Here is a 144,179-nt window from a genome sequence, read left to right as displayed (position 1 = left end):
CTGTCACCTTCTGTGATTTGTGGCCATATACCCCCAGGTGTCTCAGGTTCTGTGACCCCTTTAGAATTGTTTATTTTATATTGCCTATCCTCATTCTTCCTACCAAAATGTATCACTTCACACTTCTTTGCATTAAACTCAGCTGCTAATTGTCTATCCATTCCACCAGCCTATGTGTTGGCCATGCTAAATTGCCCGTAGTGTAAGGTTAATGGGGGGATTGTTGGGTTACGGGTATACGGGTTACGTGGGTTTGGGTAGGGTGATCATTGCTCGGCACAACATCGAGGGCCGAAGGGCCTGTTCTGTGCTGTACTGTTCTATGTTCTATGTGTTCTTGTTATCTTCACAGTTCACAGTACTTTTTATTGTCTGCAAATTTTGAAATGCTCCCTCTATATGTAAGTCGAGATCATTAATATAGATCAAGTAAAACAGTAATTCTAGTACTAACCCCTGGGAACCCCACTCCATATCTACACCTGGTTTGAAAAAGAACCATTCATCATTACTCTGTTTCCTGTCACTCAGCAAAATTTATATCCATGCTGCCACTGTCCCTTTTTATCCCCTGGCTTTAACTTGCTGAAAAACCTGAAGCCTTTTGGAAGTCCATGTACACATATCAATTGCATTACCCTCATCCAGCCTTTATTTCACCTCAGTAAAACAACTCCAGCCAGTTAATTAAACAAAAATTTCCTTTAACAAATCCATGCTGCTTTCAATAATTGATCCACATTTATCCCAGTCACTATTGACTTTGTTCCAGATTATCGTTTCTAAAAGCTTTCCTACCGTCAAGGCTAAACTGACTGGTTTGTAATTGTTAAGCTTGTCCTTGTTGTCTTTTTTGAACAACATTTTAAATTCTCCAATACTCTGGCGCCAACCCTGTATTGTAGGAACATTGGAAGATTGTGGCCAGTGTCTTTCCAATTTCCATCCTTATTTCATTTGGTATCCTTGCATGCATCCCACCTGGTCCTGGGGAGTTTTAAGTGTGGTCAGCTTTTCTAATACCTCTCTTTATTTTTGTGAACATTATTTTTTTTTGAGAACCAATCTTCAGCCAGTCAAGTGTCAAAGCTATTTCCTCTTTCACTATAACTTTGGCAGCATTTTATTCCTCGGTAAAGACGGATGCAGTATGTTCATTAGTATTTCAGTCATGACCTCTTTCACCATGCATAAATTCCCTTTTAGTTCCATATTTGGCCCCAACCCACCTTTTTACTATCGTTTTTACTTTTTAATGTGTCGATAGAAGAGTCTTTGATTGCCTTTTATACGAGCTGCCAGGTTCTTCTCTTACTCTCTCTTAGCTTCTCTTATTATGTTTTCACTTCCCTAACGGTGGTTAGCACTGCTGCCTCATAGTGCCAGGGACCCGAGTTCAATTCCAACCTTGGGTGGCCGTGTGGAGTATGCACATTCTCAATGTGTCTTGCGTGAGTTTCCTCCGTGTGCTCTGGTTTTCTCCGAAGTCCAAAGATGTGCAGGTTAGATGGATTGGCCATGCTAAATTGCCCCTTAGTGTCCAAAAGGTTAGGTAGGGTTACAGTGATAGAGTGGGGGTGTGGGCCGAGGTAGGGTGTTCTTTTGGAGGGTCGGTGCAGACTCGATGGGCCAAATGGCCTCCTTCTGCACTGTAGGGATTCTATGTTCTTTCCATATTCAGCCTGCCTCTCACTTGCATTATGAACCTGACATCTGCCATTTTTATCTATAGTTAAAAAACACAGTTTAATTTGTCTTTTCTTTAATAGAATAGTGGCATTGCTGGCAAAGCCATAATTTATTGCCCATCCCTATTTGTCCTTGAGAATGTGGTAGTGAACCAACTTCCTGAAGCTCTGCAGTCCATGTGGTGTAAGTGCACCCAAAGTGTTTTCAGGGAGGGAGTTTCAGGATTTTGACCCAGTGGCAGTAAAATAACAGTGATCTATTCCCAAGCCAGCATGTGGTTTGTAGAGGAATTTGCAGGTGGTGATGTTTCTATGTGCCTGCTACCCTTATGAAATGAAATGAAATGAAAATCACTTATTGTCACGAGTAGGCTTCAATGAAGTTACTATGAAAAGCCCCTAGTCGCCACATTCCGGCGCCTGTCCGGGGAGGCTGGTACGGGAATTGAACCGTGCTGCTGGCCTGCTTGGTCTGCTTTAAAAGCCAGCGATTTAGCCGAGTGAGCTGGGTTGTAGATATCTGGGTTTGGAAGGTGTTTTGCAGGAGGTTTGGTGTGTTGCTACAGTGGATCCTTTTGAACGGACACATTGCAACTTGGGTGTCGGCAGTGAACAGAGTGAATTTTCAAGGTATGGATGGAGTGTCAATAAAGCTTGTTGCTTTGTCCTCTATGGTGTTGAGTTTGAGTGTTGGAGCTGCTCTTACTAATGCAAGTGGAGGGCATTCCATTACATTCCTGCCTTGTACCTTCTAGATGATGGACAAGGTTTGGGGAGTTAGGAGGTGAGTTACTTGCCACAGAATTCCCATCCTCTGCCCTGCTCTTGTAGCTACAGCATTTATGTGGCTTGTCCAGTTATGTTTCAGGTCACACCGGGATGTTGGTGGTGGGGAATTCAGCAATGTTAATGCCGTTGAACATCAAGGGAGATGGTTAGATTTCCTCTTGCTGGAGATGATCATTGCCTAGACCTTGCTGTACACCAATTAGTTTCCATTTTTCCCTCCATTACAGAATTAACTACAGTTCAAACGTACGGAATAGGATGCCCCAAAGCACTTCATAGCCAAAGATTGTGAGAAAGGTATTCTTTAAATGCAGGTTCTTCCTTAGTAACAAAGCTCTCAGGATTTAGCACTGCTTCTATACTCAACGAGCGCATCCAGTAGTCTGGTTGAAGGTGATGTTATCCTAGCCTCAATGGTGTAAGTGAAAGTATAATGTTAATACTAATGGGATTATTGCATTAACCAAACCCTTTTGGTTGAATTCTGGATAAGCCTTTCTTGATTTCCGTTGGACTGGTGGGAGCAGCAGTGAATCTTAGATACAGTTCACTCATTCATCACCCAGTTGCATATTACAGACTTTCTCAGCAAAAGTCCCAAATGAATTATTTGGCGTATTGCTATTCATTTTTAAGTTGCAGTGCAATGCGTGATGGACAGTCCATGACATTTGAATATTTAGCTTTCTGAGCAAGGATATTTAGTGTGAAGCCAATTGGCACCTTATTCTAGCACATTGGACTGTGGTGTGAATTACGATTCAGCTGTAACCCTTAAAAGTGGGTAATCAACATTTCTTATTTAGAAAATGTATTGTTGTACAGTTAACGGTTAAATTGCGGCCTTTTTTGTTTCAATGCATCTCTATCATGTTGGAACCATAACTGTCTCTTTCCCACCATCTTCAACCCCCCCCCCCCCCCCCTCACACGCATAATTAAATAGCACACCTGACCACCATTAACACTTGTATCATTTTTTTCACTTCAGTTGAATGCAGGTTTGTTCCTTTCTGTCAAGTATTAAAAGCCATGTTTGATCTCGTAATTTGGTTACAAATATCTCAGAGAAACAAATACATTTTGCGGTATCAAACTAAGGTAGCTTACAATTTATAACAGATGGTATTCAGTGTCATTTGAGTTTCTTAGAATTGTGTTAGTTTTCATTAGTTACTTATCCTTCAGTTGCTTTAAACACTTTTAGGTTAAATATTTAAATTGCAGGTTTTGTTGAAATTCATGTACCTGGTTGGATATATTATGATTGCTTCAGTAAAACTGGGGGCAGCACAATATGAATTGGAACATTTATGATGATAATATATTGTAACTTAGAGTAGTTTATCAGATTTTATTGAGTTGTGGTATTTAACAGGAAGCTACTCTGAAATATTTAAATTGATGTTTGTGTTTTACGATGGCAGATGGAGAAAGCAAGACGTCTTGGTAATTAATCTTTAGAAATGATCACGATCCTCCTGTAACATGACAAGTGTTTCAAAATTAAAGAAATTTCCAATTTCAAAATATTGGAGAAACAAACAAAAATAATTGTAACGATTGGGATGAAGACTCAAATGTTGCAACTGTAACCTTCAGTGTGGAGTTCATTTTACGCATAATTATAAAAATAACCAGTGCTAAGAGGAAGTCTGTGGGAGTTATGACGATGCGTCGCAGGAAATGACAAATTTTGAGTTTCCTGAGGTACATAAAATAGTACTTACAACTGACCATTTAGAATTCTATTCCAGTCCCGTTTTGTGTACATCCTTTCACCTTTGGGTTTCCAGATTTTTAAACAGTTTAAATCATTTTACGCCTGCTATAAATCAAACAGATTGTGATTTAATGAAAACCACCTGTCAATACTTGCATGAAGGGGATAAATTTGCTTTTCGTAGTTTCGCTGTGAAGGATTTTACATTTGATAATGAAATCTGAAATCCTCAGGATTTCGAAGGGCAAGACCGATTCCGTTTTTATGCTGCAGTTTACACCGAGAATTATCAGCATGTTTGCATTAACGATGTTCTGTTTTAGTTGATTTCCCCCTTATTCCAGCACAGTTGAGATTTAAGTATGCTGTAAATCATGATACTATGGTGCCATGGAAATGATAATTTGCTGGAGATGTGTAGTGTGACTATAGTTCTTATTGCACGAACTGTTCTATTTTTAAATGAGTAATTGAAATTTCAGTCATTCTGTCTTCATTTTCTCCTCTTGCAATACTGTTGTAACAGGTCAGTTCTACTGAAAAACTTGCATTTTTTCAAAACTTTTGTTGAAAATAAAGTTTAGGTAAATCACTAATTTGTGATTGAAAATGTTTGTCATGTTTTTAAATTAAAAAAAAATGTATTCTTGATGTGAACATTGCCCTTGATCTGAGTGGCTTGCTAGGCCATTTTTCAGGGCGGGGGCAGTTAAGAACAATCGCATCGCTGTGTGGGTCTGGAGTCATATGTAGGCCTGACGGGGTAAGGACGGCAGATTACCTTCCCTGAAAGACATTAGTGAACCAGTTGGGTTTCTACAACAATCGGCAATGGTTGCATGGTCCCATTAGACTTTTAATTCTGATTTTTTAAAAATTGAATTCAAATTACTAGTCTAGTCTAGTGACAATGCCACTACGCTACTTCATCCCCTCTTTACCGACTGGGGGATTTCAACGCAGGAATGGATGCAGACTATGAGACATGGCCCTCCAGTTTTGGACGTCATGGTCTGGGAAAGATAAATGAGAACAGAGACAACTTGAGCTTTGCTGCTACCATGAGCTTGGTGTAACTAATACTTCTTTTCAAAACAGACCATGCCACAAGTTGTCCTGGAGAGGCCCAAGATCAGGGTATTGGCACCATCTGAGTCTGATCATGACTCTCTGAGCAGCATTCTCAACTTGTGCAGCTACTGCAGCACTGACTGCGATACTGATCTCTCCCCAGTGTGCACCAGGGTGAAGATTCAACCTTTAAGAGTGCTTCATTCAAAGCAGAAATTCCATCCCTGTATCAGCATTATCCATACTGCCTATCCAAACGATAAAAACAACAGTTCTGTGACTCGATTGAACAGGCATTCGGACAAAATCCCCTAGCGAGCACGTTTAGTTGCATGTTTCCCGACACTCAGTGCTGAGAAACACGTGGCTATTGAACGCTACTTACATTGAATAAGGGGCCTAAACTGCGAACCCGAGGCCCCATTTTTTACAACAGGGAACTCCACTCGCCAGAACTCCCCGTTGTCGCGAGAGATCTTCGAGGCGCACAAAAACTTCCCCAACCTCCCCTCAGCTTGAACGCAATATGGGTAGGTCCCCCGCATCTCGGACACCAACGGTGGGCAACCCCAGCCCAATTGCGCACATGCAAAAAATGCCAGCTTGGCACTGTGGCAGTGACCCTGCCAGTTGGCAATACCACCTGGGTACTCTGGTGGCATCAACTGCCTGGCACTGCCAGGGTACTCGGGGCACCAACTACCTGGCACTGCCAGGGTGACAGGGCATCAGCCTGCCCAAAGGGCATGCAGCCAGGGGCTACCAATCACCTTGGAGACCCACAAGTGGTGTTCTGTCTAGTCCCTGTTTGTGGGGACCAGTACCAAATGGCGCTGGTCCAAGGTCCCGAGGCAAAGGGATTGAATCCCAAAGCCTCAGGTTCCTCGGGAAACCACACATCAGAGTAAGGTTTACTGCCTCATTCTAATATGCAGAGATTTGGGTAGCACAGTGATTTGCTCTGTTACTTCACAGCGCCAGGAACCCAGGTTCGATTCCCGGCTTGGGTCACTGTCTGTGCGGAGTCTGCACGTTCTCGCCGTGTCTGTGTGGGTTTCCTCCGGGTGCTCCGGTTTCCAACACAAAAGTCCCGAAAGACGTGCTTGTTAGGTGAATTGGACATTCTGAAATCTCCCTCCATGTGCCCGAACAGGCGCCGGACTCTGGCGACGAGGTGATTTTCACAGTAGCTTTATTGCAGTGTTGATGTAAGCCTACTTGTGACACTAATAAAGATTATTATTTGCCAAAAATTGATCCCACCCATTGTGGGCAGGATTCTCCTTGCAACGCCTGGCAAGATTGTGTTGAATCTCGCGAGGTGTTGCGATTTGGATGAATCCTGGGAACGGGGTCTCCTGGTTTTCACCGGCCATGCTGCGCCGCAGCTAGATGCTTTTCCAGCGCATCATGGCTGGAAGATCACACCCACCATCTACAATACCACACTTTCAACAAATAGAAAGTAAGAGTGGGAAAAGTGCTGACTGGATCGAGGCTAACATCACTGTGATGGAACCTGTTATTGAACCTGCTCTCGTTAATTACAAGAGATCTCAGAGAGGGAACTGAATACACTGAGAGTCACTCAGAATAAAGTCCAACCAATTGCTAGGTGCCAATGACTGCTGGTTACAACTTTGCCAGAATATCCATTTGGCGGGATTCACTGTTCCCCAACGCCGATATTGTAACCGGTGATCACGTGGAGAATCCTTTCTGATGCCCAAATTGGGGGCGGTGCTGGATTGACGGCAGTTTGCTACCCTCTGCCCCCTCCGAAATGGCGTCATCGCCATTTTACTCGCCGCAGCTGCTAGCTCCTCACCCGGTCGTAGGATCGGTGAGAGTTTGGTGCCGATTTTGGTGTAAAATGCCACCGTTCCCAAGCAGGCGTCAGCACTTACCCTGATAAACGATTAATCCAGCCCATTGTTTCTCAACATCGGGAATGCTAGGGGCATGTACGAAGGGATCAAAAGGGAACAGGTCCATCAGCAAAGAAAATCGTTCCACTGAAAACAAAGGCAGGTGATTGCCTTGCCTGCACAGTTCCAGATGCTGTAACCATCTGAATTCACCATTCACAGGAAACCGGCATTCCTGCAGCATCTGCACAAACATTTCTGTCTCTGCTGGAGGGATGGAGTAGTGCTCAAAGATATATGTGATGGAAAGACATGACCCTGCACAAGAACAAGGGCGGCTGCAGTAAATGCAGCAACTAATGAGGCAACACCCTGTTGAGCATCATGAAAAAAGCATTTGCCCATGCTTCCCTTGTCTGAGTGTAGATCTTTGCTGAACCCATCTATCTCCAATTCCAGTCTGGTTTTGAACTAGAAGATCTACAACTGGCGTGGCCTTCTCAGTCCGGCAACTGCAAGAGAAATGCCTAGAAGAAAGGAGACTAGTATATATTGCCCTAATCGATTTCACCAAGGCTTTGACCATGTGAATAGAGGCAGTCTGTTTGCTGCTGGAGAAAATTGGCTGCTTGCAGAAGCTACTCAGTGTGATCTTTCTCCATGATGAGCAATGTCAGCTAGGACTGGGCAACATGGAAACATCTTTGAGATCCGCAATGGGGTCAAACATTGTTGTGCTCTGGTGCTGACACTCCCCTGCATTTTCTTCACTTTGCTGCTGTCATATGCCTTGAGGCAATCTACTTACATACCAGAACTGACAGAAAGCGGTTCAGCTCTGTTAGCTTAAGATCCAAGAAAAAGATGTGCAGGTTGTTATGTTCTGTAGCCTTGTCTTTACAATGATTCATACAGAACTGCTGGTGACTTAACTACTTCACTAGAATGATGATTTATTGATGTACACATGGTAAGGTAACAATCAGAATGCTATACAGACCAAGTTACTGATTGAATTACACAGACTCTCCTGGAATCACCCTTATGTGCGACTGTCTTGGTGTACACCTTACAACCTTCTCCCGATAGCCGGATGTCACATGACTGATGTCTGACGCCGCCTGCTGGTGGGAGGTCACATTGCTGAGTGTATGCAATATTATTCACCGGCATATCACCACATCCCCCTTCCTTTGGAGATGTTGATCTTTATACACAAACATGATTGATATCTTTACTTTACAAATGTGGTTTATGTATAGAGTTAACTAGAGGATCCATAGACATGATATGTCTGCTATGTGTGTGTTCCTTGTGCCTCCCTCACGGGATCACCCGGCTGGTATTCTGGGCTCTTGTCAGCTTTTTTTAAGACTTGTTTCCTTGCCAGTCTCTTGCTCCGTATTCATTTGACGCAATCCGTTTTGAAGGCATGTATCCTTGTTGGCCTCACCTGCATCACCAGCATTTTCTTTTTTTGTCTCCTTACACATCGCTCTTTGCTGCTGCGTTGTTGAGTATTCTCTGGCTCTGGCCCGTCGGCCAGAACATCGACATCTTCTCTCTTGGTGTTATCAGTGGTTTTCACTGCCTCTCCCACTCGCCTTCTATTCCTCTTTTTTGCTTTGATTATCATTTTGTGAGTGCTTCTCTTTTTGCGTTTGGATTTGGCAACCCCTGTCTTGCTATTGGTCTGCACCATAGGAGCAGATGTGTGCAGATCATCAGTTGGGATTTCTCGTGCCGGCATGCTTCCGAGGGACTGTGTGGTCATGACCAAGCCTGTGGCTTTAATGGGTGGTTACAGAGCCTCGCACTCTGGTACCTGGGTTGGAGTCACATCTATAACATCGGGTGCTGTCCCTTCCTCAGTTGTTGGAGCACCTATTGGCAGCTCCTCTTCGCTCAAGATCATTATACAGATGGTCTCATGTCCTGATGATCCAGGTGATGGGTCATCCTATTATGTGCGTGCCATCCGTCGTCGTAGAGCTATATAGCGATGTTTGTTTCTTCCTTCCAGTCGATATGGCAGCCTGTGCACCACACCCCGTAATTATAAATACGAAGAGGCCTGCCCCATCAGGCTGCAACTCCATCTGGTGTGTTTTTACGAGCACCTCATTCGTGAAGTGAATTCTCTCCGGAGTGAAGCTCATTGGCTGTCCGGGGTCAGACAAATTTATGGCAATGTCTTGGCGATGCTGTAAAATGGGCTCATCATGTTCCTGTATCAAGTGGCCGAGCATATCCTCATTTCAAAGACCGCTAACCAGAACGCTGCCTTGTCCTTCAGATTCTCCATCTCTGTCTCTGGTTGGTCTTCCTCCACTTTCACTATCGCTCGTATCTCATTGGATAATTGCACCACTGTATCTAGTTGGAAATCGCTATAACCTTTTGTCGGCTCGCTGACTGGGACGTACAGGCACTCCACTAGGTTCACGGCTTCGCACGCATCCGCCTCTAGGATGGACTCTCATTGTGTGTCCACAATGGAGAATGGTACGATATGTCTTCTGTTGTGTACCCATGCTTCTAGGTCACATTCCTCCAACGTCTCAAACTCATTCCCACTGTAGTCAATCAGCAATCTTGGTCGGGTTATGATTTTCGGCGGTACTAGCAGAAAAATACTTTTCACTGTACCTTGGCACACGTGACAATAAACCAATCCAATCCAATCAATCAAAGTACTCTTATCACTTGATCATGCAGATCACTCAAACGGAGGAGGTTTGCCTTCGCTCCCGTGTTGAGTTTGCATTTTCCCAGTTTGTCATTTAGTACCACTGGAATGGTCCGTCTGTTTTCGACGGTGATGCACAATCAATGGACATGAAACGTAGGTGAAGTCCGAAACGAAAGGCTTTAATTAGCAAGAAGTGAGCCCGGCAGCAGACGTACAGGAAAATGGCTGGCTGCCAGGGAACACAAGTTCTTATACCCTACCCCATAGGCGGAGCTACCTTCCTCTTAGCCAATAGGGATAAGAGGCACACGATACCTGGCCCAATGGGCAGCGAGTCCTCTGCACCAATGGCAGCTCACACTCCCAGGTACCGTAATACCCCTAGTCATACTACCACATTCACCCCTTGTTGAGAAAGGAACCGGGGGTGGGGCGTATGGGGAATGTGGGCATAGAGAGAGGGGGGGGTCCCATGCGAGTATATAAGAGACTGGTAGTATGACTAGTGATGTTGGATCGTACCTTTTCACTGGTGGCTGCCCACTGGCCCGCAACTATTTACAGGGTTAAGTCAAGACACAGTAACTATGTACAGTTTGCAGAACAGTAAAAAGTAGAGAACAAGCAAAAACAAGAGTCCATCAACAGTTCACATGGATTCGATCAGCCGATCGGGTGCCTTGGACGTCCTGTGCGACCTGCGGAGCTGTGCCGGCGACGGAGTGGTGGTCATCTGTGACTCCGGGAGCGATGATCCTGTTCTTGCGGCTGCGTCCGTACCCCTAGTCGGAGCTAGCGGGGGCCAGGCCGGGGGAGGGTCGTCCTGTCCACTAGGCAGCACGTGTAAAGGTGTCGGTGGGGCAGGGGGTGGGGGGGGGGGGCACCTGCCGGGGGCAGTTGAGGTTGGGGGGGCTGGCGCCGGGGGGGGGAGGCAGGGATCCGGCGGGTGCCAGGTCCCGTAGGGAGACCGTGTCCTGTCGGCCTTCGGGATACTCCACATACACGTATTGCGGATTTGCGTGGTGTAGCTGGACTCTTTCGACCAACGGGTCCGACTTGTGCACCCGCACGTGTTTCCGGAGCAGGATGGGCCCGGGGGTAGCCAGCCAGGTCGGGAGCGGGGTCCCTGAGGAAGACTTCCTGGGAAAAACAAGAAGGCGTTCATGAGGCGTTTGGTTAGTGGAGGTACAGAGAAGTGACCGGATAGAATGGGGGGCGTCTGGGGGGACCTCTTGCCAGTGGGAGACTGGGAGATTTCTGGACCGTAGGGCCAGCAGGACGGTCTTCCAGACCGTACCGTTCTCCCTCTCGACCTGTCCGTTACCCCTGGGGTTGTAACTGGTCGTCCGGCTGGAGGCAATGCCCCTGCTGAGCAGGAATTGACGCAGCTCGTCGCTCATAAAGGAGGATCCCCTATCACTATGAATGTATGCAGGGTAACCGAACAGGGAGAAGGTGGTATGCAGGGCTTTGATAATGGTGGTCGTGGTCATGTCAGGGCAGGGGATGGCGAAAGGGAAACGGGAGTACTCGTCAATCACGTTGAGGAAGTACGTGTTGCGGTTGTTGGAGGGGAGGGGACCGTTGAAGTCCATGCTGAGACGTTGAAAGGGGCGGGAAGCCTTTACCAGGTGCGCTTGTTCGGGGCGGTAGAAGTGCGGCTTGCACTCCGCACAGATGTGACATTCCCTAGTGACTGTCCTGACCTCCTCGATGGAGTAGGGCAGGTTGCGGGTCTTTATAAAGTGGAAAAAGCGGGTGACCCCCGGGTGGCAGAGGTCCGCATGGGGGGTTCGGAGGCAGTCCACTTGTGCGTTGGCACAGGTGCCGCGGGACAGGGCATCGGGAGACTCGTTTAGTTTCCCAGGACGATACAAGATGTTGTAGTTGTAGGTGGACAGTTCGATCCTCCACCGCAAGATCTTGTCGTTCTTTATCTTGCCCCTCTGTGCGTTGTCGAACATGAAGGCCACTGACCGTTGGTCTGTGAGGAGGGTGAACCTCCTGCCGGCCAGATAGTGCCTCCTTCTCGACCGAAGAGTGGCGGATTTCGGAAGCGTGGAGGTTACGGGAGAAGAAGGCCACAGGTCTGCCCGCTTGATTGAGGGTGGCTGCCAGAGCTACATCGGACGCATCGCTCTCGACCTGGAAGGGGAGGGACTCATCAATAGCTCGCATCGTGGCCTTTGCAATATCTGCTTTGATGCGGCTGAAGGCCTGGCGGGCCTCCCTCAACAGGGGAAACGTGATGGACTGGATGAGTGGGCGGGCTTTGTCGGCGTAATTGAGGACCCACTGGGCATAATATGAAAAGAAGCCCAAACAGCGCTTGAGGGCTTTGGGCGAGTGGAAAAGGGGGAGCTCCATCAGGGGTTGCATGCGTTCCGGTTCGGGGCCTATCACTCCGTTACGCACTACGTAGCCGAGGATGGCTAGACGATCGGTGCTAAACACGCATTTGTCCTTGTTGTAGGTCAGATTCAGGAGTTTTGTGGTTCGGAGGAATTTTCGGAGGTTGGTGTCGTGGTCCTGGTGGTCGTGGCCGCAGATGGTGACGTTATCGAGATACGGGAAGGTGGCCCGTAAACCATATTGGTCGACCATTCGGTCCATCTCTCGTTGGAAGACCGAGACCCCGTTTGTGATACCGAAGGGAACCCTTAAAAAGTGGTGGAGCCGCCCATCCGCTTCGAACGCAGTGTACGTTCGGTCACTCGCGCGGATGGGGAGCTGATGGTAGGCGGACTTGAGGTCCACCGTGGAGAAGACCTTGTACTGCGCGATCCTGTTGACCAGGTCGGAGATACGTGGGTCCAGCTGCGTAAACCTGTTGATGGTCTGACTGTAGTCTATGACCATCCTATTCTTCTCCCCGGTCTTTACGACCAGCACTTGTGCTCCCCAGGGGCTGTTGCTGGCCTCGATGACCCCTTCCTTCAGAGGCCGCTGAACCTCGGACCTGATGAAGGTCCGGTCCCGGGCACTGTACCATCTGCTCCTGGTGGCGACGGGTTTGCAATCCGGGGTGAGGTTTGCAAACAAGGACGGGGGATCGACCTTAAGGGACGCAAGGCTGCAGACAGTGAGGGGGGGGGGGCATAGGGCCGCCGAATTTGAATGTTAGGCTCTGGAGGTTACACTGGAAGTCTCACCCCAGGAGTGCTGCCGCGCAGAGGTGAGGGAGGACGAACAACTTGTAGTTTTTAAACTCCCTCCCCTGGACTGTGAGGTCCGCTATGCAGCACCCCGTGATCTGTACCGAGTGAGAACCGGAGGCCAGAGCGATTTTTTTGCTTAACCGGGTAGACCGGGAGAGCGCAGCGTCTTACTGAGGCGAGCGGGGGGAAGTCCTGCGGTCGCTGCTTGGGACCGCAGCGACCGCTTTAGCTTGGCAAATGGCCACAAAGTGGCGGAACGGGCCGGGCAGCACTGACGGTGCTTTGCCTGGCTGCAGAAATAGCAGAGGGGCCCCGTGGGTTTTTTGGGGCGCCCTGCGGTGCAGGCCTGGGGGGGGTTCGAGTCCGTGGGGGTGAGAGAGGTCGAGTTCCACGCTGCCCAGGGGGCTGCCGCGCGAGCGTTATGATTCACAAAGTCTAGGGAGGAGGCGAAGGCCCGTGCCTCCGTGACGCTTAAAGTTTCTCTGTTCAACAGTCTTTGGCGGATCTGCGAGGACTGCATACATGCAACAAAGGCGTCTCGGACCAGAAGTTCGGTATGCTCAGCAGCAGACACCTGTGGGCAGCCGCAGTTCCTCCCCAGCACGAGGAGGGCAGGGTAAAAATCATCCAGTGACTCACCAGGTATCTGCTGCCTTGTGGCTAGTAAGTGCCGAGCGTAGACTTGGTTCACCGGTCGTATGAAATGTCCTTTGAGCAGGTCCATAGCTGCGTCGAAGTCTGTTGTGTCCTCTATGAGCGTGTACACGGCGGTGCCGACGCACGAGTGGAGGATGTGCAGTTTCTGCTCCCTCGTCGGGACGTTTTCTGCTGTGCTCAGGTAACTATTGAAGCAAGCCAGCCAATGCTTAAATGCGGCTGTTGCATTCGCTGCATGAGGGCTGAGTCGAAGACACTCTGGCTTGATGCGAAGCTCCATCCTTTACAATCTTGCTAATTAAATTGATGCACAATCAATGGACACGAAACGTAGGTGAAGTCCGAAATGAAAGGCTTTAATTAGCAAGAAGTGAGCCCGGCAGCAGACGTACAGGAAAATGGCTGGCTGCCCGGGAACACAGGCTCTTATACCCCGCCTCGTAGGCGGAGCTACCTTCCTCTTAGCCAATAGGGATAAGAGGCACACGATACATGGGTCAATGGGCAGCGAGTCCTCAGCACCAATGGCAGCTCACACTCCCAGGTACCGTAATACCCCTAGTCATACTACCACAGACGGTATCAGCAGTGTTGTTCCAACTGGTCATTAAAACCTCTTCCTCTTCTGTCTTCGGACTCATCGGGTCCTTGGTCGAGATTAGATCAACAAAAAAATAATTCATCAAGGATTATCTCATCAACTGCATTGATCGATCCTAGTTGCTCCACTGTAGGATGCGAAAAACATTGTTTCACAAAATTATTAACCCGGACACATCTGGAACATACTTTTCCAAAGCCTGTAAATTGCCGTGGGCAATGTCAGTTGCCGCATTTCTGGCACAAAATGGCGACTCCTGTCGACTGCTTAAAATGGCCGCCTGCTCGGAGACCACATTTCTTATTGACCTGTGTCACAGTGCTGATGGCTCTGGTGTCTTCCTCCGTGTTGGCGCCAAAATGTTTCGAGCTGAGTGTACTGATTTGCTGTGCAGCTCACTCACTCGCATGACAAATCTTAATTGCTTTTTCCAATATCTAATCTTCTTCTCGCAGCAATCTCTCACGGAGCTTGTCATTTGAGATGCAAATAGTATTTGGTCGCGGATCATTGAAGGTTTCAGAATAGTCAAATTGCAGGACTGGGCCTTCAGCCTCAAGTCAGTGACAAAACTGTCAAAAGGTTCACCAGGTTTCTGGGTTTGCATACACAAAATATATCTTTCAAATGTCTCATTCTTTTTGGGTGAGCAATGTCAATCGTAAGAGTATGCTTCACCCGACACCTGTGTTGCCCTATTATGTATTTTCTTTTATTTCCTTTTCTTTTCATGTACTTAATGATCTGTTGAGCTGCTCGCAGAAAAATACTTTTCACTGTACCTTGGTACAAGTGACAATAAACAAATCCAATCCAATCAATCAAAGTACTCATCACTTGATCGTATCTCTTGCTTTTCTCTTCGCTGTTGAAAGCATATGTGTTGTAGATTTCGATTGCATGTAGACCTGCCACTTTTAGCAGCTCAATGCGCCTCTTGTCAGGCTGTGCTTGTAGGCCAAGGGCTGAAATATGGAGCTGAAGCTGTTGTTTGAAAATGCACCAGTTTTCATCTACGTTACCCGATACTTGAAGCTGGTGGGGTGCTTTAAACTCTCCACCTTGAGCTTCACCATCTTTTATTGCATTGAGTCATCACAGGCCATAGTTTACCAGGTCGGTTGAAGAATGTTTTTTTTCCTGTTTCACTCTTCAGCCGATTTTCTTTTGTCTTTTCTGCTGTTTTCTTAAATGTTCAACACTCTTGGTACCATGTTGTGCTCTGTCTTTGCAATGATTCATTCAGAACTGCTGATGACTTAACTAGAATGATGATTTATTGATGTACACAAGGTAAGGTAACAAACAGAATGCTATACAGACTAAGTTACTAATTTAGTTACATAGACTCTGCTGGAACCACCCTTATGTGCGACTATCCTGGTGTACACCTTACAACCTGCTCCCGATAGCCAGATGTCACATGACTGATGTCTGACACCACCTGCTGGTGGGAGGTCACATTGTTGAGTGTTTGCAATATTATTCACAGGCATATCACCACACAGGTTAGGTGGATTGGTCATGTAAAATTGCCTGTTAATTACAGGCGGTTAAAATGAATGTGCTGTCGCGATTACTGTTTATTTTTCAATGCCTGCCGATTTTCCTACCAAAGGCATTTTTTAGAGAGATTGAAGGGATAATTACCTCGTTCATATGGGGAGGGAAGGTGGCCAGAATTTTAAAAGGTGCTAATACAGAGAGGAAGGCAGGCAGGGGGTTTGGGTCTTCCAAACCTGATATATTATTGCTGGGCAGCGAATGTGGAGAAGGTACGGAGCTGGGTCAGCTGACTCCCAATGAGTCAGAATGGAGGCGAGTTTGGGTAGGGGGTCGGGATTGAAGGCAGTAGTGACAGTACCTCTCCCAACGGCCCGGGGAGATACTCAGGGAGTCTGATAGTAATAGCTTTGTTGAGAATTTGGAGGCCGTTTCGACAGCACTTCGGGTTGGGGGCAGGGTCAAGGGAAATGCCGATTTGGGGGAACCATAGATTTGAGCCAGGGAAGTGGGATGGAAATTTTCGGAGATGGGATGAGAAAGGAATTAGGACACTGAAAGATTTGTTTCTTAGGGGATGGTTTGCAGGATTGAAGGAGCTGGGAGTGAAGTATGGGCTGGAGCAGGGGGAAATATTTAGATACATGCAGGTTCGAGACTTTGCCAGAAAGGAGATACAGAGCTTCCCGGTGGAGCCGGCTTCCACATTGCTGGAGGAGGTGCTGCTTGCAGGGGGACTGGAGAAGGGGGTAGTATCGGCGGTTTACGGGGATGTTTTGGAAGAGGAGAAGGCGCCACTGGAAGGGATCAAGGCAAAAAGGGAGGAAGAGGTAGGAGAGGGTATGGAGGAGGGGTTCTGATGTGAGGTGCTCTGGAGGCTGAAACCGGTTTAAACCGGCCAGCGCGGAGACCCCCGCCCGGGTCCCTTTCCCCCTTGCCCGGCCCTAGGAAAGCCCAGAAATCCCCTTTCAGCACGCACACCCCGCATATCCACCTACACCCCAAAGAGCCCTCACTTCGAGTGAAAGTCCCATCACTTCCCTTGTCCAAATATATACACCATTGGCTCCTTTAGCCCATACACCCGCACGCAGTGAAACAAAAAAAAAGAAAATACAGTCATGAGGTTACATCGGCACATGGCCATTTCTCAATTTCTCAGTTCTGCCACAGTCCTTCTGCCTTTGCAAACTCCTCCGCTGCTTCCGCCGATCCAAAATAAAAGTCCTTGAGCTTGTAAGACACCCTCAGCTTCGCTGGATATACAATGCCGCACTGTACCTTGCTGATGTACAGTGCCCTCTTCACCCGGTTGAAAGCAGCCCGCCTCCTCGCCAGCTCCACTGTAAAGTCCTGGTATAGACGTATACCACCTCCAGCCCACTGCACCACCCACTTCTGCTTGGCCCAACACAGGACCTTCTCCTTCACACTGTACCTACGGAAGCAGAGTCACTACCCTTGGCGGCTCACTCACCTTTGGTACAGGCCTCCACGACCGATGAGCCCGATCCAGTTCATATCTGGAGGGATTCTCCCCCTCCCCCAATAGTTTTGCCAGCATCGCAGCAAAATACTCAGTCGGTCTCGGCCCTTCAACTGCTTCGGGCAGCCCCACAATCTTCAAATTCTGTCGCCTGGATCTGTTTTCCAGGTCTTCCATTTTTCCTCGCAGATCCTTGTTAATCTCCATCACCTTCCGCATCTCCTTCCCCATTGAGGTAAGTTGATCACCGTGCTGCAATAATGTCTCCTCCACTTCCTTCAGCGCCTCCCCTTACTTCCTCACCTCCGCCACTGCGCTCGCCACCGCCGTCGTCACCGGGGAAATCGCCTCCTCCACCAGCACACTCAAAACCTCCCTCATCTCCTTCCTCATTGTCTCCATGTATTTTGTAAACTGCCTTTCGAATTCCGCAGCCATCACCTCAGTTATTTCTTCAGCCGTAAGCAATGCGGCCTCCCCTGGTGCTCCAGCCTCCATTTTCTTTACCGACCCCGCAGTGACCTTTCTACTCCCCGACAGACTTTCAGCTGTTTTCACAGCCGTTTTCTTACTGGACCTCGACATATTCCTTCCCTGTGCTTTCTCCTGTCCTTCACCACCTTCGCTGCCCCTAGGACCGGGCGTCAATCCCCGACAATGCCGTTCCCGAACGGGAGCCCTCCAACGTGTGGCTGCCTCCCGCCCGCCGTCATCGGACGTCCGCACCAATAAATTAGTTAAACATAGTTTCCTTTTCACAAAACTATGTTGACTCTGCCTGATTACCTTGAATCTTTCCAAGTCTCGTTATAATGTCCTTAATAGCGTTTAACATTTTCGTTAATACAGATGTTAAGCTAACTGGCCTGGATTTTCCTGCTTTCTGTCTTCCTTTTTGAATAAAAAAGTTGCTATTAAAATTTTCCAATCGAATGGGATCGTTCCTGCCTACAACGATTTTTGGAAGATTGAAACCAATACATCAGTTATCTCACTAACTACTTCTTTTAAGATGGATGAAGTACATCAAGACCCAGGAAATTGTCAGCCAGTAGCTCCAGAAATTTGTTCAGTCGCACCTCCCTGGTGATTGAGTTCTTCCCTCCCTTCCATTTCCTGATTTAGAATGTTGCCATACCGTCATGCATCAGGATCGACTACGTGATTCTGGAGGTTGTTAATAGCTTCACATATATAGGGCGAAATTCTCCGACACCCACGACGGGTCGGAGAATAGCGGGAGGGCCTTCCCGACATTTTTCCCGCCCTCCCGCTATTCTCCCCCCCCCCCCCCCCCCGCCCAACTCCCGACCCGAATCGCTGCCGCCGTTTTTTTACGGCCGGCAGCGATTCACAGCTGTTCGATGGGCCGAAGTCCCAGCCCTTTACGCCGTTTTTACGAACGGCAAACACACCTGGTCTGGCCGTTCGTAAAAACGGCGTCACAAACTCGCTTTTCATAACCATGGCACCGATTGGCACGGCAGTACCACGGCCGTGCCAAGGGTGCCATGGGCCCGCGATCGGTGGGCACCGATCGCGGGCAGCGGGCCCGATGCCCGTGCACTCTTTCTCCTTCCGCCGCCCCGCAGTATCCATTCGCGGGGCGGCTGAGGGGCAACCCGGCCCGCGCATGCGCGGGTTTCGCGCAAATACGCGATGACGTCATCCGCGCATGCGCGGGTTGGAGTCTTCCAATCCGCGCATGCGCGGCTGACGTCATATGACGCGTCAGCCGGAGCTAACTCCGGCAAGCGGGCTTAACGATATTCGTTAAGCCCGTGATGCCGGAGCCTACGGCGTCGGGCTGCTAGCCCCGACTGGGGACCAGAATAGGTTCCCGGTCGGGAAGGGGCGCGCTGGCGTCAAACCCGCCCGGGTTTGACGCCAGCTTTACGATTTCTCCCGTTTTGGAAGAATCGCGCCCATAGGCTCCACAATCACCAGCAATCTGTCACTAGATGCTGAAACCAATGCATGCATTGTTAAAGTTGCAGCTGTTATGTCCAAGTTGAGTAAGAGAGTGTGGAACAGCTACCTGACGCAGAACACCATTCAGTGAGTCTACCAAGCCTGAGTCCTCAGCACACTTCTCTACGTTGGTGACACCTGGATAGTATCTGCAGACAGGAGAAGTAATTTCCACCTTCCTTGTCTCAGCTGTATCTTTGGGATCTCTTGGCAGAACAGGGTTACCAATTTGGAGGTCCTGGAGTGTGGTAATTTCATCAGATTACACTGATTGCTAAGGCAGTGATATCTGTGATGGCTTGGCCAGGTTAGTCAGATGGATGACAGCTGTATAACGAAAGACCTTCTGCACAGCGACTTGGCCAATGGATGTCCATGTCTCTGCCATAAGGACACCTGCAAGTGAGATATGAAGATGGTGGACATTGACACTGACAACTGGGAGACAGTTGTTGACAACCATGACCTTTGGAGGAGCATTGGAAGTGGTGAACAGAATCTCAAAACTTAACTGACCGAGAAAAGGGTCCAGAGAAAACAGAGGCCAATGAATCGTGCATCTTCTAAGCACCGGAGAAATGCGGCATTCACAACCATGCCAGATTGGGGCTACTGAGACACACTAAGTGATTCTTAACATGTAACCATAATCTTATGAGATAGAAGGCTGCCATACTCATAATATACTCATTGAAAGTATTTTTCTAAATGAGTAGAATTGTGTAAGTTCTATCAACTAACATCTTACACAATTGGTTTCCACATTTTAAGCACTTTGTTGAAAAAATACAAAATGAGTGCCTCTTTGTGATTAAATTGACGTCACTTCAGATACATTTCCTTTAGCCCAACGCAAACATCCACAAAGAGAAGTTCCAAAGAAGAGTCTTATTGAACTTGGAAGTCCTTACCTCTTGTTTCTCTCTCCACAGATGCTGCCAGACCCGCTGAGTTTTTCCACCGCTTAAAATTTTTTGCCACCACTTTAAATTTTTATGACAAACATCCACAAACAAGTCTACACTTGCTATGAAATGTAACATTATGTGCAAGATAAACCGGGATTGCAGGCAGTAGGATGAACAACGAGCTGTGCACTGAAAATAATGCCGGTAGCACTGCATGATCTTGACTGGCACATTTAATACATCTCCCCCACCCCTAACTTTATCATAGTTGTAATTCAGTACTTATTTGTCCAATCACTGTACAAACGAGAGCTATAGTTGCAGCCTGTTTTGCTCAGTTGAGTTGTTTGAGATACCTCGTCCAGGACATGTGGAATCCTGCCTAAATGACATGATTCCCGTGCCCACACTGCCTCCAGCTCCCTGTTTTCGCTGCAGCCTCATGCACCAAGTCATGGAATTAGGTTTATAGGTGCTTATTCTTTAGACCAGGGGTGGGCAAACTTTTCCGTGCAAGGGCCACATTCAGAAATTCACAATTTTAAAAGGCCGCATAGTATATTAAGTAAAATAATTAATATTTAAAATAGCCAAAATAAAAGGTTTTTAAAGAAAAAAAAAGCAATTAATTTTTATTTATTAATATTTTAAAGTAGAAACTTTACATGAAACACATTTATTTGAAAAACAAAGTAACTCAGTTTAAAGAAAAAAAAGCAATTAATTTTTATTAATTAATATTTTAAAGTAGAAACTTCACATGAAACACATTTATTTGAAAAACAAAGTAACTCAGTAAGTAACAGAACAATGTCAATGAGAATGATGCATCTGACTGCAGTCATTTACCAGTTTGTTAAAATCAGGTGTCAAGTTGCTTGTGCTGATCCTTAACACTGACTGAAGATTTGAGTCTGTGAGAAGTGATCTGTTCTTTGACTTGTTAACTTTCGTTATAGAGAAAGTCTGCTCACAAATGTAAGTTGATGCAAACAACACAAACATCTTTCTTGCAAATTTATTGGTGGGTATAGTTGGGTGCGACCAATAAGACGGTCGTAGTAGTCCCGGTTGTAACCAATTAGCGTGCGGCATATACCTCCGCGCTTCCCCTGGCGGCATCCTGCCTTTAGCCCTCTTTTTCTCTACTTTTCAAAAATGGCGCTTCACCCGGTTATGATTCTGGGCGCCTCATATAGAACATAGAACATAGAACAGTACAGCACAGAACAGGCCCTTCGGCCCTCGATGTTGTGCCGAGTAATGATCACCCTACTCAAGTCAACGTATCCACCCTATACCAGTAACCCAACAGCCTCCCCCCCCCCCCCCCCCCCCCCCCCCCCCATTAACCTTATTTTTTTAATTAAAAAAAATTTAAAAATTTTTTTAATGACTTGATCTTGGTGGGCCGCATAAAGACCTTTGGCGGGCCGTAGTTTGCCCACCCCTGCTTTAGACTGTATGCTTTGCCGAGCTGGCTGTGTTCAGCAACAGTGGTTGAAAGCTAGATGAAGCTCCATTCTGTAGCCAATTGTCTCTGCCTATTTGACCATTGCCTAGATGATAAGCTTGTGCTGCACAAGAAATGAACTCTGTTCCCCATTAATAACATTACTTTTGCCTGCCATTCCCTTAATCAGGAAGCATGAAAGATGCAGGTATCTTATCACAAAGCGAGGATATGATGTTGAACATTGATCCTGTTGGGCTGAGCATCGTTCAATTGACAGACGACTTAATTTTATCCAAGTAGTCTCTATTCGCCCATATTGTTCCCCATTTAAAATAGAAGTATTCCCCTAGTCCTGCTTGCCTCACGCTACCTAATTCCTCCAGGGCAACCACTAACTGAGTGAAGAAGATGATGAACACCAACTTGCCAATTTTGATTATCTTGTAATTTTCCCCAGGGAACTTGAAGAAAAATAAACCTCCTTCATGGGGAAGTGTTCTTTAAATTCGCCTTTACACCCTATGCTATTGCATATACAGTTAAGTAGATGGGCCAGACTAGGACACAATAATGTAACGGTTATGATGTTGGACTAGCAACACAGAGTTCAAGTCCTCCATCATAAATTACAGCATACATGAGGCCATTTTTCTACTTTTAATTCTATCATGGAATGTGCTGACTTCTTGAACTGCTGCAGCCCATCTGGTGTGGTGGCTGTCCAATTCAGTCTTGCACACAAACCCCACAATTGTGAAGTATTACATTTAATCTTGCAATTTGCAGGCTGGCATCATAAATTGAACAATGATAGTCTTCACTAGTGTGGTAATTGTACCAATGTCTTAATAGCCCATTGGTTCACTGATGTTCTTTGAGGAAGGCAGCATGCCAACACTACCCTGTTTTTGAACAACGGGCTGAATTTCTCCCCAGCCCCTAGCTAAGCTGTTCCAGTATACTACTAGCATTATCCAACAGATCTATCTTACCCACAAAAACAGTAGAGGTCTAATCCAGTCAATGACTCCACTAACAGCCTCCTCCTACTGATGGTCCCCATGAAGCAACACCTACTCACAAGCGAGCTGCTCCGCTCCAGACTCACCACTCTTGATCCAGGTTGTGGACACAAGAGCTGAATGCCCTTGAATTAAAGTAGCGTTCAACCGATGAAGTAAAACTGAGGGCAGTGGGGGCGATGAGGTGAAGGTGGTGCTTAAGTCAATAGGAATTTTTTTTCAGCGAATGAAGTTACACCTAAGACAAAGAGTTGAGGTTGTTGGGGTTCAATTGATGCAGCCCTAGAAGATTGTAGGGTTTCTTCAGAGAATTTTCTTTGATCCAGATATCTCTGCTGCTTCATCAAAGATTTTCTCTCTACCATGCTTTAAGAAAAAGGCTGTTCATGTAGCTTAGCTCCATTCATAACTCCTTTTGTATTGCAACTGTACATTTCTACCTCTAGCTGTTCGGACACCATTCAAATTTGGATTGACAAGTGGCTGGTGTTTTGTTATGCACTTGACGTAGCATAAGCTGCTTCCTTGATGTGCATTCTGACAAAGGAAGGTTCAGACTTGGAGATAGCTTTAACACATTTATTAAACTGTTAACGATTCTCCTACTTGGATTCGACTCTCCTGTTAATCCTGCTACAGCTACTCAGACTGACAAACCAGTCTGCTACAATCCCCGTGGTGGGTGTGATGTGTTTCAAATAAACCCTATGTACTCACTGAGTGTCTTCACTGGAAAGAGGAAGATCATGTGTGCTGTGTCCTTATATATGGGTTGGTGTAATGCCCCCCTGTGGTAGTGTCACCTCTGTGTGTGTCGTGAATGCCCATTGGTCGTGTCCTATCTTACTGGCCTATTGGTTGAATGTCTGTGTGTCAAGTCTCTGGTGCTCCCTCTAGTGTCTAGCCAGTCTACGTTTATTTACATTAACCCCTTGTGTATTTACAGTGAAGCATATCACCACATCCCCCCCCCCTTTTTTCGTGTTACATATTTTCTGTACAGTGTTAAAGAAAATTGAACAAAGACAGGTAGATAAGTGATGCTATGTATAAGCTATGATAACAGTAATCATTAAACAATAAGTCAAAATCATATGCATGAGTCCAAAATTAATTAATTATTATGGTCGAGTGTCTTTCTTGTTTGGGTGGTGAGTTGGTGATGTCGATGGTGGCATTGCTTTGTAAACGCCGTCAGTGTCCCTGTGCGTAAGAACCAAGAAGTGGTCAAATCACTTTGTTGTCTGATTTGGAGTCTTTTTTTCTTCCGATGCTTGTGGTAGTGATGTATGCAATCTGTGTCGTCCTGCCATGGTATGTCATTGTACTGAGCTGAGCAGGAACAGTGTCCCTCATTTGCAGAGTTGTACCATGTCGTACCAGTCATTGTTCCATTGTTGTTTTTGTCGTGCTTGCTGTTGACGTTGTTGCCTCTGGTATGCTCCTGGATGTTTTCTTTGATGTTGTGTTGGTTGGTTTTGTTGTCATGTTTGCTGCGCTCAAGGACCACACTCTGTGGATAATACGAGTCCTTCATACAGTTACTCATGTGTCAGCATCCTTGGTGGCATCTGCTGTTTCCTTGAGCGTGCCGTCACTGAGTTTGCGGCGCTCCCCGTCTGGAGTCACGTCCGGCTTACTGGAATCAGCTTTGGCTTGTCGATGCTCCCCATCTGGAGTCTGGTCTGTTTCACCCGAGTCAGTTTTAGCTTGTCGATGCTCCCCATCTGGAGCCCTTTCTGGTTCACCTGAATCAGCTTTGGTTTCTTGACACTCCACGTCCAGAGTCATTGCAGGTTCACTTGAGTCAGCTGAGGTTTCTTGATGCTCCACGTCCGGAGTCAAAATATCCAGGAAATGCATTTGCATGTGGAGAGGCTCGAGCGAATGAGGTTTGAAGTAACGTTGTGTCACTGGAGTCACCCAGTAGTCTCACTGTGATTGTCGAGTGCTTCTGTACACACTAGCTGAGGTCTGTCATGTTGCACATCTGGTATGGGAAGTGAGATGCCGTCATCACTTGTCGCACATACAGTGGGTAGAGCCTCAGTGTCTTCTTCTTGTTCACTGGAGCTGGGTAGACTGTCATAGTCTTCTTGCTGTTCACTGGAGCGTGGTGGACTGTCATAGTCTTCTTGCTGTTCACTGGAGCGTGGTGGACTGTCATAGTCTTCTTGCTGTGCACTTGAGCGTGGCAGACTTGCATCATCTGCTGATGGTTGCTCAGTGGAGGTTGCTAGACCCTCATGGTCTTGTTCATGCAAGGACTGCGCTCTGGAGTCTAGTGTTCCTTTCATCATGGAGTCTGTCCACGAGCTCGCTGTGGAGGCTTGTGTCACTCCCTCTGTGGCGTCTTGCAGCGTTCCCTGTGCGGAATCGTGCATTCGTCTCTCTGTGGAGCCTTTCATTGCTTTCTGTGTGGAGGCTGGGACCGTTCGTGGTACGTGGATCACTCTCTGTGTGGCAGCAGGCCGCTCTCTGTGGGCTTTTACCGCTCTCTGTCTCTTGGCGTCAGGCCGCAGCATAATCCTGCACTCACGAGTCGGGATGTCATATATGCTGGGCTGAGGATTCCCCAATCCGAAGAACTCGTCGTCAGGGTCTTCGATGTACAACACCTCTAGTTGCGGTTTGGATTTGGTACTGGGGTAGCCACCTCCCAAGGTGAAATCTTCGTCTGAGTCGTTGTCTTCCAAGACCATATCATCACGTTTTGTGACGGAGCTGGCATTGGGCTTGCGATGTCCAAAGAAGAATTCGAGGTCTGAGTCATAGTCTTCAAGGACTGTATCATCTCTTAGGGCTGTGCTAACTGCTTGTTGCAGGGTTCTGTTAGGTTACTTTCAGCTACTGGTTGAAGTTCAGGCATTGTGCTGTCATTCCAGGTGAAAGAATCTGGTTTTGAGGCTTAAAATTTTTTTTTCTTCTTTTGGGACATTTCCCCTTTAAGTGGTCGTGGTCCGGGGCCTCTGATGTCACTAACCGTGTGACATAGGTCATAGGAAGCGATTGCACATGCGCATATCACTGTTCCTTTACTTGAGGCCTTTTTCACAATTGCGCATGCGCGGCTTCGCGGGCAGGCGCAAACGGACCTTCCCGTTCTGTGCGCTCTTCGCGCAATTGCGCATGTGCAGTACCTTTTCCAAGATGGCTGCAAATCAAAACTGCTGTTCGCTGCTGCAAGCCTACCTCGTGGTGAGTTTTGGCGTCTCTTTTACCGTTTTTTCTTGTACGTTCCTCGTAAAATTTTTGGAATTTGTCCAGGGTTGCCTGGAAGTCGCTCTTGTTTTGCCCCTTTGAGTATTTGAAGGTCTGGAAGATTTCGGCTGCTCTTGGACCCGCGATGGTAAGTAGAAGCTTTATTTTCTCTGCATCCGTCACGCCATCTAGGTCGGACGCTACCAGGTAGATCTCGAATCTTTGCCTGAATGCACGCCAATTTTCACTGAGATTGCCTTGGTACCTGAGCTGCTGTGGAACCGGAATCTTGAACATCATCTTGCCTGGCTGCAGTTGCTGGTTCTCACTGTTTGCTGAGTTGTAACTATATGGATTTAAACAGGTCACTCCTGGATACCATGTTTTGTTATGCTCTTGACGTAGCATAAGCTGCTTCCTTGATGTGCACTCTGACAAAGAAAGGTTCAGACGTGGAGATAACCTTAACACATTTATTAAACTGTTAACAATTCTCCTACTTGGATTCGACTCTCCTGTTAATCCTGCTATAGCTACTCAGACTGACAAACCAGTCTGCTACAATCCACATGGTGGGTGTGATGTGTTTCAAATCAACCCTGTGTACTCACTGAGTGTCTCCACTGGAAAGAGGAAGATCGTGTGCTGTGTCCTTATATATGGGTTGGTGTAATGCCCCCCTGTGGTAGTGTCACCTCTGTGTGTATCGTGAATGCCCATTGGTTCTGTCCTATCTTACTGGCCTATTGGTTGAATGTCTGTGTGTCAAGTCTCTGGTGCTCCCTCTAGTGTCTAGCCAGTCTACGTGTATTTACATTAACCCCTTGTGTATTTACAGTGATGCATATCACCACCGCTGGTAATATTGATGATACATAACTACCAGGTAATAAGGGAGGTCCAGCAACTCTTCCAAATTTAAAAGGCACCAGCATTTCCAAGGACCTGCAATTAGCGTCTTGGCAGCCACCACTGATCAATGACTTAAATGGCCCAGCAATATCAACACCAAGCCGTAAAATCAGAGCATAAAATGGATTCCCTGTGTTGACTAGCTCAATTCCCACAGCTCATATCGCCATGTGCGAGGTTCGTCAGAAATGTGGTGGTGGAAAATTTACTACTTGGCTGAACAAGTGCAGCTTCAAAACCATCCACGGCATTGCGGTTTGCTTGATTGATGTCCATGTTACCAGAATGAACATTCACTTCCTTCACCATCTGTGCATAGTACTGAAATATCCCTTTATCAAAATCACAAAATACATCAATGCTAAGTGTTACAGAGTGTCATTTTGACTATGGCGTGTTCTTATAATCCTTTCTCCTATGTAATTGTTTTACTGGCGTTTGTTGAAGGTTCTGAGCATGTGCAGGCAAGGAGGGCTTTTCCACCTGCAAGAAGTTAACCTGTAGGCCAGTTTTACTGGAGCTCCTGTTTTCATAGTTATTATTGTCCCTACTGTTCTACTGAGTTATTGTCATTATTAAACGTTGTTATTTATTTATACAAAGAAGTTCCTTCTCGTAAACAACACATTTGACTACCTGCTTTGTGGTCTCAAGTTACCTTTTTGGCAAAGAGGTGAAAACGGCAAGGAAATAAAGCAAAGTTTTTAAATGTTCTGCGTGGCAATACAAGGTTGCATTCAGTGAACACCTAGTTTTTATTGTGGGCTTATGGTTATGTTCGGGGCAGGTGGTGAGTTTGATGAGTGAAGCAAGGACTGGGCTGAATATATGAAAAATGAAAATGAAAATCGCTTATTGTCACGAGTAGGCTTCAATGAAGTTACTGTGAAAAGCCCCTAGTCGCCAAATTCCGGCGCCTGTCTGGGAAGGCTGGTACGGGAATCGAACCGTGCTGCTGGCCTGCTTTAAAAGCCAACGATTTAGCTCAGTGAGCTAAACCAGCCCCTATATGGAGAGATTGCAGCATTTCTTCTTGGCAAATGGAATACAAAATGAAGCAAAACTGTGCTCGGTTCTCTGGAGTGTGTGTGTGGTGAAGACTTGTATCTTGATGAAACATCTGGCCATGTTATGGAAGCCTGGGGAGATTTCATTTTCAGATTTAGTTGCTCTGGTCTAGAATCACCATAACCCAAACCCCTCATGATTGTTCAAAGATTCAAATTTCATAGCCATTTTCAAAAAACAGGCCAATCGCTAGCTAACTTTGTGGTAGTGTTATGGTAACTTTTTGAACACTGGAGCAGTTTTAGAAGATATGCTCAGAGATGGGCTGTTCTGCGGCATTAAGGAGGACAACATTCAGGGTTGGTTGTTGGCTGAAGCCATGCTGACTTTTAAGAATGCTCTGGACATTTTGCAGGGCGTGGAAATGGCTGCCATTTATGCTAGATATTCAGAAGGTTAATGTTTCTGCCCATGCAAGGGCATTGCAGCAAAAGAAGCAAGAAGTTGCAAGCAAAAATGTGAAAGCAGTGAGGTGTTTTAGGTGTGATGGGCCACACTATGTGAATCATTGCAAATTTATGGATGATGTTTGTCACCGGTGCATCAAGAGGAGAATTTAGCGAAGAAATGCAGGGGTGCAGCGAGCAAGGCGAAGCGTGATAAAGAAAATTTCAATTTGAAGAATCTTCAATTGGCTATGCATCATTCATACTGCTCAGAGCAGGCAGAGGAGCAAGATTACGGCATGCTTAATGTGAATGAGGCACAAGCAGAATTTATTTCTATTACACTGGTGGTTGATGGTAAGCAAATCAAGATGGAGGTGGACACAGGAGCCTTTGAGTTCGTAATTAGTGAAAAGACCTACAAGCCGACATGGGAATCTCACTGACCACCATCCCTTAGTCTTCGGACATACACTGGAGAGTCCATACCTTTGGTTGAGGTGTTGGAAGTCCATAATGTATATAATAGTCAAGAAGCATGGGCCTGCCTCCTTGTGGTCAAAGGAAAGGGACCGAGTTTTCTACCATGTGATTGGCTCAGCAAAATTCCATTGAAATGGGGTGAGATCAAGCACATGAGGGGGACTGAGGATGTTGTTAAGAAGTATCTGGAAGTGTTGAGGGATGAACTGCGTACATCGGTACTGCTGTGAAGTTGTACATAGATCCTCAGGGTACTCCTCATTTTTTCAAGACCAGGACAATGCCCTATGCCATGAGAAGAAAAGTGCAGGAGGAGTTGGAATTGCTCCAATCATTAAGCCTATTCACATTCCTCGGTGGGAAGCTCCAGTTGTTCCTGTCCTTAAACCTAATGACACAGTGCATAATGGTACAGTGCATGTATATGGTGACAACAAGCTCACCATTAACCAGATTTCCAAGTTAGATGCTTATCCATTACCTAGCATGGAAATTTTTTTTGCAATTCAGCGGGAGACAAGACGTTTTCAAAACTGGACATGATCCAGGCTTATTAACAACTCTGGCTAGAGGAAGATTTGAAGCAGTATGTGACCATCAACACACATAAAGGGTTGTTCAAGAACAATCGTTTCCAGTCAAGGATCTTTCTAAGGACAATAGTCAGCTTGTTGCAAAACATTCTTCAGAGTAGTTACTTGGAGGGCATTCTAATTATAGGGACGATTAAGGAAGAGCACCTTCGCCATCTGGATCAAGGTGTTCAGAGGCATAGGGCACTGGCCTAGCCATAAAAATGTGAGGAGTACCCTGAGACCTATGAGGATCTTCTGACTGCATCTGAAGAGGAGTAAGTGCATTTTCCAGACACAAAGTGTAGAGTATCTGGGCCACAGAATTGCTGCACAAGGCTGTAGAAGGGCAAAATCGAGCTATTCAGGAAGCTCCAGAACCGAGGAATGTGTCAGAGCTCAGGAACATTTGGGGCTTGGTAAACTATTAAGGAAAGTTTGGGAAAGTTTGAGCTATTATCAACAGTGTTGTCTCCACTCTACCTACTTCTGCCCAACAAAACCAAATGAAAGTGGGAGTCTGCACCGAAGAAGGCCTTCAAAGATGTGAAAGCGTTGCTGCCATCGGCTAATCTGCTAATCCATTTTGATCCAGACAGGGAACGTATTCTGTTGTGCGATGCCTCACCATATGATGCAGCAGTGGTACTTTCTCAGTTAATGATGGACGGGGTCGAAAAAGCATGTGGTTTTGAATCTAGTACGCTGGCAAAGGCTGAAAAGGGATATTCACAGTTGGACAAGGAGGGTCTAGCTACTGTTTCTGTGGTGAAAATGTTCCATCAGTACCTCTATGGTTGTGATGCACCATCGATTGCACGCGAGGCGAGTGATTTACCAATGTCAGGCTTTAATTAACTAGAACACAGCCTGCCGATCGTCTACAGTGGAAAGGGACGATCGTCAGGCTTCTGAGCATTTATACCTCGTTGATAGAGGCGTGGTTAACTCAGCCTCTCGGCCAATCGGTCGAGAGGCACATGACCGACCAGGGCCAATGGTAAGCCGATGTTCTGGGCCAATGGTAAGCCGACGTTCTGGCCCAATGGCAGACGAGTATGCAGATCATATCATCACAGGTTGTACCGCCCACAAGCTGTTGTTGAATCTTTTCAATGGGTCAAAATGTATTCCTCCCATGGCCTCAGCAAGAATGCAGTGTTGGGCGCTTATATTGTCACCTCATCAATGCAATATTGGGTACAGAACAGAGGAAGACAACGTAAACGCGGACGCGTGGCGTCACCTCCTGTTACTGGATTTGCTATCTAAGGTATTGTCCTCCCGAGACTAATTTCTCACTTGAGGCTTACTTGAGGAGATTTCACAGAATCATAGAACTTACAGTGCAGAAGGAGGCCATTCAGCCCATCAGGTCTGCAATGGCCCTTCGAAAGAACACCCTACTTAAAGCCACATCTCTACCCTACACCCATAACTCAGTAGCCCGACCTAACGTTTTGGACATGAAGGGACAATTTAGCATAGCCAATCCACCTAACCAGCACATTTTTGGACGGTGGGTGGAAACCGGAGCACCCGGAGGAAACCCAGGCAGACAAAGGGAGAAAGTGCAAACTCCACACAGACAGTCACCCGAGGCTGGAATTGAACCCGGGATCCTGGAGCTGTGAGGCAGCAGTGCTAACCACTGTGCCACCAGTAAGTGCGAAGCAGATTAAGTAGTGGATGGACAGAGGTCTTATTCTGTCACAACTTAAAAGTTTTCTGATGCAAGGAAGGCCAACTATCATGGAAGATGATGCGCTGAAATCTTATGTGAAGTGCAGGGATGCATACTGGGAGGTAAGTGTGGTTATTCCGCCTCCTAGTCATTTGCAAGTCATGGGTTAAGTTCAGATTTATCCAGGTCACAGGCAGGCAGGATTCTCCGGTCGCCGACAGTGAAATCGTGTTCGCCAATTGGAGAATCGCCGTTCACGACCGATTTGGGGTGGCGCTGCTTTCGTAATGCTCCACCTCCTCCAAAGTGCTGTACTCTGAGACTACGCCACGTGCCGTATCGACGGCCTCAGGACACTGCCTGAGGCCCACCCTCCCGATTCTCCACCCCCGACCAGCCGAGTTCCCCACGGCGTCGGCAGCGTGTGGGCTCATCTGTCGGGAACTCGACTGTAGCGGCTGCAGACTCAATCCAGCGCCCTTACAGCTGGGGGAGGGCCGATCCGCGGGCAGGGGGGACTTTGCCAGGGGGCGTGCTAGCCGGCCAAAGGGGGGGGGTGGTCACTATTTCACAGGCCGGGTCCATGAGCGGCCGGCGCCATGTTGCACGGTGCGGCAGCTGAAGGCCGCTGCTGTGCACGTGTGCGACCATGGACCCAGCAATTCTCCGGGCCGTATTGGCAGCAAGAGCCGGGTGCTCTACGCTGCCTTGATGCTGGCCCCCAGCCAAATGGAGGATCGGTGGCCGTTGTACGCCATTTATTCTGTCGTATAACGCCACCGTTCCCACGTCAGTGTGGGGATATGGTCTCAAAATCGGACAATCCAGCCCAGGGGTGGGCAAACTTTTCCATGCAAGGGCCACATTCAGAAATTCACAATTCACAAAGGGCCGCATAGTATATTAAGTAAAATAATTACTTCACCCGGTTATGATTCTGGGCGCCTCATATAGAAAATAGAACAGTACAGCACAGAACAGGCCCTTCGGCCCTCGACGTTGTGCCGAGCAATGATCACCCTACTCAAGTCAACGTATCCACCCTATACCAGTAAGTAACCCAACAGCCCCCCCCCCCCAATTAACCTTAAAAAAATTTTTTTTTTAAAAATAATTTTTTTTTAAAAAATGACTTGGTGGGCCGCAGAAATACCTTTGGCGGGCCGCATGTGGCCTGCGGGCCGTAGTTTGCCCACCCCTGATCCAGCCCCATATGTTTGGTGGTCTAATCTTCTGTTTGGCATGTCAGATAAACCAGAAGATGGCGCCACTAGCATCGCTTCATTCTTGGGAGTGGCCTGATAGGCCATGGCCCAGATTGCATGTGGACATTGCTGGACTGGCCTGATAGGCCATGGTCCAGATTGCATGTGGACACTGCTGGACTGGCCTGATAGGCCATGGTCCAGATTGCATGTGGACACTGCTGGACTGGCCTGATAGGCCGTGGTCCAGATTGCATGTGGACACTGCTGGACTGGCCTGATAGGCCATGGCCCAGATTGCATGTGGACACTGCTGGACTGGCCTGATTGGCCGTGGCCCAGATTGCATGTGGACACTGCTGGACTGGCCTGATAGGCCATGGCCCAGATTGCATGTGGACACTGCTGGACTGGCCTGATTGCCTGAGGCCCAGATTGCATGTGGACACTGCTGGACTGGCCTGATAGGCCATGGCCCAGATTGCATGTGGACACTGCTGGACTGGCCTGATAGGCCGTGGTCCAGATTGCATGTGGACACTGCTGGACTGGTCTGATAGGCCATGGCCCAGATTGCATGTGGACACTGCTGGACTGGCCTGATAGGCCGTGGTCCAGATTGCATGTGGACACTGTTGGACTGGCCTGATAGGCCATGGCCCAGATTGCATGTGGACACTGCTGGACTGGCCTGATAGGCCATGGCCCAGATTGCATGTGGACACTGCTGGACTGGCCTGATTGGCCATGGCCCAGATTGCATGTGGACACTGCTGGACTGGCCTGATAGGCCATGGCCCAGATTGCATGTGGACACTGCTGGACTGGCCTGATAGGCCATGGCCCAGATTGCATGTGGACACTGCTGGACTGGCCTGATAGGCCATGGCCCAGATTGCATGTGGACACTGCTGGACCTTCCATGAACCGCGTGTTTTTGGTTGTTGTAGATACTCATTCAAAAGGGTTACAAGCACATACAGCTCCTGCGACAATTGAGAAGCTACGTCAAACCTTTGCAACTCATTGCCTAACAGATTTGTTCGTATTGGATTACGGCCTTCTACACAACAATTCCTCTGGAGGCTGATTTGTGGATTGCGGCACGATGCGATACTGCAATACAAATCTCGGGATTTGGCGCCTGTTCGTTTGAGGGGCATCTTGACAAATACATGAATAAGATGGGAATAGAGGGATACGGACCCCTGAACTGTGGAAGACTTTAGTTTAGTCGGGCAGCATGGTCGGCTTGGAGAGCCGAAGGGCCTGTTCCTGTGCTGTACTTTCTTTGTTCTTTGTACACAGAGGGAGAATTCAGAATGCCAAATTACCCAATAGCACATCTTTCGGGACGTGTGGGAGGAAACCGGAGCAGCCAGAGGAAACCCACGCAGACATGGAGAGAACGTGCAGCCTCTACACAGACAGTGACCCAGTGGGAAATCGAACCTGGGACCCTGGCTCTGTGAAGCAACAGTGCTACCCACTGTATAGCCATGCCGCCCGTTCAATCCCTCCTTCAGACTTTGATCAAATTTCTCCACCAAATCATTCAAAGTCGGATGAAGCAGCGCAGTACGGGCATGGCGTATACAATTCTTTTGCATGCCACAATCCACAAATCGGCCTCCAGAGGAATTGTTGTATAGAAGGCCAAAGTCCCATCTGCACCTGGTTAATCCAGATCTCCGAGCAAAAGGGAGCAGGAGACAAGAGAAGCAGAAGGAGGGACACGACTGCCATGCCAAAGAGGGGCAGATCAGGTTTATGTTGGGAACTTTGGTAATAATGGGAGGTGGTTACCGGGAATAATTTAAAACCAATTAAAAAACAGTATCTTGGGTCGTGAGACTGCAACGCGGAAAGTTGTTTGCAGGCACCAAGACCATATTCGTTTACGTTATGACTCTGTGTGAAGAAAAGTTTCAGAGTCAGCAACTGGTACAGATAACATGGGAGAAGGTAATGCTACTGTGGGTGTTCACCAGGAGGTTGTTCCTGTGTTTCCAGATAACATGGGAGAAGGTAAAGCTACTGTGGGTGTTCACCAGGAGGTTGTTCCTGTGTTTCCAGATAACATGGGAAAAGGTAATGCTACTGTGGTGTTCACCAGGAGGTTGTTCCTGTGTTTCCAGATAACATGGGAGAAGGTAATGCTACTGTGGGTGTTCACCAGGAGGTTGTTCCTGTGTTTCCAGATAACATGGGAGAAGGTAATGCTACTGTGGGTGTTCACCAGGAGGTTGTTCCTGTGTTTCCAGATAACATGGGAGAAGGTAATGCTACTGTGGGTGTTCACCAGGAGGTTGTTCCTGTGTTTCCAGATAACATGGGAGAAGGTAATGCTACTGTGGGTGTTCACCAGGAGGTTGTTCCTGTGTTTCCAGATAACATGGGAAAAGGTAATGCTACTGTGGGTGTTCACCAGGAGGTTGTTCCTGTGTTTCCAGATAACATGGGAGAAGGTAATGCTACTGTGGGTGTTCACCAGGAGGTTGTTCCTGTGTTTCCAGATTTGCCAGTTGAGTCTGCTGCAGGAGTGGAAGAGCAATGTTCATGTTCAGATTCTCAATCTACCTCTTCACCGATGATTCTCACCTATGATTCGAGATCAACCGTTACACGATGCGCCAGTGGTATTGCATAGGTTGCAATGCAATTGCAAAGCTCCTGACAGACTTTAGTATAACTGAGACATAGCTTTTGTTGTATTTCTTTCCTGATGTGGGGATTGAAATGTAAGGGGGGGGGGGGGGGGGGGGGGAGAAGTTTAATGGAGTATCATTGTGAGTACAGAGTACATAAGCCTTTCTTCAATGTGATTGTCTTGCTGGCGTCTGTTGCATGTACAGGCAAGGCCGGCTTTCAGCCTGCAAGCGGGTGACCTGTAAACAAGATCTGTTTTACTAGAGCTCCTGTTTTCATCGTTATTGCTGTTCCTACTGTTCTGCTGACTTAGTGTCATTGTTAAACTTTGTTATTTATTTATATTAAGAAGTTTGTTCTTTTAAACAATGCTTTCAATGGCTTGCTTTGTGGTCTCAAGTTACGACAGTAAGTTGTTCCTCTTCGTCCTTCTCACTGCGCCTGCAGCTTTTGACATGCTTGATCGTACCATCCTCCCCAAGTACAGTGCCTCCGCTCCATTGTCCAGCTCAGTGAGAGTACACTCATCTTCTTCCATTTTTACCCATCCAATCATCTATTTACCTACTAATTACCACCTCCTACCCTCCCTCAGCTGATGAACCATTGCTCCTCCCTATTGAGCAACACTTGGAGGAAGTACTGAGGGTGGCGGGGGTACAGAATGTACCCTGGGTGTGGGAGGAAGTACTGAGGATGGCGAGGGTACAGAATGTACTCTGGGTGCGGGAGGAAGTACTGAGAGTGGCGAGGGTACAGAATGTACTCTGGGTGCGGGAGGAGATACTGAGAGTGGCAAGGGTACAGAATGTACACTGGGTGTGGGAGGAAGTACTGAGAGTGGCGAGGGTGCAGAATGTACTCTGGGTACGGGAGGAGATACTGAGAGTGGCAAGGGTACAGAATGTACACTGGGTGTGGGAGGAAATACTGAGAGTGGCAAGGGTACAGAATGTACTCTGGGTGCGGGAGGAGATACTGAGAGTGGCGAGGGTACAGAATGTACTCTGGGTGTGGGAGGAGATACTGAGAGTGGCAAGGGTGCAGAATGTACTCTGGGTACGGGAGGAAGTACTGAGGATGGCGAGGGTACAGAATGTACTCTGGGTGCGGGAGGGAGTACTGAGGATGGCGAGGGTACAGAATGTACTCTGGAAGACTAGTTACAGGTAAAGGTTAACATTTTCGGAAAAGTTTACAAATTCAGCCGATCGGGTGCTTTGACCCTCCGTTGTGAACGCCGCAGTCCCGGTGGTGATGCAGATGTCGGCTCGGTCGCCGGTGACTCCGGGAGCGTGTAGACCTCATCTTCATCCCTGGGTGGGACCAAGGGGAGGATGGATCATCCTGGAGCGGGGGCTGTGGTGAGGTGCACTGGGGGGAGGAAGGGTGGCGCTGGGGCATGGGGGGGTGGGTGTGGGGACCCAGCTGGTGCAGGCCCCTGAGGGAGATTGTGTCTTGGCGGCCGCTGGGGTAAGCCACGTAGGCGTACTGTGGATTGGCGTGGAGTAGCTGTACCCTCTCGACCAACGGGTCCGCCTTGTGGAGTCACACGTGCTTGCGGAGGAGAACGGGTCCTGGAGCTGCCAGCCACGTTGGGAGCGAAACCCCGGAGGTGGACCTCCTGGGGAAGGCAAAGAGATGTTCATGGGGGGTCTTATTAGTCGCGGTGCATAGGAGCGACCGAGTGGAGTGAAGGGCGTCGGGGAGGACCTCCTGCCAGCGGGAGACCGGGAGATTTCTGGACCGTAAGGCCAGCTGGATGGCCTTCCAGACTGTCCCGTTCTCCCGCTCCACTTGCCCGTTTCTCTGGGGTTGTAGCTGGTCATCCTGCTCGAGGCAATGCCCCTGCTGAGCAGGAACTGCCGCAGCTCATCGCTCATAAATGAGGATCCCCGGTCGCTGTGTATGTAAGCGGGGAAACCAAATAGAGCGAAGGTGGTGTTGAGGGCTTTGATGACGGTGGCAGACGTCATATCGGGGCATGGGATGGCGAAGGGAAATCTGGAGTATTCGTCAACCATGTTAAGAAAGTATGTGTTTCGGTCGGTGGAGGGGAGGGGCCATTTGAAATCCACGCTGAGGCGTTCAAAGGGGCGAGAGGCTTTCACTAGATGCGCGCGGTCTGGCCAGTGGAAGTGCAGTTTGCACTCCACGCAGACCTGGTAGCCTCTAGTGATAGCCCTGACCTCCTCAAGGGAGTAGGGCAGATTGTGGGCCTTTATGAAGTGAAAGAACCGGGTGACCCCTGGGTGACAGAGAGAGTCGTGTAGGGTCCGGAGTCGGTCCACTTGTGTGCTGACACATGTACCTCAGGATAGGGCATCAGGGAGCTCGTTGAGCTTACCGGGGCAATACAAAATCTCGCAATTGTAGGTGGAGAGTGTCATAATATACACCAGTACATCATGGTGCAGACACACACTGATGGACACACACAGGGACCAATCAACATGTACAAACACCGCAGCCAATCACCAGTTAGAATACACACACTATAAAGGCAGAGGGCACCACGGTTCCCGCTCATTCTGGGTGCTGCCTCTGAGTGTAACAAGAACTCATCCAGCACAGCACAGACTCACAACACGTGCTGAAAGGATCAACTGGTTCGGACAAGGCTTAGGTCTCTAGTTTAAGTTAGCATCATTTAGACCCACAGTCATCGTGTGTTAGTTAGTTAGAAATAGTTAATAAAATTGAGTTGAACCTTCCTAGTGTTGGAAGTGTCTGTTCATCTCTCAAGTCTACACTAGCCAATACTTCAGAGAGCTCGATCCTCCGCCTCAAGATTTTATCATTTTTGATCTTTCCCCGCTGTGTGTTGTTGAACATGAAGGCAACTGACCGTTTGTCAGTGAGGAGAGTGAATCTCCTGCCGGCCAGGTAATGCCTCCAATGCCGTACAGCTTCAACGATGGCTTTGGCCTCCTTTTCGACGGAGGAGTGGCGAATTTCGGAGGCATGAAGGGTGTGGGAAAAGAATGCCACGGGCCTGCCTGCCTGCTTGAGGGAGGCGGCCAGAGCGACGTCTGATGCATTGCTCTCGACTTGCAAGGGGAGCGTCTCGTCGACTGTGTGCATCGGGGCCTTGGCAATGTCGGCCTTGATATGGTTGAAGGCCTGGTGAGCCTCAGCCATCAGTGGGAAAGCGGTGGAGTGAATGAGTGGACGGGCATTGTCCGCTTAGTTAGGGACTCATTGGACATAGTACGAGAAGAACGGCAGGCATCGTTTGAGGGCCTTGGGGCAGTGGGGGAGGGGGAGTTCCATGAGGGGGTGCATGCAATTGGGGTTGGGCCCTAGAACTCCATTTTGAACCACAAGGCCAAGGATGGCTATTCGGTTTGTGCTGAACACGCACTTCTCCTTGTTGTACGTTAGGTTGAGGTGTTTGGCGGTATGGAGGAATTTGGAAAGGTTAGCATCGTGGTCCTGCTGGTTGTGGCCGCAGATGGTGACATTATCCAGGTATGGGAAGGTGGCCCACAGCCCGTACTGGTACTCTAGGTGCGGGAGGAAGTACTGAGGGTGGCAAGGGTACAGAATGTACTCTGGGTGCGGGAGGAAGTACTGAGGGTGGCAAGGGTACAAAATGTACTGTGGGTGCGGGAGGAAGTACTGAGGATGGTGAGGGTACAGAATGTGCTCTGGGTGCGGGAGGAAGTACTGAGGGTGGCAAGGGTACAGAATGTACTGTGGGTACGGGGGGAAGTACTGAGGGTGGCAAAGGTGCAGAATGTACTCTGGGTACGGGAGGAAGTACTGAGGGTGGCGAGGGTACAGAATGTACTGTGGGTGCGGGAGGACGTACTGAGGGTGGCGAGGGTACAGAATGTACTGTGGGTGCGGGAGGACGTACTGAGGGTGGCGAGGGTACAGAATGTACTGTGGGTGCGGGAGGAAGTACTGAGGATGGCGAGGGTGCAGAATGTACTCTGGGTACGGGAGGAAGTACTGAGGGTGGCGAGGATACAGAATGAACTCTGGGTACGGGAGGAAGTACTGAGGGTGGCGACGGTACAGAATGTACTGTGGGTGCGGGAGGCAGTACTGAGGATGGCGAGGGTGCAGAATGTACTCTGGGTGCGGGAGGCAGTACTGAGGATGGCGAGGGTGCAGAATGTACTGTGGGTACGGGAGGAAGTACTGAGGGTGGCGAGGATACAGAATGTACTCTGGGTACGGGAGGAAGTACTGAGGATGGCGAGGGTGCAGAATGTACTCTGGGTACGGGAGGAAGTACTGAGGATGGCAAAGGTGAAGAATGTACTCTGGGTGCAGGAGGAAGTACTGAGGGTGGCGAGGATACAGAATGTACTCTGGGTACGGGAGGAAGTACTGAGGATGGCGAGGGTGCAGAATGTACTGTGGGTGCAGGAGGAAGTACTGAGGACGGCAAAGGTGAAGAATGTACTGTGGGTGCGGGAGGAAGTACTGAGGATGGCGAGGGTACAGAATATACACTGGGTTCAGGAGGAAGTACTGAGGATGGCGAGGGTGCAGAATGTACTGTGGGTGCGGGAGGAAGTACTGAGGATGGCGAGGGTGCAGAATGGACTCTGGGTGCGGGAGGAAGTACTGAGGATGGCGAGGGTACAGAATGTACCCTGGGTGATATGGGTGATTTGTCTGTCCGCAGAAGTAGCACATTGGTCTCCCGGGGTTGGCTGGCTGCCGTGCGGCGCAGGCTTGGGGCGGTCGTTGGTGGGGTGAACGATGGGGCGATCGCTGGTAGGGTCCACGATGTCCAGGAGGGGGGTGCCATGCGGTCGGGGGGGTATGCTTGTACATTACGGGGGCCAACCATTCGTGAGATCTCGAGTTTCTTTGTCGCCGCGAGGCGCTGGCGGATGTATGCCGACCCTATGCCTGTAACGAAAGCATCCCTGATTAGGAGTTTGGAATGTTCAACGGCCGAAACAGCCTGGCAATCGCAGTCCCTCGCCAGGGCGTGCAGGGCATGCCAGAAATCTTCCACAGACTCACCGGGGAGTTGATGCCGCGTGGACAGGAGGTGCCTGGTGTACAGTTTGTTGATCTGCTGGGTGTAGTTCTCTTTCAGCAGCGCCATGGCCTCAGCGTAGGTAGGTGTGTCCCAGATGATGGGAAAGATATCGGAGCTCAGCCGTGTATACCGGATCTGGAGTTTCTGTGCCTCTGTGGGTGGTTCTGTCGTAGATCTGATGTAGGCTTCAAAGCAAACTAGCCAATGGGTGAAGGCCGACTTGGTGTTGTCTGCTTGAGGGTGCAGCTGCAGGCGATCTGGCTTGATGCGGTGGTCCATCGTTGTAAAATCTCTGCTTAATAAATTGATGCACTATCAATTATGACGAGATGAGAGTAGAATGTAATTGAGGCTTTATTACGCTGAGATGTATAGCCTCCTGCAGCTGCTGCCGAAATGGCTGCAGCTCGGAGAGTACACACATTTATACTCCGCCTACTGGGCGGAGCCAGCAGGCAGGGATCTACCCCCGTACCTGTAGTACAGGAGCCTTACCGTTCTACACCTCATATGTGATATGTACAACAGTGGTGACTTCCTCCCGCACCCAGAGTACATTCTGCACCCTCGCCACCCTCAGTACTTCCTCCCGCACCCAGAGTACATTCTGTACCCTCGCCATCCTCAGTACTTCCTCCTGCACCCAGTGTACATTCTGTACCCTCGCCATCCTCAGTACTTCCTCCCGCACCCAGAGTACATTCTGCACCCATGCCATCCTCAGTACTTCCTCCCGCACCCAGAGTACATTCTGCACCCTCGCCACCCTCAGTACTTCCTCCCGTACCCAGAGTACATTCTGCACCTTTTCCATCCTCAGTACTTCCTCCCGCACCCACAGTACATTCTGCACCTTTTCCACCCTCAGTACTTCCTCCCGCACCCAGAGTACATTCTGCACCCTCGCCATCCTCAGTACTTCCTCCCGCACCCAGAGTACATTCTGTACCCGCGCCATCCTCAGTACTTCCTCCCGCACCCACAGTACATTCTGTACCCTCGCCATCCTCAGTACTTCCTCCCGTACCCAGAGTACATTCTGTACCCTCGCCATCCTCAGTACTTCCTCCCGTACCCAGAGTACATTCTGCACCTTTGCCATCCTCAGTACTGCCTCCCGCCCCCAGAGTACATTCTGCACCCTCGCCATCCTCAGTACTTCCTGAGGATGCAGCACTGCCCGGCGCAGAACGCACTCTGCAAGACGAGCGGGAAAAAAGGACATTTCGCTTCTGTGTGCCAGGCCCGCTCGATCGCTGCTGTAACCAGGCCCATTGTTCCTGCACCCCTCACGTGCGACCCGTGAGCGCCGCCATTTTCACCCCCGCAACCCACGTGCGGCCCGTGGGCGCCGCCATCTTCCCTGCCGCAGGGCATCTCTTCGGGCCGCTCATCGCCTGCAACCACCGCCGACCAGCCAGGGGCCTTCCAACACCAGCTACAGCTCGCCTCCATCACGATCGACCAGTCCAGGCTGCATAACCTCGCAACCGCGTCGACGACAGTAAAGGTCGATGTGCACAAGACATCATGTCTTCTTGATTCCGGGAGCACAGAGAGCTTCATCCACCCTGATACGGTAAGGCGCTGCTCCCTCGCGGTACACCCCAGCACACAACGAATCTCCCTGGCCTCCAGATCCCACTCCGTGGAGATCCGAGAGCACTGCACCGCCATCCTCACCATCCAAGGCGTAGAGTTCAGCGACATCCGGCTCTACGTCCTCCCCAACCTCTGCGCTGCCCTGTTACTCAGCCTGGACTTCCAGTGCAATCTCCAAAGTCTCACTCTGAAATTTGGCGGGCCCCTACCACCCCTTACTGTCTGCGGTCTCACGACCCTTAAGGTCGACCCACCTTCCCTGTTTGCAAACGTTACCCCAGATTGCAAACCCATCGCCACCAGGAGCAGACGGTACAGTGCCCAGGACAGGACCTTCATCAGGTCTGAGGTCCAGCGGCTGCTGCGGGAAGGGGTCATCGAGGCCAGCAACAGCCCCTGGAGAGCCCAAGTGGTAGTTGTGAAAACTGGGGAGAAACACAGGATGGTCGCGGACTACAGTCAGACTATCAATCGGTACACGCAGCTCGACACGTACCCCCTCCCTCGCATATCTGATATGGTCAATCAGATTGCACAGTACCGGGTCTTCTCGACAGTGGACCTGAAATCTGCCTCCCGCCAGCTGCCCATTCGCAAGGTGGACCACCCATACACTGCGTTTGAAGCGGACGGCCGCCTTTATCACTTCCTTAGGGTTCCCTTCAGCGTCACTAATGGGGTCTCGGTCTTCCAAAGCGAGATGGACTGAATGGTTGACTGGTACGGACTGTGGGCTTCCTTCCCATACCTGGATAACGTCACCATCTGCGGCCACGACCAGTAGGACCACGACGCTAACCGTTCCAAATTCCTTCACACCGCCAAACTCCTCAACCTTTCGTACAACAAGTACAAGAGCGTGTTCAGCACCAACCGCTTAGCCACCCTCGGCTATGTGGTGCAAAATCGAGTTCTGGGGCCCGACCCCAATCGCATGCGCCCCCTCATGGAACTCCCCCTCCCCCACTGCCCCAAGGCCCTCAAACGATGCCTGGGGTTCTTCACATACTACGCCCAGTGGGTCCCTAACTATGCGGACAAGGCCCGCCCACTCATCCAATCCACCGCTTTCCCCCTGATGGCCGAGGCTCACCAGGCCTTTAACCGTATCAAGGCCGACATCGCCAAGGCCGTGATGTACGCAGTCGACGAGACGCTCCCATTCCAAGTCAAGAGTGATGCATCAGACGTCGCTCTGGCCGCCACCCTCAACCAGATAGGCAGTCCCGTGGCATTCTTTTCACGCACCCTCCATGCCTCCGAAATTCAGCACTCCTCCGTCGAGAAGGAGGCCCAAGCCACCATGGAAGCTGTGCGGCATTGGAGGCATTACCTGGCCGGCAGGAGATTGACTCTCCTCACTGACCAACGGTCGGTTGCCTTCATGTTCAATAATACACAGAGGGGCAAGATCAAAAATGATAAAATCTTGAGGTGGCGGTTCGAGCTCTGCATCTACAATTACGAGATTTTGTATCGCCCCGCTAAGCTCAACGAGCCCCCCGATGCCCTTTCCCGAGGTACATGTGTCAGCGCACAAGTGAACCGACTCCGGACCCTACACGACGCTCTCTGTCACCCAGGGGTCACCCGGTTCTTTCACTTCATAAAGGCCTGCAATCTGCCGTACTCCATTGAGGAGGTCAGGACTATCAGCAGAGACAGACAGGTCTGCGTGGATTGCAAACTGCACTTCTACAGGCCAGACTGTGCGTGCGTCTAGTGAAGGCCTCCCGCCCCTTTGAACACCTCAGAGTCGATTTCAAAGGGCCTCTCCACCGACCGAAACACGTACTTCCTTAACGTGGTCAACGAATACTCCAGATTCCCTTTCGCCATCCCATGCCCCGATATGACGTCTGCCACAGTCATCAAAGCACTCAACACCATCTTCGCCCTGATCGGTTTCCCCGCCTACATCCACAGCGACCGGGGATCCTCCTTTATGGGTGATGAGCTGCGTCAGTACCTGCTCAGCAAGGGCATCGCCTCGATCAGCTACAGCCCCCAGGGAAACGGGCAGGTGGAGCTGGACAATGGGACGATCTGGAAGGCCGTCCAGCTGGCCCTACGGTCCAAACATCTCCCGGTCTCACGCGGGCAGGAGGTCTTCCCGACACCCTTCACTCCATCCAATCGCTACTTTGCACTGCGACTAATGCAACCCCCCATGAATGTCTCCTTGCCTTTCCCAGGAAGTCCACCTCCGGGGTTTTGCTCCCAACATGGCTGGCAGCCCCAGGACTCGTTCTCCGCAAGCACGTGCGGCTCCACAAGGCAGACCCCTTGGTCGAGAGGGTACAGCTACTCCACGCCAATCCACAGTACGCCTATGTGGCGTACCCCGATGGCCGCCAAGACACAGTCTCCCTCAGGGACCTGGCACCAGCTGGTTTCCCCCCCCCCCCCCCATGCCCCAGCGCCACCCTTCCTCCCCCCAGTGCACCTCACCACAGCCCCCGCTCTAGGATGATCCATCTTCCCCTTGGTCCCACCCAGGGATGAAGATGAGGTCTACACGCTCCCGGAGTCATCGGCGACCGAGCCGACACCTGCATCACCACCGGGACTGCGGCGCTCACAACGGAGGGTCAAAGCACCCGATCGGCTGAATTTCTGAACTTTCCCCAAAATGTTTATCTTAAAATGCATGTAAATAATTTTTACACCATCCCTGCTGGACTCTTTTTTTAACAGGGGGTGAATGTGGTACTCACCACTGTTGTATATATCACATACGAGATGTAATACGGTAAGGCTCCTGTACTACAGATACGGGGGTAGATCCCTGCCTGCTGGCTCCGCCCAGTAGGCAGAGTATAAATGTGTGTGCTCACCGAGCTGCAGCCATTTTGGCAGAGGTGCAGGAGGCTACACATCTCTGCTTAATAAAGCCTCGATTACTCTCTACTCTCGTCTCATCATAATTGATAGTGCATCAGTGCGGGAGGTTGTACTGCGGGTGTGAGGGTACTGAATGTACTCTGGGTGTGGGGCTTCGATGTCCTTCACTAATAATAGCTGAGCAGCACCACTATGACCAAGCTGACCAAACCTTAAAGGACATATTTGCCAGATTGTGCCTACAGCAAGTGGTAAGGCAACCAACATGGGGGGAAAACCTACTTCACCTCCTGACTAATCTGTGTCACAGATGCAGCTGTCATGACGGTATTGGTAGGAGTGACTGCCGCACAGTCCTTGTGAAGACAGTCTCAACTTCACACTGAACTTCACCATAGTATTATGTAGCACCATCACTGTGCAAAATGAGAAATTCTAAACTGATCCAGCAGTTCGAAACTGGGCAACCATGAGGCAATGTGGGTCAGAGGAGAACTGTATTCAACCACAATCTGTAACCTCATTTCCCTCACTCAACATTACCGTTGTTAAGAACTGGCTAGGGCCCAATGACTTTTGTTTAAAATAGACTAAATTTGAAATCTTAGTTCCTTAAGTAAAAGAATAAAGCCATAAGGTTCCATGGTTTGAAACAAACAGAAGACTTTGTTTTTTTTACTATAGAAGAGTCAATAAAGCCAACACTAAATTCGATCTATCTTATAGTCTAAATGAGGCTATGACAGGTGAGGACCTTGAGAGGATTGTTATCACTAAGGAGGTAGTGATGGGCAAGCTAATGGGGCTGGAGGTAGCCAAGTCTCCTGGCTCTGATGGAATGCATCCCAGAGTGCTAAAAGAGATGGCTAGGGAAATTGCAAATGCAGTAGTGATAATTTACCAAAATTCACTAGACTCTGGGGTGGTCCCAGTGGATTGGAAATTAGCAAACGTGACATCACTGTTTAAAAAAGGAGGTAGGCAGAAAGCGGATAATTATAGGCCAGTGAGCTTAACTTCTGTAGTAGGGAAGATGCTGGAATCTATCATCAAGGAAGAAATAGCGAGGCATCTGGATGGAAATTGTCCCATTGGGCAGATGCAGCATGGGTTTATAAAGGGCAGGTCGTGCCTAACTAATTTAGTGGAATTTTTTGAGGGCATTACCAGTGCGGTAGATAATGGGGAGCCAATGGATGTGGTATATCTGGATTTCCAGAAAGTCTTTGGCAAGGTGCCAAACAAAAGGTTGCTGCATAAGATAGAGATGCATGGCATTAGGGGTAAAGTAGTAGCATGGATAGAGGATTGGTTAATTAATAGAAAGCAAAGAGTGGGGATTAATGGATGTTTCTCTGGTTGGCAATCAGTAGCTAGTGGTGTCCCTCAGGGATCAGTGTTGGGCCCACAATTGTTCACAATTTATATAGATGATTTGGAGTTGGGGACCAAGGGCAATGTGTCCAAGTTTGCAGACGACACTAAGATGAGTGGTAAAGCAAAAAGTGCAGAGGATACTGAAAGTCTGCAGAGGGATTTGGATAGGTTAAGTGAATGGGCTAGGGTCTGGCAGATGGAATACAATGTTGACAAATGTGAGGTTCTCCATTTGGTAGGAATAACAGCAAAGGGGATTATTATTTAAGTGATAAAATATTAAAACATGCTGCTATGCAAAGAGACCTGGGTGTGCTACTGCATGAGTCGTAAAAAGTTGGTTTACAGGTGCAACAGGTGATTAAGAAGGCAAATGGAATTTTGTCCTTCATCGCTAGAGGGATGGAGTTTAAGACTAGGGAGGTTATGCTGAAATTGTATAAGTTGTTAGTGAGGCCACACCTGGAGTATTGTGTTCAGTTTTGGTCTCCTTACCTGAGAAAGGACGTACTGGCGCTGGAGGGTGTGCAGAGGAGATTCACTAGGTTAATCCCAGAGCTGAAGGGGTTGGATTACGAGGGGAGGTTGAGTAGACTAGGACTGTACTCATTGGAATTTAGAAGGATGAGGCGGGATCTTATAGAAACATATAAAATTATGAAGGGAATAGATAGGACAGATGCGGGCAGGTTGTTTCCACTGGCGGGTGACAGCAGAACTAGGGGGCATAGCCTCAAAATAAGGGGAAGTAGATTTAGGACTGAGTTTAGGAGGAACTTCTTCACCCAAAGGGTTGTGAATCTATGGAATTCCCTGCCCAGTGAAGCAGTTGAGGCTCCTTCATTAAATTTTTTAAAGATAAAGATAGATAGTTTTTTGAAGAATAAAGGGATTAAGGGTTATGGTGTTCGGGCCGGAAAGTGGAGCTGAGTCCACAAAAGATCAGCCATGATCTCATTGAATGGTGGAGCAGGCTCGAGGGACCATATGGCCTACTCCTGCTCCTAGTTCTTATGTTCTTATCTTGAATAAACATGCATTAACTGGCAAACTGGTTGAATATGAACTATGATTGCACATTAAATGGTAGATAAAACTACGAGCAACTTTACAAATTTACTTCATAGTCCACTTAGATTGTAGGGATCACTGAGTCACAAAGCCCTTCAAACTCTTCCTCGTGAGGGATTTCAGCTACTCTCCTTCAAGGAGTCAGTTGTACCTCGAGCTGACACTGGCTCTAATCAACCTGAGTTCCACAGGTATGATCCTCACCAAAAGGCATACTATTCCAGACCCCTCTCAGCTCTGCGACCAGATACAGCTCCCTTGGTCTTTTCCATCTGAGTTGACCTTCTTCAAGACTGCGTCTCAATGCGATGTCCAGGCTACACTGCAGCCTTTATACACAGACATGGTCTCAGCTGAGCTGCTGTCAACAACTTCGGCTCGGATTGATCTGCGTCCTGTTAAATCTTTCAGCAGGGTTCAGCCTCTGCCCTAAAGCAGGGTCTAGGTATCAAAACTTGATACACTCTGTACCTTAAATGTTGCAACATCTAGTTAGCCGACAGCTGCTAAATGATAATGGCTCAACACCCTCACAACGTCAAGCCAAGGGACTAACTCTGGCTCAATGAAGAATGCAGGAGGGCATGCCAGGCACAACTAAAAATGAAGAATCGACCTAGTGATGCTTTAACAGCGCCATATTCTTCTGTTTTAGTTGTGTCATCTTCACAGGCAAATATCCATATTCCATCAGTATATATATGGGGTGCTGCGATCTAAACCAGGCAGGACCTGCTGAGGCGGCCATCCTGATAATGAAAACCTACAAATGGAAATAATCGAAAGATGGGTCCTGAAGGTTTCTGGTGAGGGGTCTGTGACTGTTTCCTTTGGCAGCTTGTTCCATTGTGGGATTGTCAATGGGAAGGAAGGTAGCTGATAGACTCTCTTGGGGATAATTGGTCTTTGTGGTTTGTGTAGATGACCACCTTGTGTTTTGTCATTGCCTGAGGGGACCAGGTTTCTATTTCTCTTCATTCTCACCAGTCGGTTTGATATTTTATAGAACATGGTCAGTCTGTTTTTCTCCTTCCTTTGCCATAGCGATTCCCATTCCAAATCTTTGATGAAGGATGGGCCACTGGCGTATTTCCCGTACTGATTCTAGCAAAAAAAATGTTTTTTTTAAATAATTTTTATTGAGATTTTCAAAAAATATCAAAAACAGAAAATAACAACAAGAAAACAGTATTAACAACACAAAAAGAGACAAAACACAATAGCCCCCAAAACCAAACCCCCTCCCCCCCAGCAACTACAAAAAGAAGAAATAGGTAAGCACCCGGCATATTCAATAAACACATGTACACATTTCTCCCCTCCCCCGAACACCCCCCCCCCCCCCCCCCCCCCAAGGTTGCTGCTGCTGCCGGCCTCTTTTCCTACCGTTCTGCCAGGAAGTCCAGGAAAGGCTGCCACCGCCTAAAGAACCCCTGTCCTGATCCCCTCAGGGCAAATTTCACCTTCTCCAATTTGATGAACCCCGCCATATCATTGATCCAGGCCTCCACGCTTGGGGGCCTCGCATCCTTCCACTGAAGCAAAATCCTCCGCTGGGCTACTAGGGACGCAAAGGCCAGAACACCGGCCTCTTTCGCCTCCTGCACTCCCGGCTCCACTGCAACCCCAAAGACTGCGAGTCCCCAGCCTGGCTTGACCCCGGATCCCACCACCCTCGACACCGTCCTTCCTACCCCCTTCCAAAACTCCCCCAGCGCTGGGCACGCCCAAAACATATGGGCATGGTTCGCTGGGCTCCCCGAGCACCTAGCACACCTGTCTTCGCCCCCGAAAAACCTACTCATCCTCGTCCCGGTCATGTGGGCCCTATGTAGCACCTTGAACTGTATGAGGCTAAGCCTCGCACAGGAAGAGGAGGAATTCACTCTCTCCAGGGCATCCGCCCACGTCCCCTCCTCAATCTCCTCACCCAGCTCCTCTTCCCATTTACCCCTCAGCTCCTCCACCGAGGCCTCATCCACCTCCTGCATGACGTGGTACACGTTCAAAATCCTCCCTCCTCCAACCCACACCCCTGAGAGCACCCTGTCCCGTACCTCACGTGGGGGCAGCAGAGGGAACCCCTCCACCTGCCGGCTGGCAAATGCCCTAACCTGCATGTTCCCCGGGGGGAGCCCAAACTTCCCCTCTAACTTACCCAGGCTCGCAAACCTCCCATCCACAAACAGGTCCCTCAACCTCCTAATACCTACCCTGTGCCAGCCAAGAAACCCGCCATTGATGCTCCCTGGTACAAACCGGTGGTTCCCCCGTATCGGGGACTCCATCGAGCCCCCCCACCTCCCCCCTATGCCGTCTCCATTGCCCCCATATTTTGAGGGTAGCCGCCACCACCGGGCTCGTAGTATACCTCGTTGGAGGGAGCGGCAACGGCGCCGTTACCAGCGCCTCCAGGCTCGTGTCCACACAGGATGCCATCTCCATCCTCTTTCATGCTGCCCCTTCCCCGTCAATTACCCACTTCCGCACCATCGCTGCGTTGGCAGCCCAATAGTACCCACAGAGGTTGGGCAACGCCAGCCCCCCCCCCTATCCCTTCCCCGCTCCAAAAACACCCTTCTCACCCTCGGAGTCCCATGCACCCATACAAATCCCGTAATACTCCTGTTGACTCTCCTAAAAAAGGCCTTCGGGATAAGGATGGGGAGGCACTGGAACAGGAACAAAAACCTCGGGAACACTGTCATCTTGACTGACTGCACCCTGCCCGCCAGCGACAGCGGCAACATGTCCCATCTTTTAAACTCCTCCTCCATTTGCTCCACCAGCCTAGTGAGGTTAGGTTTGTGTAGGGCACCCCAGCTCCTAGCCACCTGGACTCCCAGGTACGTTAACTCCTCCCTGCCCTTTTCAGTGGGAGCCTACCAATCCCCTCCTCTTGATCCCCCCGGGTGCACGACGAACAGCTCACTCTTACCCAGGTTGAGCTTGTACCCTGAAAAGCCCCCAAATTCCCTAAGAATCTTCATCACCTCCGGCATTCCCCCCACTGGGTCCGCCACATATAACAAGTCATCTGCGTATAGTGACACTCGGTGCTCCTCCCCGCCCCACACCAGACCCCTCCAATTCCTCGACTCCCTCAACGCCATGGCCAGGGGCTCAATTGCCAACGCAAAGAGCAAGGGGGACAGGGGACACCCCTGTCTCGTCCCCTGGTACAACTGAAAGTACTCCGATCTCCTCCTATTCGTGGCTACGCTCGCCACCGGGGCCTCATATAGCAGCCTCACCCAACTGACAAACCCCTCCCCTAACCCAAACCTTTCCAGCACCTCCCACAAGTACCCCCACTCAACCCTATCAAAGGCCTTCTCCGCGTCTAATGCTACCACTATCTCAGCCTCCCCTTCTACTGCCGGCATCATTATAACATTCAGAAGCCTACGTATATTGGTGTTCAGCTGCCTTCCCTTCACAAACCCCGTCTGGTCCTCATGAATGACCCCCGGCACACAGTCCTCTATCCTTGTGGCCAAGATCTTCGCCAACAGCTTGGCATCCACCATCCACCCTCAGCGCGGGAAACAAAAGAAAAGCCCACGCTTTTCCCCTGCCTGACCCCGCCTCCTCGAGGGTAGCCCCCCTTGTTGGCCCCCACCACCAGCTCCCCACACTCAAGTCTACCCCCAAACTCGAGCCCATCCACCGAACCGACGCAAAAAAGACAGCGCAACACCCGCCCAAGAAACAACACGCAACCAGCTTAAAACAGCATGAAACAGCATGAAACAGAGACCCTTCCCACCAAAAGTTTACAAACCCCCGATCCTCAGTTAGAGTCCAACTTCTCGACCTGCACAAAGACCCACGCCTCCTCCGGGGGCTCAAAATACAAGTGCCGGTCCTTGTAGGTGACCCACAGACGCGCCGGCTGTAACATGCCAAACTTCACACTCTTTCTGTGGAGCACCGCCTTTGTCCGGTTGCACCCGGCCCTCCGCTTAGCCACCTCCGCACTCCAGTCCTGGTAGATTCACACTACCGTGTTTTTCCACTTGCTACTCCGCTCCTTCTTGGCCCACCTAAGCACGCACTCTAGGTCAACGAACCGGTGGAACCGCACCAGCACCGCCCGTGGCGGCTCATTTGGCTTGGGCCTCCAGGCCAGTATTTTTTGGGCCCCCTCCAGCTCCAGGGGCCCCTGGAAGGACCCAGCTCCCATCAGCGAGTTCAGCAAAACGACCACATAGGCCCCCAGGTCTGACCCCTCCAGCCCCTCCGTGAGGCCCAGGATCCGCAAAGTTTTCCGCCACGACCAGTTCTCCATCTCCTCGAACCGCTCCTGCCACTTCTTATGGAGTGCCTCATGCATCTCCACCTTTACCACGAGGTCCGCGGCCTCCTCCTCTCTTTCGGAGGCTTGTTGTCGGAGCTCCCGGATCTCCACCCCCTGGGCTATCTGCGTCGCCAGCAGCTTGTCCGTATTAGCCTTCAGCGAGTCTAGCAGCTCCAATTTTAGCTCCCAAAAACAGCGCTGGAGAGTCTCCTGCTGCTCCTGCGCCCACTGCCTACATTCCTCGAGGCCTCCGCCGGCCGCCATCTTGATTTTCTTCCCCCGTTTTTTCTTAGGCGCTGCCACCGCTATTTTGCTGGCCCCACTCCTAGTCCAGACCATAGACCACTGGGGATCCGCTGCAGACACCTTCCCACGTCGGGAACCGTCGAGCAAGTACCGCTGGGGGCCCTTAAAGAGCCCAAAATTCCGTTCCTGGCGGGAGCTGCCGAACGTGCGGCTTAGCTCCGCATAGCCGCAACCGGAAGTTCTGATTCAAGCAAAATTGATCACATCCACGGATCTTTTCAATCTCTCTTATATTTCTCAGCAGATAAGGATCCTGCACACAACTTGAACACTGCCGGATTGGATGAACAAATGTCTTGGTAAACGATAATTCTGATAGTTTGTTCCAATACCAAAGATTCTTCCTCAGAAATCCAAGAACCCAGTTTGCTTTGAATGTTAGTTGCTGAATGTGGAATCCCCAGTGAAGATCGTTTTAACATGAACCCCAGGTTTGGTTGTGTTGGAGAATTTGACTACAGAACTTATCTGTTGATTTTTTTGTTGGTGATGTGTATCATGTGGCATTGAACGCCATCTCACATTGATCATGCCATTCGCACAGTTCCGTAAGATCATCATGCAGTGGATTGATAAGATCTTGTGTTTTTCCTGATGTGTAAGCCGCGTAGTCATCTGCAAACCTATGGAAGCATCATGTGATATGATAGAACCTCAGCACTGCAGTCCTGCCACATCCAGTCGTGAATGGTGTTGGACAATTAAACAACTCACTGGTGGCGGAGGCTCCACAAATATCCCCATCCTCAATCATAGAGGAGCCCGGCACATTCGTTCAAAATACAATGCTGAAGCATTTGTACATACCTTCAGCCAGAAGTGCAGAGTGGATCACAACCTCATCTTGAGATCCCCAGAATCACAGATGCCAATCATCAGACAACTCGATTCACTCCACATGATATTAAGAAACAGCTGAAGGCACTGGATACTGCAAAGACTAAGGACCCTGACAATATTCTGGCAGGAGTATTGAAGACTTGTGCTCCAGAATTAGCCGTGCCCTTAGCCAAGCTGTTCCAGTTCAAATGAAACACTGACATCTACCCGGCAATTTGGAACATTGTCCAGCTGTGTCCTGTCCAGAAAGAGCAGGACAAATCCAGTCCGACCAATTACAGCCCCCATCAGCTTTCTCTCGATCGTCAGCAGTTGATGGTGCCAGCAAGCAGCATTGTCACAGGTACTCACTACTCAGTTTGGGTTCCACCAGGCCCACTTAGTCCTGATTTCATTACTGCTCTGGTCCAAACACAGACAAAAGAGTTGAATGCAAGAGGGGAGGCGAGAGTGACTGCCCTTGACATCAAGGCAGCATTTGATTGATTGTGGAATCAAAGAGCCCTAGCAAAATTGATAATAATCTTTATTATTGTCACACGTAGGCTTACATTAACACTGCAATGAAGTTACTGTGAAAAGCCCCTAGTCATCACCCTCCAGCGCCTCTTCGGGTACACTGAGGGAGAATTCAGAATGTCCAATTCACCTAACAAACACGTCTTTCGGGACTTGTGTGAGGAAACCGGAGCGCCCGGCGGAAACCCACGCAGACACGGGGAGAACGTGCAGACTCTGCTCAGACAGTGACCGAAGCTGGGAATCGAACCTGGGACCCTGGGACCCAACAGTGCTAACCACTGTGCTATTGAAGCCAATGGGAATCAGAGGGAGAACCCTCCACTGGTTGGAGTCAGACCTAACACAAAGGAAGATGGTTCTGGTTGTTGGAGGTCAATCATCCCAGTTCCAGAACCACTGCAGGAGTTTCTCTGGCTAGTGTTCTAGGCCCAACCATCTTCAGATTCATCATCAATTACTTTAAATGACCTCTCTTCCATCATCGGATCAATAGTGGTGATGTTCACTGATGATTGCACATAGTTCAGTACCATTTTCGACTTCAGATACTGAAGCAGCTAGACTGGGCAATATTCAGGTTTTGATTCTTAGTTGGCAAGTAAATTTACATACTTCCGAACATAAAAAATAGGAATAGAAATAGGAAATAGGACATTCAGCTCCTCGAGACTGCTCCGCCATTCAATAAGATCATGGCTGATATGTTTGTGTTGAATCCCACGTTCCCCATCTACCCCAATAATCTTTGAATCTGTTGCCCAACAAGAATCGATCTACCTCTGCCCTAAATATATTCAGTGATCCCTCTTCCACCGCCTTCTGAGGCACAATTCCAGAGTTGCACACCCCTCGGAGGAATTTCGCCTCATCTATGTCCTATTAGGCTGACTCCCAATTTTAAAACCATGCCCTCTAGTTCTGGACTAGAGGAAACATTCTTTCAATGCCCACCTTGCCAATACCATCCAGGATCTTATATACTTCAATCAAGTCATCTCACTCTTTTAAACTCTACTGGAAACAAGTCAAAACCTTTCCTCATAAGACAACCTGCTCATTCCCGGTACCAATCCAGTGAACCTCCTCTGAACTGCTTCCAATGCATTTACATCCTTCCTTTAGGGACCAAGACTGCTCGCAGCATTTGAAATGTAGTCTATCAATGCTCTGTATAAGTGAAGCAGAACATCATTATTTTTATGTTCAATTCACCTTGTAATAAAGGATCGTATTCCATTAGCCTTCTTTTTTTTAATAAACATTTTATTGTGGTATTTATAATTTTATAACAATAACAGAAGAAACAGTGTACATACATGTGGTGAACCACTGTGCACCTGTATTAGGGGATGTACGGTAGGACCTGCACTACAGGTTCGCCGGTAGCCCCTGCCGGCTAGCTCCGCCCACAAGGAGCCGTATAAATATGCGTGACCTCCTCCTGATCAGCCATTCTACCAGCTGCAGTAGGAGGCCACGCATCTGACTGTAATAAAGCCACAGTTGTACCAATCTGAGTCTTTTGTGCAATTGATCGTGCATCAATTTATTACAGTCAGATTTTTCTACATTATGGACATCAGGATCAAACCAGATCGCCTGCAGCTGGATCCGCACTCGCCCGACGCCAGAAAGGACTTTAACCACTGGCTGGCTTGTTTTGAGGCCTCCATCAACGCTGCAACCCCCACGCCGACGGAAGCTCAGACGATCCAAGTTCTATACTCCAGGTTGAGCTCCAGCGTGTTCCCGTTGATCCAGGACGCCCCGAGTTACACGGAAGCGATGGCACTCCTAAAACAGAACTACGTTCAGAAGACGAACGCTCTATTCGCAAGGCACGTACTCGCCACTCGCGTACAACTAGCTGGTGAGTCCATCGCAGACTTCTGGCGGGCTCTTATCCCACTCGTACGGGACTGTGACTGTCAGGCCGTCACGGCCACTGAACATTCCAATCTCCTCATGCGTGACGCATTCGTAACGGGGATTGCGTCGGACCCCATCCGACAATGACTGCTGGAAGGGGCCACGCTCGACCTAACGGAGACGAACACTTTAGCACTCTCCATGACGGTCACATCTCGAAAGGTCCAGGCCTACCCCGCTCGCCGCGCGGCCCACCCCCTCCTGCCCCTCGCAAATGACCCCCCCCCGGCTGGGGCCCCTCCTCATCAATACACCAGTGCCGCCCGCCACGTCACGCACCCTGGGGGTCCCCGCTGCTACCTCTGCGGCCAGCAAAAGCACCCCTGCCAACGCTGCCCACCGCATCGCCACTTGCAAATCCTGTGGTAAAAATGGCCACTTCACAGCTGTAGAAGCAGTCCATGCCACATGCAGCAAGACCTGGACAATGTTCAGCACCATTCGTGATTCTTCAGATATAGAAGCAGTCCATGCCAAATGCAGCAAGACCTGGACAATGTTCAGCACCATTTGTGATTCCTCAGATATAGAAGCAGTCCATGCCAAATGCAGCAAGACCTGGACAACGTTCAGGCCTGGGCTGACAAGTGGCAAATAACACTCATGCCACATAAGTGCCAGATAATGCCAACGAGAGAACCCTACCATCTCACCTTGACATTCCTTACCTCTGCTGAATACACCACTATTAATATCTTGGGAGTTACCATTCACTAGAAACTGAACTGTACCAGCCATATAAATATTGTGCCTGGAAGAGCAGGTCAGAGGCTAAGAATCCTGAGGGGATTAATTCACTTCCTGACTCCCCAAAGTCCATCATCTACAAGGCACAAGTCAGGAGAATTCCAAGTGAAGATGGCAAGTGACTTTGGGGAGGTGTTGGGAGGGGGGTTAGTTGCAGATGGTGGTGTTCCCATGCTCCTGCTGCCTTTTGTTCTTCTAGGTGGTAGAGGTCGTAGATTTGGAAGGTGCTGTTCAAGGAGCCTTGGCAAGTTGTTGCAGTGCACCTGGTAGATGGTATAGACTGCAGCCATGGTTTGTCAGTGGTGGATGGAGCTAATGTTTAAGTTGGCAGATGGGGTGCCAATCAAGCAGGATGCTTTGTCCTGGATAGTGTTGAATTTGGGTGTTGTCGGGCTTGAACTCATCCAGGCAAGTGGAGAGTATCCCAACTTGTGCCTTGTAGATGTGAAAAGCAGGTAAATGACTTGCTGCAGAAAATCCAATCTGTGACCTGCTCTTGTACCCAGAGCATTTATATAATAATCTTTATTAATGTCACAAGTAGACCTATATCAACACTGAAATGTAGTTACTGTGAAAATCCCCTAGTCACCACACTACAGCGCCTGTTCGGGTACACTGAGGGTGAATTCAGAATGTCCAATTCACCCAACAAGCACGTCTTTCGGGGCTTGTGTAGGAAACCGGAGCACCCGGAGGAAACCTACACAGACAGAGAGAACATGCAGACTCTGCATAAAGAGTGACCCAAGCCGGGAATTGAACCTGGGACCCTGGCGCTATGAAGCAACAGTGCTAGCTACTGTGCCGCCCATATGTCTGGTCCAGTTAAAACTCTGGCTCACTGGTCGAGAACAGAACCACTATGTTCTCCAGAATTATACCATATCCAATTTTATTCCATGCAAAAATGTCAATTTAGGAGGGCATTTTCATATTCAATGAATGCAAATTTTCTTCTCCATCCAGCATTGCTGCAAATTTACAGGGTACATTTACATTTCTAATGCTAGAAATAAACCAGCAGTCTATCAATTGGTTCTTTTCTAACAGACTCTCCAATATGAATAGTGAACAGTTTTACGCATGTGTTGCAGTAGAAATGTGCAGAAATGTTTTGTGTACTCAAAAAGCTGTAGTAACTGTCATAACATACACATCAGTATATGATGGTGCAAAGACACACACTAACTGACACACTGCAAGACCAAGCAACACACACAACACAGCAGCCAATCACCAGTTAGGGCACGGTCACTATAAAGACAGAGGGCTCTAGTTTTCCCGTTCATTCGGGATGCAGCCTCTGAGACTAACCCTAACCCTATATTGGGCAGATATGGGCAGCACGGTAGCATTGTGGATAGCACAATCGCTTCACAGCTCCAAGGTCCCAGGTTCGATTCTGGCTTGGGTCACTGTCTGTGCGGAGTCTGCACATCCTCCCCGTGTGTGCGTGGGTTTCCTCCGGGTGCTCCGGCTTCCTCCCATAGTCCAAAGATGTGCAGGTTAGGTGGATTGGCCGTGATAAATTGCCCTTAGTGTTGGGTGGGGTTACTGGGTTATGGGGATAGGGTGGAGGTGTTAACCTTGGGTAGGGTGCTCTTTCCAGGAGCCGGTGCAGACTCGATGGGCCGAATGGCCTCCTTCTGCACTGTAAATTCTATCTCCGAGACAGACATAGCCCGCAGTCAGTAGCACAAACATCCACCATGTGCTGGCAGTGTAGGCTGGTCAGGTTAGGCATAGGTCTTCAGTCAATCTAACATAGTGTCGACCCACAGTGCAAGTATGTTTAACAGCTCTTAGTTAAATAAAATAGAGGTGTACTGTTGCAAGTGTTGGTAGCCTGTCTATGTTACTGCTCGGGTAAACGCAGTCTCCACAGATCCAGAGTACCCAACACATCAGTAACATTTGCTGCCTGCTCACACCCTTATAAAGTATGTTCTCATGTCACAAATTATACCAGAAATTAGTTAAGCACAAATATTACCCCATAATTGATGGGAATAATACAAGTAGAGATGATTCAAGGACACGAGGGCGCAGTGGATAGCACTGCTGCCTCACGGCGCTGATGACCCGGGTTCGATCCCGGCCCTGGGTCACTGTCCGTGTGGAGTTTCCACATCATCCCCATGTCTGCGTGTGTCTCACCCCCACAAAGATGTGCAGGGTAGGTGGATTGGCCACGCTGAATTGCCCCTCAATTGGAAAACATGAATTGGTACTCTATATTTATTTTAAAAAAAGAGATGATTCAAGGACCTTATACGAAATTAAAATTTTTCATTGAAATTCGTGACCAGAAATTTAACTTGCCAATATTTGCAAATTAGGGAACGGCAAGATGTCTTGGTACAGCTGATGTGTTTAAACAGCTGAATTTAAATCTGAATCAGTAGACTCAGAACTAATTCACAGTGACCTACACACAGACAATATAATCACGGAAAAAGAAACATGTATTTTGTAACTATTAAATCAATACTGAGATGTGAATCGTATTTGTGTAATTCAACAATAGCTATGGTCGAGGAGCTCATTCATTACGCGTAAAAGCAAAACAGATCAGCACTTCTGCTTTTATTTCTATTGCACCAAGTGACTTTACATGGCAATTGTAATTACAACATTTTATTAGTACAGCAGTAACATAAACCGAAGTATAGGAAATACCTGTAAATATTCACTGCTCAAAGTTCTCTAAGTCGACACTGATAAGAGAATGAATCTGCACTTTGGTCCATTAAGGCTGGAGTCCGCTCTGCAAAAACTCAAAATCTTTGAAGAGTCACCATCCGCAGAGGGAGCCTCATACCTCACAGTTTTATTGTGTTGGGTATTCTCCTGAGTTATACTTCTAATTATGCATTCATATGCACCTAAACTCAATTTGCATTGATAATCTCCACTTTACAATTGCAAAGGAGTAGAGTCATTTATTAAATCAAGCCCCAATACACTTATGGGGGGGGGGGGGGGGGACAGTGGTGTAATGTCTATGTTATTAACCTACATATACAGAAACTGAATGGATAACTCAGCAAACACAAATTCAAATGCCACATTGCAGCTGAGAATTTAAAGTCAATTTTTAAATATCTGCAAATAAATATCAAGAAAGGCAACCATATAGCTGTTGGATTGTTGGGAAAACGCCAGCGAGATCACCAATGTCCAGAGATGGATTTACAATGGAACACGCCGTGACTAGGCACAGGGCCCCAGCCAATGGGGGGCTGATGCACTGGGCAACCAATCACAGTCTGGTTTCTCTGCATTTGCTGATAGGCTCAAATCAGCAGGTAAATGCAGAGTGAAAAGACTCTGGTGAGTCTGAAAGAGCGGGAAAACGCTAGTCCGTACGAACGGTTAACTCCACGGGGAACTAGGCAAGGAGAGCTTTTATCGTTCTTGCACGAGGCAAGCAGGTTTGTGACTCGACCCAGGGCAGGCCAGCAACAGCAAGGCATAAGGTACAGAAAGCCACCACGAGATGAGGTCAGCCACCGAGAGGAGCAAGCAAAGCGAGCAGGTTTGTGACTCGACAAGGGCAGGCCCGCAACAGCGAGGCGCCAAAATCTAGCCAAGAGGAGACAAGTGAGGCAGGAGACTGCCCTGAAGACCCTAGGCGAACAAGGTGAGAGTACGATTGGGTGAGTGTGAGGGGGAGACTGTGGGGGGTGGGGGGGAGACTTGTGAGGGGATGGGGATTTGAGGGCCGGGTTGTATTTTGGAGGGAGGGAGGGAGAGCTTATGATGGGGTTGGCGGTCCACGGGGAGAGAGAGTTTGATGAAGGGGGAATGGGCAGGAGAGGAGTAGAGCGAGTGTTGTTTGAAATCCAGAATCACAGCTTCATAGTTAAAAGATGAATACAATTTTTGCAGAGGTTGAATTGATAAAAAGGTGGGATTGACTGTGGAAGTGCCTGCTCGTTCAAACACTTCATTAAAATCAAGATCAGCTTCATTAGCAACATGAAGCGACACTATCAACCTGGCAGTCAGAAAACGCAGAAAATTGAAGGTGATAACTTCTTTGATTTTGTGAGAGGAAGTAAGGAAGTTCATTTTAATTTTTGAAACTGAATGAGACTCTGAAATATAGAATAGAATCATAAAATAGAATTTACAGTGCAGTATACTGAACGGCAGCCTTTGCATCCTGTTGATTGGAGTTTTTGCTCCTGCACTGGCTCTGCCGCAGTGATGTAATTGGCTGATTTTTCAATCTCGTTGCTCATCACGTTCCATGTTTGCTCGCCTCAAGACTCGCATATCGCAATATTGACCCCTTTACCATCATTCTGACAAGAGGTAAGCTTGGATTTCAAATCGGCAATTATTCATACAAGTGCGTTGTTACAGTTCAAAAAGCAATGATCAATTTGTGTATATTTGTGGCTACTGCCTTTGTGTTATGTGGGCTGAGGCTCGGTGAGCTCAGGAAGGATGTGAGGCTGGGGAGGGGAGGCCCCAGAAATGAAGGTGAGTGCGGGGACCCACAAACTGTAAACCCACCTCTGCCAATGTCCTTTCAGGAAGGAAAGCTGGCCTGTGCGTGACTCCAGATTCCACACCAACATTGGCATTAACTACTCTCAGGAGTGACTTTGTAAGTTAGTCAGTTAGTATAAATCTGCTTCTGTGGTTCAGGAAAAGGGTCCCCAACCTTCTCAGAGCAGTGAGTGATGTACAATAAAGGTCAGCCATGCAAGTGACATCAACATCCCGAGAATTAAGACTTTTAAAAAAACTTAAATATTATAGGCAATCTGTTAAATTTGAAGATTATATTGGGAGGTAGGCAGAATGTGGAATCGAGGCCACAATCAAATCAGCCATGATCTTATTGAATGGCAGAGCAGACTCGACAGGGCGAACGGCCTACTCTTGCTCCTAATTCTTTGCGCGCGTGTTCGTATATTATACTGGCTTTAAAATACCTGTGCTGTAACTAAATTCTGATAAATTTTGAAACGTTACGGGCACTGAATTTAAATGTGATGCTGAATGATCATACTATATAAAAAGTTAAAAATTTAGATAAATTGTTTGAAACAAATTGATGTTAGTGAAGAACTAGTGGGAATAGTACGAAATATGAACATTTAAAATTGTGGGTCACAAAAACAATGATTTTTTCTTGATCCTTGGGACCTCTTGGACTCTATTTCCATTCATCTGCAACCATTGGATAAATACAGTCTCCAGTCGATGTGTAAAGCTTCGGCCAGTTCTTGGGAATGGGGTTACAGGGATCTGTAATCAAACAAAATAAAAGCTGATGGATATAATTCATTCAACAGGAGCGTTACAATGCACAGTACTGAAATGTTGACATTTACTGCGAGACCAACTTTAACTTTTCAGATATGGTAATTCACGTTTCAAACAAATGTACTTTGCAGAGATGTCTCCCTTCCACCTTGCCCTGAGGTCATTGCTATTTGATTTCTTCATTCCGGAATTTCTTCCCTCCCTCCAAGGGGATGCCTCATCTGATTAACACAACACGAGCAAAGTCAGGAAGTTAGCACCTGGGGAAAGCATGCTGCGCAAATGATTGCACTGCTGGACAGGAAATCAATTTTAAAAACCTGGTATGTTTAATGTTCTAGGAATGCAGATCGTGGTCCATTTAAATGGATTACAACATGAAGCATAACGGAGTGACGATAGAGGTGAAAGAACCAACATTTATGCATTCAATACAATAGAGGGTTTTCAATCATAAGGTGGGAAAGCCAACTGAATGAGGACGGCGTTGTATTCCTTCTCGATATCAAGGTATGAATCCCTTTCTGTATTCTCCCCTTTTCATGGGCTACCAGCAAATGTGGGTTGTCAGCAAGGTGGAATGAAACAATAAGCAGATGACCAATTTCCCCACCTTCCCAATTGAATAGGGTGTGCACAAGTCTCCTTTTGTCATCTCAAGCTTTGATGTGGAGATGCCAGCTTTGGACTGGGGTGGGCACAGTAAGAGGTCTTATACCACCAGGTTAAAGGCCAACAGGTTTGTTTGGAATCACCAGCTTTCGGAGCACAGCTCCTTCCTCAGGCGAGTCCAGAGGTCACAGCTGCACTCCGAAAGCTAGTGATTCCAAGCAAACCTGTTGCATCTCAAACTTGTCAACCCTCTGGATCAGAGACTAAACTTGTGCTATCATTGCTACTACCAACCCACCCAACATTTACCAAAAGAAAAAGAAAAAGGTTTTGACATATTTGAATAGTTCAGGTGATGCCCAGAGACCAAACAAAGATGTGGATTGGCCATGCTAAACGGGCGGCATGGTAGCACAGGGGTTAGCACTGTTGCCTCACAGCGACAGGGGCCTGATTTTGATTCCCGGCTTGGGTCACTGTGTGTGGAGTCTGCACGTCTCCCTGTGTCTGCGTGGGTTTCCTCGGGGTGCTCCGTTTCCTCCCACAAGTTCCGAAAGACAAGCTTGTTAGATGAATTGGACATTCTGAATTCTCCCCCTGTGTACCCGAACAGGCGCCTGAGTGTGGTGACTAGGGGACTTTCACATTAACTTCATTGCAGTGTTAATGTAAGCCTACTTGTGACAATAATTAGGATTATTATAGTTGCCCCTTAGTTTCCAAAGGTTAGCTGGGCGTACGTGGATAGGGTGGAGGTGTGGGCTTAGGTTAGGGTGCTCTTTCGGAGGGTCGGTGCAGAATCAATGGGCTGAATAGCCTCCTTCTGCACTGTAAGAATTCCATCATTCTAGTCTTTTTTAAAATAAATTTAGAGTACCCAATTATTTTTTTCCAATTAAGGGCCAATTTAGCATTGTCAATCCACCTAATCTGCACATCTTTGGGTTGTGGGGATGAAACCCACGCAGACACAGGGAGAATGTGCAAACTCCACACGGACAGTGATCCAGGGTCCGGGATCGAACCTGGGACCTCAGCGCCGTAAGCAGCAGTGCTAACCATTGCGCCACCGTGCAGCCCTAATGCTAGTCAAATAAATAAATGGGTGAAAATTTGCATGTACTGTAATGAATACGGGACTTTAAACAGCTCCATCTAAACTCTTTAACATAAATTTTAATCCATGAAGTATTTTAATGTCTTCCCTCTGAAGGGGGGGGGGGGGGGGGGGGGGGGGGGTGCAGGAAGGGGGTGAAGGAGGGCACCTTCAAAGGCAGCCTCTTTTCCTCCAGAAACTCCCCAGTCCAAAAGGTCTGGCCATTGCAGGTACTTCCTCCCTCCCTGTCCTCTCCTCCAACACCCTACACCTCTCTGCACACAGCCCCCCAGGTCTCACCTTCCGTCTCCACCTTGAGACCCCCCTGAAACCCACCTGATCCTGGACTCCCGTGACTTGAACTCTGGGGACCGTTTGCAGTCCGTCTCCTGACACTGCCAGCGTTAGCCGGGCAACCAATTAGCACTGGTCTCCCACAGCATGCACCTGGGTTGGGCAGACCTGCCAGAGGAACTCTGGTGAATGTATTGCTCATGGGGGCTGAAAGAGGGTCATGCCCGGGGGCAGTGCTGGAGGGAGTGTGTGTGTGTGTTGGGGGGGGGGGACCAGCTCTTTGAAGTGTCTTTTCTCAATGTCCCTAACAATATGGCGGAGAAAGCCATCATTTGGTGCCAGTGGCTTCAATGCCGTTTTTCCCGTCTGCTGCCAAAAAAAAGGTAAAATTCCACCCATAAACTTTGCTTGGAGCAAGTTTTAAATTTTATATATATCTATTAAAAAAACACAATTTTTCAAATTTACTAACTAGTCTGTATATATTATTTCTTTTACCCTGGTTTGGATTAGTGCTTTGGTGCCATTTTCAGACATAGTAGTAACTTTTGGCAATGCACTGATCTCTAGGTCAGAACAGCAGGCCATCGTGTCTTCTAGAAACTGGAGGTCAGGTTGTCCAACGTCCTACATAACAAAAAAGGGGGGGAGAAATGTAAGTCAATCTGTACAAAAATAAATCAAGTGTTTAAAATCAATATCAGTTGTTAGGGAACAGAGTAGGTTTAGGGTTATGATTTTATGATAGTGTATAACCTATGAATGAAAGTCACCATAGTCCCAGGGGACCATCAGTTTTCTCCCCTTTGACAGAGAGAACAGACCAGAGGGGTTCTAATCTCAGGCGAGGGGCAAGGTTGAGACGGCAGGGCCTGCAGGATAACTTCAGACAGTATGGGAATTGAACCCACACTCTTGGCATCGCTCTGCATCACGAGCCAGCCGTCCAGCAAACAGCTAACCAACCTCCCATAGCCTTACATCAGTAAATGAAGATTTTTCACAAATTTACTATTTTGGAACCAAAAGAAATAAAGCATTGGCAAATTCCTCTCGTCACATAGCAATATATAATGCTGAGATAAATGTGATGGAAAGTAAAAACAGAAAGTACTTTGCCATTTTATTGGCCCATGTAAAGAATGTTTCACCAAGATCAATACTTTGGAGGCAGCATTTCAAAGTTAAAATGAAACACTTCCAAGAGTTGTTCATTCCCAACTGCAAATAGTGCTGACGAGATTGATTACTCAAGAAGGGAATTAGGGAAAAATCAGGTAATTACAGGCCAGTGAATCATCAGTGGTAGGGAAATTATTGGAAGAGTTCGGAGGGACAGAAATAATCTCCACTTGGAGAGGCAAAGATTAAACAAAGATAGTCAGCATGGCTTTGTCAGGGGCTATCATGTCTAACACATTTGACTGAATTTCTCGAGGAGGTAAGTGTGTAGATGAGGGCAGTGCAGTTGACGTAACCTACATGGACTTCAGTGAGGCGTTTAACACGGGAGACTAGTCAAGAAGGTAAGAGCCCAACAAAAGGATCGGGTGGACCTTGCCAGATGGGCCGGGGGTGGGGGGAACATGAGAGATTCCCGGTCAGAATGGTGACGTGGAACAAAGGGGATTAGGGGGGATCGGTGAAGAGAGTGAGAGTTTTTGCGCACTTGAAGAGTTTAAAAGCTGATGTGGTGATGCTGCAGGAGACCCATTTGAGGGTGAAGAACCAGGTGAGGTTTAGGAAGGGGTGGGTGAGCCAGGTGCGTCATTCGGGTTTTGGCGGATTGGAGCTTCTGTGACAAGATAGAGAAGATGATTGAGGAGAATGTGGGGTTCAATTGCACAGGGGAGGTCTCAAGTTCCGTGGCCTGGGAGGCTTTGAAGGCAGTAGTAAGAGCAGAGGTGATCTCGTTTAAGGCCAAGGTGAATAGGGAGGAGAGGGAGGAATGCCAATGACTGATATAAGAGATTTTGGAGGTGGATGGTACACAGGGGGGCCAGGACCCGGGTCTCCTGGCGAAGAGGAAGGTGTTGCAGGCGAGGTTTGACTTATTGTCCACAGGGAAAGTGGTGGATCAGTTGAGAAGGGCGAGGGGGGCTGTCTATGAGTACGGGGAGAAGCCAGGGTGTATGTTGATAGGTCAGCTGTGAAGGGAGGCTGCGGCAAGGGGGATAGTCCAGGTGCGGGAGAAGACGTGGGAGTTGGTGGTGACTGCGGAACAGATTTATAAGATGTTTGAGGAGTTTTATAGGGACTTGTATAAGAAGGAGCCACCGGAGGAGGAGTGGGAGATTAGGGAGTCTTTGGGTGGGCTAGAGTGCCCAGGTTGGGGGATGCGGAGAGGACCGGGTTGGAGGAGCTGGTGGGGGAGGTGGCGATTGGGAGGAGGCAGGCAGGGAAGGCAGCGGAACCCGAAGGGTTCCCGGTCAAATTTTTAAAAAAGATTTAAGGATAGGTTGGCGCCATTGATGGTGGGAGTGTTTGAGGACACGATGTGTAGAAGTGTCTTGCCGCGGTCAATGGGGCAGGCTTCCATCTCGTTGTTGCATAAGTAGGATAAGGATCTGGTGGAATGTGGGTTGTATAGGCCCATATCACTGCTGACTGTAGATGCCAAGATATTGGCAAAGGTGTTGCAGTTAAGGTTGAAGGGGTGCCTTCTGAAGGTGATTGGGGAGGACCAGACAGGGTTTGTAAAGGGAAGGCAGTTATCCTTCAATGTGCGCAGACTGTTGAATTTGGTGCTTTCTCTGGCAGAGGGAAGGGAGGCAGAGGTGGTGGTGGCATTGGAGTGGAGTTATTTGGTGGCGATATTGGAGAAATTTGGGATTAGACTGAAGTTTATGGCGTGGGTGCAGCTGTTATAAGGAGCCAATGGCAGACGTGTGCACAAATACTATGAACTCAGGGTATTTTGCATTGGGCCAGGAGGCATAGATACCCCATGTAACCCCTTGCTGCCATTTCATCTGGCGGCGTCTTACTTTGGGTATCTGGAGGTGCAGGTGGCCCGGGATTGGGCAGGGTTTAGGAGGTTTAATGCCATGAGCTTGGTGGGAAGGTTGAAGGCTGACCTGCTGAGGTGGGACAATCTCCCTCTGTCATTGGTGGGCCGGGTACAGGCAGTAATGATGAATATTTTGCCATGCATCTTGTTCTTGTTTCGTTGCCTGCCGGTGTTTTTGCCCAAGCCGTTTTTAGAGAGTGGACAGACTGATCTTGTTTGTTTGGGCGAGGATGGGAAGAGAGGGGGGTGGGAAGAGAGGGCGGATTAAGGAAATGAAGGATCTGTTTCTGGGAGGGCAATTTGTGAGTCTGGAGCAGTTGTGCAAGAGGTTTGGATTGGTGCGGCCGAAGTTTCAGGTATATGCAGGTACGGAATTTTGTGAGGAACGTCTTCCCGACCTTCCCGATAGCACCTGCCTCCTCGTTGCTGGAGGCGGCGTTGCCAGTGAGGAGGGGTTGGAGAGGGGGATTTGTCTTGGCGATTTATGGGAGGATTTTGGAGGAGGATAGGGTGGGGGTGGGTTAAGTTGAAGTGGGAGGAAAAGTTGGGGGTGGCGCTGGAGGAGGGATTGTGGTGTGAGGTGCCACGGAGGGTAAACGCCTCAACCTCGTTTGCGAGGCTGGGACTGATACAGTTGAAGGTAGTGTACAGGGCGCACCTTCCAAATTCTAGAATGAGCGGGATGTTCGAGGGGGTGGAGGATGTCTGTGAACGATGTGGGAGGGGCCCTGTGAACCATGTGCATCTGGTTTGATCCTGTCCGAAGCTGGATGGGTTTTGGAGGACCGTGTTCAGTAAATCCCGGGAGTCATACATGTGGACGTGGAACCCGGGCCCCTAGAACCCATATTCGGGGTGTCGGACTGGCCATAGTTACAGACGGGTGAGGGGGCAGATATTTTCGCCTCGGCCTCGCTGATTGTTCATAGGCGGGTCCTTTGGGGTGGAGATCAGCTTCTCCACCCTGTGCCTCAGTGTGGTGGGGGGGGACCTGCTAGAGTTTCCGACCCCGGAAAAGGTGAAATTTGCTCTGAGGGGGAGGGGGGAAGTAATGTGTTCTACAGTTGTTGGGGTTTGTTTATCGTGCACTTTCGGGAGTTGGTTACCATTGACTGTTGAGGGGGGTAATGGGTTGTTGCGAAATGCAAAACCGTTGAAACTTTTTTGAATAAAAATACTGGGTGCGATTCTCCGCTCCCCACGCAGGGTCGGAGAATCGCGGGAAGGCCGGGCGAATCACGATCCGCCGCCCTGGCACCCCCCGCGATTCTTCCACCCCCCCCAAAATGGCCGGGCGGAATTCTCCGCAACGGCCGATGCCGTCGTGAAACCCGGACTGTTTCGCGACGGCGCGGAGGCTGCTCCTCGCCCCCTATTCTCCCCCCCCCAATTCTCCCCCCCCCACGGGGGGCTAGGAGCGGCGTTTCGGGAAACTCGGCCGCTGTGCCTTGACGCTGGCGTCAAGCCGATAATGATGCGGCCGGCGGCGCCTTAGTGAGGTCAGCCGCGCATGTGCAGGTTGGCCGGCTCCAACCCGCGCATGCGCAGTTGCTGTCTTCCCCTCCGCTGCCCCGCAAGACGTGGCGGCTTGATTTTGCGGGGCGGCGGAGGGGAAAGAGTGCGTCTCTTAGAGACGCCGGCCTGACGATCGGTGGGCACCGATCGCGGGCCAGTCCCCTCCTGAGCACGCCCGTGGTGCTCGATTAGCTCTCCGCCCCCCACAGGCCCAAACTTACCTTTTGCGCTATGTTCACGACGGCAGCGACCAGGTGTGAGAGAGAGAATAGGGGGCGAGGTGCAGCCTCCGCGCCGTCGTGAAACTCGACCGAGTTCACAACGGCTTTCCCGATGCCACGCGGCATCGGAGAATCGCGCCCACTGTTTTTAAAAAAAAGGTAAGAGTGGGATCCAAAATTGGCTTTATGGCAGGAGGCAGATGATGATGGTCGAAAGTTGTTTTGGTGACTGGAAGCGTGTATTCAGTGGGGTTCCGCAGGGAACATTGGTGGTGTGGTATATAGCGAGGCGGAAAGACTTGGATTACAGGATGATGTAGAGCTGGTCATGTGGACAGAGCAGTGGCAAATGGAATTTAACCCTGAAAAGTGTGAGATGGTGCAGGGGAGGACTAACAGACAATGAACGATAGGATGCTAGGAAATGCAGAGGATCAGAGGGGCCTTGGGGTGCATTGTCCAAAGATCCCTGTAAGCAGCAGGACAGGTAGATAATGTTGTTAGAAAGGCATATGGGGTACTTGCCTTTCTAAACTGTGACACAGAATATAAGAGCAGTGAGGTTATGATGGAGCTGGGTAAAATGCTGGTTAGGCCACAGCTGGAGTACCATGTACAGTTCTGGTCACCTCACTATAGAAAGGAAGTGAGTGCACTGGAGAGGGTGCAGAGAAGATTCACCAGGATGTTGTCTGGGCTGGAGCGTTTCAGCTATGAAGAGAGACTGGACAGGCTGGGGTTCTTTTACATTGAGCAGAGAAGGCTGAGGGGGGAGGGGGTGGGCCTGATTGAGGTGTGTAAAATTATGAGGGACTCTGATAGGGTAGGTAGAAGAAACATTTCCTGTTAATAGAGAGGTCAATACCCAGGTGGCATAGATTGACGGTAAGAGATTTAGAGGGGATTTGAGAAAACCTTTTTCACCCAGAGGGTGGTGGGAAGTCTGGAACGCACTGCCTGACAGGGTGGTAGAGGTGGGAACCATCACAACATTTAAGGAGCATTAAGCTGCCAGATGAGCACTTGAAATGCTATAGCATACAAGGCTGCGGAATGGATAGGTGTTGATGGCTGGACAAACACGATGGGCTAACATCCACTTTCTGTGCTGTAAAACTTTATGGGTGCGATTTAATGGAAAAGAAAGCGAGTCCCGTTTTGGGCTTGTTTAGCCGGGTGTTTCCCAGCACTTGCAGCATCCAGAACCACCCCGGCTATTTTTGGGCCTCGGTGAGGATGGTGCCACCGAGGTGACACAGGCTCATTTCCTGCACTAACTAACTCAGCTCCAGAGCAGGAAGAGATCTGAACCCCGTACTGCGGCTGCCAGGCCCACCCTAACTCACCAATTACACGGTTCCCGAGCCCCTTGCACCCCACCTCATAAGGGCAGCGGACCCCGGGGCCCAATCCCTATCACACGAAAGATGCCACCTTGGCACATTGGCACTGCCAGTCTGGCAATGCCCCGGCCATCCTGGCAGTGCCACCTGGACACCCTGGCAGTGTGGTACCTGGTGGGGCTGCTAGGGTGCCAGGCTGGCAGTGCCACAGTGCCTGGGTGGCATCAGGGGTGCTAGGATTCTACCCTGCCCAGAGCCCGACCACCAGGGGTGCCCAATCGCCTAAGACATCCCCCCCCCCACAGTGCCGGTCCGCCTGGTCCACGTTTGTGGAAGCAAAATGATAAACGGCACCCCCTCAGGGGCTCCGAGGCGAGGCCATTCGATCCCGTCCCTTGGGTACCTCCAGTACAGACATATTCAAGTGAGGCTAACTACTCACTTTAATATACAAATCTTAATCCTGCCCGTTGAGGGCGGGATCCAGATTGCGACGCCTTGCAAGGTTTCGCCAGGCGTAACGAATATCGTAAATGGCACAAGAGATCTCTCACGAGATTTACCGGCCCCACCGCGTCCCGTGTCGGGTGCAACAAAGTCGATAGATTGCGCCCTGAACATTGGTTAAATTAGCCAAAAATAGTCAAAATGCGATCAGAATAAAACAGCATATGTCGCATTACATTCACCCCCCCACCATCTGGCCTGGGCTTGCGAAATCCTACCAACTGTCCTGGCTTGCGACAATTCACACCTCTTTAACCTGGGGTTATCCCTCTCTCCAGTTGCTCCGTTTGGATCTGTAAAGACTTAATTACCTGCAAAGACTCGGATTCAGAGTATCGTCTTGCATCTTTGACTCTGTCTGTATATATCTTTCTGGAACCTACCTCCTCATTCACCTGAGGAAGGAGCAGGGCTCTGAAAGCTAATGATTCAAAACAAACCTGTTGGACTTTAACCTGGTGTAAGACTGGTTATGGTTAAACGTGCTGTGAAGTTTCAGCCAATTAGGGCATTATTTGCAAGGTATATATAGTATTAACAACAAGTACTTAGAATTTATTGTATTAACAACTGGCACTAACAGATCTTTGTTCATAAGCATACAAAGGATTTTGAGAAGGTATTGGTTATTAAAGTTAGTGAATGAACAATAAACAATATTTAATTGTGACAATTAACCTGAAGCAATATGTTTTATTGAGCAAAGACAAGATTCATTGCACTATTCTTCGGTTACAAGTGACTAAATTCAACTGGAAACTCAAAAGGTCAAATAAACAGAAGTAGACTTTGTCACACTGGATTTTACTGTGAGGTGGGAATGAATGGCATCCACCCTTGTTTTTTTTAAATGGGGTTTTGCACAGGATGTTGTTGTCAGCAGGATATCTAACTGGTGTGGTGCATCTGGGACCTGTGTGAACTAGACAAACAACCATGTAGATCCTTACACAGCCCGAGTAACCATTAATGGGCAGCGGAGTCCAAAGCAAAAATTGTCAGTTCGAATAGTGAAGTCAATTGTGAATTGGGTAGAAAAAGTGAAATTAAAGAGAGGGCAAGAAAGTTTGGATTAAAAAAGAAGAGAGATCAAGGGCGCGATTCTGTGTTACTGAGGCCAAGTGTTGACGCCGTCGGAAACGCCATCGCGTTTCTCAACGGCGTCAACACGGCCTCAGGATCAGCAATTCTGGACCCTACAGGGGGCCCCCAGCCAGAGAGGCCGGCCCACCGATTGGTGGGCCCCTGATTGTGGGCTATGCCACATCAGAGGCTATCCCTGGGGTCGGATGCCCCCTATTCCCCCACAGCCCCCCCCCCCCCCACCCACCCCCGACCCTTCCACGCCGAGTTCCCGCCGGCTGAGAGCAGGTGTGGACGGCGCCGGCGGACCTCGTTCTTTTTTACGACTGCCGCTCGGCCCATCCCGGGCTGAGAATCGGTGGGGTGGGGGGGCAGCATAGAGCGGTCCCCAACCGGCGCCGCGCCAACCATGCCAGCGCCAATGGCGGCAATTCTCCGCACGTGCCGGCGGCAGGGCGGCATGGCGCGATTCGCGCTGGTCGCGGGGATTCTCCGGCCCGGCCCCGGGATGAGAGAATCCCGCCCCAAATACAAAGTAGAAGTTTAAAAAAATTGAAATCTTAAACATGAATTAAAAGCTGAAGGAATTACATTTCACACTAATAGAAGTTCATTTTCAGTACCTGTGAGATTATTTGGTAGTAATTAAGACTCACCACACTGTTAATAGCATACTCAGACTGGAATGGTCAAGCAGTAACATTTTGTACTGAGCTCTGTCACAATCTACAGGTTTGTTTCGAATCACCACCTTCCTCAGGTTATGATTGTTGGATGTCAATTACCAGTGCCCCACGACATTGCTGCAAGCGGTCCTTAGGGTAGTGTCATAGGCCTAACCATAGAATCATAGAATCTCTATGGTGCAGATGAAGGCCATTCAGCCCATTGAGCCTACACCGACCCTCCGAATGGGCACCCCACCAAGGCCCACACTCCCACCTTATCCCTGCAACCACTAACCTTTTGGAAACTAAGGGCAATTTAGCATGACCAATCCACCTAACCGGCACATCTTTGGACTGTGGGAGGAAACCCATGCAGAGACGGGGAGAACGTACAAACTCCACACAGACAGTCACCCAAGACTGGAATTGAACCCGGGCCGCTGACGCTGTGAGGTGGTAGTGCTAACCACTGTGCCATCGTGCTGCCCCATCTTCAGCTGCTCCATCAATGAATCCTCCTCCATCATGAGGTCAAAAGTGGGGATGTTCGCTGATGATTACAAGAATGTTCAGTACCATTTGCAACTCCTCGGATGTCAAAGCATTCTGTGCTTGCATGCAGCAAGGCCTGGACAACAAGGCTTGGACTGATAAGAGGCAAGTAATATTCAGCCCACAGGCAATGACCACCTCCAACAAGAGAGATTATAACCACCTTCCTTTGATAGTCTATGACATTACCATCCCTGAATCCGCCACTTCAACATCCTGGGGTTGCCATTGACTAGAAACGTAACTAGACTAGCTATCCAAATATCCTGGCTATGCAAGCAGGTCAGTGGCTGGGAATCCTGCAATGAGTAACTCACCTCCAGACACCCAAAAACCCACCCACCATTTGCAAGGCACGAGTCAGGAGTGTGACAGAATACTCTCCACTGGACTGAATAAATGCAGCTCCACCATAACTGAATAAACCAGACACTAGACACCATCAAAGCAGCCCACCTTGGCCAGCATCCCATATACCACCTGAAACATTCACCCCCTCCACCACTTCCACACAGTGACCGCAGAGTCTCCCATCTACAAAATGCAACTGTAGCAATTCGCCAAGGCTCTTTTGATGATCCCATCCAGACCCCAAACCCCTACCATCTCGAAGGACAAGGGCAGCAGATGCATGGGTGCTCAGCCAGCTGCAAGTTCCCCTCCAAGCCACACAACATCCTGATGTGGGACTATATCACCGTTCCCTCACTGTCTCTGGGCCAAAATTCGGGAACTCTTTCCCCAAGAGCTTTGTGGGTGTACCTACACCTGATGGACTGCAGCGGTTCAAGAAGATGGCTCAACACAACCTTTTAAAGGGGACTTTAGGAGGAGCAAGAAATGCTGGCTTCGTCAGAGACGTTCACATCCCAAGAATGAATGAAAATAATTTGCCTCACCATTTATGTCCACAACAAAGCCTATTTAAAATCAACAGCCTCGATATCCTTAACCACAAAAAACTAATATAACATTCACAGCGCCAAAAAACAAATAATCTTCTCATTGCTGTTTTGTGGGACGTTTGGGGGAGGAAGAAGAGTCAGGAATCTGATCGCCATTTGACAGGATGTAAACTTTGATGTAATATGCACAGAAATCCAAAGCCATTTCCTGATTGAACTCTCATATGTGCAAGAGGAAATCCTGCATGAGGGCATGCTCTCTGTTCAGGAATACTTACATGTATCCAATTTGCTCAAGCTTTGATAGACAGAGGGCAATTCATTACATACACTGATATGTTGTCAGCACCCGGAGAGATTTTCTGCCCAGTTCCTTTGGTTTATACTCGGTAGATGTCGAGATTTGATCTCCCAGGGACTCGGCAACCAGATCAATGTGCAGACAGGGCAGTCTTTTGATGGAGGAGGAATGCGAGGAACGCAGGGCAATTAGCAAAGCGTGAAGACAGAATTTTCATTTACCTCAGCAGACATTGATTAAAGATGGACTCTTGGGTGGCATGGCGGCGCAGTGGTTAGCACTGCTTTAAAAAAAATGTTTTTATTGAGATTTTTGTGGTATACAAAACAAGGATAAGCGTGGACAAACATTAGGAGACCGAGAATAAAGGAAAATATTTACACATTGGTCAGTTTCTATGATTTACATCGTTCTTCTTGCAGAATTTACAGTGGTGATTACAATTTCCTGTTTTTCGTTCTCCAGTAGGTTTTTGACTCTGGCTGTTTCCCCTGTCCCCCCCTCCTCTTTTCCTTCCCACAAGGACGTTGGCCCTCCTCCTCATGAAGAGATCTGGCTGTTCTGATACCCCGAAGACTGCCATTCTTGGGCATGGCTCCACCCTCACCCCTGTCATAATATCCACTCATGTATATCATGAGATGCAGACAGGCAGTGATTGACACACAGGATAACCAATGAAAACACACGACACAGAACAACCAATCACCAGACAGGACACCACCACTATAAAGCCCACAGGGCATTAAGGCTCTCGCTCTCTCACAGGACACGGCTAGGGAGATAGTCACAGTGCACAAGCCAGTGAACATCATCACCATGTGATAGAGAGCTAGTCTGGTCAAGTCAGTAGGAGGTTATCAGTTAGGTTAATAGAGTGTCAACCCACAGCAGATTATGTACAGCAATCAACAGGTTCAATAAAACAGTGTTGGACCATCTCCTGTGTCGGAAGCCAGTTTCTCGTTTTACTGCATCCAGTTGCAGTCGATGTTAGACCAACATAGATAACACATCAACCCCTACCACCTTGGACATTACCTCAAAGAAGGCTATTCAAAACTGGGGCAAAACCAGAACATGTGGGTGTGGTTGGCCGAGCCCCCTTGGCACTGTCACATTTGTCCTCCACCTCTGGGAAGAACCTGTTCATTTGGGTTTTGGTTAAGTGGGCTCTGTGAGGGGCGGCATGTGGCGCAGTGGTTAGCACTAGGACTGCGGCGCAGAGGACCCGGGTTCGATTCCCGGCCCTTGATCACTGTCTGTGTGGAGTTTGCACATTCTCCCAATGACTATGTGGGTTTCACCCCCACAACTACAACATGTGCAGGTTAGGTGGATTGGCCACGCTAAATTGCCCCTAAAATTGAAAAAAAAATTAAGTGGATACTCTAAATATTTTGAAAATAAATAAATAAAGTGGGCTCTGTGTACCACTTTTAGTTGCATTAGGCTTCGCCTTGCGCATGTGGAGGTGGAGTTGACCCTATGCAGTGCTTCGCTCCCGAGTCCCCACCCTATTTCAACTCCAAAGTCCTCCTCCCACTTCTCTCTCATATCGTCCAGTTGGGCGTTGGCCCCCCTTAGCAGTTGACCATACATATCGCCATAGTTCCCTTTCCCTAGGATGTCTGCGTCCAGCAGATCCTCCTGCAGTAGATTGTCGTGGTGGTCAAGGGAATATCCTCGTTTCTCTTTGTAGGAAAGATTTGATCTACAAATACCTTCATGCATCCACCCCTTTAATCTCTCTGCAGTTGCTGCGCAGTGGTAAATTGCAGGTTTGGGAGGGCTAGGCCCCCCTCGTGGATCTCGTTCTCTGCAATACTCTCTTTGGGATCTTTGTGTTCTTCCCTCCCCAAACAAACGCCATAATCAGTGTGTCCAGTGAGTTAAAAAAGGCCTTGGGGATGCAGATCAGGACGGATCTAAACAAGAAGAGGAACCTGGGCAGTACATTAATCATGACGACTGTACTTTTCTGGCCAGGGAGAGTGGGAGTGTGTTCCATCTCTGCAGGTCTTCTTTTACTTCCTCTATCAAACTGGTCAGGTTCCACTTGTGGATCCCTGTCCAGTGATGAGCAATTTTGGATCCCCAGATAGTGGAATTTGTGTCAGGGTTGTTTAAATGGCAACCCCTCCAACTCTGCCCTTCTCCCTTGTGGGTTCACTGGAGAGATCTCACTTTTGCTCAGGTTGAGGAAGCTGTCCCTTCCCACCAGGTTGCCCAACATAGTCTGTGGGGTTCCTGCCTTCGATCCTCTCCGGTAGGCCCACGATTCGTAGGTTTTGACACTGTTCTCCTGGTCTTTGATTTTCCCCTTCAAATTCCCCTGTGTCGCGACCAGCCTTGCCACCTTTTTCTCCAGGGCGACAATCCGGCCGCCCTGGTCTGTTGCAGCTTTCTCCAGCCCCTTGACCGTTTCCCCCGGGCGCCTTTCTACCTTGTCCAGGGCCACCTGCATGGTCACCATAGCTTCGGCAACCGCACCCTTCACTGCAGTTTGGATGTCCGATTTTGTTTCCTCACAATGTTCTCTCAATTCTCTTGCGAGAAACATCCTCCACCCGTCCCCTGGTGTTTGGGGTCGGGGGGGGGGGGGGGGGGGGGGAGAGCTTCTCCTGCGGCAGCCCGGTCCCTCTCACTTTGGCGAGGCCCAGGCTTCACTGCCTCGTGGGTCAGCCAGCTCGGTTGTTTGTTTGTCCAGGCTGTTTCCACTCCTGGTTTCCACACGTCCTCTGGAATGGCTGCTATTTGGCATTTTTTTTCCCTTGGGTTGTTGGTAGTGGTGTGGGGATTTTTTTGGTGTCAGTTTTTTCGGGAGCAAAAAGAGCCTGGGCGGGATTCTCCAATAATGGGACTATGTCCCCACTCCAGCGTGAAAACACAGGTGAATCACTCTCGACTTTCCTGAAGAAAGTCCAGAGTGATTCTCCTACTTGGAGCTGGCTAGCAGGGCCCCGGAGTCGTCCCCGCAGCTCCGGCTGCCGAGACGGGCCCTACACTTCCGCATGCGCACGGCGGCAGCCCGCGTCGGCCGCCCCGTGTGCCATGGTGGACCCACACCACGGATAGGCACCCCGAGATCGCGTGCACCCGCGGATCGATGGCCCTCGATCGATAGTCTGTCTGTCCCTGAGGCCCCCCCCCCGGTGAAGGACTGAGTCCACAGCCGCCACTCAAAGTTCCCGATGGGTGGGGCCATGAGAGAACAACGCCGTCGGGAACTAGGCCAGTTACACCTGGAGAATCACCGCGGGGGTCTTGTCAATGGCCCCCTACCCGCGCTGCGTAGACTGCAGGCGCGATTCGGGCCGATTCTCCGGAGAATCACGGGACGTTGGATTCCGACATCGACGCCAATTCTCCACCCCCGTGCCGATCGCGATTTTGGCATGGAGAATCCCGCCCCCTATTGTTCCGGTTCATGGGAGCAGAGCCCTCTGATGTACAACTTCTCAGCACATTCCCGTCACCGGACAGTGGTTAGCACTGCTGCCTCTAGGTACCGAGAACCCGGTTTAATCCCGGTCCCAGGTCACTGTCCGTGTGGAGTTTGTACATTCTCCCTCTGTCTGTGTGAGTCTCACTCCCACAACCCCAAAAGATGTGCAGGGTAGGTGGATTGGCCACACTAAATTGCCCCTTAATTGGAAAAAAAAAGATATACTCTTGAATGTTGTGAGGGGGAAAATGTCAATTATTATTAACTGAATTCCGTTCTGGTTTCCAGGGAAACTATTAGAGCAGGAGTATTGGTGCTATCGCAGTGTGGGTTGCAGTGAATAAATGACCTGGTGCAATTCTACAGGTAATCTTGTATAATGCAGAGAGACAGTATAAAATAAAGGCTAGCTTTCTATGAGCAGATGGACAAGGCTGTATATGTGCACAAATCACTGAAGGTGGCTGGAAAGAGTGGGAGGGCGGGTAATAAAGTATACAGCATCCTGGGCCAGGATAACAGCGAGGTGAGGCGCTAGGCGAAAGCTAGGGGGGGGTGTGAGAGCGCATAGGGCCCAGGAAGTGTAAATCCACCTCTGTCACAGTTATTTTGTAGCTTGGATACTTATTAAACTAAATCTTAAAAATGTTTGATCTGGCTCCACCCTCATCCCCACCACTTTGGACATTGACTTGAAGAAGGTTGGCCAGTACCCTGCAAGTCTGGGGCAAGACCAGGACATGTGGGCGTGGTTGGCCGGGCCTCTTGGCACCGTTCACATCCATGCTCCACCTCCGGGAAGAACCTACTCATACGGGTTCTTGTTAAGTGGGTTCTATGTACCACTTTTAGTTGCATCAGGCTGAGCCTTGCGCACGTGGAGGTGGAGTTGACCCTATGCAGTGCTTCGCTCCAGAGTCCCCACCCTATCTCAATCCCCAGGTCATCCTCCCATTTCTTTCTTGTTGCGTTCAGTACGGTGTTGGCCCTTTCTACCAGTCGGTCATACATGTCGCTACAGTTTCCTTTATCTAGTATGCTTGCGTCCAGTAGGTCTTCCAGTAATGGCGGTTGTGGGTATGTCCTTGTTTTTGAGTTGCAGGTACCTTAGCTCGTTCCCCCTGGCTAGCTGGAATTTCTCTGTCAGTTCGTCCAGTGTTGCGATCCTGCCGTCCGTGTATAGGTCCCTGACTGTCAGTGTCCCTCCGTCCTGTCCCCACCTTTTGAAAGTAGCGTCAGTCAGCGCTGGTGTGAACCTATGGTGTTGCAGATGGGAGCTTTGTCCGACATTTTGATCAGGCAAATTGCTGCCGTAGTTGGTTCCAGGATTGGAGGGTGGCTATCACCACCGGGCTGCTGGAGTGTTTTTTGGGTGGGGATGGGAGTGCCGACGTGGCGAGGGCCCAGAGGGAGGTCCCCTTACAGGAGGACTCCTCTGTGCGCACCCACTCGGCTTCTGGCTCCTTGATCCATCCCCTTATTTGCGCGGCCATTGCCGCCCAGTGGAAGAATTGTAGGCTTGGGAGGGCTAGCCCCCCCCCTGGATTTTGTTTTTTGTAGGACCTTCTTGGGATCAGGTAGCGGAACTTGAGTCGGGCTTGTTTAAACGGCAGTCCCGTTAGTGCTGCCCCCCTGCTTGTGGGTGTACCGGGAAGATCTTGCTTTTGCTCACATTGAGTTTGTAGCCCGAGAAGGTGCCTTCGGGGTATCAGACCAGTCTGATCTATTCCTGGGGAGGGCGGACGCCCTTGCCTTTGCCTCCCTGATCACCCGCCGTAGAATCCTGTTCGGCTGGCGGTCAGCAGCACCGCCCAGAGCTGCAGACTGGCTGTCCGACCTCTCAGAATCTCTCCAAATGGAGAAAATTTAATTTGCCATCCGAGGGTCGGACGACGGCTTTCACAGAACGTGGGAGCCATTCGCCCAATTGTTCCAGGACCTGTTTGTGGCCAACGAACAAGCAGAAGAATGGCCAGGTAGCCAAAAATCAGGGGAAAGTAGCCAAGGCATGAGAGGGAGAGATAGACCGGGAGAGAGGGGACGGACAGCTAAACCTAAGAGGAAAGAAAGGCGAATTACAGGAGGGGGAAGGGGGGGGGGGGTGGGGGGGGGGGGGGGGGAGAGGAGTGAAGAGAAAGGGGACAATAGAGAACCAGGGAGGTGGGGGGTGGGTGGGGGGGGGAACGTAGGGAAATGACAGCCGGAAGGAGGGCATAGGAAACATTAACAAGCTTGGTATCTACAGGAAAAGAGAGCAAGGAGAATCCAGGCGAAAGATGGGAGGAACGGCTGAAGCGGAGGTGAGCGCGAGACGACAACGGCAGCGAAACCTGTCTGGGAGCAGCAAGTGACAACACCAACACCAGACCCATTCGAGTATTGCCCACTGTAATTGTTTCTTCGACACCCAAATGTATATCTACCTCCCCAGTCTCACCCCCCCCCCCCCCCCCAACAGATGCCTACTTACGTGTTGTAAATATTCTTGCCAATTGTACAGAGTTGCTGCTGTTGAGCTGGTGCATAATACCCGACCAGTTATTTTATTTTATTTTTTATTTATTTTTTATTATTACTTTTTTTGGGTATGTTTGTGTGTCCCCTTCTCTTCTATATATATATATACTATATAATTCTGTGTACGTAACAGTAAATATACTTTGTTCAAAAACCCAATAAAAAACATTTATAAAAAAAAGTTTGGTCTATCAAATCACTTTAAAGAGAATTGTTTTAGAAATATGAACCTGCTATATTTTAATCCCTACTTCCATGAAAAGATCTACTTAGTTTTGTTTAATTCTTAACCATTTGTCGAGACATTTAAGCAACAACTTGTTTTGTCTCAGATGGTAAATCCCTTGCTTTAATGCTGCACAGCACCACCTAGTGGAGATTGATGTATTAAAGCTATTCTGTATTTCACGGCAATTTGGTTTTGGAAACATGCCGTATATTAAAATGCTGGTAATTACAATATAAATCAAGTATTTTTAACTAAAGAAACAAACCAGATGTGCTGAAATAGAATATTTATCAATGAATATATGTAGTTTGAATAGGATGTGCAAGTCAATTGTTAAACTGCAATTCAATCAGTCGGGTAAAATTAAATCTGTTTCATTTAAACAAGTATGGTACGTTTTTAATTCAAGGTTGTCCAACTCAAATTATGAGATAGTTCATGTTCTTTAGGACAGCATTTTTAATTTTCTGCTTTCTTTATATTGCCCCTCTTCTCAACTCCACACAGCTACTGCACGGTAGCACAGTGGTTAGCACTGTTGCTTCACAGCACCAGGATCCCAGATTCGATTCCCGGCTTGGGTCACTGTCTGTGCGGAGTCTGCACGTTCTCCCCGTATCTGCGTGGATTTCCTCCGGGTGCTCCGGTTTCCACCCACAAGCCCCGAATGATGTGCTGATAGGTAATTTGGACATTCTGAATTCTCCCTCTGTGTACCCGAACAGGCACCGGAGTGCGGCGACTAGGGGATTTTTGCAGTAACTTCATTGCAGTGTTAATGTAAGCCTACTTGTGACAATAAAGATTATTATTATACCGTGGGAGATTCCCATAGGTCCATCGTTGACCCACTATTGATTCATCTCTATGCTACCCTGGGCACGATCAGCTGCAAATATAGGCTCAACATCCTACCAATGAACTCTCAATCTTTCGACTGACTGTGTTGTTGGACTACTTGTCCAATAATCATCTTGGATAGTTTCCAGCTTCCTCCATCTAAATACCAGAAAACTGGACCATTGGCTGGAATCTTGTGCCTGCCGTATTGCGAGTTTGGATAAGGGGTATTTAATCAGGTGGAACAGTGTACAGTGGCGACCTCGCCACCTTCCGGCCTCCACCCCGGTTAGGTCTGTGACAGGCAGGCATGTGGACAGCCTTCCCGCCCCACTTTGAGCTTAGACACTGGTGTGTTTATTTGCAGGTTCCCAGAATTTCCCTTGTTCAAAGTGCCTGCTGAAGGGATTTGGCAAGACGGGATGGTGGGAGTGGTGAGAGCCACACCCATTGCCAATTCTAGACTTAGGCCCATGCCTTTTCCTCACCTGGTCCTGTGATCCTCTCATCACGTGATCCCCTCGTGATTGGAGGCCTCAGTGGGTACAGTACCAGCAGTTACCACCAACTCCCCAGTGGAACTGCTGAGTTCAGAACAGCTACCAACCTTTGATTGGTTGGCAGCTCTCAGCAGGCGGGACTTCTGCCCCCGAGATCTTTGGTCCCTGGAAAAGGCTCGCTGCTGGCATGTCAAATGGCCGAGTGGCAAAAGATGTGGTGGGCCGATTTGTAGAGAAAGCATCAGGATCTCGCCAGCTCCAGTCGGTACCGAGATCCCCGTTGTTTCTGCAACATACCGGCATGTTGAGCAGCACGGTAGCATTGTGGATAGCACAATTGCTTCACAGCTCCAGGGTCCCAGGTTCGATTCCCGGCTTGGGTCACTGTCTGTGCGGAGTCTGCACATCCTCCCCGTGTGTGCGTGGGTTTCCTCCGGGTACTCCGGTTTCCTCCCACAGTCCAAAGATGTGCAGGTTAGGTGGATTGGCCATGCTAAATTGCCCTTAGTGTCCAAAATTGCCCTTAGGGTTGGGTGGGGTTACTGGGTTTTGGGGATAGGGTGGACGTGTGGACCTTGGGTAGGGTGCTCTTTCCAAGAGCTGGTGCCGACTGGATGGGCTGAATGGTCCCCTTCTGCACTGTAAATTCTATGATAATCACTATGAATGCCACCCATTGTCTTTCCCCCCAAGGCCACAGAGTCTCTAGACATAACTCTTCTGGAAGAAGTTGATAAATGCATTCCATCTCTGGGCAAACCCCTCCACAAGGAATCCCGTGAGGTCACTCACCCACAGCCCCGGTTTCAGCAGCTCCGGGTCTCTCCATCCCAATAGGATCCGTCTCCGTGCTACCAGAGTCGGCCTCTCTCACCCCCTGGACTCCAGGGTCTTCCGACACTCCAAACATAGCCAATTCTAGACTCAGGACCATCTTCACCCAGCGAACCCCCATCAAAATGCCTTCACCTTCGGATAGGCCCAAAACATGTGGCGCACTCAACTATTTCAATGCCCACCTGTTTAGCTACCATTCCTCCCCATTCTGTAAACCCTCCAAATATTGTTATCCATACTAAATCCAGCAACAAACTTCACTCCAGCTCATCACCCCTCATCACTCCTTCACAACACTGTCTCCCAATACTCTAGCACCTCCAATTTTGAATTCTCAATTTTGCATGTATATTGCTCCTTCCCAATTATCTTCCGAATCTCCAAACTCTTTCAGCCGTACCATCTCATTTTTCCCTCTGCCTATTGTCCATCTCACTTTACTCCTCCACTGATAGCTGAATCCTGCTGTCATATTCAGCTGTCCTGAATTTATCGAATGCTGTTGGCTGTATCCTGCCCACAATAAGCAAAGTTCATGGAGCTGCCACACTGGCCAACCATCGGAGCTGGCATGAGTGCTTTCCTAGTTCCTGACTTTATTAACATATCGCAGGTGGTTGCCGTCTTTCCAGGATTTTCCCGGAGTCTCCAGGAATTAAAGGTCAAATCCCCAGGATACTGCTGAAGATCATTGGCACATTAAAGATGGGACTTTATTTAACATAGAATGACAGCTCCAAGTTAAATCTCATAAATTAGCTCCAATCAACTTTTCACAAGACTAGTCACAGTAATCAGACCGACAAGCAAGTGTAGCATTGTCATACGCTCACTTTGACCTTTCTATCCGAGTACCTGCTAATCTCCTTTATGTTTATGGATTTACTTGTTCAGGTATGGCAGAACTGGACTGTACCATTTTGTGCATATCCTCAATAATTAGCAATTGTTAAGCGGGTAACATATTTCAGTTTTGTTAGTGATGAGGTCTCAAATGTATGATAATTATTTTTACAAACTAAAGGGAGCATTAACCGTCAGTGAGAACGGCGACGGGGCAGAGAATTCGGCGAGAATCAGAAAACGCAATTCTCTCCGGCAAGGTCGCGATTTACGATTTTCCAGATTCCCCGGCGGCAGCGTGATGAGAAATATAAAAACGAGAACCTGCCGACCTCGCCTCCAGAGGGGATATCGGAGATGAATGCTCACGTCGGCATTACCATCCAGGGTGCCAGTGGCAAAGGAGGATAGCGAAGAGGACGTGGGGCATCCAGGTAGGTTCAACCGCGGGGTGGGGGGAGTTTAATCTCGACATCTCGGGTAAAGGGGTCTGGCAGCTGAACACACTCCGTGTCTTCTTCGCTGGGCTTGTGGCAATATAACCGCTGAGGAGTTCTTCCAGAGTGGCAGCTGGAAAATGGGGTAGTGGCTGGTGAATCCATAGGGGGCAACTGTGAGGTTCTTGGGTGGCGTCCATGAGAGCCCAAACTGCATGGGCAGAGTGGGGACTCTGAGAAAGGGTGAAGCCCACAGTCATGCAGAGGCCATGAGGTGTATGGCTATGGAGGCTAGGCTGATGGGGATTAGTGTTTAGGTGGATGGCTGGCTGTTCCGGTTGGAAGTCTTGTTTATCTGCAGCCCATATGAGCTGCGAGAATGAGGGTGCCCTCTAAGGATAAAGTTGACATGCTAATTGCAGTCTTCACATGAATCAGGTATGCCTCGCCTGCCACAGGGAGAAACCAGGTGCCTGATCAGCTCCCTGACCCTTTCTTGGCTGATCAATTGTACCAATTAAGTCAGCATTGCAATACATGGGTGTGACACTGATTGGTGCCCAGTTTAAGGGACGGCCTCTTTAATTTGTCCCTCAGTTTATTTGATTTAGTTTACGTAGTTATTTATGTTGATTATAATAGTTGGAAGCATTGCCCATGCAAAATAGTTGGAAACGTTGCCCCCAAGACTGCGCTCAGACCTCACGTTTGGGGGTTGGTTGAGGATCGTGGAGAATCTCCCGGGTCAAAGCGCTTCATTCAGGTGGAGTTGAGGGACAACTGCGGGGGTGTGACTATGTGTGACAGAGGAGGTAGTGGGGCTCAGTGGAAAGGTGTTCACATAGGAGGAATCACATGGCTGGCTGTCCCAAATGCCATGAGGGCCGAGGGTCAGGGCACTGTCAAGAATCCTCAGCGTTCTGCTGAGGCAGCCAGTAGGATGCTAGCACACCAGTTAAGGAAAAGGGAGGCGGCCAGGGAGATAGGAAGAGCGGAGGACAGAGGAGGAAACATGGCACTGGACACAGCGGGGTTGAATGGGGTGCTTAAGGAGTTTTACAGTCGGTTGTATGAGTCGGAGTCCCCCAAGCTGGGGTGGAGGGGATGAGGCAGTTCTTGGAAAAGTTGAAGTTTCCAAAGGTGGAGGGAGAGTTGATGTAAGGGCTGGGAGCCCCGATCAGGATTGAAGAAATACTAGAGGGATTGGAGGCCATGCAGTCAGGCAAGGCCCCAGGACCAGATGGCTACCCAGTGGAATTTTAGGAGGTTCTCTGGGATGCTGGGCCCGCTGCTGGTGAGGGCATTTAATGAGGCGAAGGGAGCGGGTGCTGTTCCCCCAACAATGTCACAAACCTCGATTTCATTGATCCTGAAGCGGGAGAAGAACCCAGAGCAATGTGGGTCATACAGACCAATCTCCCTATTAAATGTTGATGCCAAATTGTTGGCCAAAATCCTGGCCTCGAGGATAGCGGACTGTGTTCCCATAGTGATAGGGGAAGACCAGACGGGGTTTGTTAAGGGTAGGCAGTTAACGGCCAATGTTAGAAGGTTCCTGAATGTCATCATGGTGCCCTCCGAGGGGAGGGAGGCAGAGGTGGTGGTCGCTATGGACGCGGAGAAGGCCTTCAATCGGATGGAATGGAATTATTTGTGGGAGCTCCTGGGACGGTTCAGGTGTGGGCAGGACTCCATTGACTGGGTTCGGTTGCTATACCAGGAACCGATGGCGAGCGTGCGGACGAACCGGGAGAGCTCGGATTATTTTAGATTGCACCGGGGGACGAGGCAGGGATGTCTCCTCTCCCCACTATTGTTTGCCTTGGCTATAGAGCCATTGGTGATGGCGCTTAGAACGTCAAGGGACTGGAAGGGGCTAGACCGGGGGTGGGGGGGGGGGGGGTGGAACACAGGGTCTCGCTATATGCAGATGACCTACTCCTATATATTTGTGACCCATTAGTAGAATGGGGGAGATTATGCGGATCTTAGGGGAATTTGGCCGGTTCTCAGGGTACAAATTGAATTTGAGGTTTGTGTGATCCAAGCGAGGGGGCAGGAGAGGAGACTGGAGCAGTTTAGTAGTGGGAGGGAGTTTCCATTACCTGGGTATTCAGGTGGCAAGGAGATGGGAGCAGCTACACAAATTAAATCTGGGTCGATTAGTGGAACAAATGAAGGAGGACTTCCAGAGGTGGGATATACTCCCGTTATCACTGGCGGGGAAAGTACAGACCATAAAGATAACGGTACTCCCGAGATTTTATTTCTTTTCAGTGTCTCCCTATTTTATACCAATGGGCTTTTTTAAGCGGGTGAATAGGATGAGACTGGGTTTGTGTGGGCGGCTAAAACTCCGCGAGTAAAGAAAGTGTTGACGGAGCGGAGCCGAGGGGAGGGAGGGCTGGCACTGCCGAATTTTAGGAACTACTTCTGGGCAGCAAATATAGCCATGATTAGGAAAAGGGTAGTTGGGGAGGGGTCTGTGTGGGAGCGGCTGGAGGCGGCATCTTGTAAGGGCACAAGTTTTGGGCATTGGTAACGGCACCTCTGCCGTTCTCGCCGGCCCGGTACTCCACAAGCCCAGTGGTAGTGACGGCCCTGAGAGTCTGGGGGCAATGGCGAAAGGATATGGGAGTGTCGATGTGGGCTCCAATTTGTGTTAATCATCGTTTGTGCCAGGGATGATGGATGGGGGGGTTTGGGAGGTGGCAGAGAGCGGGGATTGAGAGGCTGGGGGATCGGTTTATTGATGTGAGTTTTCCCGGTCTGGAGGATCTGGAAGAGAAGGTTGAATTGCCGGGAGGGAATGGGTTTCGATATCTCCAGGTAAGGGATTTTGTGCAAAGGCAGGCTCTTACCTTTCTGCTCCTTCCGCCACAGGATACAGGATAAGATAAAGCGGGGGTCGGGGAGGGTAAGGTATCAGAAATTTACAAAGAACTCGTGGAGTGGGAGGAAACCCAGATCAGGGAGACAAAACGTAAATGGGAAGATGAGCTGGGAAAGGAGTTAGAGGCGGGTGAGTGGGCGGATGCCCTGAGCAGAGTCATACGTCCTCATCATGTGCCAGGCTCAGCCTGATACAATTCAAGGTGGTTCACCGGGCACACATGACGGTGGCCCCGATGAGCAAGTTTTTTGGAACAGAGGACAGGTCTGGGCGATATGCAGAAGGGCCCGCAAATCATGTCCACACGTTTTGGGCATGCCCGAAGCTCAGGAGATTCTAGCAGGGTTTTGCAGATGTCACGACCAGAGTGTTGAAGGTGAGGGTGGCTCTGAGTCCAGAGGTGGCGATATTTGGAGTGTCGGAAGACCTGGGAGTCCAGGGGGCGAGAGAGAGGCTGGTGTTTAGGCCTTTGCCTCCTTGGTAGCCCGGAGACTGATCTTATTAGTGTGGAGGGACTCGGAGCCTCCGAAAGCAGGGGTGTGGCTTAGTGACATGGCTGGATTTCTCAGGCTTGAGAAAATCAAGTTCACCCCGAGAGGTTCATCATTAGGGTTCGTCTGGAGATGGCAGCCGTTTATCGCCTTCTTCGGAGCAATTTGAACCGTCATCGGATTCAATATTGGGGGGGGGGGGGGGGGGGGGGGGGGAGTTAGACTATGTTGGTCTGGCTTAGGCGAGAACTGTGGGAGATGGAGGGGTGTGTTACGTGTTGAACTATGTTTATAGCTGTACTTGTGTCTTTTGTTATTAAAAAACCCTAAATGCCTTCAAGCCTTTTAAAGAAAAAGCATCCTCATCGTTCACTTTGATGTTCTCTTCCTTTCAGTTTATGATTCTGCAGAATCATGGAACCAGTCGGGTTGGCTGTTCTATTGATTGCGATCGACCAGCAATAGTGACATTGATGTGGCGCTGTACAGGGCCAGGAACAGCGTCCAGCAGAGGAGGAGGGGAGGCTGGGCCCATTGCTCCTTTGGGAGAAGGGCCACCGATGGCGGAGACTCGGAGGAGACACTACTGGCCAAAGGTTTTCTGATGCGAACATCCCACCTCCAGATGTCTGAGCTACATCGGCAGTGTGGGTGGGAGGAGAGGTGGGAGGGCTGTCATTGTCACACTCCACAGGGATGAAGTGCTGAATGCGTGCAGGGATTTTCAGAGCACAGCACCATGAAATGACAGTGTGGAGGATCTGGAAGTGAACAAAGTGATGCGTAATACAAGACAGATATAACAATGGTTACCGATCTGACCTACTGCCTAGGTTCACCCATGCCCACTAGGTGCCCAGAGTTTCTTACTCTTTCTCACCTTCCCACTACGTCTAGTGTATCCCTAGAATCCACAGCTGAGGTTGCAGTGCTGCCCTCCTCAGGCAGGAGGTGTGCCGCTCACAGGGAGGGGTGTCAGATGGGCTGGACACCCCCAGGGTCTGCTGCTGGGTGAAAGGCCCCAGGGTGCCCTCCTGCCAATCCTCTTCCCTTCAGGTGCACGGGGACCCCGTGCTCCTTCATGGGTTAGAGAGATGTTAGCTTCAGGCTGCTGTTGAATAAAGAGTCAAGAGTTCTGTTCCTTTCCCAAACACCTTTATTTTCCTTGGACACAAGACACAAAACTCTATCACCACACCTCACAAGTGCCACCTGCAACCCCTTTATATAATCAGTGTCAATTATTGGATACTTAACATTAATTTGACATGTAATTGAAATGTCTCAACCCATTCCTAACAAGGGACAGCTAGAGTGAGATCCAGAGGTCCTGCCAACGTATTGCCTGCACCATGCAGTTGAAGCGCTGCACCATGGAGCTCATGCCCTCAGCCATGGGTGTCGTGAGCTGAACCACGGAGCGGACATCCCCCAGCATGGAGTGCTCGCCCTGTGCCAAGATCTCCACTGCGGATGCCACCCTCGCAGTGCGAGCCTCAGTGCGCTGGAGTGACGGGACAATCTCCCCAGACAGAAGGCCATGGGACTCCTCCAGTTGACCTTGAGTTCCGGACAGGGATACTGTAATCCCTTCCTGACGCTCACGACCCTGCCTTTGCAGTTCCAGCTCTGGTATGACCAGACCCAGGGGCATATTATCATCCAGGGTCTCAGCAGAGTCCTGGGCTCCAGCATCCCTCCATGGCTGCTCGTCTTGATGGCTCTCACTTTTGACTGCTGCGCCCACTTCGACCTCTGCACAGGTGCACAGCTGGTCTTGCTTATTGCCAGCCAGCTCGAATGCTCTCTCCTCAAAGTGCGGTGGGCATCTCCGCTCAGGCATGACTCCGGTAGGCACTGCCCACTCATGCCAGTTGTGCTCAGGTTTGTCCTGCAAGGAGACAGATTGGGAGAGTACAGGCAGGAGTCCTGCTGGGCCAGGTGGTGATGGCGTCTGGCCTGCGTGGGAGGTGAGTGGAAGCGGTGTGAATCACATAGGAAAATTAAATAAATTGTCAAAAGGGCTCAATATTCGGTGAGTTTTCCCGCTGTCGACATCGGCTGGATTCTCACCGGTTTTCTCACCAGAACCGGCACTTTGAAAAATATGGTTAAGGTTCCGCCCAAAAAGTGTGTGTTCATCGTTTCCCTCTCTCTCTCTCTCTCTCTGGATCTTGGTTTTTACCTCTTGAGACTTTTATTTCTGAGTCATAAGATTGTATGTTCCAGCCTGACTCCAGAGATTTGTACAAACCATCTCCAACTCTCCGAGGAGCCATGCATGATACATTAAACCAATATTTTTTTTAAATCATAGGACATGGGATTGCTCCTGATTTTGTAACCACCATTTTGAGAACCATTGAAATGAACAATCTGGATATTTATCTCATTATTGCCGACTATTTTTCCCACATTGTCAAAGTGACTACACTTTTAAAAATATTAATTGGTTGTTATGCTCTTTGGGATGTCTTGCAGATTTGAAAAGTACTACAGAAATACAAATGTTTATCTTCTTAGTGTCAGTTACGTTAATATATATTTATTGATTTCAATTAATCAGGCACAGGGATCAACGCCACACACACTAGTCAAACCAGTTGTCTTCATGTCTTTAAAATCTGTGGTGGGAGGATTCATTCAGTGACTGTAACCATATATTACTGCTATGAGTCACAGATATAATTCAAGTGCTAGACTTGCTGAATGCACCTAAGTATTTAGAGTTGAACTATTGAAAGACATATTGTGAACTTCATTTGCTAGATAACGTATTGGTATAATATATATATAAATGAGTTGCACAGAATAATCTTGCCTTTTGATTTTGGTCAATTCCCAGTGTAGAAAGGAGCTTCTGTCGGACATGTGATACATTCCAGCTGGATCTTAAATATGCTTTATTTAAATCTTGAACGACTTCCCATGTACTTGAGAATTCAGGACTGAAACAGAACAACAATACAAAGAGATACACCAGATCATTTTGTACACTTGTGTGTTTGGTATTTAACCGGCACAGCAAGAAGACCGTTCGCTCAAACATTCCAACTTGCTCTTTTTCTGCCCCAATCTTTTATCCCATGGCGTTTAATGCCTGTTTTGTTTGTCTTTCTGTACCCTTCTGTTCCTCGGCAGCTCTATCTCCTGTTTTGCAATGCTAAGATTAAACCTTGGCGCTGCCCAATTCACCGTGGATTTTTGAGTGGAACCCATGCCATCCTCGATGGGCTTGCCGGCTGAACTGTGAGCAGTCTCCTTTCGTGGGTTAAATGAGGAATTAGGACAGATTGATGCCGGATGTAGTGGTGTGCGCCCATTAAATAAAAAAAACACGTCCAAAAGTTTGTGATAACTACGCGAGCGGGAAGCAAATTCTACATTCAACGCTGCAAAACACAAGTAGGAGCTGTAGAGCCAGCAGAAAGGGAGAGACTCGAGAGACAGAAGGACATATAAAAACGATCAGAGAGACACACGAGACAAAAGACTGGGAGCAGGAAAAGGGCAGGCTCTGTTCTAGGAGCCCAAGAGAACTTTGTGTTCCAGGAACTTTCTGTGAGAATCAAATTCATTGTCGACTGAAGTCAGCACTGCTTTTTAAATGAGTTGTCTTGGCAGTCCATTGGGAGAGAATCTCACACATCCGTACACGTTGGGAATTCAGATGCTCGAACACCAACCTTAAAGCTATTTTTGGATGCATAAGCACTGTTTCTTCATCGGCATCAGATCAAAATTCTGGAATTCCCTATAACACACAGTGGAAGCATCACCCAAAGATGGCAGCAATTCAAACAGATTACCCACCATCACCATCTGAGGGGCAGGCTCCAGACAGGATCCTGCCAGCATTGCCTCATAATCAAACAAACAAAATATACATATTTTAAAATTAGAACCAAATGTCTCTGTATATTTTCCACAGGATAATTTCCACGCAGTAAGTTAGAGTTTTGGCCTTATAGTTATGGGAGCAGAGTGAGTCAGTCATGGAACTGAGCTGCATTTGTCGATTTAATTCTGTCGAACCTGGACTGATAAATAGTCCATCAGATACTTCACATAACAGGTAGGAGGCACTGTTATAGGTCCAGCTGTTATCAGTTTATTAAGGCCTACGGCATTTTTTCCACTTAATTTGTTCGCATTTGAGTGATTGGCCGACATGTCTTCCAGACAGACAGTATGTATTTAACAGGTAATAGAAACAATAGTACTAAGATGCCTCAGATTCGCAGATTAATAATGAAATGGCTGCATTTGTTGTCAATGCCATGCATATGCAGTTCTAATGTTTTACCCTGTAATGTCTGTGGACAACGGAGTAGGCAGTGGTCAGAGGGAGAAGGAGGAGAAGGAGGAGGAGGAGGAGGAGGAGGGTGGGGGTGAGGAGGAGGAGAGTGGGGTGAGGAGGAGGAGAGTGGGGTGAGGAGGAGGAGGAGGGTGGGGCCGAGGAGGAGGAGGAGGAGGAGGAGGAGAAGGGCGGGGGTGAGGAGGAGGTGAAGGGTGGGGCCGAGGAGGAGGAGCGTGGGGGTGAGGGGGAGAGTGGAGGAGGTGAGTAGGAGGGAGGGGGTGAGGAGGAGGAGGGTGGGGGTGAGGAGGAGGGAGGAGGTGAGGAGGGAGGAGGAGGAGGGTGGGGGTGAGGAGGAGGAGGAGGGTGAGGAGGAGGAGGGTGGGGGTGAGGAGGAGGGAGGAGGTGAGGAGGGAGGAGGAGGAGGGTGGGGGTGAGGAGGAGGAGGAGGGTGAGGAGGAGGAGGGTGGGGGTGAGGAGGAGGAGGGTGAGGAGGAGGAGGAGGGTGAGGAGGAGGAGAGGGTGAGGAGGAGAAGGATGGGGGTGAGGAGAAGGAGGAGGAGGAGGGTGAGGAGGAGGAGGGTGGGGTGAGGAAGAGGAGGGTTGAGGAGGAGAAGGGTGAGGAGGAGGAGGGTGGGGGTGAGGAAGAGGAGGGTTGAGGAGGAGAAGGGTGAGGAGGAGGAGGGTGGGGGTGAGGAAGAGGAGGGTTGAGGAGGAGAAGGGTGAGGAGGAAGAGGGGTGGGGGTGAGGAGGAGGAAGAGGGGTGGGGTTGAGGAGGAGGAAGAGGGGTGGGGTTGAGGAGTAGGAGGGTGGGGGTGAGGAGGAGGAGGAGGGGGGGGGTGAGGAGGAGGAGGGTGGGGTGAGGAGGAGGAGGAGGAGGGTGGGGTGAGGAGGAGGAGGATGGGGGTGAGGAGGAGGAGGATGGGGTGAGGAGGAGGAGAAGGGTGGGGCCGAGGAGGAGGAGGGTAGGGGTGAGGAGGAGGGTGGGGGTGAGGAGGAGGGTGGGGGTGAGGAGGAGGAGGAGAAGGAGGAAGGTGGGGGTGAGGAGGAGGGAGGAGGCGGTGAGTAGGAGGGAGGAGGAGGGTGGGGATGAGGAGGGAGGAGGTGAGGAGGAGGGAGGAGGAGGAGGGTGAGGAGGAGGAGGAGGGTGAGTAGGAGGAGGAGGAGGAGGAGGAGGAGGGTGAGGAGGGTGAGGAGGGTGGGGGTGAGGAGGAGGAGGATGGGGTGAGGAGGAGGAGTAGGAGGAGGAGGGTGAGGAGGAGGAGGAGGGTGAGTAGGAGGAGGAGGAGGAGGAGGGTGAGGAGGGTGGGGGTGAGGAGGAGGAGGAGGATGGGGTGAGGAGGTGGAGGGTGAGGAGGAGGAGGGTGGGGGTGAGGAGGAGTAGGAGGAGGAGGGTGAGGAGGAGGAGGAGGGTGAGTAGGAGGAGGAGGAGGAGGAGGAGGAGGGTGGGGGTGAGGAGGAGGAGTAGGAGGAGGAGGAGGAGGAGGAGGAGGAGGGTGGGGGTGAGGAGGAGGAGGAGGAGGAGGAGGGTGAGGAGGAGGAGGGTGAGGAGGAGGAGGGTGGGGGTGAGGAGGAGGAGTAGGAGGAGGAGGGTGAGGAGGAGGAGGGTGAGTAGGAGGAGGAGGAGGAGGAGGGTGAGGAGGGTGGGGGTGAGGAGGAGGAGGAGGATGGGGTGAGGAGAAGGAGGAGGAGGGTGGGGGTGAGGAGGAGGGGTGGTGGTGAGGAGGAGGGGTGGGGGGTGAGGAGGAGGAGGGGTGAGGAGGAGGAGGGGTGGGGGTGAGTAGGAGGAGGGGTGAGGAGGAGGAGGGGTGAGGAGGAGGAGGGGTGAGGAGGAGGAGGGTGAGGAGGAGGAGGGTGAGGAGGAGGATGAGGAGGGTGAGGAGGAGGAAGGTGGGGGTGAGGAAGAGGGTGGTGGTGAGGAGGAGGGGTGGGGGTGAGGAGGGGGTGGGTGGGGTGAGGAGGAGGGGGTGGGTGGGGGTGAGGAGGAGGAGGGTGGGGGTGAGGAGGAGGGTGGGGGTGAGGAGGAGGAGGGTAGAGGTGAGGAGGAGGAGGAGGGTGGGGGTGAGGAGGAGGAGGAGGAGGGTGGGGGTGAGGAGGAGGGGTGGGGGTGAGGAGGAGGAGGAGGGTAGAGGTGAGGAGGAGGAGGAGGAGGGAGGAGGAGGAGGGTGGGGGTGAAGAGGAGGAGGGTGGGGGTGAGGAGGAGGTGGAGGAGGGTGGGGGGTGAGGAGGAGGTGGAGGAGGGTGGGGGGTGAGGAGGAGGAGGGTGGGGGTGAGGAGTAGGAGGGTGGGGGTGAGGAGGAGGAGGAGGGTGGGGGGTGAGGAGGAGGAGGGTGGGGGTGAGAAGGAGGAGGGTGGGGGTGAGGAGGAGGAGGGTGGGGGTGAGGAGGAGGAGTAGGAGGAGGAGGGGTGAGGAGGAGGAGGAGGAGTGAGGAGGAGGAGGAGGGGTGAGGAGGAGGAGGGTGGGGGTGAGCAGGAGGAGGTTGGGGGTGAGGAGGAGGAGTAGAGGAGGAGGGGTGAGGAGGAGGAGGAGGAGTGAGGAGGAGGAGGAGGGGTGAGGAGGAGGAGGAGGGTGGGGGTGAGGAGGAGGAGGGTGGGGTGTGAGGAGGAGGAGGTTGGGGGTGAGGAGGAGGAGGGTGGGGTGTGAGGAGGAGGAGGGTGGGGTGTGAGGGCGAGGAGGGTGGGGGTGAGGAGGAGGAGGGTGGGGGTGAGGAGGAGGGTGGGGGTGAGAAGGAGGAGGAGGAGGATGGGGGTGAGGAGGAGGTGGAGGATGGTGGGGCGTGAGGAGGAGGAGAGTGGGGGTGAGGAGGAGGAGAGTGGGGGTGAGGAGGAGGAGAGTGGGGGTGAGGAGGAGGAGAGTGGAGGTGAGGAGGAGGAGAGTGGGGGTGAGGAGGAGGAGAGTGGGGGTGAGGAGGAGGTGGAGGAGGATGGGGTGAGGAGGAGGTGGAGGAGGATGGGGGGTGAGGAGGAGAAGAGTGGGGGTGAGGAGGAGGAGGAGGAGGAGGAGGGTGGGGGTGAGGAGGAGGAGGAGGTTGGGGGTGAGGAGGAGGAGGGTGGGGGGTGAGGAGGAGGAGGGTGGGGGTGAGGAGGAGGGTGGGGGTGAGGAGGAGGAGGAGGTTGGGGTGAGGAGGAGGAGGAGGGTGGGGGTGAGGAGGAGGAGGAGGGTGGGGGTGAGGAGGAGGAGGAGGGTGGGGGTGAGGAGGAGGAGGGTGGGGGTGAGGAGGAGGTGGAGGAGGGTGGGGGTGAGGAGGAGGAGGGGGTGAGGAGGAGGAGAAGGGTGGGGGTGAGGAGGAGGAGGAGGGTGGGGGTGAGGAGGAGGAGGAGGAGGGTGGGGGTGAGGAGGAGGAGGAGGGTGTTTGTGGATGGGAGGTTCGCGAGCTTGGGGGAGTTAGAGGGGAAGTTTGGGCTCCCCCCGGGGAACATGTTTAGGTACATGCGGGTTAGGGCGTTTGCTAGGCGGTAGGTGGAGGGGTTCCCTCTGCTGCCCCCACGTAGGGTACGGGACAGGGTGCTCTCCGGGGTGTGGGTTGGAGGGGGGAGGATTTTGAACGTGTACCACGTCATGCAGGAGGTGGATGAGGCCTCGGTGGAGGAGCTGAAGTGTAAATGGGAGGAGGAGCTGGGTGAGGAGATTGAGGAGGGGACGTGGGCGGATGCCCTGGAGAGAGTGAATTCCTCCTCTTCCTCTGCGAGGCTTAGCCTCATACAGTTCAAGGTGCTGCACAGGGCCCACATGACCGGGACGAGGATGAGTAGGTTTTTGGGGGGCGAAGACAGGTGTGCTAGGTGCTAGGGGAGCCCAGCGAACCACGCCCATATGTTCTGGGCATGCCCAGAGCTGGGGGAGTTTTGGAAGGGGGTAGCAAGGACGGTGTCGAGGGTGGTAGGATCCAGGGTGAAGCCATGCTGGGGACTCGCAATCTTTGGGGTTGCAGTGGAGCCGGGAGTGCAGGAGGCGAAAGAGGCCGGGGTTCTGGCCTTTGCGTCCCTAGTAGCCCGGCGGAGGATCTTGCTTCAATGGAAGGATGCGAGGCCCCCAAGCGTGGAGGCCTGGATCAATGATATGGCGGGGTTCATCAAATTGGAGAGGGTGAAATTTGCCCTGAGGAGATCAGTACCATGGTTCTTTAGGCGGTGGCAGCCTTTCCTGGACTTCCTGGCAGAACGGTAGGATAATTGCCCAGCGGCAGCAGCAACCGGGGGGGGGGGGGGGGGGGGGGGTTATCTATATCTCCTTTTTGTAGTTACGGGGGGGGGGGGTTGGTTTTGGGGGTTAGTGTGTTTTTCTTTTTGTTGTTGTTAATATTGTTTTCTTGTTGTTATTTTCTGTTTTGGATATGTTTTTTATAATCTCAATAAAAATTATTTTTAAAAAAAAATTAAGATATCCGAGAGACTTGTTCGAACAGAAATTTTCCATTATTAGATAATATTGTTGTCTCCAACTTGTATTGATTTTTGCCGTCACTTGATGAGTCCCATTGTGTGCCGGAATGTTGTCAAAGTTGTTCAGCTGACCAAATACGTTAAAGCATGCTAGGTTATATGCTCAAATCCTGGAGCATGGTTTGGCTCACAGACCATAAAGCACTGCACAAAAGGCTACTTAATAAGATAAGTGCCCATGGTGTTGAGGATTAGCATGGACAGAGGATTGGCTAATGGAAGACAGAAAGTTGCATTAAGAGCGGCATTTTCAGGATGGCAACCTGTGTCAAGGTGATCGGTGCTGGAGCCACAATTATTTACAATATACATTAATGACTTGGGGAGTGGGAAGTAAATATACTACGGCTAAGTTTGCGGATGGGTCGTTAAGTATGTTCAAGGTCGAGACAGACAGATTTTTAATCAGTAAGGGAATAGAGGATTATGGGAATAAGGTGAGAGAAGGAGTTGAGGATTACTACATCAGATCAGTCATGATGGGCTAAATGGCCTACTTCTGGCCCTACATCTTATGGTCATATAGAACTCGTGGTGAGGGTACTGCTAACACCAAGCCAAGCTGATAGATTGTATTGTTTTTACGCAGTGAGGCTACAAACTTTTTGTTTCACAACTGCTCTAACAAAACTTATTACTGTAATGTTCAATTACCTGATTAATGTCTTTGCTTTACTGGCATCACTTCCTTCTCCATTTACCTTGAGCAGTTTGTCTAGTGTTGGGATGTCTTCAAAGGAATGTTTCATAGATTCAGATGGAAAGGAGTCCAGAAACACCTTTTCCAAGAGATCCCTTGTATCGGCCTAAAGGAAATAAGATATTTCAGCTGCAATATTCTTTGATGTTTCACTTTTTCAAGATCACAAGATAATTAACAGGAAATTCCATTCAGCCCATCTTATTTGTGTGTGTCAGCGTCACTCAGTTGATAGCACACTAGCCTCTTTTTCACCAAAGTTTTAGGTTCAAGTCTCATTCCAGGGCTTAAATCTAGCTCCAATGCAGAACTGAGGGAGTGCCGCACGGTCAGAAGTGTCATCTTTTGAATGAGACGCTAAGCCCAGGCCCCACCTGAATGTAAACTATCCCCATGACACTAATTTGATAAAGAGCAGGGGCATTGTGCTGGCCAATATTTATCGCTCAATCAAGGTCACAAATAAAAGATTTACTGGTCAGTATCACATTTCTGTTTGTGGGAGTTTGCTATGTGAGAGTTTGCTGTGTGTAATTGTCTTCTATCAGATCACCGCTCAGACACGCTCTGTGCAGGTTAAAAATAAAAATAAAATCAAGCTCACCAGTTCTTCCTTAAAACCTGCATATTAGGCAGGTTCTTCTCTGCATTACCTCCATCACTTGATTATCTATTCTGTGTCTAAGCAACCAGCACTGGTGTGAATGTGCCTTGTTCAGAGCACTACACAGTTTGATCGTGCGGAGGGATCCAGAGAGGTAGTGGAGAGATAGAGCTGGGCTTCATCTGCAACCGAGTAAGCCTTTATTTGTTGGGACCACCCTCACCTGGTTCCATTCATACCTATCCAATGGCAAGCAGAATGCATCTCCAATTAGCCCCCAGCACCATTACTGCTGTAATCCCTCAAGAATGTATTCTCGACTCTTGCTGATCGATACGTTGATCCTTGGATATGCGTGCCAACTTCCAAATGCACACTGACGCTAAGTCAGTCTGCCTGACCCCTCCAATTGGCTTGGTGCTGTTAGCCAGCTGACCTGATATTCAGAGCACAGAGAGCCACAGTATCTTTCAACTGAGTTTAGGAAAACTTCTCGCTCATTGCTGCCGGGCTGAACCAGATTGTATTCAACCTCCGTGTCCTATTGAACCTCACGCGGAACTTCAGGCCCCATTCCGTAACATTGGCTGCCTTCATTCCTCTCTCAGCTAATTTGCTGCTGAAGCCACCATCCACATTTCTGTCACCTCCAGGCTCAAACCAATTCAATTTTCCCTTCAATGACCTTCCATCCTCCAATCCCCTTAGACATCAACTCTTCTGAAACCATGATGCTGATAGTTTGCCCATCATCAAAATGTTGCCCTGCATAATCCTAGCCTTACTGAACTACAGTAGTTCCCAGTCCACCAAAGTCTCCAATTGAAAATTCTCCTTTGCCCTTCTGGTTCCCTCCTCTCCTTTAACATCCATTTATTTCACCAAGGTCATACCTTGTTATGGTTTTATATTTTGAGATTGCTGTCCATTTTTCCATTGAAAGGATTTGGAAAGAATTAAAGCTGAACGCGTGGATTTTAAATTGAAGGGAGATGGAAAGGGACTCACTGGGCCAATTCCAGGGATAAGGGGATTGTCACTGGAGAAGCGGCTGAGTAAAAGCAGGCAGCATAATCTAAGACCCCTCCAACCCGGATTGTTCTCTCTTCTAACCTCTTCCATCGGGCAGGAGATACAAAAGTCTGAGAACACACACGCTAACAGATTCATAACAACTTCTTCCCCGCTGTTACCAGACTCCTGAATGACCCTCTTATGGACTCAATTGATCTTTCCATGCATCTTCTCTACAGTTGTAGCACTACACTCTGTATGTATCACCCGATGTTTATGTCTATGTATTTATAGAGTGATGGAGTCATAGATGTTTACAGCATGAAACAGGCCCATCGGCTCAGCTGGTCCATGCAGCCCAGTTTCTATCACGAAGCTAGTCCCACTTGCCCGCATTTGGTCCATATCCCTCTATACCCACCCTGCCCATGTAACTGTCTAACTGTTTTTTTAAAAGGACAGAATTGTACCCAACTCTATCACTGCCCGTGGCAGCCCGTTCTAGATGCTCAGCACTCTGTGTGAAGAAAGTTCCCCTCTAGTCTCTTTTGCATCTCTCTCCACTCACCTTAAACCTATGCCCTCTAGTTCTAGACTCCTCTACCTTTGGGAAAAGATGTCGACTATCTATCTTATCGATGCTCATCATTATTTTATAGACCTCTATAAGATCAACCCTAAGCCTCCTACGCTCCAGGGAACAAAGTCCCTGGAGGCTATCCAGCCTCTCCTTATAACTCAGACCATCAAGTCCTGGTAGCATCCTCATAAATATTTTCTGCACTCTTTCTAGTTTAACAATATCCTTCCTATAATAGGCTGACCAGAACTGGACACAGTATTCCATGTGTGGTCTTACCAATGTGTTGGACAAATTCAAAAAGACGTCCCAACTCCTGTATCCAATATTTTGACCAATAAAACCTAGCATGCTGAATGCCTTCTTCACCACCCTGTCCACCTGTGACTCCGCCTTTAAGGAGCCATGAGCCAGTATTTCTAGATCTCTTTGTTCTGTAACTGTCCCCAACTCCCTACCATTAACTGAATAGGTCCTGCCCTGATTTGATCTACCAAAATGCATCACCTCACATTTATCTAAATTAAACTCCATCTGCCATTCAATGGCCCACTGGCCCAATTGATCAAGATCCTGTTGCAATCTTATAGAACTTTCTTCACTATCCACCAATCTTGGTGTCATCTGCAAACTTACTAACCATCCCTCCTACATTCTCATCCAAATCATTAATATATGTCACAAATAACAGTGGACCCAGCACCGATCCCCGAGGCACACCGCTGGTCACAGACCTCCAGTTTGAAAAACAACCCTCCACAACGACCCTGTGGCTTTGGTCGCCAAACCACTTTTTTCTCCAATTGGCTGCCTCGCCCTGGATTCCGTGAGATTTAACCTTTTGCAACAACCTACCATGCGGTACCTTGTCAAAGGCCTCGATGTATACAACGTCGACTACACTGTCCTCATATAACTTCTTGGTTACCCCTTAAAAAAACTCAAATTCGTGAGACATGACTTTCCCCTTACAAAGCCATGTTGACTTTCCCTAATTATGAAAATGAAATGAAAATCGCTTATTGTCACGAGTAGGCTTCAATGAAGTTACTGTGAAAAGCCCCTAGTCGCCACATTCCGGCGCCTGTCCGGGGAGGCTGGTACGGGAATCGAACCGTGCTGCTGGCCTGCTTGGTCTGCTTTAAAAGCCAGCGATTTAGCTGAGTGAGCTTAACCAGCCCCTGCTGGTTTAGCCCTTACCTGTCTAAATTAGGTAATTAGCCCTTACCTGTCTAAATGCCTGTAGATCTTGTCCCTCAGAATACTTTCGAACAATGTATCCACTACAGAAGTAAGACTCACCGGTCGGTAGTTCCCGGGCTTATCCCTACAGACCTTCTGGACCTTTCCCATCCCTTGTGGATCCGCACATACATGAACCTCTGTTTATCCTTACGAGGCCCTACCCTCTCCCTAGTCACTCTTTTGACAATAAGAACACCATCACCTAATCTCCGATGCTTTTAACTGGACAGCTCTTACAAAGAGTTACTACAAGCAAGAGAGGCTGAATGGCCTCCTTCTGTGCTGTATGATTCTAATCTCTTATTCGCCAGAAAAGTGACGGAATAAGTCAACAAGAATGCTATCAAGTGGCACTTATTCAGCAATGCCCAGTGTTAGTTTTGTAAGGACCACTGCACTACAGCATTGATCCAAACTTGTACATAAGACCTGAATTCCAGATTGAGGTAAGTGACTGCCCTAGACATCAAGGCAGCATTAGACAGGATCTAGCTCCAATCTCAGTATATCTGAAGTCAGTGGGGATCAAAAGGAAAGTGTTCCAGTCGCTAGAGTGATATTTCACACAAGTGATAATGAATGTGGTTCCGAATCATCTCAGCCCTGGACACTGATGAAATAGTGGAAGATCGTGCAGCAAAGACCCTCTTTCAAAACAAGGTCAGAAGTTTATTAATGATCGTATAGTACTCTGCTCAATTTATCAGATAATGAGGCAGTTTATCTGTGTACAGCAAGACCAGGGCAACACCCAGGTTTGGGGTATCCAGTGGCATGTGACATTTACACTGCCTAAGTGCATATCCACCACCTACAAGACACATGGTAGGAGTGTGATGGGACACTTTCTATTGGTCCGAGTCCAGCTGCAACACGTGAAGCTCAACACTATCCACAACAAAGCTCTCTGCTTCATTGACATCCCATCCGTGAGCTTAACCAGCCACTCCCTCCTTTACCCTCAAGATTGTGGCTGCAGTACACTTCCTACAATTGCACATATATGACAGTCCCTTCATTACCACTGGGTCCAAATTCTGGAACACGAATAGGATTGTTTGAGTAACTTCACAACAATTGACCTTAGTGGGTCATTAAGGTGCCACAATCAATTACCTTTTCAAAAGATAACACATGCTGACCTTATCTGTGCCGTTTATTCTAGAAAATAATACTATAATTATATTTGGAATATTAAATTCATTTCCACCTTCTAGAATGAGACAGATTTCTGCAAATCATTGTCATTCAATTCTGCCACAATGTCCTGCATTTGATTTCCATTGCTTCCAGCATTCACATATATGCATCTTATTGTAGATTTGTATTGTTTCACATCGTTGTCTGCGTTTTATTAAGACCATAAGTCACAGGAGCAGAATTAAGCCATTCGGCCAATCAAGTCTGTTCCACCATTCAATCATGGCTGAGATGTTTCTCATCCCATAACCCCTGACTCCTTTATGAATCAAGAACCTATCTATCTCTGTCTTAAAGACACTCGGGAAAATAATAAAAGAAAAAAAATAAAATTTGAAGAGAAAGACACTCGGTGATTTGGCCTCCACAGCCTTCTGCAGCAAAGAGTTCCACAGATTCACCACTCTCTGGCTGAAGAAATTCCTCTTCATCTGTTTTAAAAGATCGTCCCTTCAGTCTGAGGCTGTGCCCTCGGGTTCTAGTTTCTTCTACTAGTGGAAACATCCTCTCCTCATTCAGCCTATCTAGGCCCTCAGTATTCTGTAAGTTTCAATGAGCTCCCCCTTCATCCTTCTAAACACCATTGAGTACAGACCCAGTTTCCTCAACTGTTCCTAATATGACCAGTCCTTCATTCTGGGGATCATTCTTGTGAACCTTCTCTGGACTCTCTCCAAGGCCAGCACATCCTTCCTTAGATATGGGGCCCAATATTCCAAGTGGGGTCTGACCAGAGCCTTATGCAGCCTCAACAGTACATCCCTACTCTTGTATTCTAGCCCTCTTGAATGCTAACATAGCATCTGTCTTCCTTTTAAAAAAAAATATAAATTTAGATTACCCAATTATTTTTTCCATTTAAGGGGCAATTTAGCTTGGCCAATGCACATACTCTGCACATTTTTTGGGTTGTGGGGGCGAAACCCACGCAGACACGGGGAGAATGTGCAAACTCCACACGGACAGTGACCCAAAGCCGGGATCGAACCTGGGACCTCAGCGCCGTGAGGCAGCTGTGCTAACCACTGGCCACTGTGCTGCCCCGCATCTGCCTTCCTAACTGCTAACTGAATTTTCATGTTAGCCTTAAGAGAATCTTCAAGTAGGACTCCTAAGTCCCTTTGTGCTTCTGATTTCTGAAGCATTTTCCCATTCAGAAAATAGTCTCTGCCTCTATTCTTCTTACCAAAGTGTATTCCATCTGCTACTTCGTTGCCCACTTTCCTAGCCTGTCTAGGTCCTTCTGCAGCCTCCCTGCTTCTTCTAGAAAAGTCTGCAAAAATATGAGGGGCATGGACAGAGTGGATAGTCAAAAGGTTTTTCCCCAGGGTGAAATGTCCACGGCCAGTCACAATGACTGAATACATCTCCATCTGTGATCTCAAGCTTGAGGGAGGGGACACCCAGACTGAAGGCCAGATGCGGGTGAGGGAAATCCAAGGGGCAGCCCCATTCTAGTGATGAGAGTGACCAGTGTGTGCGATCACTGCCGGCGATGTTCCTGGACTGGCTGCTCCCAGGTCAGGATGGCCAATGGATCAGGGGATCAGTAGCTGCAATACCAACTTGTCCCTCAATGTAGCTGGCAATTTCATTGATTACAGCGCTGGAAGAGGATAGACTCCAACAGCGACACTCGGAAAGACACTAGATCAGGACCAGGAGACCGCAGGCTGTATCAGTCTCACAGGAAGCATGAAGGCACCAAAGATGCTCCAGGGTATACAAAACTCCCATATCCTTCATGGGGCACTCAGGCTGACTAAGGAAGCCTTATCGCACTATCTATCTTTGCCTAAAAACATTCAACTGGGTAGCCTTGGGCTGGTTTAGCACAGTGGGCTAAATAGCTGGCTTGTAAAGCAGACCAAGGCCAGCAGCGTGGGTTCAATTCCCGTACCAGCCTTCCCGAACAGGTGCCGGAATGTGGCGACTAGGGACTTTTCACAGTAACTTCATTTGAAACCTACTTGTGACAATAAGCGATTTTAATTTTCAACTGCGTCACTGGGCAGGGAGTTCCACAGATTTACAACCTTTTGGGTGAAGAGGTTCCTCCTCAACTCAGTCCTAAACCTGCTCCCCCTTATTTTGAGGCTATGTCCCCTAGTTCTAGTTTCACCCGCCAGTGAAAACAACCTCCCTGCTTCTATCTAAGCTATTCCCTTCATAATGTTATATGTTTCTTTCCGATCACCCCTCATTCTTCTAAATTCCAATGAGTATAGTCCCAGTCTATTGAGTGTTTCCTCATAAGCTAATCCTCTCAACTCCGGAATCAACCTAGTGAATCTCCTCTGCACTCCCTCCAGTGCCAGTTCATCCTTTCTCAAGTAGTGAGACCAAAACTGTCCACAGTCCTCCACGTGTGTCCTCACCAGCACCCTATACAGGTGCAACATAACTTCCTTGTTTTTAAACTCCACCCCTCTAGCAACGAAGGACAAAATTCCATTTGCCTTCTTAATTACCTGCTGCACCTGCAAACCAAATTTTTGCGATTCATGCACAAGGACACCCAGGTCCCTCTGCACAGTAGCACACTGCATTTTTTTACAATTTAAATAATAGTCCATTTTTCTGTTATCCATACCAAAATGGATTTACCGGCATTGTACTCCATCAGCCAGACCCTTGCCCACTCACTTAATCCATCTGTACCCCTCTGCAGACTTTGTGTCCTCTGCACACTTTACTCTACCACTCATCTGTGAACTTTGACACATTTCACTTGGTCCCCAACTTCAAATCACCTATTGCTGTTGTCTGCTGCGCCCTCCACAACCCAGCTCTGCCACGGGGTGAAGAGCTTCCAGATGGCGACCTTGAGGAGCGCCATGTATCCTCGCAGAAGGAGGATATGCAGGAGGGTACTGAGGAAGAGCCTGAAGAGGAAGCCGAGGATGGAGGCCAGGCGGGACGAGGGTGCGCATGAGCAAGAGGGTTGGAGATGCCCTCATCGTTTCCTGGTTCATGGAGATAGCTAGTTCATGGAGACGTTTAGTTCAGTGGACAACTTGGTGCCTCCCCAGGACATCATCACCCCTCTGTGACCAGCTGATGAAGATGGCCAATCACCCACTAATCAGGGAGTTGGGACGGGGCGTCCTAGAGTACCTGCTGCCCAGTCAATGTAGGAGGGTGATTCCCCTCAGAGGTACTGCGTATGTCTGACACCTGCCTGTCTGCTGCCAGCATGCTGACTTCATGGCTCATGCCGGAGTGAGGTTGAGCACTACATTTTTCTGTCCTTGTGCTTTAAAGGGTATTAGGGGTGAGAGTTTAGGGTTCCCTGCATCATGAGTGAGCCATGTCACTGTGAAGGAAACAGTCACAAGGAGAGGCCCTCATCTTTTTGAGAGAATGGAGGCACAGTGAGAACAACTGTGTCTCGATGGTGAGACGCTCCATGCCATTAGGAAGAAACATTCGCTTCTGAGGCGTTAAAGTGGTGTAGAGCTATAATATTCAATACAGTGACACCCCAATGTCACATTGCGTATTCAATGCAGTTGACAGCGTCCCAGAGATTTTTGAGCCTAATGCCACCTATGCCTATGTTGTGAACCTACAATTCCTGAACCTTTTGTACCCTCCCACTATGTATAGCTGAGTCCCCAGGATGCACATCTGAGGGGGAGTTGGCTGCTGTCTTCGACGCTCGGATGACTGAGATGCCTTTGACAGGCGTCCTCTGGAGGGCCGAGACCTCCAGGGCCACGGCCTACTTTCGGGCGTCACCCTGTTCTGTCTGCTGTGCTCGAGGTGTGGCCTGACTCCAGAAGGGGGGAGTCAGTTTGCCTGGTCAATCCCCGGGTCTCTTGCGTGGAAGGCGCCAGGCTGTGCTCCAGCGAATCCTCCTGCTTCCTCGTGGGTCCCTGGGTCACTCCATGGGAGAGAGGGGCATCTGGAGAGAGATCTTTTGTGAGTGCCACAGAGAATCCAGCACAGGTTTGTAGAAACAAACAGAAAGTAACTTTATTCCTCACAATATGTACACAGCAGCAGTAGCTCACCACTACATCCTTCCCTAGCCGATCGGTACCACACTTACCAGCTCTATTTATACAGCTGCAACTACTAGTGATTGCGCCCCCTCCCCCCTCACTGGGGAAGCTCACACTCCCCAAGAACCATGGGATTGTCCCCAGCCAATAGGACTCGGGAAGGTTATAACAAGATCCAAAAGCACCGCCGTCCTCTGGCACAGGCAATCGTGGATGCCCACCAGTGTCTGCACCATGAAGTTGAAGCCCTCAGCCACTGAGGGACTAAGCCACTCTTCTTGGTGGCACAGTAGCACAGTGGTTAGCACTGTTGCTTCACAGCACCAGGATCCCAAGTTCGATTCCCGGCTTGGGTCACTGTCTGTGCTGAGTCTGCACATTCTCCCAGTGTCTGCGTGGGTTTCCTCCGGGTGCTCCAGTTTCCTCCCACAAGTCCCGATTACAAGGTAATTTGGACATTCTGAATTCTCCTTGCGTACCCGAACAGGCGCCGGAATGTGGCAACTAGGGGACTTTCACAGTAACTTCATTGCAGTGTTAATGTCAGCCTACTTGTGACAATGAAAATTATTATTATCTCCCGCCAAGCATCTGACTTCAGGCACAAGGCTTTCCACTGTGACTGCCACCCTGGCAGTGTTGGTGAGGGTGCCTCCCATCGTCGGCACAATCCTCTGTGAGAGAAGACTTGGGACTCCTCCAGTCGGTCTTGCAGCAGTGTCACGGTTACCCCTTCCTGGTATTCCCGTCTCTGCCTTTGCATCTCAGCAGCTGAGGGATGAACGATGCCAGAGACACGGCACCTGGTTGGGGCACAGCTGAGTCCTGGGATCCAGCAGACCTCTAACTGTCCCATCCCTGGGACGTTCCTACCTCCGCATGATGTACATCAGCAGCAGTGTGGTGTGCATCAGATAGTCACCCAGAAGCTGCCTGCTATGATCGCCCACCGAAGTGTGGCGGAGGGTGTGGGTGATAGCTGTCACACATTATCTGTGTCCACCTCGAGCATCTCCTCAGAGCTTGTATCGAGGGATGGTGGTGGAACGTGGTTTGTGGACAAGCCATTCTGATTGGGTAATTTTCCTCCAAGGGAAGGGACATGGCATTACTATATGGACAGGGCAAAGGTCTGGGACACACAGAACTAACATGGGTTTGGCAGCTGGATTAAAGTGAAGAGGCTCCTCACTTTGCTCCCTTTGGCCCACCTTGCTCTCAGCACAGGCATGCTCTTGTTAGTCCCCTGCGAGCTCCAGTGCTCTCTCCTCACAGGGAGTCAGGATCCTCAGCTCAGCCATGCTGCCGCCCATTCTCTGCTCGCTCGTGGCAGTTGTGAGCAAGCTTATCCTGCAGGGAGACAAATGGGGATGATGGGAGCAGGCGGCCTGCTGGGTGAGATGGCGATGATACCTGGCATGAACTGTGATGAAGGGAGTACCTTAGGCGGTTGGGTGGTGGGGCCCTGTTGAATGGCATGGGGAGGTGGAGACTGAAAGGGGGAGTGGTGAGAGGAGACATGAAGTACTTACCCTGAGGACGTTGTTCATTTTTCTTCCCGGCATTGCACGTTGGTCCTCTTGTGGAGGGTGCTGCCACTCACCAGCACGGCCATTGCCTTCCAGGAGCGGTTTGTGACCATGCTGGAGGGCCTCCTCTCAGCACGAAGGTAGATTGTTGCCCTTTCCACCTCCACAGCATCCAACATTCTTGTGAGGATGCCCTCAGTGAAATGGGGAGCTGGCTTCTTGGCTGCCAGCCTCCTGGCTTGGATTGAGACCGAGTGCTGTTGAAATGCAGCACCCCCTTGATCGAACTGTACAAATTACCCCTAGGGCAGGAAAATTATGTGCTTCGTTTTTCACGTGGGGAAACGTTTTTTCAGCAGGTGTCTAAAAACTACGGTCCAGATGGCGCCACTGGGGTCAGCATTGATTTTTGTGCTGAAACTGAAACGTAAGCCAAATCTTGGGACAATTCCACCCACTGACTTAATTGCATTGCATCCTACATAGAATAGTAGAATTCCTACAGTGCAGAAGGAGGCCATTCAGCCCATCGGACCTGCACCAACCCTCTAAAAGAGCATGCTACCTATGCCCACTCCCCAACCCTATCCCCAAAACTCCACCTCAGCTGCACATCTTTGGACTGTGGGAGGAAACCGGAGCACCCGGAGAAACCCACACAGACAAGGGGAGAAAGTGAAAACTCTACACAGTCACCCAAAGTTGGAATCAAACCCATGTCCCTGGCGCTGTGAGGCAGCCCTGCTAACTACTGCATCACAGCACCAGGGCATCTCCCGCCCCAATCACACAACCGGACGGGTGGGGTATTTGGTTGTAGCCCTCACATTCAGCAACAGATTTATTCCTCATTGTCAAAGCTGTCAATACTAATGAGTGGCTATTCACCCAATCATTGGGGGCAGTTCAGAGGATGCTCACTACGTTGATTCCAGAGATATGGGGCGCGATTCTCCCAAAACGGGAGAAATCGTAAAGCTGCCGTAAAACCCGGGCGGGTTTTACGGCAGCGCGCCCCTTCCCGACCGGGGACCGATTCTGGTCCCCGGTCGGGGCTAGCAGCCCGACGCCGTCGGCTCCGGCAAGACGGGCTTAACGAAAATCGTTAAGCCCGCTTGCCGGAGTTAGCGCCGGCTGACGCGTCATATGACGTCAGCCGCGCATGCGCAGTTTGGAAGACTCCAACCCGCGCATGCGCGGGTGACGTCATCGCGTTTTTGCGCGAAACCCGCGCATGCGCGGGCCGGGTTGCCCCTCAGCCGCCCCGCGAATGGATACTGCGGGGCGGCGGAAGGACAAGTAGTGCGCGGGCATCGGGCCCACCGATCGCGGGCCCATGGCACCCTTGGCACGGCCGTGGTACGGCCGTGCCAATCGGTGCCATGGTTATTAATAGCGAGTTTGTGACGCCGTTTTTACGAACGGCAAGACCAGGTGTGTTTGCCGTTCGTAAAAACGGCGGAAAGGGCTGGGACTTCGGCCCATCTAACAGCTGAGAATCGCTGCCGGCCGTAAAAAAACGGCGGCAGCGATTCGGGTCGGGACTTCGGCGGGGGGGTGGGAGAATAGCGGGAGGGCGGCAAAAATGTCGGGAAGGCCCTCCCGCTATTCTCCCACCCGTCGTGGGGGGCGGAGAATTTCGCCCATGGGGTTTGTTGTATGAAGAGGGATTGAGCGTTTTAGGCCTATACACGCGAGAGTTTAGAAGAATAAAGTTGACCAAAGGTGATAAGGCATGGATGATATAGATGTGGAGCGGATGGTTCCACTTGTGGGGCATTCTAAAACGAGAGGTCATTGTCTTGGAATAAGGGGTAGCAAATTTAAAACCGAGACGAGGAGAAACTATGGGCTGGATTCTCCATTATTGGCACTATGTCCTCACGCCAACGTCAAAACTGTGGAGACTTACGTCAGAAAAACTGGTGTGAAATGGCCACAAATTCCTTGCCCTGCAGGGGGCTAGCAGGGATCCGGTGTAGATCTAGTGCAGATATGGCCCCCGCACTTCCGGGTCAGAGGCTGCACATGCGCACAGCGGCAGCCTCTAGCGGCCGTGCCATGCTCCATGGCGGACTCGGACCACGGAGGTGGACTCAAAAATGAAACCCCCCCGATTGGCCGTGCGTCCGACCCTCAACGTCCGCACAAACATTTACCGGTCGCTTATAAGGCCCCCCCGCCCCCGCCCTCCGACCGGCCCACCTTCGACCATGGCGTCCGTGGACTGAGTCCGCAGCTGCCACGCTCTAATCCTAACTGGCAGGACCACATTAGATCCACGCCATCGGGACTTCGGCCGGTCGGGGGTGGAGAATGGCGGAGCGGGCCTCTGGCCCCAGGTGGATCCCAGGCGGCGCGGTGTACTCTCCGAGTATGCCGCTTTTCGGGGCCTGCAGAATCAGGGAACCAGTGCCGGTCCCGATTTCTTGCGGGAAAATGGATTCTCCGTCCCTGCACCTGCCGTGATTTCAGCGCCGGGGTGCACAGAATCCAGCCCAACTTCTCTCAAAAGGTTGTGAATCTGTGGAATTCACTACCCCAGAGTGGGACAGTAAGTAAATGTAAGGAAGAGACAGAGAGATTTTTAATTGGTAATAGGTTGAAGGATTATGGAGAATGGTGGAGTTAAGACCAGGATGAGATCAGCCATGATCATATTGAACGGTGGAGCGGGCTCGAGAGGCTAAATTGCCTACTCCTAGTTCATGTGTTCTAAGAAAGAACTACTCTGGCTGATTTCACCATCCAGCTCCTGGTCTGGAGCCCTGTAGGTAACAGCACCCCAAACTCAAATATGGTGTCCATGATCAATAAGGGGATTTCTTGATTTACAAGGGGATCAGGGGTTGTGGGGAGATGGCAGGAGAATGGGGATGAGGAACAGATCAGCGATGATCAAAGGGCGGAGCAGACTCAATGGGCCAAATGACCTAATTCTACCCCTAAATCTTATGAGCTGCGAGAAATATAGTCATAGTAAGTTGAGCAAATTCAAAAGGTTTTAGATTGGATTTATGGACATGTTTTTTTGGGGAAAGCAGTAAACGTTTCAGTGTTGTAGTCAGGTGCTGTTTAAGTTCTGTGTCAACCAGAGTTCAAAATACACGGGGGGTGGGGAAGAGATGGGCAGGTTCGCCCTCGAAACCTCATAAATACTGTAGTCTGCGAAAAATCAACGGCAGTGGTGTAAAATATTTAAAGAAAGGTCGCCGTCATTCATAAACTTTAACCTCCCCAGTTTTTACACAATTCGCCACTTGTGGAGCTGCAACTCTGGCCGGGAAGGGGATTGGCTGCTTCAAATGTGGCTGTGTCTTTCTGCTCCTTGCGTTGTGTATCCAATGCAATGTATCCGGTGTTAACCTTATCCCAGGGTCTCTGCATTCGCTTCACCCCGGGGCTGGGCTGCAGTGTGGGCGGATGCAGCCAGATTTGCATCTATATGCACTGCCCTCCCTCTGATTCTCTCCCTATTAAGTCTGGGCTGTCTGTTGCTTGCGTTATTTTCATTTCAATGTGAGCTCTCTCGCTCCTTCCCAGGAAGGCACTGATCTGTAAAGTAGTCAGGGTTTTAATTCGGAGCTGCCAACTACAATTCATCCAGCCCAGCCGACCTCGCCTCTCCAGTTTCACTCCCACCTGTTTTACCCCACCTGCTTTCGATATACCTAATGGAAAATTAAATAAAAAACAACCTTCGTCTTCCCTCGACAGTAAACAGACCGCGGCGATTTATAGATCGGCACTTTCCTGGCAATCCTGCAGAGGAGGGGAAACCCTGGACATATTTCAAACTGAGGTGTTGCACCCCCTCCACTCGCATTGTCACGGCGATGGGGAGTGGGAAGCAGCGCTCTGAGTGGCATCTGATTATTCCATCTACTGTAACCGACAAGGCCGAGAGTGACAGCCAACAACCACTCACAATAGAACATAGAACATAGAACAGTACATGAAACAGAACAGGCCCTTCGGCCCTCGATGTTGTGCCGAGCCATGATCACCCTACTCAAACCCACGTATCCACCCTATACCCGTAACCCAACAACTCCCCACTTAACCGTACTTTTTTAGGACACTACGGGCAGGGACGGAGAATCCATTTTCCCGCAAGAAATTGGGACCGGTACTGGTTCCCTGATTCTGCAGGCCCCGAAAAGCGGCATAGAACCAATGTGTCGGGGTACGTGGAAAAGGCAACCAATAGCCCATACTTGGGAAGGGAGGAGGGGAGGGCAATGGATAAAAATGTGCGTCTATGCTAAAATAGGGTCACGTATAGTGATCATGAAAAGGAATCTAAGAAAACCCAAGTAGCCCCAAATCAAAAAGCAGCTCTCCACCCAAATTAAGTCAGGCAAAGAGCCCTGGAAAAAACAAAATATTTTCACCGTGCTGCCTTGCAGCGCCAGGGACCCAGGTTCAATTCCAGCCTTGGGTGACTTTGTGTTGAGTTTACACTTCCTCCCGGTGTCTGCGTGGGTTTCTGCCGCGCGCTCCAGTTTCCTCCCACACAGTCCAAAAATGTTCAGGTTAGGTGGATTGGTCATGCTAAATTGCCCCTTAAGTGTCCAAGGCTGCACAGGTTAGGTTATGGGGATAAGGCTGGGGAGTGGGCCTCGGTAGGGAGCTTTATCAGAGGGTCAGTGCAGACTCGATGAGCAGAATGGCCTCCTTCTACACCTTAACGTTTCTATACACAGAGGTAGTTTATGATCTCTTACAGATGATGTCCAGAGAGAAAATAAATGTTGCCTTATGCACATCAAACACTTTTGCTCACTCCCAGCTCAAGTGTTCTCCTGGTAATAGTGTATATATTCAACCTCCCTGTGGCAGAGGGGAATCCAGTAGCGAATACAGAGCAAGGTTATTGCAACATCACTGACCTAGATCCTGGGCAGGTTTAGGCATGCTCCCAATAATTAGGAATATGATATCTGCTTACGGGTGCGGCTGTTGATGTGACAAAGATGTGACAACTATTCAAAACTAAATGAATATGTTCAACTTTTGTAAATCGCTGATCTGCTTTGTGTTAATTATTTTCTGAAAATTGCTCCTGAAAGAATATTTAGAAGAATCAAATAAAGCTGAAGATGTCCCACAAGAGTCCTGTACTTTTACAGAAAAATGCTAGGCACCGTGTTTTTAAAATCAACGTTTCCTTTCTCATGACATTAATTGAAGGTAAAAACGCCATAGTCCCAGATGACCATAGGCTGTTTTCCTCTTTGAGGGGGAGAGCTGACTGGTGGTGGTTTAACCGGAGGATCACCACACCTTAGGTGAGGGGCAAGATTGAGAAGGTGGGGCCTTCATGAATAGTTATTTCTCAAATACATACTGGGGCCTATACTTTTCTGCATTCTAGTACAAACTGGTTTTTAAATTTAGTAGTAGTGACAATACTTCAGGCCTTCAGGCTCTAATGACAGCCGTATCTTTATTACCCTCCAAAGTTTAACCCAATAGCTGCGCAATGCTGCCAAAAAGACCTTGCAACATCATCAGCAGCCAACTTCAACTGAACCTTAGCAATAAATGCTTCCTCAATATAAATGCAGCAAATTTACAAGGGAGAGAAGTTGCTGTACTCCAGCAATTTCTGAAGTCCAGAGGACTTATAATGTGGAGATATTTTATTTCTGAAGCCATTACTGTTGATTGCACCAGAAACACTTCCTGATAACCTTCTGTATAATTAGCAGTCAAATGCCTCTGGAAAGACGATCGTTAGTCACCCTGTTTGCCTGATGTGGGAGGTCAGCTTTATTCATTTGAACCCGGTTATGAATGACATCAGTATTTTGCCCTGGGATTGCATGCGGTTTGAACTCAATTAACTCAGCTATCATAGCTGGAAAAGGTTCAACATAACATCCAAAGTGGCAAGACTGATTGACAGCGTCATATTTGTGTATATTTTGAGAACGTCTTTCATCTAAATTCTTCTTGCCTCCCAGCTTGTGATGGTGGTAAGTCTCATGGGTCATTATAAATCCTCACTCTGTAACTCACAGCATGATGGCTAATCTAAGTGCCGCATCATTTGTCACAGAATTGGAATTGTTATGGCGCAGAAGATGGCCAATTCGCCCTTAGTGTCTGCATCGGACCTCCAAACGGGCATCATGACTTAATGGCATTCCGCAGCCTTTTCCACGTACCCCGACACATTGGTTCTATTTTATTATTAACAAACCTTTAGTTTATAACCATAACCAAAAATCACACTCTCCATTGTTTATCCTTCCAATTTCTGAAGTCCAGGGGATCATGAGAACATTAATAAGGGCTACTATTCAATCCCTGGGTAATAATACCGTATATTGTATACTTAAGGTCAAACTTTAATTTGTCAGGAGTAACATCTTGCATGAGGTTGTAGCAAGAGAGAAATATCTGGTTAAAGATTGAAAACCAGTGGCGGTACGGTGGCGCAGTGGTTAGCACTGCTGCCTCACAGCACCGAGGACCCAGATTCGATCCCGGCCCCAGGTCACTGTCCCTGTGGAGTTTGCACATTCTCCCAGTGTCTACGTGGGTCTCAGCCCCACAACCCAAAGATGTGCAGGGTAGCTGGATTGGCCACACTAAATTGCCCCTTAATTGGAAAAGAAGAATTAGGTACTCTAAATTTATATATTAAAAAAAAGACTTTAAAAATAAAGAGATTGAAAACAATGCTGGTAGCAATCTTGAATTAAGAGTATCACCCGAGAGCAAAAATAGATCATTCAATTTTTTTTTAACATTTCAATTAATTTTAGCAGGAGCATCCAGCAGAACTTAGCGTGCGTATTAGAAAGGTAGATCATAGAGTTAGCCCAAGCCAAACCAGAAGGCTGTAAGGCAACAATGCAGAACTGAGGAGGTGCAAGAAGATGACATTCAAAAAAAGAAAAGCAATGACAGCTCAAGGTAAAACAAGGCACACAGCATCTTGATATAAATAGGAGGCAGGATAATAGCATGATCATTGGCTGAATGATTTGTGACACACCAGTCCAGGTAAAAGATGATGGAAGTGAAACAAACCTATGATCTGAAAAAAATGATACATTAAATAAATCAAATCAATGCCCGATTCCAAAATTTAATTATGGGCATGAAAGCTTTTTATGTGCATTGGATTGTCAGCAGGGCAGCACGATTGATACAAGCACATAAACTGACCCCAGCACTCAGTGGGGACATTTTAACTGTATTTTGGGGACTGCAGCTTGAATTCTGTACAGAATATTATATGGTGAAACTGGCGTTTCGGTAAAAATCTCATCCAAGGTATAAAAGAACCTAACCATATGTACACAATACCTAGAGCTGTGCAACAGCAAGTTCAAAACTATCTAATTTACTAACACTTCATCGGGCGCACACAGATGTCTGCCAGAGCAGAACTTGTAACTGTTTAGTTTAAACTTGTTTGAAACTCTTAATATTAAATAGTACACAGTACTGTGGTAAAACCAGCAATCTTGTTCCAAAGAACTGGAGGGACAGACAATGGCAACATAGTTTCCATAGCCTCAGCTGTTGCTAACAAGGTTTAGGCTATAAAGGTGGAGAGAGGATCTAACCACCGCCCCTTGACATTCAATGGCATTACCATTGCGGAATTCCTCACAATCAACATCCTGGAGGTTACCATTGATCCAGAAACTGAACTGGACTAGTCACATTAATACTGTAGCAACCAGGGCAGGTCAACGGCTAAGAATCTTACGGCGAGTAACTCACCTCCTGATCCCCCCCAAAGCCTGTCCACCATCTACAAGGCACAAGTCAGGAGTGAGATGGAATACTCCCCACTTGCCTGGATGAGCGCAGCTCCAACAACACTCAAGAAACTTGACACCATCCAGGACCAAGCAGCCCCCCTGATTACTCCCCCCTACACAAACATTCAAACCCTCCACCACCGACAAACAGTGGCAGCTGTATGTACCATCTACAAGATGCACTGCAGTAACTCACCAAGATTCCTTAGACACACCTTCCAAACCCATGACCGCTACCATCTAGAAGGACAAGAGCAGCAGATACCCGGGATCCCCACCACCTGGAGTTTCCCCTTCAAGTCACTCACCACCCTGGCTTGGAAACCTATCGCTGTTCCTTCACTGTCGCTGGGACAACATCCTGGAACTCCCTCCCTAACAGCACAGTGGGTGTATCTACACTTCAAGGACTGCAGCGGTTCAAGAAGGCAACTCACCACCACCTTCTGGAGGGCAACCAGGGATGGGCAATAAATGCCTAACCAGCGACGCCCACATCATGTAAATTAATTTTTTTAACGTAAGAGGGTAGAAATTAATCTCAGGCGGTGGAGGGAAACGGACAATATGAAATCAGTTGCCCGGTATATACTGCATCTAATATTTAATCCATTGACCACAATAAAACTAAATATCAGAGGGTATGTATAAGCAAGCAGACAATTCAATACTTGATCGTCATGCACCAGCATCTGAGATGAATCTCTGCCCCCTGGGTTATGATGCTTTCTCTCTATTCTTTATCAGATGATTGAAAGTCCACCTGAACTGGTGTCCTTGAAATGGCTTAATCACATAACCAGGCAGTGCGATCTTCCTCTAGTTGATGAATGCATCTGCTTGATGCTAAAGTGGTTTAATCTAAAGGTGCAATTCCAGTCTGATGGTTGTGATGAAAGCGTCATCCTATCCCTGACAGAGATAGAGTAAAATGAAAATGGCTTATTGCCAGAAGTAGGCCTCAAATGAAGTTACTGTGAAAAGCCCCTAGTTGCCACATTCCGGCACCTGTTTGGGGAGGCCGGTACGGGAATTGAACCCGCGCTGCTGGCCTTGTTCTGCTTTACAAGCCAGCTGTTTAGCCCACTGTGCTAAACCAGCCCCTAACCCTATATGGGCAGGACGGGTAAGGACGCAAACGCAGGATGAGGTACCCCATAATGGAAACAAAAAAAAAAGTCAGAAGTTAAACGTGATGCGGACATAAATCACACTACTTTTAGCAAGAATAAACATCTTTCAGTGAAGAAGGTAGGATGTTAAATGAAACACAATTCTTCAGTTAACTCAAAAATGAGAATATTTCCAAACTTAACAACATATTCGTGAGCAGAACAAAATAAATACGTTACAATCACCTCATTTTCGGATCTCAGCAATTGTATCCCAATATAGCTTTACAACGCAGTTCCCTTTTGCATTCATCACTGGAAAAAACCCTCCCCAAAAATCACAACAGCTGCACTTTTAAACTCCAAACAAACAGTGTAGCCTTGGCCTTCATTCACAACAATACTCCTGCAGCTGTCAATTTGCTCAACCACATCCTCATTTGCAGTTTTGCTATCCTTGCTCCCAGTCAAACCACTATTTTCTCCCACCCTGGCCATCACCCCTGATATATAGGGCCCAATTTCATTCTGTCAAGACCGTGAAGCAAGCTTGACCACATCTTGTGCGCAACTGATTTATCCACTCACTACTCCAAAAATCAGTCTGGAAAGTAAAGTTGCTTTTTTTCACCACTGTCGACTATTTCCTTAAATCCTGCTTTCTTTCTTGCTTACTGGCTTTGTCATTGAGACCTCCTGCCTCTCCCTCTCACCTCAATAAGCAGTAAATCTCCTATAGCTGCCTTTTTCTCTACCCCAAGCTCCATACTTTCTCCTCTATTTTCCTTCATGTCCTCATTCAGTTGATCATAACCATTAGATCCACCTCTTGCTCTTTTCACTCCATTCTCACTAAAATGCTGACCAACCAATTTCCCTTCCCGTTTCCTCCGTGCTAACATACATTGTAAATGGCTACACCTGTACACGTAGTGACCCTACATCTTTCAGAACTATTGCTTCTGCAAAGAAAAACAAATCTCATCCTGGACTGCTTCATCCTTCTAAACTAATAATCTCAACACCAATCTCCTTTTCTTGTGACTTTATTGAATTGCTCAATAGGTACCACAGCACTGAAATGGCCCAAATCAAGTTTACCAATGGTATCACGTGATTGTGACAAGGTGCGCATTCTCGTCTCCTTATGATTTTGATTTGATTTATTGTCACAGGCACCGAAGTACAGTGGAAAGTATTTTTCTGCAGCCAGGGGATCTTCCTGCAGCCTCTGTCTGGGTTGACCACACAATCAACCCAGGATATTGGATTGGCCATGCTAAATTGCCCATAGTGTTCTAAAAAGTAAGGTTAAGGGGGGGTTGTTGGGTTACGGGTATAGGGTGGATACGTGGGTTTGAGTAGGGTGATCATTTGCTCGGCACAACATCGAGGGCCGAAGGGCCTGTTCTGTGCTGTACTGTTCTATGTTCTAATCCTCATAGAATATTATCATATAATCCCTACAGTGCAGAAGGAGGCCATTCAGCCCATCGAGTCTGCACCGACCCTCTGAAATAGTAACCTACCTAGGCCCAAACCCCCACCCTATCCCCGTAACCCCACCAGGGGCAATCTATCACGGCCAATCCACCTAACCCGCACACCTTTGTACTGTGGGAGGAAACCGGAGTACCCGGAGGAAACTCACTCAGACACGGGGGAGAAGGTAGCACAGTGGTTCGCACTGTTGCTTCACAGTGCCAGGGACCCGGGATCGATTCCATGCTTGGGTCATTGTCTGTGCGGAGTCTGCACGTGTCAGTGTGGATTTCCTCCGGGTGCTCCGGTTTCCTCCCACAGTCCAAAGATGTTGGGGTTAGGTGGATTGGTCACACTAAATTGCCCCGCAGTGTCCAAAGGTTAGGTGGGGTTGCTGGGTTACGGGGATAGGGTGGAGGTATGGTATGGGCTTAGGTAGGGTGCTCTTTCAGGGGCCAGTGTAGACTCGATGGGCCGAATGGCCTCCTTCTAAGGTAAATTCTAAGGTGCAAACTCCACGCAGTCACCCAAGGCTAGAATTGATCTAGGGTCCCTGGCGCTGTGAGGCATCAGTGCTAACTACTGTGCCACCATGCTGTCCATCTCTAATGTCTTTCTTTCTTTGCCCAATTCAATGGGACTGCCCTTGCTTAGTTCTACCCTTCAGTATTCAATCATAACCATAGCATTTCTATTAATGGCTTCATTTTTTGCCACCATGCCATTACCTCTGGAATTCCTATGGATCAATCCTTGCCCCTTCCCCATCTATATTTTGTCCCTTCCAAAGAATAGGATTACATTTCACAGAATGATACTCAGCTCTACTTTCCACCATTCCCTGGTTCTCTTGAACGCTCCATTGCCTCCCTGTTCTCAGACATTCAGTTTTGCATCAGGTGAACTTCCTTCATTTAAACTTTGTGCAGAGTGAATCCATAGAATCAGAGCCTGCCATGAATTATATGTCCCCCACCCCTCTATGAACTCTATATCCCCATCTCTCTTCCTGACCATTTCAAAGGGAAAACCAGACTGTTTGCAACTTTGATGATTTATTTGACACCAAGCTATGTTTCCAACCCCAAATCATCTCCAAAAATTTCCCGCCCGTTACCAAAATCCTCAACCATACTTTTATTTTCTGAATTGACTATCGCAATGTCTCCTGCCAGTTTTCTACCCTCCAACCTCCATAAAGTTCATATCCAATCCTAATCTATGTGAATTAGAAACAAGAGGAGCCTCAAATTGATATTGTTCTCCTCTCATCATTGTTTTTTGAGAACTGGGGAGCAGGCGTTCAATCCTCTCCTACTTAGGAACACTCTACAGCTGGGGTGGTTTGTAACCTTGGCGTCACCTTGATTTGATCTTTCACACACTCCCTCATGCGGAAACCTGCTCCTCAGCACTTTTCCATGTTTTCTATTCTTACACAAAATTTCGAGGAAAGGTTCAGTACTCAAAAAGGTCAAAATGTAAATCCAGCATTTACATTTATTGTCACTTCCATTCACTTAACCAATCTTTCAATATACGGGTTTTGCATTCTGTTGCCCCAGAATGTGCTAAATTCCTAAATCACACTGAGTGGCGATATAAAAAAGCTACATAAATGACAAAGAAACAATCTATTTCTTCTCCCTTTGCCGTGCATATTTTTGGCAATATTGCAGCAAATTCAGAAGAAAATAAAGATCTCAACCATACAAGCTATCAGTTAACAGATATGAATTTGTAATTTAACTTCCTTTCTCCAGATAAACTGGCGATTACAGCCTTGCAACTCACTCCAGGAGTTTCACCATCAATATCTCTTCCAATATCAGTTTTTATATTGCATCATTCATTTCAGTAGATTTTTTTTTGGACTTCTGCTAAACATGGCAAATGCAGATGATATCCTGGTTGAAATATTTTGGGGTCGGATCATATGAGGAAGCAAAATGAAAGGTTAAAGTTGAGTCATTCCTCAGCTTAACGTTGTCTTTGCAACTAATCAAAACACACTTTTGCAAATATGTTGGAAATCTGAAAAAATAATTAACTTAAATGCACATCAGGCTGTTTTCCTTCCTTTACAAATTTTGCCTGACTTGATGAGTGTTTCCAACATTTTCAGTGTTTACTTTCCACCAGTAATTAATTCAATTCTCCAAAGGTTAAATCTCAGCAATTCTCCCAAGCCATTATCTTGATGATCATTTGTTTACAAAAGAACTTGTAAGACTAACCTTCAGAGCTGAACTTGCAGAGAGGATCTCCTGGTTTTCTGAAAACAGAGAGTTCATAGGGCACAAAGCTTCAGTTGCACCAAAGCCTGAAAATTCAGTTTCACTACAATCAGTCTGAAGTATGTCGCCAACTAGCCGGCCATTCCTTTCAAAAGTTGTCCCATTTACTGCAGAATCAGTGAAGCTGTAATCAACAAAAGCTGCAGACTGGTCTGGATTGTGGCCTCTGTGTAGTTCCTCTTCAGCCTTCTCAGAAACGTTTAATTTAACATGCTGATCTTTGGAACACAAACATCGGTAACTGAAACGGAGGTGTTCAATTCATTTTCACATTTGCGATTTGAAGATTTATGGCGTTGGATTGGAAAACGATGATTCGTGAAGCTGCCTTTAATGGAGCTCTGCTCCCAGAAACTCTTTCCAGAAAAATCATCCTTCTCCCTCAAAGACAATTCACGAAAAGGACCACAAAATTGAGAGGTTTTACTGTAACCGGCAAAGTCACTCCATAACTCATTGCCTTCTTCATCTTTTGATGCAAATGCTGATTCATTTGTTGAAGAATTATGCTGTATACCCTCTCTCACATCCGCTAAATCAGCTCCATTTAAGTTATGCTTCATGTCGTTAACGGGATCCCCCATATAGCCTGTTGGGATGGCATTTATTGAATCACTGGGATTTAATGTTTCTGAATTGAAAGATTTATGAATTTCCAGTACGGTTGTCTCTCTTTGGATTTTGACAACTTCACCAAGATCTTGTGGCTCCAAACAGTTCTGGTTCACGTCTAATCCACAATCATCCAAAGAGATAGAAACTTCCACATTTCCATTTATGCCATTCAGTCTCATAAAGCACTCTGCCATGTTCTGGGGAAAAGTTATTTGCATTTACATTTTCTTCCTGTTGCAAATGTACTGCTGGCAATCTTTCTTGATAATCTGTAACACCAGTCATCATGTCGATAGCACATGGTTGATGACAGTATTACCATGAAGGTGTACAAAGATAATTCAAAAATAATTCATAAAGGATGGAATGGTTCGGAAGTAAAAATGGAAAACTACTTCCATTACTCTTCTGTTTCTCGCTTTCGTGCCACTCAATGCACTTCACTTCACGTATCTCAGTTTAAAGTTACCAATGAAATTGCTTTAAAAAGGAAAATAGTTCAGTCTTTGTTTACTGAACTGCATTGCAGTTTACATACTATGGAAATTTTTGTATTAATTTGCAAGCCACATTTGCAAATTTTGAACAGACATTTAACTTTATTTTGGAGGTTATGCTTTCATAGATTGGGCTGTATTCACATCGTGGCTAGTGTTCTTTTCATTTGACCTTCAGCAGTTGCACCAATTGTCTCCTGCAGTCTGTGAAAAGAAATGAAAAATAACAAAGTGAAACATTCTTTGCATATTTGTTAGATCAGGCATGGTATTATGGAAGTACACAAAATACTTTTATACCCAGACCAACGTCAATTGTGGCTTATTAAACACATCCAACAGCAGTTCAAGGAGGAGGCTCTCAACAACTTTCCCAGGGGTAACAAGGGAAGGACAATAAATGTTGGTTTATAAAAGCCTATATCTCAAAAATGAATGCAAAGTAAGGTTTAGAAAACTGGATTTGTACGGAGACTCTGTAGTTTGCCAATAAGTAAACACGAGTTTCCTCCTCCGTTCCTGTATAAGTTTCATCACCAAAAGACGATGAATCAGCCTGTGGTATATCCATAAGCCACATCAAAATCACTCCCGATCATTCTCGCTGGCTGCCCACAGCATCATCCAACAGGGAACTTTGTGAAACAAAATAGGAATACAAACTTGGGGTGGCACAGTGCTGCCTCACAGTGCCAAGGATCTGGGTTCAATTCCAGCCTTGGGTGTCTGTCCGTGTGGAGTTTGCATTTTTTCCTCATGTCTGCATGGGTTTCCTCTGGGTGCTCTGGTATCCTCCCTCAGTCCAAAGATGTGCAGTTAAAGTGGGTTGACCATGCTACATTGTCTCTTCGTGCCCAAAGATGTGCAGGCTAGGTGGGGTTACGGATATAGGGTGGGGGGAGTAGACATAGTTAGGGTGCTCTTTCAGAGTGTTGGTGCAGACTCAATGGGCCAAATGGCCTCCTTATTCTTCAATAGAGATTCTATTGGGGTATTGAGATTATTTGTAATACTCCCACTATTGGCATGGAAGTGTTACCAGTGATTTAACCTCAAGTTTTTTAAAATAAATTTAAAGTCCCCAATTCTTTTTTTTTCCCAATTAAGGGGCAACTTAGCGTGGCTAATCCACCTACCCTGCACATCTTTGGGTTGTGGGGGTGAGACCCAAGAAAACAAGGGGAGAATATGCAAACTCCACACAGACAGTGACCCAGGGTCGGGATCGAACCCAGGTCCTCAGCGCCGTGAGGCAGCAGTGTTAACCACTGTTCCGCCCTTCAAATACTTCTATTCAATATGCTTCCCATTCTACTATTTTAGAAAAATGGAGTTGAAAAGTAAGAAAAAATAGAATAGAAAGTGGCAGTAAGAAAGCAGATGAATAAACGACCAGAAAATGTGTTTTATTGATGTTGGCTGCAGGAGGAATGTTAGAGCATTGGAAAGACTCCACATGTTTCTTTAACAGTAATACTGTGGGATCTTTCACATTCAGTGGCACAGGAAAACAAGACCTTGGTTTAACCTCTCATCTGAACGGCAGCACCTCTGACAATCCCTTACCACTGCAAATGAGCTGGATTTAAATCCATGATCTTCTGACTAGTTACTACCACGTTAAATCGATATTTTAAAAAATGAATCATTTTTGAATTGGAAGAAACAATATTAATATTTAAAAGTTGCATCGATGTTGCATAGCACCCAGTAGGATAGATCTTTAAAAATCTTAAAATGAATTTAGTCCATTTTTATGGGCGGGACGGTAGCACAGTGGGTAGCACTGTGGCTTCACAGCACCAGGGTCCCAGGTTCGATACCCGGCTTGGGTCACTGTCTGTGCGGAGTCTGCACGTTCTCCCCATGTCTGTGTGGGTTTCCTCTGGTTTCCTCCCACAAGTCCTGAAAGACGTGCTGTTAGGTGAATGGGACATTCGGAGTTCTCCCTCAGTGTACCCGAACAGGCGCCGGAGTGTGGTGACCAGGGGATTTTCACAGTAACTTCATTGAAGTGTTAATGTAAGCTTACTTGTGACAATAATAAAGATTATTATATTAATTGGAGTATTTGAGTTGTGTCCTAACAGTATCTTGAGTTGACCAGAACAATGATCTCAACATAAAAACAGGAAATGCTGGTAAAACACAGCAGGTCTGCAGCAACTGTGGAGAGTTAACATTTTGAGTCTATATGGGTGAGATTTACCATCTGTTCACACTGGCGGGAAATTCCAGTCCCACGCCGGTGCACAGGTTTCCCGGCGACGAAGGCTGCTGTCAATGGGATGCGGGACCCGTCCTACAGCTCTATTTCACTCCCATAGATGCTGTCAGTTCTGCTGCGTTTTCCCATCATTTCCTGTTTTTAATTTCAGATAATGCTGCTCTTGTTTTAATGATCACAACATTATGTTCACATGTCACCTTTGAGCCCTTGGAAACTTGATACATGACAAAGTTCACAGCCAACAGCTATTTTGACCGGTGAATTATGCAAATTTAAGGTAACCAGGAACAACTGCTCCCAGTGAAGTAGGTGATCCCTCCTCCAGTGTTCAAACGCTGGGCAAAGTTGGCAGAGGAACCTTTCCAGCTGGTCAATATTGCAATTTGGCTTCAGTGAAATGCATGGCACAAGGGTATTACTAATTCAAAATATGCAATAGTCAGGCTATTTTAAGGGAGCACATCACCCATTACTCCCTGAACAACCAGGGGATTCACAAACTCAATATGGAATACACTTGTTATCAAATTCCAAAGCAAAGAATGAACAAATAGAAAAATGTGTAATTGACATTGAAACTTTTGAGGATTTATTCTAATTGTGTTTAGTTTGATTATCAGACAAGAGGGCGAAGATTTACTCATGGCTCAAACTTACTAAAAAGATTAAGAGGCAAGGCAGAGATTATCCCCATGTGTGTGAACACCAATAGGAAGTTTCTAAAAGTTAAATGTTAAAAAAAAGCAGACTTTGCCCTCACTTCAAAATAAGCTCACACAATTAATTTAATAACCGCAGATCTGTGGAAAATATCGCTGGTCATCTGGCTCATCCCAAAATGCACTACTTTCAATTGCCCACTCTTGCCAAACATTGAAATCTACCATAGTCTCCCAATCCACATAGTCTTGCTGTGTCAACTAGTTAAATGTAAAACAGTCTGTTCAACCTAATTCTAAGCTTAATTCTATTGCTTCTGATTCTGAAATTTGTGACGATCTCAAATATATTGTGGGATTTGGAAACAGTATTTTTTAGAAAATACCTTATTGGTACGGTGGGACAGCTGCACTAAATAAAGCAAAATAAATGACTAAGTTGACTACACAAGCTGGATGAAACAATTGGCAAGTATGAAAGGCATCTGAGAAAAATAAACTCCAAAGTTTCTGGATTGTAATTTGCACACTAAATGAGGGAAACGTTTAGAAACTTCAGTAGGATATTTCTAAAAGGTTCAGCACTGGGCAAAACTTTTCTTTAAAAAAAAGTTGAATTTAAACGTTGTCTTTAAAATATTTTATATGCTTCCTGCTCATTTGCACCTTAACCTATTTTTCAGATCTAACCTTCCTTCCACAAGTTTGGGTGGTTTTCCTTTCATTGAAAAAAAAAGTCAAATCTTTTCTTTTTGTAAGTACTGTATTTACAAATAGCACTCGAGGTTTGACAATAAATCTTATTTCCAACTTCGAATTGAAGCGGTAAATCTGGTCATACAAACTTTGGTAACACCGTTTTCTTTTTTTTAAAATCCTTTTGGAATGCAATAGAAACGATTGAGAACACGATCAAAAAATATTATCTGGTTTCCTTTACATACAAGTGTCTCCTGTCATACTCAACGCTCCCCGTTTCAGTCTGCTAACTTTCACATAAAGCCCAGATATTTAAAGTTTTCCCCCATTCGCTGTTATTAATTTATCACCACCTCTCTCTGCCCCCCCCCCCCCACACACACCCAGCCCGATCTCAACTCTGCCCAAAAAAAGACTGGACAAACTTTTCAACCTGTGTCACCATCCTAGACTGGGCTCCTAACAAAAACTAGATAACAAAAGGTACGTGAGCTTGCAAACGTTTCTGCTGACCATGTTATTACCTTCTTGATTTTTAATTTGCAAAATGCTACATTCAATCCTTGACATACACATCGTTCAAAACACTGAAACCTCTTCATTAGCAATTTACTACACTAGTGTTACTGTATTTTTAAATCGGACATTTCCAAGAACATTGCAGATATTCACCAATGGTAATTGATATAATTACAGGCATTGACTTAAAACCTCTTAGACCTTGGGAGACGAGGATTGTTATAAACAGCAGCGCAAAACAAGATATGAATGCACTTATCGGTCCAGTATTAGGATCACTTCACACCCGGAAGTGACAACCGTGTATCAATTCAATTTCCCAATCTGCTATCACTTTATTAAGTTGAAAGAAAACACATTCATGCCGACAGGGGTGAAATGATGACAGATTAACAAACACCCTCGAGGAAGAAATCCCCAGAGTGAAGACAAATCTCTCTCCCAGTGCTGCTGTTTGCTGCTTCAAATCTCTGTTAAGAATAGACATGTACAACAAGTACATACCTTTCCAGCCTGTGCTTAAAACAGACCTGGTTAAAAATCCCACTTATTATCCGGTCAAACGTGAGCTGATTGGAAGCATTTCAACTCTTGAACAAATAAATGATAAGGGATTTATGATCGAGCTCTTTTTGCATAAATTCAACCCCTACATTTTTCCGGTGCCGCTTCCAAACTTGGCCAATCTGTGTTTAACCCCAGCACCAATGTTTCTGGGCGAGAGAGAGAGAGGTGCTATGGGGGAAGCTCAGGAACTTGCTCAGCAGGCAGCCCCTGCACTGGGATCAGCACAGGCGGAGCCAGCAGATCCTTCAGCCTGGAAAACTTGGGGGGGGGGGACAGAAACAAACCCCGGAGAACAGCCCAATCCCCATCCCAGCCTCTGCTTTGCGCTCCCCTCCTTCCACTCCCCTCTGTGCCAGACCGTGAGCTACATGGTACCTGTGACCGGTCGGTTCCGCCGCTCCCCGATAAAGAGCCGGGAGATACACAGTTTTTTAATCAGCAGTCCGCCTCCAGTAACTCCACTCCGGGATTTGTTCCACACGTCACCCAGCCCAACCCCTCTGAGCTCCTGGACAGCAGGGAGCTGCTGCTCCTCACACATTGCCTGGAGTCTCACACAAAAGCATTGCCAGGCAATAGGAAGCTGGTCTTAAGTAAATGAGCTGATCTCAGAGCACACTCTCTCTCTCTCTCAGGTCTGAAGAGTGTTTCCACCATTTTCTGTTTCAGGTTTCCACCAGTGGCAACCGATTTCGCTCTTGCGTTGCGAGCAATTGATTGGGAGTCACAGATTTTCAAGAGCAAGAGGTTTTATTACCTCCCCACGGATGCTGCCTGGCCTGCTGGCTATTTCCGGCATCTTCCGCTTTGTGGCAAGTGCCCGTTGAGTGGCTGTTGATGGCATCTCCGCAGCAATGCTGCAACACAGCTTTACCCACTGCCCCGGCCTTTCCTTCTCCTCAGACCTGGAGGGAGGTTTGCTAAACCCAGCTCAGGTGATGGGGCAATTCGCTCCTTGCGGGTTTGTACACTGCACGTCTGCAGAATTAATAGGGAGAGGGGGTGGTATACCCCTTCCCACTAGTATGTGGCATTCCCTCATTGACACAGTTGTAAACTTGTCCACACCAAGTATTTATTTTTCAGAAGTATTCATTTGATTGCTTAAAGGTGTTTATTTCTGAATTATCCAGAACATGGGTGTGTGACAATGACTGTAAAATGTGTCCGCCTCTCCCTGTCCATATACTGCTTCAAATACCCAGCTTTAGATAAATGTGTACATATGCATCTAAACTACTTGCCTCAACAGTCTTGTCTGTGACATACACACATAATATGCTGCTGATGGCAGGTGCGAATTAAAATAGCAGAGGTAAAACCCAACTGTATTATGCAATGCATCAATATGTGTTACCATTGAGACTAAGGTGTCAGAGTTCATGGGCGGGATTCTCCGTGAATCGACGCAATGGCCCGAACCCGGCGGCAAAAACGGCGCAAAGGACTCGGGCGTCGGACCCCCCCCCGGAACGTCGGCAATTCTCCTGCCGGGAATGGGCTAGTAGCGGCGTGACGCCATTCGCGACGGCATCACCCGTCACGGACGCGCGTGCCGTCAGTGATGCCACGTGGCATCGCAGCACAAAGGACGGCCCCCCCGCGTCGCAGCACAAAGGACAGCCCCCCACTCAGAGACCGGTCAAAATGGCCGCCCGCAGCACAGACAAGGTTCCAGGAGCGGGACATCGAGGCGCTCCTGGACGCAGTGGAGCAGAGGAGGGAGGCCCTGTACCCCGGACAGGGCCGCAGGATCGCACCACGCCTCAGCCGGCGCCTGTGGAGGGAGGTGGCAGGGGCCGTCAGTGCCTCGGCCGTGACAGCAAGTACAGGTGTCCAGTGTCACAAGAAGATCAATGACCTTGTCAGGGCAGCCAGCCACCCCCAACCCCACCTCCGATGGGTGGCAGAGGCCTAGATGAAACCAACATGGCTGCACCCACCCATGCAGGTTGCATTGGCAGGATGGGTTGTGAACCTCTGCCAACATACACACAACCGCTGGCCCGCATGTAAATGTCTGCCTAACACTGTTGCCCTTTATCCCTGCCACAACCCCCCCCCCCCCCCCCCCCCCCCCCCCACAGGAGAAGCGCGCTCACACCAACCGGAGTGTGAGAGGACCGGAGGGGGTCCACCCAAACTGAGACCACTCACCATTGATGAGGAGAGGGCCCTGGAACTTGCAGGCGGACCTGAGGACCGGGAGGTTGCGGATGCAGAGGTCGGGGGCGCACCACCAAGTGAGACCCCCCACTGACTGTCCCCCTTCCCCCCTATCCACCTTCCCCCATATCCCCCTTATCCCCTTTCCATTTCCCCCTTCCCCCACATCCCCTTCCCCCATATCCCCCCCTGCCCCCATCCCCGTCTGTGTGTCTAACCATGCTGCTGTATTTTGTATTGCAGGACCAAACATCGGCCCACCCGTCCCCGCGGATGGCGAACACCCCCAGGACGATCCAGGGTGGCCACAAGCCAGGGACAGACACGGCCCATCAGGTATACGACGCCCCCAGGGCGGCCAAGAGCCAGGGACAGACCCGGCCCATCAGGCATACGACGCCCCCAGGGCGGCCAGGAGCCAGGGGCAGACCCGGCCCATCAGGCATACGACGCTCCCAGGGCGGCCAGGAGCCAGGGACAGACCCGGCCCATCAGGCATACGACGCTCCGAGGGCGGCCAGGAGCCAGGGACAGACCCGGAGCACCAGCGAGACGACACCCCCATCTAGTGCGAGAGCGGCGATGCCGGCGGGCCAGACCCAGCGACGAGGGGGGCAGCCACAGGAACAGGCCCCCGTCGCAGCCGACCGAGGACACACCTATCCAGGACACACCTACCCAGGACACACCTACCCAGGACACTGACGCCCAAGACACTGACGCCCAGGACACCGACGCCCAGGACACCGACGCCCAGGACACTGACGCCCAGGACACCGACACACAGGACACTGACGCCCAGGACACTGACGCCCAGGACACCGACACACAGGACACTGATGCCCAGGACACTGACGCCCAAGACACTGACGCCCAGGACACTGACGCCCAGGACACTGACGCCCAGGACACTGACGCCCAGGACACTGACGCCCAAGACACTGACGCCCAGGACACTGACGCCCAGGACACCGACGCCCAGGACACTGACGCCCAGGACACTGACGTCCAGGACACTGACGCCCAGGACACTGACGCCCGGGACACTGACACCCGGGACACTGACGCCCGGGACACTGACGCCCGGGACACTGACGCCCAGGACACTGACACCCAGGACACTGACGCCCAGGACACCGACGCCCAGGACACCGACGCCCAGGACACCGACGCCCAGGACACTGACGCCCAGGACACTGACGCCCAGGACACTGACGCCCAGGACACTGACGCCCAGGACACTGACGCCCAGGACACCGACGCCCAGGACACCGACGCCCAGGACACCGACACCCAGGACACCGACGCCCAGGACACCGACGTCCAGGACACTGACGCCCAGGACACTGACGTCCAGGACACTGACGCCCAGGACACTGACGTCCAGGACACTGACGCCCAGGACACTGACGTCCAGGACACCGACGCCCAGGACACCGACGCCCAAGACACTGACGTCCAGGACACTGACGCCCAGGACACTGACGTCCAGGACACTGACACCCGGGACACTGACGCCCGGGACACTGACGCCCAGGACACTGACGCCCAGGACACTGACGCCCAGGACACCGACGCCCAGGACACTGACGCCCAGGACACTGACGCCCAGGACACTGACGCCCAGGACACTGACGCCCAGGACACCGACACACAGGACACCGACACACAGGACACTGACGTCCAGGACACTGACGCCCAGGACACCGACGCCCAGGACACCGACGCCCAGGACACCGACGCCCAGGACACAGACGCCCAGGACACCGACGCCCAGGACACCGACGCCCATGACACCGACGCCCAGGACACTGACGCCCATGACACTGACGCCCAGGACACCGACGCCCAGGACACCGACACACAGGACACCGACGCCCAGGACACCGACGTCCAGGACACCGACGCCCAGGACACTGACGCCCAGGACACTGACGCCCAGGACACTGACGCCCAGGACACTGACGCCCAGGACACTGACGCCCAGGACACTGATGCCCAGGACACTGACGCCCAGGACACCGACGCCCAGGACACTGACGCCCAGGACACCGACGCCCAGGACACTGACACCCAGGACACTGACGCCCAGGACACTGACGCCCAGGACACTGACACCCAGGACACTGACACCCAGGACACTGACACCCAGGACATTGACACCCAGGACACTGACGCCCAGGACACTGACGCCCAGGACACTGACGCCCAGGACATTGACACCCAGGACACCGACGCCCAGGACACCGACGTCCAGGACACCGACGCCCAGGACACTGACGTCCAGGACACTGACACCCGGGACACTGACACCCGGGACACTGACGCCCGGGACACTGACGCCCAGGACACTGACGCCCAGGACACTGACGCCCAGGACACTGACGCCCAGGACACCGACGCCCAGGACACTGACGCCCAGGACACTGACGCCCAGGACACTGACGCCCAGGACACTGACCCCCAGGACACCGACACACAGGACACCGACACACAGGACACTGACGCCCAGGACACCGACGCCCAGGACACTGACGCCCAGGACACTGACGCCCAGGACACCGACGCCCATGACACTGACGCCCAGGACACCGACGCCCAGGACACCGACACACAGGACACCGACGCCCAGGACACCGACGCCCAGGACACCGACGCCCAGGACACTGACGCCCAGGACACTGACGCCCAGGACACTGACGCCCAGGACACTGACGCCCAGGACACTGACGCCCAGGACACTGATGCCCAGGACACTGACGCCCAGGACACCGACGCCCAGGACACTGACGCCCAGGACACCGACGCCCAGGACACTGACACCCAGGACACTGACGCCCAGGACACTGACGCCCAGGACACTGACACCCAGGACACTGACACCCAGGACACTGACACCCAGGACATTGACACCCAGGACACTGACGCCCAGGACACTGACGCCCAGGACACTGACGCCCAGGACATTGACACCCAGGACACCGACGCCCAGGACACCGACGCCCAGGACACCGACGCCCAGGACACTGACGCCCAGGACACTGACGCCCGGGACACTGACACCCAGGACACTGACGCCCAGGACACTGACACCCAGGACACTGACACCCAGGACACTGACGCCCAGGACACTGACGCCCAGGACATTGACACCCAGGACACTGACACCCAGGACACTGATGAACAGGACACCCACACACGGGACGGATGGACAAGAATCACCACTCCAGGGGATCCTGGACTTCGGGTCTATTGAGGAGCATGACACAACGCCACTGCTATCTCCTACACCCTCCACCATCACAGAGACACTCACCTCGGTTCGGCACTTTAGTGATGAGGCTTCTGGTACACTAACTGGTGCGCACAACACAGCCGTCCCGGTACAACAGCAGGTGGAGACAGGAGCAGCCGAGGGGCCGGGCGGTCGGAGGGCAGCCCGGCGCAAGCAACCATCTGCTGCCCAGACGGGTCCCATGTTCCTGGAGTTACCACACCCACCCATAGGCCCAATGCAGTCAAGGACCCAGGGACGATCGAAGGGGGTGACGGATGGCTTGCGGCAGCTGCAGATGCAGGTGGAGGAGTCCACCCGCGTCAGGAGCTGGGAGTGGTGCCGGTCATGCGTGCCACCCAGGCTGACACGACTCGGGTGGCGTCCGCGGTGAAGACAATGGGGGCGACGGTGTCAGCCATGGGGAGCGGTATGCAAGGCCTGGGGCGTTCCGTGCGGCCGGCGTCCATGGCCCAGGACATGGCTGCCCTCTCACAGGGAGCCATGAGCCAGAGCCAGCAGCAGATCGCAGAGGCGCTCAACGCCGTGGCCCAGTCTCTGAAGGCCATGGCCCAGTCTCAGCAGGCCATGGCGCAGTCCCAGCAGGCAATGGCCCAGTCTCAGCAGGCAATGGCCCAGTCTCAGCAGGCCGTGGCCCAGTCTCAGCAGGCCGTGGCCCAGTCTCTGCAGGCCGTGGCCCAGTCTCAGCAGGCCATGGCCCAGTCTCAGCAGGCCGTGGCCCAGTCTCAGCAGGCCGTGGCCCAGTCTCAGCAGGCCGTGGCCCAGTCTCTGCAGGCCGTGGCCCAGTCTCAGCAGGCCGTGGCCCAGTCTCAGCAGGCCGTGGCCCAGTCTCTGCAGGCCGTGGCCCAGTCTCTGCAGGCCATGGCCCAGTCTCAGCAGGCCGTGGCCCAGTCTCTGCAGGCCGTGGCCCAGTCTCAGCAGGCCGTGGCCCAGTCTCTGCAGGCCGTGGCCCAGTCTCTGCAGGCCGTGGCCCAGTCTCAGCAGGCCGTGGCCCAGTCTCTGCAGGCCGTGGCCCAGTCTCTGCAGGCCGTGGCCCAGTCTCTGCAGGCCGTGGCCCAGTCTCTGCAGGCCGTGGCCCAGTCTCAGCAGGCCGTGGCGCAGTCCCAGCAGGCCATGGCCTAGTCTCAGCAGGCCCTGGCCCAGTCTCTGCAGGCCATGGCGCAGTCCCAGCAGGCAATGGCCCAGTCTCTGCAGGCCATCGCTGAGGGCACGGCGCCATTTCCCAGGTGCTGGCTGGCATCACCCAGACACTGACAGGGATGGCCAACTCCCTGAGCTCCATGGCTGCAAACTGCAGACACATGTTGATACCAGGGCCGGCCTCCAGGACTCGCAGCGCCAGGTGCCAGGGGGGCGTCGGGGATGCAATGGGGGATGCTCGGGGGATGCAACGGGGGATGCTCAGTCCATTCGCATCCCCGACCCATGTAGAGGCCCGGGGGCCATCGGGCACCCCGAGGAAGGAGGAGGTGCTGGGGCCCGTTCCGGGTCCCCCTGTAGTGGAGGTCCCGGAACACTGCGACACCTCGGACTCCCACCCCCTTCCGTCCCAGGTGGATCTGGAGGGCAACGGGCCGGTCAGGCTGGCAATTCGCCATCCCAGTAGCCCGAGCCACAGCCTGGCCCATCTAGGCCGGGCCGCCCCAAGAAAAGGCCGCCAAAGGGGTCCCTAGTCACAGGGCAGGAGTCATAGGAGTCCACCTCCAGTTCTGCTGTACCATCTGGGGAACCACCTAGACGTAAGGCCAAAAAATTAGACACTGAGTAAGTTGGCACGGGTGCAGGGCACAATTAGTTATTGGGGCTATGGCACTGTATGAACGGTTTGTTATTAAAATCACTTTCACACCTACAGAAGCTGCCTTTGTGCTCTGTCCGATGCGTGTCTGGGTGTGGTGTGAAGTGAGCGCCAGTGTGTGTGTGAGGGGTGATAGAACGTCGGCTTCAGGTGAGTGTGCCTCCCCCCGGGCAGCACGGCGGCCTAGTGGTTAGCACAACCGCCTCACGGCGCTGAGGTCCCAGGTTCGATCCCGGCTCTGGGTCACTGTCCGTGTGGAGTTTGCACGTTCTCCCCGTGTCTGCGTGGGTTTCGCCCCCACAACCCAAAAATGTGCAGAGTAGGTGGATTGGCCACGCTAAATTGCCCCTTAATTGGAAAAAATAATTGGGTAATCTAAATTAAAAAAAAAAAAGAGTGTGCCTCCCCCCCAGGGTCGCCCTCGCCATCCCCCCGGGCAGACGACGGGACCGTGCGCTGCGGTGTCACGGCCGCATACAGGAACAGCCCGGGGGGAGAGTGGTACTGTGGCCATGGGTCAGACATCGTCCAACAATGTAGAGCCCAGAGCTCATCGCAAAGCGGGTTGTCATCATCCTCCATGGCCTGCAATCGACACGCTTCCATCGGTGACTGTGTGAGCCCTGCCCAGTTTGCCGCAGGTAGATATGCAATGGAGGGGTGGTGTGCATGCGGGTGGGGTGAGAGTGGTTGGCGGTGGGTGGGTGGGTGGGGTGAGGGTGGTAGGCTGGTACCGTAGTGTGCAGTCTGTGCCCATACTCACCGATCCCCACGCCCCCCCTAGTCCGTGCAGCTATCAGCCTGTTCTGTGCCCGCTGGCCCAGCTGATAACGTTGGGCAGCCTCCCCTCCATGTCCACTCCGTCTGTCCAGACCATTGCCCCCCCTCCTCTGCCTGCACCACATCGCCCCTCTGTTGGGCTATGTTGTGCAGGACGCAGCAGACCACAACTATCTGACGGGTACTGGAGGGCCCCTCCAGAGTGGTCCAGGCACCTGAAGCCCATCTTTAGCAGCCCAAAGCACCTCTCTATCACACCCTTGGTCGCTGCATGGGCATTGTTGTAGCGGTTCTCCGCGTCAGTCTGTGGCCTCCGTATAGGCATCATCAGCTACGACCTCAACGGGTAACCCCTGTCGCCCAGCAACCAGCCCCTCAGCCCGGGGCGGGGGGGCGTCCCTCGAACATGGTGGGGATGAACGATTGCGCCAATACGAATGAGTCATGTACACTGCCCGGGTACAGGGCGCAGATGTGCAGGATCATCATGCGGTGGTCGCAGTTCATGGAGTAGGTCCCTTTCCTATTCGTGAACACGGTCCTGTTATCCGCAGTTGGCCGCACAGCGCCGGGCATCCCATCGATCGCCCCCTGGACCATAGGCATCCTGGCCGCCGCTGTGAAGCCCGCTGCCCAGGCATCCTGGCTGACCCGGTCCACAGGGAACCGGGTGTAGCGGTCCGCAATGGCAGGTAGGGCGTCTGACACTGCACGGATGCACCGGTGCACCAATGCCTGCGTGATGCCAGACAGGTCCCCACTCGGCGCCTGGAATGACCCCGTGGCATAAACGTTCAGGGCCACCGTAACCTTTACGGCCACGGGGAGAGGGTGTCCTCCCCCAGTGCCACGCGGTGCCAGGTGTGCCATCAGGTGGCGGATAGGGGTGACGGTTTCCTGGCTCATCCGGAGTCTCCTCCTGCATGCCCGATCCGTGAGGTCCTGGGACAATGAGCGGGGCCGGTACACACGGGGCCTCATCGGGCGTCTCCGTCGCCCTGGCACCTCCACCTCCCCTTACTTCTCCTCCTCCTCTCCTGTCGGGCGGGCGGCCCTCAAGCCTGGGCGTCTGCCTCCCTGCAGCACGCTCCTCTGCGGCAGCCTCCGCTGCCTCCCTGGCATGCTCCTGCTTCCCCAGGGCAACATGTAGAAGTGTGGCTCTCGCCACTGCAGCCAACAACATCGCTGGGTGATGACCAAAACATAGCGGCCTGCAGGGGGTGGGGGGGTTAGATGACGTGACATCATTGCCCACCCAACCTCCCCCCCCCCCCCCCCCCCCCCACCCCCACAGCCAGGTGCGATGGGCTGCATGGTCACGACTGTTGGATGCTGGCACCTGGCCAGGCGGACAGCCTCCCCAAACCCCCCCCCCCCCCTCCCCAGCACGCGCCCTCTCCTCCCCAGCATGCGCCCTCTCCTCCCCAGAACCCGCCCTCTCCTCCCCAACACTTGCCCCTTCTTCCCCAGCACTCGCTCCTCCCCCAGCACTCGCCCCCCCGTTCCCAGCACGTGCTCTCTCCTCCCCGCACTCACCCTCTCCTCCCTGGCATGTGCCCTCTCCTCCCCGCACTCACCCTCTCCTCCCCGCATGTGCCCTCTCCTCCCCAGCATTCGCCCCCCCCCCGTGCCCAACCCAGCACTCGCCCACCCCCCCCACCTTCCCAGCACTCGCCCTCTCCTCCCCTACACTCGCCCTCTCCTCCCCTACACTCGCCCTCTCCTCCCCGGCACGCACCCCCTCCTCCCCAGCACCCTCACCCCCCCTCCCTAGCAGTCACCCCCCCCGCCCCCCCCCCCCCCCCCCCCCTCCACAGCACACGCCCCATCCTCCCCGGCATTCACACCCCGTCTCCCAGGCACTCGCCCCTCCCCCCCAGCACCCTCACCCCCCCCTCCCCAGCACTCGCCCCCCCCCCCCATCCTCCTCCCCAGCACGTGCCCCCCCTCCCCGGCACTAGCGCTCTCCTCCCTCCCCAGCACTCACCCTCTCCTCCCCGGCACGCGACCCCCTCCCCAGCACGTGCCTTCTCCCCCATGGCACTCGCCCTGTCCTCCCCGGCACCCATCCTCGCCTCCCCAGCATGCGCCCTCTCCTCCCTGGCACGAGCCCCCCCCCCCCCCCCCCCCCCCCCCGCCCTCTCCAAACACCCCCCCCAGGCATCCACACTCCAAAGGGTCCTGCCCCCGCCCCCCCCCCCCCCCCCCCCCCTCCCCCCCACTAACTGCGGCCGTGCTGTCGCTTCTCCTGCGGCCACCCCACTCCGAGCTCTACCTCCGCGCTGGCCGGCGTCAACCAGCAAGACTGGTGGATGCCGTTAAATGGGTGATTTGATTTACGCCAATGTGACCCGTGGTCACATTGGCGGGACTTCGGCCCATCCGGCCCGGTGAACACGGACGGCCCCGGGGCCCATTGCGTCGCCCCGGTCCTCGCTATTCTCCGAAGCAGGCGGCGCGATTCACGTCAAAGGGATTTTTGGAGGGCCGGAGAATTCGGCAGCTGGCGGGGTCAGGATTCACTCCACCCCCCCAGCGATTCTCCGACCTAGCGGTGGGTCGGAGAATCCCGCCCCATATGCGGAGAGGCGTTTCTAGCAGTGCTTTACGCGCCTGCCTGCTGAATTGTGACACTGGCCGCTTCCTGTTGAGGTCACATAGTGTGAGGTTAACTGGTGTGTGCCCGAGCGCATTCAAAATTACTGAACGTGTCTGATCATTATGTCACTGATGTCAACGGGCTGCTTATGCGATGCATGGATACTAACATTGGCCAATGATTGCGCAGAAAACCTCCTCCACATTCACTCCTTCAGCATAATAATAGCTGGGAGCAAAATGGTCCATAGACTTGGGCTATTTGAAGTTCCAATAAAATGGTGCTTTTGACTTACTTGTGCTGAGGTAACGTTTGTGGAAGCGCAATGATGAATTCTTTAGTGAGTTTGGAGGTTTCTGCTAACCCCCTCAGAAAGGCAACATTGCCTTGCATATAGGTAAAGGGGCTACTTGCTCTCCAAATGAGCAGAACATGCAGTGGAGGAGGCCGAGAGGCAAGCCTTTGTGAGGATGGAGGCGAGGAGGGCTCTCTTGTGAAGGTCGTGTGCCATGAGGGCTTTCTGGGAGTACCAATCCCACATTGGGATCAACCAGGAGCAGTGCCTGAGGTGGTTATGCTTCGCTGAGGAGAGTGTAGTGGGAATGTCAACTCCTTCATGATGATCTGGAGACAGTGGTAATGTCAGTAGACTAGTAATCCACAGGCCCAGGCTAATGTTCTGGGGAAAAGGATTCAAATCCCACCACAGCAGCTGGCGGAGGTTCAATTCAACTTATAAATCTGAAAGTAAAAGCTAGTCTCGGTAATGGTGACCACGAAACCATTATCGCTTGTTGTAAAAACCCCATCAGCTTCAATAATTAGGGAAGGAAATCTGTTGTCCTTACCTGGTCTGGCATACATGTGACTACAGGCCACAGCAATGTCGTTGGTCATAACTTTGTTTTGAAATGGCGTGGCAATTAGGGATGGCCAACAAATGCTGACCTTGCCAGCGCCACCCACATCTCATGAAAGATAAATTAAACCAGTTTGAGGATGATCCTCAGTGAGAGACCTCCATCGCTCTCTTGCTCTATGCAACTGCTTCCTTCCAGACGGGAGCTGGAGACTTGAGAAATATGTCGCAATTCATCATTCTCCAGTGTGTATAGGAGGTCACAGGGACACTCAGCAGAAGGAGCGGTGACTTCCTATGTTTCTTCCAGAGGAAGACCAGGATGAAAGTACATTTGGGTTTGCCAAACTAAGGGGCTTCTTGATGGTGGAGGGCACCTTCAAATGCTCTGTTGGTTCCTCGTGTCAAAGGGGAGTGATACTGTAATATATAGAATTTACAATGCAGGAGGCCATTCGGCCCATCGAGTCTGCACCGGCTCTTGGAAAGAGCATCCTACCCAAGGTCAACACCTCCACCCTATCCCCATAACCCAGTAACCCCACCCAACACTAAGGGCAATTTTGGACATAAGGGCAATTTAGCATGGCCAATCCACATAACCACTCTGGCCACCACTCTGCCAAGGTACAGTCGGTGTGTGACCCCTATACAAAATCTATCTAAGTGAACGCCCACTATCCTGGCAACACCCATGATGCTTGTATCCTGTGACAGCCGATACTTCCCACTGTCTTCAGGCTTTCAACATAGGCAACAGAATGGTTACTTGATGACAAGGGCTACTTACTCCACATTCGGCTCATGGTTCCCTTCCATCATCCCCATTTCAGTGAAAGTTATGGAGCCACCTACAAAATGTGGAAGAAGCAATTAGTCTCTTAAAGCCATTGGTCTTCTAAAACCATTCTCCTAAAGCAGTAATGTCATTGCTCAGGCCATTCAGGAGGGCTGTCTCCAGTAGAGATTCAGGACGGTTTCCATGTTTATGGTGGTGGGCCACGCCTTCCAAATTATGAGAGCCTAAGGGGGAGGAGGAGGACTGATTGGTAGCTCTTGTAGGTGCTGTGTACTCATTAACATGTGTGTGTGTGTGTGTGTGTGTATGTGTGTGTGTGTGGGGGGGGGGGGGGGGTGAAGTTGCGGGCGGAGTCACGTGCATGCAGTTGTACCATCGAGAAGGCCATTATCCTGGTCAACCTATGTGCCCCTCCTCCTGTAGAGTGTCTCTTACTAAGATGATGCTTAGGCCATAGATCACCAAATAACATTTTTAGCACAAAACAAGCAAATGAATGTAATCAGTACAAAACTATTTATTCACAGTGATTTATAAACCTCATTATTTTTCACAATATATCAAAAACAGCAAAGATGCGGTTCCTTGGGATGGCTTTCAACAGACATTAAAGTTTAATGAAGCAATGAAATCACTAACTTTTCACCGTCTTCGCCAGATCTAGACAATGTGATGAACTGAACACAGGTTTCTCAAAAACCTGTGACGAGAGACTCCTGGCCACATAGTTAACGATAAAAAATTACAAAGATTCCTTGGTCCTGCCTGTTTACAGGCTTGATACATCTCTTCATCACAGACTTAGCTATCAGTCAAGAATCACTTTCTCAGGCTATCAATTACCTGGGGAGTACTGGAATTGAATAAGATGGCATGTTTAATTGATCTGTGCCAAATACTTTGAATGACCTGTCAAAAAGGTTCCATTCATTTAGAGTGGCAGCAATGAGATCATGCATCCACAACGAAGCATGTCTCATTCCTGCCTTGCCCTGAGGTGTGCATTTTCACCAGCTCACCATTCACTTCCCTCCAATTTACAGAAAGCATTAGTCATCAACTGGCTTTTAAAATTTAAAACATTTTTTAAAATAGTGCTCAATGTCTTGTTGTGCTCTTGACTTAGCATAAGCTGCTTCCTTGATGTGCACTCTGACAAAGGAAGGTTCAGACGTGGAGATAGCTTCAACACGTTTATTGAACTATTAACAATTCTCCTACTTGGATTCGACTCTACTGTTGATCCTTCTATAGCTACTCAGACTGACGAACCAGTCTGCTACAATCCACGTGGTGGGTGTGATGTTGAATCAACCCTGTGTCTGTACTCACTGAGTGTCTCCACTGGAAAGAGGAAGATCATGTGTGCTGTGTCCTTTATATATGGGTTGGTGTAATGCCCCCCTGTGGTAGTGTCACCTCTGTGTATCGTGAATGCCCATTGGTCGTGTCCTATCTTACTGACCTATTGGTTGAATGTCTGTGTGTCATGTCTCTGGTGCTCCCTCTCGTGTCTATCTAGTCTACGTGTACTTACATTAACCCCTTGTGTATTTACAGTGATGCATATCACCACACTCAATTCTTTTTTTCAATTATGGGGCAATTTAGTTTGGCCAATCCACCTATCCTGCACATCTTTTGGGTTGTGGGAGTGAGACCTACGCAGACACGAGGAGAATGTGCAAACTCCATACGGACAGTGACCCGGGGCCAGGATCGAACCCTGGTCCTCGGCGCCGTGAGGCAGCAGTGCTAAAAACTGCGTCACTGTGCCGACTGAATTTTTTTTAAAAATGGTTAATTTTTGTCAGAGTGTGTCTCAGCTTCTTATGGCCTGCTACCTCAATAGATTTTCAATACAGCAAAGCAAAACAATTAACAGAAATCTTTTCTCTACGTACTAAAGCCACTCAATCTATTATGCCGTCACAGGGATTTTCTTCTATCTCCTAAAAAATGGTTGAGTTTCATAACATTTTAGATTTTAAATCAGCAATTTATTGAACAAAAGGTGACAAAGTAGCTGTGGCACTTGGTAGTACTCATGCCTCTATGTCAGAAGGTTGTGGGTTATGTCCAACTGCAGGATTTCAGCATAAAATCCAAGGTCAGCACGTCAAGTACGAAAGTGTAACTTCCCTGTTCAAGAAAGGAAGGAGACAGAAATTAGGAAACAATAGGCCAGTAGGTCTAACATCTGACACTGGGAAATTTTGGAATCCAGTATTAAGGAAGTAATAACAGGACATTTGAAAATCATAATACGATCATGAAAGGGAAATAGTGTTTGACACATTATTAGAGTTCTTTGAAGATGTAACAAGCAGGATACAGAAAGCGTAACCAGCAAATATATTGTATTGGATTTCCAAAAGGCATTCAGTAAGGTGTCATGTAAAAGGTTACTACACAAGATAACAACAGTTCATGGTGGTATATTAGCATGGATAGAGGATTAGCTAACCAACAGAAAGCAGAGTTAGGATAATGGGTAATTTTCAGGTGACCAAACTGGAATCAATGGGGTGCAGGAGGATCAGTACTGGGAACTCAATTATTTACAATCTATCAGCAACTTAAATGAAGGGGAAGAGTGTATCATAACCAGATTTGGTGGTGAAATAAAGATAGGCAGGAAAGCAAGTGGTGAGGAGGACAAAAAAAAGTCTAAACGTTATAGAGATAGATTAAGTGAATGGGCTAAAATCTGGCAGATGGAGTTTAATGTAGGAAAATGTGAGGTTGTCCACTTGCATAGAGAGAGTAGAAGGACAGAATGTTATTTCAATAAAGAGAGATTACAGAATGCTTTCATATAGATGGTGTAAGGAATCCTCTTGTGAATCCTAGTTGGATTATTGTTCCTGTTTTAATTGCTGTTCTTTTGGCTGTTATAATTCCTGCACCTGGGCATTGCTGGGGAGTACGCCGTTAACTTAAAAAAGCAGTAGCAGGATATACTGACATCAGTGGTGACATGTCTTGACAGACTTGGCTGACATGTGTAGTGGAGGCTGGATCAATGAATATATTAATGGCTGAGTCAGACAGACGTCCTCTCGGCAAGGGAGTCAAAGGTTATGGGGGACAGGTAGGAAGGTGGAGTTAAGGCCAAAGATTAGCCAGAAAGTATCTTATTTATTATATTATCACAAAACGACCCAATTGTTGTAAACTTGTGCCAGGCTCAAAGGGCTGGATGGTCTATTTCTGTTTTTATTTAATATGTTCTTAAGAATAACTGATTGCTGAAGACTGGACTATGTGACCCAGGATGTGCATAGGGAAGTTGTGGAAGTCCTGATGTGCTGCGCTCTGTGGGAATTCTGAACTAGAGTCAGAAACTTTTTTTTTTATAAGGGCAATTTAGCGTGGCCAATCCACCTACCCTGCACATCTTTGGGTTGTGGGGGCGAAACCCACACAGACACGGGGAGAATGTGCAAACTCCACACGGACAGTGACCCAGGGCTGGGATCGAACCTGGGACCTTGGAACTGTGAGGCAGCAGGGCTAACCCACTGCACCACCGTGCTGCCCTAGAGTCAGAAACTTGAGACAGTTCTTTTGAATCACATGAATTAGTTACCCGCAAAATGTTAGACAGAAAAATTCTAGTCCATCTCCTGGGTAACTACAGAACTGGCCCTCAATTCCTCTCTCAACAACCAGTTCCCCCCCCCACCCCACCCCTGACTAACCCCTGGATACCACTGCCCCAACCTGGCGATCCCCTAACTCCACAATTACTGACTCAACCAGACCTGATGACCCGCATCACCCAACAATGCCTACTGTCCCAACCCCTGACCCCCCACTACGCATCAACCAGACCTGACGAACCCCCACCACCTGACTACCCCCACTACCTAACTACCCCTCCTGACCCCCCCCACCCAATTATTCACCTCATCCATTCATTCACCTACCACCCTACCCACTTACCACCTGCCAATTACCCACCTACTCACCTGCTACTGCACCTAAATGCCTGCATCTACCATCCTGCCATTCTTTCCAGCTATCACCTCATCCACCTAATATCTCATACGTCTGCCAACCCACCCACTTACCCATCTACCACCCCCTACCCATTCACTCATTCATCTACTGACCCAGTAACTAACATTCATACTGGACACTTAAACTTACCCGATGGCAGCTAATGACACACAAAACAACCCAATTGTTGTAAACTTGTGCCGGCTCGATGGGCTGAATGGCCTCATTCTGCACTGTGATTGTGTAATGGTATAGGAGTGTGTGAGGGCTAGCGGGTCTTATTGTTTTCATATAACAGGGACAAAGTACCAGAGGACTGAAATTTGGATTTGGGTTTATTGTTACGGGTACCGAGGTACAGTGAAAAGTATTGTTATGTGTACAGTCCAGACAGATCGTTCCATACATGAAAAAAAAATAGGACATATGATGGATACACAATGTAAATACATAGACACAGACATCGGGTGAAGCAAACAGAGTGTAGTAGTACTCAGTAGAGAAGATGCGTGCAGAGATCAGGTCAGTCCATAAGAGGAACATTCAGGAGTCTGGTAACAGTGGGGAAGAAACTGTTTTTGAATCTGTTTGTGCGTGTTCTAAAACTTTTGAATCTCCTGCCCGATGGAAGAGGTTGGAAGAGTGAATAAGCCGGGTGGGAGGGATCTTTGATTATGCTGCCCGCTTTCCCAAGGCAGAGGGAGGTGTAGACAGAGTCAATGGATGGGAGGCGGGTTTGTGTGATGGACTAGACTGTGTACACAACTCTCTGTAGTTTCTTATTTTCTTGGGCAGAGCAGTTGCCACCAGGCTGTGATGCAGCCAGATAGGATGCTTTCTATGCTATGATCCAAGCCTTTTAAACAGCTGCCTTGGCACTTGGCAGACTGTGGCTGCCTACACACTCTTTCCGAGGGGGTGGGCCTGACCCCAGCTAGCACCCACCCTCCGGAACAAAATAATCTCTGTTCAGAGAAGTTTCCCTCGAGTCAAATTCACCGAATGGGGAATTTGCTAGCTCTGTCCACCCAACCTGGAGCCAGAATTTGGGCTTAACAGTCCAACTACCAGCTGCCCTGGCCATTCTTTACACCTGTGAATAGCTTGCACCTTCTTCACAGTAAACCAACCTGCCCCCGCCCCCCCCTCCCACCTTTTACATTTCACAACCAAGGCACCAGCGTTAAGACTGCGCAATGTAAATGTCGAGCTATTCAAATCCCAGGAGGAAAAAGGCACATTGGGTGGGGCTGAACCTATTCCAGTGGACAAGCTGACAGAGGTAATGGGCTGGATTCTCCCATTTTGAGGCTATGTCTGGAGGAAGTGTCTAGTTTTACAGTGAAAACGTTAGCGGCGCCCCAGCACCAATTCTCCACCTAGTGGGAGGCTAGCAGCCATGTCACATAAAACACCCGGCGTTCCCGACATGAACGGCTGGAGAATTGCTGGTTCCGTGGCTGTGCATGCGCTCGGTGACAACCACTCCCAGCCCTCGCCAAGCACCCCCTGCCAGCAGCACGGCTCCCGTCCGACTGTGGCGGCGCTGGGCACAGTCCGCAGCTGCCACGCTGGGTTTATGAAAACTCAGACCACAAGTGACCTGCCCGGTCGGGACTTCGGCCCATCGGGGGCGGAGAATCGGAGGAGGGCCTCAAAGCGACGTGCTGACGACGTCGCAACGGCATGCGGAGCGTATATCGTTGACACTGATTTGGAGAAGGCGGAGCATCCGAAAAACGGCGCCGGCCCCAATTCTGTCGCAAACGGGGATGCTCCGCCCGATCGGCAAATACGATTTTGGCCTCGGGCAACGGAGAATCCCGCCCTATGGCTGTCAAATTTGAAAGACATTCCAGCAATCATTTCAAGAGGCAAGGGAGAGAAATGACCGGGACCTTCAAAAAAACCAGTAGGTGACGCATTGGTCCCGATAATTGAGGCTTTGGGGAAGACTTGAGAGGCAGTGTGGGTGCATGGTGAGGTGTTGAAAGGGGTGGAGGAGGCACTGTTATGACACAGCGTCCAGTTGCTATACAAAGCGCTTCAGGCCAGTGTCCACACAAATAATGTTTGGGATATTTTCAGTTACACAGGGGAACAAGGCAGGGTGCCCTATGTCCCCCCTCTTGTTTGCATTGGCAATTGTGCCTTCAGCCATTGCCCGGAGGGCCTCAGAAAAGTGGAAAGGGACAATGAGACAGGGGGGGGGGGGGGGGGGGGGGGCAGGTTGTCCCTGTACGCCGATGATCTTCTCTTGTATGTGTCGGATCCCCACAATGAGTGATATTATGGTGCTGCTGTAGCGATTTGGGTATCGGGGTTTGGCCTTGCTTCGGAAGTTGAACTTCACAAGTTTGTTGAGCAGGATTAAGGCGCACTTACAGAGATGCGATAGTCTCCCTCTGTCCTTGGCAGGCAGAATATAGTCAGTGAAAATTAATGTTTTACCATGTTTTTTTTGGGGGGGGTGTGGAGAAGTTGATTTTGTCTTAATTGGGCGGGTAAAGTGGCTAGGATTCTGAAGACGGTCCTCCAGAAGGAACGGCAGTCTGGGGGCTTGGCGTTGCCGAACCTGATATATTGTTATTTGGGTGGCGAATGCGGAGAAGGTGCTGGGGTGCTGTGGAGATCTAGAGGCTATATGGGTGCAGATGGAGTTGGGGTCGTGAAGGGGGTTGGGGTCAAGGGCGTGGGTGACGGCCTCACTACCGTTTTCTCTGGGTAAGTATTCGGTGAACCCTGTGGTGGTCTCCACATTGAAGATATGGAGACAGTTTCGGCAGCACGTTAAATTGGGTCAGTATCGAAGTAGGTGCCTGTGGTGATATGATTTGCATAGCTGTCTGCCATTGGTGCAGAACATCGGCTTACCATTGGCCCTGGTCAGTCATGTGCCTCTCGACCGATTGGTTGAGACCAGTCATGTGACAGCTCTCCGATTGGTCGAGAGGCTGAGTTGACCACGCCTCCATACCGAGGTATAAATAGTCGGAACGCCAGGCGGTCGTCCATTTTATTGTAGACAACCGCAGGGCTAAGTTCTAGCTTATTAAAACCTAACTTTTGTATAGCAACTTGTCTCTCGTGCAATTCATGGCTCATCAGTGCCAATCTGTAAAACCATTTGTTTGAGCCGGTGAGGCTGGTTCAGGGGATGGTAGGAGAAGGGGATTGGAAGGGATCAGGAACTTGTTTTGAGAGGGGTGATTTGTGAGCACGGAGGAGTTGGCGGAGAAATTTGGGCTTTCACAGGCAGGTATTTTTAGGTACCTACCAATTTGCACAAAAGGTCTTCTCAACATTTCCTTAGGTGCCTCCTTTCTCGTTGTTGGAGAGGGTTTTGTTGCTGGCAGGGACAGAGGAGGGGAGCACATTGAGCAGGATTATGGTGGAAGAGGCAGTGTCTGTGGAGGGGGTGAGGACTAAGTGGGAGGAAGAGTTGGGGTTGGAGATGGAGGCTGGGGTGTGGTGCGAGGCTCTGCGTAGGGTGTCATGTGCAAGGTTAGGTTGATACAGTTGAAGGTAGTGCATAGGGCCCATTTGACCAAATCCAGGGTGAGCTGGTCATTTGCAGGTGTGGAGGATGGGTGTGAGCGGTGTGGGAGGGGCCTGGCTAATCATCTGCACATGTTCTGGTCGTATCCTAAGCTCGTGAGGTTCTGGATCTCCATCTTCCTCACCATGCCGGCGATTTTACAAATTGAACTGAAGTCCTGTCCCTTAGGGGGCATATTTAGGGTGTCAAACCTGCCGGAGCTGCAGACTGTGGCGGCGACTGATGTCCTGGTCTTCGCCTTGCTGATTCATCGAAAACAGATGCTGCTGGGGAGGAGGTCAGCTTCTCTACCCAGTGCCTCAGTATGGCTGGGGGGAAACTACGGCAGACGGAGGAGTCTTTCTGTTGGGGGTTGTACAGCACAGTGGGGAGGTGGGGTGAGGGGGGGGGGGGGGGGGGGGTTCTGGGGTGGTTTGCTTATTGTTTTGTGTTATTGTTTATATATAAAATTTTAAAAATGTGAATAAAAATACTTAAAATAAAATGTGGTTCTCTTTTTCACGAACAAA

General features: G+C 49.7%; 1 protein-coding gene across 5 annotated transcripts; it reads right to left on the bottom strand.

The window, feature by feature from the left end:
* Window positions 1-57,869: 57,869 nt before the first annotated feature.
* On the bottom strand, window positions 57,870-124,569 carry LOC119953676. Of its 5 annotated transcripts, XM_038778231.1 has the most exons (6): window positions 123,748-124,053; window positions 117,965-119,340; window positions 95,122-95,273; window positions 88,549-88,675; window positions 63,086-63,214; window positions 57,870-60,567 (listed from the first exon to the last, which is right to left on the bottom strand). In XM_038778231.1, exons 2-6 carry the CDS (start codon window positions 118,019-118,021, stop codon window positions 60,430-60,432), a joined length of 603 nt encoding a protein of 200 aa, XP_038634159.1. In that variant the 5' UTR covers window positions 118,022-119,340; window positions 123,748-124,053; the 3' UTR covers window positions 57,870-60,429. The 5 variants fall into 5 exon arrangements, with proteins under 5 accessions (XP_038634159.1, XP_038634131.1, XP_038634121.1 ...); XM_038778203.1 differs by lacking the exons at window positions 57,870-60,567; window positions 63,086-63,214; window positions 88,549-88,675; window positions 95,122-95,273; window positions 123,748-124,053 and adding an exon at window positions 124,186-124,569 and having other exon boundaries at window positions 118,018-119,340; XM_038778193.1 differs by lacking the exons at window positions 57,870-60,567; window positions 63,086-63,214; window positions 88,549-88,675; window positions 95,122-95,273 and having other exon boundaries at window positions 118,018-119,340.
* Window positions 124,570-144,179: the final 19,610 nt, after the last annotated feature.

Source organism: Scyliorhinus canicula, chromosome 2, assembly GCF_902713615.1.
Source record: "Scyliorhinus canicula chromosome 2, sScyCan1.1, whole genome shotgun sequence".
NCBI classification, from domain to species: domain Eukaryota; kingdom Metazoa; phylum Chordata; class Chondrichthyes; order Carcharhiniformes; family Scyliorhinidae; genus Scyliorhinus; species Scyliorhinus canicula.
The sequence above is the reverse complement of the archived record's forward strand: the minus strand, read 5'-3'. Positions and strand labels throughout refer to the sequence as shown.

Bases quoted from the DNA above. Each gene is read 5' to 3' on its own strand.
- LOC119953676 (XM_038778203.1), bottom strand. From the start codon at position 118,857: ATGCAAATAACTTTTCCCCAGAACATGGCAGAGTGCTTTATGAGACTG.